This window comes from Bidens hawaiensis, unplaced genomic scaffold, assembly GCF_021521415.1.
Source record: "Bidens hawaiensis isolate Kalapana, Puna unplaced genomic scaffold, B.hawaiensis_p1.1 tig00018433_1, whole genome shotgun sequence".
Classification (NCBI taxonomy): Eukaryota; Viridiplantae; Streptophyta; class Magnoliopsida; order Asterales; family Asteraceae; genus Bidens; species Bidens hawaiensis.
In genome coordinates, this window is record NW_027492785.1 from 229,186 (window position 1) to 373,364 (window position 144,179).

At 36.7% G+C, this 144,179-nt stretch overlaps 11 protein-coding genes, 1 long non-coding RNA gene and 2 pseudogenes across 15 annotated transcripts; 6 read left to right on the forward strand and 8 right to left on the reverse strand.

Annotated features, from left to right (window-relative positions):
• Window positions 1-4,492: 4,492 nt before the first annotated feature.
• Window positions 4,493-5,719, reverse strand: LOC143556076 (uncharacterized). The gene has a single exon (XM_077045503.1). It carries the CDS (start codon window positions 5,717-5,719, stop codon window positions 4,493-4,495), a length of 1,227 nt encoding a protein of 408 aa, XP_076901618.1.
• Window positions 5,720-8,664: 2,945 nt separating this feature from the next.
• On the reverse strand, window positions 8,665-12,434 carry LOC143556086 (auxin transporter-like protein 2). Its single transcript, XM_077045511.1, has 8 exons — window positions 12,229-12,434; window positions 11,971-12,156; window positions 11,782-11,894; window positions 11,524-11,707; window positions 10,939-11,036; window positions 10,070-10,277; window positions 9,725-9,982; window positions 8,665-9,031 (listed from the first exon to the last, which is right to left on the reverse strand). Exons 1-8 carry the CDS (start codon window positions 12,394-12,396, stop codon window positions 8,822-8,824), a joined length of 1,425 nt encoding a protein of 474 aa, XP_076901626.1. The 5' UTR covers window positions 12,397-12,434; the 3' UTR covers window positions 8,665-8,821.
• Window positions 12,435-23,641: 11,207 nt separating this feature from the next.
• On the forward strand, window positions 23,642-27,968 carry LOC143556087 (sulfoquinovosyl transferase SQD2-like). Its single transcript, XM_077045512.1, has 11 exons — window positions 23,642-23,851; window positions 24,256-24,322; window positions 24,416-24,486; window positions 24,579-24,696; window positions 24,779-24,852; window positions 24,962-25,017; window positions 25,124-25,207; window positions 25,336-25,423; window positions 25,640-25,717; window positions 26,924-26,980; window positions 27,361-27,968. Exons 1-11 carry the CDS (start codon window positions 23,742-23,744, stop codon window positions 27,872-27,874), a joined length of 1,317 nt encoding a protein of 438 aa, XP_076901627.1. The 5' UTR covers window positions 23,642-23,741; the 3' UTR covers window positions 27,875-27,968.
• Window positions 27,969-39,862: 11,894 nt separating this feature from the next.
• On the forward strand, window positions 39,863-41,391 carry LOC143556088 (putative acetyltransferase At3g50280). The gene has a single exon (XM_077045513.1). It carries the CDS (start codon window positions 39,863-39,865, stop codon window positions 41,270-41,272), a length of 1,410 nt encoding a protein of 469 aa, XP_076901628.1. The 3' UTR covers window positions 41,273-41,391.
• Window positions 41,392-55,573: 14,182 nt separating this feature from the next.
• LOC143556063 (transcription factor DIVARICATA-like) lies at window positions 55,574-56,929 on the reverse strand. Its single transcript, XM_077045493.1, has 2 exons — window positions 56,388-56,929; window positions 55,574-56,119 (listed from the first exon to the last, which is right to left on the reverse strand). The coding sequence occupies exons 1-2, from the start codon at window positions 56,765-56,767 to the stop codon at window positions 55,705-55,707; spliced, it is 795 nt and encodes a 264-aa protein (XP_076901608.1). The 5' UTR covers window positions 56,768-56,929; the 3' UTR covers window positions 55,574-55,704.
• A 6,646-nt stretch (window positions 56,930-63,575) lies between these two features.
• On the reverse strand, window positions 63,576-64,446 carry LOC143556077 (uncharacterized). Its single transcript, XM_077045504.1, has one exon. It carries the CDS (start codon window positions 64,444-64,446, stop codon window positions 63,682-63,684), a length of 765 nt encoding a protein of 254 aa, XP_076901619.1. The 3' UTR covers window positions 63,576-63,681.
• A 1,594-nt stretch (window positions 64,447-66,040) lies between these two features.
• Window positions 66,041-67,722, reverse strand: LOC143556064 (uncharacterized; annotated as a pseudogene). The gene is made up of 4 exons (XR_013139307.1): window positions 67,573-67,722; window positions 67,442-67,514; window positions 66,387-66,546; window positions 66,041-66,276 (listed from the first exon to the last, which is right to left on the reverse strand). The product of XR_013139307.1 is annotated as an uncharacterized LOC143556064 (transcript).
• A 1,638-nt stretch (window positions 67,723-69,360) lies between these two features.
• Window positions 69,361-79,243, forward strand: LOC143556065 (uncharacterized). 2 transcript variants are annotated; one of them, XR_013139308.1, is made up of 3 exons: window positions 69,361-69,425; window positions 69,518-69,598; window positions 79,164-79,243. It is a non-coding gene; the product is annotated as an uncharacterized LOC143556065 (long non-coding RNA). The 2 variants fall into 2 exon arrangements; XR_013139309.1 differs by having other exon boundaries at window positions 69,518-69,604; window positions 79,167-79,236.
• A 2,313-nt stretch (window positions 79,244-81,556) lies between these two features.
• Window positions 81,557-84,029, forward strand: LOC143556089 (putative receptor protein kinase ZmPK1). Its single transcript, XM_077045514.1, has one exon. The coding sequence runs from the start codon at window positions 81,571-81,573 to the stop codon at window positions 83,953-83,955; it is 2,385 nt and encodes a 794-aa protein (XP_076901629.1). The 5' UTR covers window positions 81,557-81,570; the 3' UTR covers window positions 83,956-84,029.
• A 6,914-nt stretch (window positions 84,030-90,943) lies between these two features.
• Window positions 90,944-91,562, reverse strand: LOC143556066 (uncharacterized). Its single transcript, XM_077045494.1, has 2 exons — window positions 91,435-91,562; window positions 90,944-91,321 (listed from the first exon to the last, which is right to left on the reverse strand). Exons 1-2 carry the CDS (start codon window positions 91,556-91,558, stop codon window positions 90,978-90,980), a joined length of 468 nt encoding a protein of 155 aa, XP_076901609.1. The 5' UTR covers window positions 91,559-91,562; the 3' UTR covers window positions 90,944-90,977.
• A 2,099-nt stretch (window positions 91,563-93,661) lies between these two features.
• On the forward strand, window positions 93,662-97,146 carry LOC143556078 (AMP deaminase-like). The gene is made up of 15 exons (XM_077045505.1): window positions 93,662-93,716; window positions 93,972-94,117; window positions 94,202-94,488; window positions 94,589-94,731; window positions 94,817-94,878; window positions 95,108-95,221; window positions 95,316-95,456; window positions 95,541-95,693; window positions 95,779-95,832; window positions 95,911-96,021; window positions 96,107-96,280; window positions 96,371-96,451; window positions 96,530-96,628; window positions 96,703-96,793; window positions 96,903-97,146. The coding sequence occupies exons 1-14, from the start codon at window positions 93,662-93,664 to the stop codon at window positions 96,769-96,771; spliced, it is 1,689 nt and encodes a 562-aa protein (XP_076901620.1). The 3' UTR covers window positions 96,772-96,793; window positions 96,903-97,146.
• An 800-nt stretch (window positions 97,147-97,946) lies between these two features.
• On the reverse strand, window positions 97,947-101,299 carry LOC143556090 (protein trichome birefringence-like 3; annotated as a pseudogene). The gene is made up of 5 exons (XR_013139313.1): window positions 100,957-101,299; window positions 100,633-100,882; window positions 99,202-99,373; window positions 98,924-99,123; window positions 97,947-98,630 (listed from the first exon to the last, which is right to left on the reverse strand). The product of XR_013139313.1 is annotated as a protein trichome birefringence-like 3 (transcript).
• Window positions 101,300-111,914: 10,615 nt separating this feature from the next.
• On the reverse strand, window positions 111,915-112,977 carry LOC143556067 (selT-like protein). The gene is made up of 4 exons (XM_077045495.1): window positions 112,766-112,977; window positions 112,620-112,687; window positions 112,214-112,532; window positions 111,915-112,141 (listed from the first exon to the last, which is right to left on the reverse strand). The coding sequence occupies exons 1-4, from the start codon at window positions 112,934-112,936 to the stop codon at window positions 112,037-112,039; spliced, it is 663 nt and encodes a 220-aa protein (XP_076901610.1). The 5' UTR covers window positions 112,937-112,977; the 3' UTR covers window positions 111,915-112,036.
• A 7,674-nt stretch (window positions 112,978-120,651) lies between these two features.
• LOC143556092 (probably inactive leucine-rich repeat receptor-like protein kinase IMK2) lies at window positions 120,652-122,947 on the forward strand. The gene is made up of 2 exons (XM_077045515.1): window positions 120,652-122,237; window positions 122,328-122,947. The coding sequence occupies exons 1-2, from the start codon at window positions 120,779-120,781 to the stop codon at window positions 122,921-122,923; spliced, it is 2,055 nt and encodes a 684-aa protein (XP_076901630.1). The 5' UTR covers window positions 120,652-120,778; the 3' UTR covers window positions 122,924-122,947.
• The last annotated feature ends 21,232 nt before the right edge of the window (window positions 122,948-144,179 follow it).

The window sequence follows — 144,179 nt, forward strand, 5'->3', positions numbered from 1 at the left end:
ATCGTGGCACGTTTTACGAGGATTTTTAGAGAGAGAGTGATATTTCTAGAGAGAGGTTAGAGAGCAGATTTTGGGATGCTTGGAATGAGATCTCATGATCGCTATTTGTAGACTTGAAATTGGCTCCCATCGCGGTACGCGATGGGTGCCTGGACAGACCTATCGCGTACCGCGATATAGGTCTGTCGAGTCACCTATATAGGCTTGCCACGTGTTGACACGTGGCAGCCGTTGCGACACGTGGCAACACGTGCCAGCAGTGTTGCCACGTGGTGACACGTGATAACACATAGTGCCACCGTGTGCCACGTGGCACACGTGTCACGCATTGTCAACACCCCATCGCGGTACGCGATGAGAGTCTCTTCTGACCTGTCGCGTACCACGATAGGTCAGGAAAATCAGAATTTACATTTCAGTCCCTCAACTTTGGAATTTGGCAATTTTAATCTCTAGACTTTGGAAAGTTGATACTTCGAACTCGAAATTTTCACGGTGTTACATTATATTTACTTATTAGTATTACACAACGGTATTATTTAACAATCACAATTTTTAGATTTCATCACTTAAAAAAAAGACAATGATAAGCATAAGTGAAGAAACACGGATCTACTCCCCACTGATGGGTCCTAGATCCGATGAGTCAACAGGGTAGGATACGGTTAATTGCCAATACGATATGAACCCAATTTGCCCAAAGTCCAGTGACGTGAACCTGCAAAACAGACACCGTGAGCTCGTTACGGGAAGGACAAGAAGGGGGGTTTTCCCGTAACCACTCTCCGGCGTGAGAATAAGTACAGTTCTGAGAGTAAAAGTACTTAAGTAAATTAAGAGAGTGCAGCGGGAGTGAATGAATACCTCATGATGATCGAGAGGGTATTTATAGCCGAAGGGTGTGGGAAGGTGATTGGGCCAGCTGTCCCTTAAGAAGATGCCTGCATAACCGTCTGGACACGTGTCCTTATGTGATAGGTTCAGCTTATACGTTGCATGTGCATGTATAACAACCTGGACACGTGTCTCTTTTCCATTGGTTAATGGAAGAATATTGGACATGTGCACTGTTATAACGGCCTTACCATGTGTCACTAGCTGATTGGCCGAAAGATCACGTATTGCCCAAGAAAGCATTTTGGTAAATCTTCTAGAAGGTAATTAGTTATTGACAGCTGTCCTGGAGCATTTACCTCGTGGTTATTTACGCGGAGGGATATTCCTTCTTGCGGATGACCTTTGAGGGTGCTATGATGCTTCCGCATGTACTGTGAGGTTTGTTTCTTCCTTAAATGATTATGCGGATGGTTTATATGTCCCGCGGGTGCCTTGTGAGGGACTTCTGGTTGACCCGCGGGTAGTCTTTAAGGGTATTTGGGTCTTTTTGGTACCCTACCTCTATAATAAGACACAATAATAAATAGAGAGACACAATAGTGAACATAAGACACAATGATAAACAAAAAGACACCGTGACATAATTTTTTAATTTTTACAAAACAAAGTCATACTTATATTAAAGATAAAAGGCCGCTTGTTATTATACTAAACTTAAAAAAAATGTTGAACGAAAAAGTTATAGACATTTTAAAATTATATGAGAATTGAATGTGTTTTGCATGTGATTAGAGAAAATATGTGTTTTTATTTTATGTTCATGCATTCTCCTTTGGTTCCCACTTGACATATGACAATAAATTATATCTTCTCATTTTTGTTACCTTTATAGAATAACTCAACCACTATCATTCTTTTCGTTTTTGTTACCTTTTATAGAATAATTCAACCTCTAAAATATATTAAAAATATATAGTGAAAACTGAAATAAATTTCTTTACTTTAGGGCTCATATTTTACTTTTTATATATTTTTCTCTTGTGATTGTATATTTTTTTTAATAAAGTATTTTTATAAGTAAGAAATATAAATAAAAAGTCGGATGAGGCAGATTTTGAAAAGTAAAAAAAATAGACAAATACTTATTTTCTTAATTAATTATAGAGTTAGAGATGAAATCAATTTTTTTTTCAGGGTTTTATTTGGTATGTGAATCCACTCTAGAGCATCACTCTTTGACTTATTTATATAGTTTTGTAGCTAAACTTCATCCTTTTTACGTTTTCAAACATACTTTTTTTAACTATAAATTTCTTCTAAACCTTGTCGTTTGTGGGATACCCAATACCTCCCTCTTTTAAACCAAAGAAAATAATTGTCAGCAAACAACGTACGATGCAATATACTTTTATTCTACCAAACATGATAATAAAAATGATATTTCCAAGCCAAAATTATATATTGTTGAGGTTATATGTTTGAACTGTGTACTTATGATGGGTATATCATAGTTATCCAATTTTAAACTTCCAACATTATTACTTTGTTAATTTGTATGTTAATTAATTTTAAATTATCGTAGGGCTTAAAAATAACAAACTAATTAGAGCATTTACATTCTCATCACCATCTGCCCATCTGGTACTCTATAATCCAACTAAAAAACATACTTATATTCATCTCTTATTTTAAAAAGCATTTGACATCCTATCTATCATTTTTATGTTTAGCATACTCAAATACTTGTTTTATTATATTTCTCACTTTTTATACACTTACGGTAATTACCTGTACCGATTTTCCAAAATATAGAGATGGGGTTAAGAAATGGTGGATGGAATGCGGTGAGCTTTTAATGACTTTTTTTCTTTTTAAAACTTGATAGTAGAGGAGTTGATAGATGAAATCTGAATATTGCTTATATTGAACATTACATTGAAAGAAATCAGTGTAATGATGATATAGAAAAGAAATCTAAGTTGATAAAGATAGTAAATGAGGAAGATAAAAAGAGTATACCAGAAAGGAAACAATCACCATTGTTGTCTTCAATCTTCATACATTATGCAAACCAAAAGTGAAGGACTACTATATACTACTAAAAGTTTCATTCATTAATAACGGCAAACTATTTTCCAGAATAAATATATCCATGTCACCTATACTTGTGATCAATATGCCTAAACCCTTTTAGATGCATCGAGTTATCGTTGCTCGCCTTGTAAAATCAAACCTCATTGGTAACATTCTCATATGTTGCTAGCATCTAGGTTCAACATTTTAACCATATCAATAACTATTAATAAGGAGAGAACTTCTAGATATTATTTAACTACTAAAAGGCGAGGAATGATGTTTCACCTGTAACATGTTGATGAGAAATGTTTGTAGTGTATGTTTAGAAAGTAATTTAAGTTGGAAATCTAATTACAAGTTTACAACAAAACTAGCTTATGTTTACAATATGTTATGTAAGATTAATTATTTGTAGAAGCTTATATATATATATATATATCCACCCAAATTGTATTATCATTAATTAGAAGTTTAACCAAACTAAGTTGGAATTTAATCCTAAGGTTTTTTAGAGAACAATATTTCTCAGTGGCAATCTTCTTGATCAGACTCACAATATGTGTTTATAATTACTAAGTAGTAACTACCTTCCCCTAAAAGTACATATATATTCCTTATCGTTTGACATTAATGTACGTACGTGTTTCTTCATCATTTTTGACAAGTGAAAGAAAGAATCTATATGGGTACTTATTTATGGCAACTACCCAGGAAGGATGCATGACCACATTAGTTTCGGCTCATGTATGCATGCAATTTTGGTAGCAAAAAGAGATCTAGTGCTACTAGCTAAGTGGAGCCTGAAAATTATTTGTATCATTTAATTTGCAACTTCATCATAGGATGCTGCAGAAAAATTCTTCATTAGTGGCAACGCAATCAATAAAACTTTATACTAAACTAGAACAATGGGACATAACGTAATTCAATGAAATTTCAGTTGTCATAGTTGACCATTTTAATTTCCTCCTTAAGTTTTGTTGACACTCTAGTAGCAAAGGTGAAATACTTAAATATAAATGAATATATTATTAATTCTTTAACAAAAGAGGGATGTTAGCAACTCAGAAGGTGCACCAAATTAAACAATATATTAACTGCAACTATAATTTAATAACAAATAAGTAGAAATATTAATTAATATAGGAGAACTGTATTATGGTCCAAAAGAAAAAGAACTACCATTAAATCTCTTAAAGGGTTGAAAATCCACACAAATGTTTGCAACTCTCATTTAATTACTTGGAATACAAGTAATGATAAGTTATTATTGAATTTTTGCTTGAAGACTTGGCTTGTTAGACATGCTTACAATAAATTACTTATTTATATATGTGAGAGGTTTAGATGTCATAATCCTTGTATTGTTTATTATATTCAAACATTACATTGAAAACAAATTATTCTTCTAAAGTCAACGATAACTATTTTAGATAAGACTCGTATCAAGATTGTACAAAACATTCGACGCACACCTGTTATTGTATTATTGGTTGTGAAACAAATCAAGTTATAATTTGAACTTGTGGTCTTTGATCATCATGACTAGTTGTAAATATTAATTTGTACAAACCAGGAGTTATTTTACGTTGCATATGACACAATAATCATGAATCAATCTACCCATGATGCTTCCTTCCTCGATCCTCAAATTGCTACTTTGCTTGTTCCAAAGATGGACACCGTAAGCCAACTTCTTTAGCTGATACACCTTGGCTTCAACCCATCTCCGGTGAACATGATTCACCGGTGTGGTAAAAAAACCTCTTACACGTGTCCAATCCACAGGATAAAACGCACGTGGTGGCAAAACCGTAAAATTCATCTTCAAGTTCGTAGCCTCTCGTTCCACCACTCGGGACACAAGATATGGTCCATTGTAACCCCATTTGTTACCATCGAAAGTTGATGCAAATTCCTCCATGAATTTGTATAATAACAAATGATTCTTGTCAAAGACCAATACCGCATTGTTCAACCTGGTCCAGTTACCCGATCGTTTAGCACTTTGCGCACCAATCGAGTTGCGCAAGCTACTAAAATCTTTCAAAATGACAAAATCCGTATCTATGTAAACACCACTGTACTTGTAAAGAATTGCAAGTCTGATCAAATTTGAGAGGTTTTGTGCAAATGGGATTTTACCAGGATCTCTCTTCCCCTTCTTGATATTATCCAACCAAGATTGAGCCGGGGTGTTCTTGAACAAGAAGTCCAAGTCTGGTGTCATGGCTTGAACATGACACCCGCGGTTGGTCAAGGGTTTCAAGATCTGAAACCCTTGACCAGAATCCATAGTGTTTGATAATATCATTAAACAATTGTTTGGATTCGACTTGAATAGAGAATCTACTGCAATAAATTCTCTATCTCCGAAAACCCTCATGGAGGTTGACATCCATATCATAAAGAACCGAACTTTGCATCTGGCTTTAAAGAATTCATTTGCCCGTTTCTTGAATGTTCGAGTAAAAGTGGTTGACTTTAAAATATCAAATTCTATAACATGATCATCGATGGGTGGAACCAAATGATTGTGATCATCTTGTAACACATGAGTTTGTTGAGCATGTGTAGGTTTTAGGATTGTGTACGAGGTTAACTTTGCATGGTGTTGCTGTATGATGAGGGTTTGGTTGCTTAAAACAAGAGGATAGATAGACGGATTGGATGTTAATGTATGTGTGGTGAAGATGTAGGTGAAGGTGAAGAAGATAGCTCCAACCAAGAGGACGGAGAAGATACGGAGTCCGGCATGGAGCCTCCGATGCACCACCCTTTTCAGGGACGGAACTTTGATCATCATATCGGAGTGGAATATATGTAGGAGACTGATGTGTTGTGGATATATATTCATTCAATCTTTTAAAATATATTTATACTTAGGAGTGGAAGAAACATGTTTTTCTTTGGAACGACAAGAAGAAACATGTAGTTGACGGAATTTGCGAAGTTTAACTTAAGAAAACAAACCCAATGGAATTTGTGTGTAGGCTGTACACGATCAAACCACCTAATTAATAAAAAAAGTATGTTCAAACTACTATGTCATACTTCATTATTTCTTTTTATTGATACATGAAACTTAAATATGTGCTACAACATTAGATATGATGTAGCTAAACGGGTCGTATTCATATTTGATACATGTGTTAATTAGTGGGTCTTCTTTAATTTGTTTAACACGATAAGACCTATTTAGCAAGCCCTACTCGTGAGTGTACAATGCATTAAGTTGAACTTGTAGTGTTTGTAGTTGGTGTGTTTAACCCGACATGAATTCCGTAATGTGAGCTCGGACACGACACAAACAAACAGTAAGACCAACGAGAACTCTTATCAAACAATCATTTTTTTTCATATGTATCATAGTAAATTACATATACGGGAATAAAAAAACATATATAAGTCGACTACTTAAATGTTATAATCGTTCGATAATAAGTGTGAATAGCGTAATATACATATACGCAACTAGTATTTTTTATGCTATTATCACATATATGTAGACAATAGCTACGCATGTTTTTTTTTTCCGTATGTGTAATTTACATATAATCTGGGGTGGGCCCACACACACTCGAACAGGTTTACGGGAACTCACTAGATTTTAAATTTTTTAGTTTAAGTGTCATTTAGTACCAGTGGTTTGGTCAACTACGCAACTTTAGTACATATTCTTTATTTTGTGCAAATGGCTACCTTAGTTTCAGAAAACTTTCATTTTTGGTATTTTTTTTCTAACCCCGTCTATTTTTTCCGTTAAGTCAGGGATAATTTGGTAACTTCACTTTTAAATGCTTATATCTTCTCAACTCTAAATCTCTAAATCATAACATAAAAATCCAAATCCTAAATCCCCAAAACATTTCTCCATATCATCATATGGTTTGAATTTCTACAATATTTTGGGATTTAAGATTTGGATTTTGATGTTATGATTTGTGGATTTAGGGTTTAGACGATATAAGTGCTAGAAGAGGGCCATTATACTAACTCATGTTCTAATCTTGTCATCTTTTCTTATGGTGGTTCTTCACTCTGCACAAACTTTGCACGTGATTTTCAAACTCAAGACAATGTCAATAAGAATTTTCTTCCTGTTAGTAAAATGAATCGGATTCTATATGATGTATTATTAGTACAATGTCAATGTAGAATTTTCTACATGATTTTCAAACTCAAGACAATGTCTTTGTTGTAAGGTGTACGGGGTGGTGGATTCGTTAAAAACCAGGGATTTTTAAATGTCTGCTAGCTTATAGAAAATATTTTAATTGTGGAAAACTCTAAGTTGAGGATCAAGGAGTGATGTAAGGTGGATTCACTAACATTCAGGTAAACCACTAAATAGGTAACATATCCTCCCTTTTATATTTGTTTACAAATAATTTAACAATGGTGATAGAAAATTGAAATTATACAATATTTCGTAAAAATCACCTCAATTTTGAGAATGTAATAATTTAATATATATATAATACAAATAGTATTTACATAACAACCTATATGAATAACAAACTACCATAAACTTAAAGTTATCCTACGTATTAATTAATTGTTATCTTTTTAGTAGATTTTATCAAATTGCATAACTTAAAACATGGTTTTGTCAATGGTCAAAAGTTGAAAGTGTCAATCATGGATGACATCAAGATCATCTTAACTTGTTGTACACTTTATGTAGCATTAACCATTTAAAGATTTGTGGTTACATATACATTGTCATTTGTGGTGGACAGTAAAGAAGAGTCATTTGGTTATGGGCCACATGATGGACCGTGCCAATCCAAATTAGGCCCAAAGATCAATCATTTGTTTGGGTCACAAACTCATAGTTTGACAAATCGTATTGGTTCGTCTATTTATTTATTATTATTGTAAATGAAATTATTGAAGAAGATTGATTGATAGTAAAAGCATGGCACGTGAGAAAGAAGGTGCACCCATGTGAGCAGACTGGCTCCACAAGGTCAACATCTGACTTAACCTTCAACTTGAAGATGACCCATATCGCATTTAATAGGTTGGTCTGCCCCCTAGCCTAGGATGGCGATGGCGATGGCGATGGCGATGGCGATGGCGATGGCGATAGGACTCTTTCTTTCACACCAATATTACTCACTCGCATCTATTTCTATAGTACACTCGTGTTTATATCCGGCTTAATAGAGTTGAGTTATCAAGTACAAATAAAATATAACTTGAATACTTATGTTTTATGTAATCGAGTCATCTATCACATAATATCATGCCCTGATTGTTTTCGTTTTAGGTTTTATCCGTTCTGTTTGTGATCACTTGTCATACCTAAATCTTCAAAAGGATATTTGTTATTATATAACTGAGTCATTCACAAAAGAAATATGGGAAGTTACATTACTTTTACTTTTTCATTAATTCATTTCGACTTTCTTTGTTAGTATAAAAATATATCACCTCTAAATTCTTGGGTTCTTACTTGATTTTCTTGTAGAAAACATGTATCTAAAGCATGTGATGATATATACTAACTATTATAATATATACATACATTATTTGCTGATTGATTAAGATGCCTTTGATGCGTATTGACTAAATAAGAAAATATATCCATGAGAACATGGGAGTAATAATGACATTGCTAGCAACAAGCACCTTAATATATATATTATATATTCAACTGATAGCTATCCAACAAGATGGAATAAAGCACTCTAGCATATTTGAGCCTAAGCTTTTCTAGCCAAATTATCATCACAATTTAACACACTATTTTTTTAACCAACTAAAGAATAGTAAAAATAATAATATCAAAAGAAAATGTAAACCAAAAATCAAGAAATAAGCAAGCCAACACACATCACTTGTAGGGAAAATATCTAATGCTGCTATGACCATCGCATTTGACTTCGAGTCAACTGTCAACTCAGTGGTGTTGAGGAGGCGGCACTGCAGGCTTACACTGGTAGCACTTAGCAAATAACCCAAACGTATCAACCTGTCTTACAAAGTTGGTCATACTGGCCCATCCACCAAACCCAAAGCCGACCACCAAAACCCATATGACTATAAACACGTTGACCACGTACATGGCTGACCAACTCGGTAGGAAGGCAGGAGGTTTCTCTGCCGCATTCTGCATACAAAATTTTAAATTATGTAAAATATCTTGAGAATAAGAAAACCTTAGGGACTAATTTAGACATTCAAGTATAGCTAAAGGGACTAGCCAGCTCATCTCCGACATAATACAACACACAAAGTGTGGCATGTAACTAAATTGAAAAGGACTTGCTAACTTTGTAGTCCAAATCTAGCCTAAAACTATTAAATGCAATTGTACAATTTTTGTTAAATCATAAAAAATAATGTATATTTCTAAAATGTTTTTTCCTTATAGATATATAATAATATTATTCTAAATTTAGACACTAAAAAGATTTTCTTGAAATTCCCTGAGTTTACCAATAATATTGTTACAAAATACAAACATCCACTTCCATAATTTTATTAACTATATTTTAATAAACAATTTCCAAATAGATAATTTAAAAATATAAAGTATCTTTGTTTTTAAGAATCCAAATTATTACCGTTTACAATGTGACTAATTACAATGTCTCAATCAAAATATTGGTCACCAAAACAAAAATAGCATATGTACAAACAAAGAGACTATTATACCCATGCCACTATATTGTCATAGACTATTCTACCCTTTTTATATTAGGATAACTAGCATATGCCACTAAAGAAAGTAAACAAACAAACAAATATAACCACTATAATCTCATGTATAGCAAAACTATTGATAAGTGTAAATTTATACCTGACGAGCAGAGGCCTTTCGGTACGTGAGCATATGTGCAAGAGCGGGAATAATATAGACCGTGAAGCTAACCAAGAGTGCACCGACAGCCGAATTAATGGGACCGAAGAACGGGAAAATAATAGCCAGGAACCAAATGGGTATCACAACGGGTAACCTTGCTAATGCGCGTAAAAATATGCTCTTTGTATCATGCATCCCAATCACTTTCTCCCACACAAAGTATAACGGTGTGCATGCAAATCCGAATGTAATAAACTGTTCCACATTTGTAACAGAATATTAATAATCATTGCATAAACCATAATTTGATGATTAATAGGTAAAATAAAATATTCTACCGACCTGATGAATAAGCATTAGAATAACTGCGGCGTCGCGCCAACGGGTCTTGGGGAGAAGAGAGAAGGCGTTTGAGTGGTTAAGAAGCTCATCGCCAAATGCCCAATAAACGGCGGAAGATGAGGGAAGGGTTAATGTAAAAACATATAGAGTGGCAATTAAGTAAATGTACTTGAATTTTCGGGGTTTCCACATTGCATGCATAATCTCCCTGAAATTAAAATTTTAAATTAAAGGGGAGAAACACCCAAAAATAGTTACATACTATATGATGAAGGGTTTGAGAATATGGGCATTGGATCAAACAAAAAGGTGAATGGCCATAATACCCTCATGAAATGAAATGAGATCCAAATAGGGATTGTAGTAAGTCCACTCTCCATGTGCATTTCTTTTTATAATTATATTAAAGTCCATTTTTTTATTGATTAAAAGATCTAGTTAATACAATAAGTCAATAACCACATATAAATAATAATTTCAAAAAGAGATCTTAAGTACATTCTAAAGTAAAAAATATTTTTTAGATATTATATAATTGAAGCAAAATTATATAATTTAAAAGCTACATAATATGAATAAAAGGAACAATTTATATGAATACTACATAACCAGAAATATTATTTTATCCTAAAGTAACCAAAAATATAAATATCAACATTTTTGCTACAAAATATATTATTTCCATGTTCAAAAATGAGTGGCCGGCAAAAGCTGCAAAGAGAAGCCCCGTAGAAGAAGGAAGAAAGGGCATCTTTTCACAGGATTACAAAAGTTTTATAAACCAAAAATCAATCTTATATTAATTCAATTTCCAACCTTTTTAATTCATAGTTTTATTTTATCCAAAGTGATTAAAAGAGAGAGCTTACACTGTGACAGCATGTCCTCCAAATGTGTATAAAATATTAGTGGCTCCGGTGAAATAAAGCACCAGTTTTTTTGGACCAGAGTGTTGTACCCCATCAACCTGCAATTATCACGGTCAGGTCACTTGTAGGCTTGTAAACTGTAAACGAATACGAACGGAGCATGTTCGTATTCGCTCATTTAACTTTAACCGGACAATACGCGAACACAAACAATTAGACGAACGAGGTTTTCGTGCTTGTACTTCGCTTTTTGAAGAAAATGAACATATTCGTGTTTGTTTATAAATGAACAGTTCACGATATGGTTTTTTTTTTTCACGGGCATAACTGAGCTAAAACCAGTTACAAGTAAAGTGAAAAACAATGTTTTAGGCCTAAAAAAATGTGGTAAATAGCGTTTTGTCCATGCTTGTTTGTTTATCAAATAAAACGAACGTTTCGCCGAACAGTTCACGATATGTTTTTTTTCCCAAATTAATCAAAAACCCAAATGAGATCTGGACTTATAACATTAAAGAAAATTAGAATTTCCAAAAATAGTAAGTGTGAAAGGGTTGAGTTTATTACTATTTATAGAATTTCTACCTGTCCATGAATTAAAGCTGCAATGGCCATATACCAAGCAGTGTAAGTGGTCATCCCAAGGCCAAGAAAAGACCAAATTCTGTAATTATGGAAAGATGGAATGAACACAGTGGTTGCACAACATGCTCCAAATATGTATGTCCATGTTCTTTTGTCCAAGTGATCATTTATGTAGTAGATGTTACTGTTAACAAAACCAAAACCAAAAAAAAGTCAAGAATGCTGCCTATTTCATATTGAAGTAAAATTAAAACAAACCTTGCACAAGCTATAAGTTGGATCACAGATCCAAACAGAAGAAAAGTGCAGTTGAAAGCAAGTCCTATTGCTTTCCAGTAAGGTCCCAACAACCCATCAAGAACTTCAAACCACTTCAAGTTTTACATAAAAGATTGATTAAATTAACAAGATTGGGTTGTAAAGTTATGATTTTTATATCAAACCAACCTGAATGACATGGTTCTTGTAGCTGACACCTTCTTTTTCTTTTCTGGTTCTGTACTCAATGTAGAGAACACTGATGAGGTAAGCAGTCCAGCTGCCAAGAAGACCATAGAATATTTGAAGCACAATTCCAGAAACCATGCCCAGTTGAGAGAAAGAGTATGGTAGTGTTAGAAGCACTTGTGCCACCTGCATCAAAACTTGTACATTAAGCAATCATATATAGCATAATTAAAAAATCATTAATAATAGTTTTTTTACTTGATTTGAAGAACAACTAAACCAAGCATCCCAAGCAGAGCCTCCGTGCCAAAGAATATTCTTAATGTTGAAAACTGAGTGATCTTCATCTTCTTCTTTCTTCAGTACTCCTCTTTCATAGTTATTTGATGAAATGATTGAGTCCTCTGCTTGCTTCTGACCTGACATTTTCTTCTTCTTCTTCTTCTTCTTCTTCTTCTTCTATTATTATTTATAAATAATATTATTGCTGCTGTTAAAACTACCCTTTTTTTTCTGTTTTCTAAACAGATCTGTCAAACACATGTGACGACAAACATATAAGAATTAACAAAACAACATATACGTACAGAGATCGATCAATGGTAATGAAACAAGATTGATTGACTGATTAATTACTAGCTAGTTTATAACAGCATATATAAACAGGTTGTGCTACCTTAACTCTCCACCTCAGATCTTTAAATAGTCTTTAGATATAGATAGATGTATTTCAGAAACAGGTTTTCATTCAGGCATTGGCTGGCGTGTGTAGCAAGAAGAACTGGATGGAAATGAAGGGGTTTTGATGGGATTGAAGGTGGGCATATATAGAGACCAATTTCTACCTTTTGTTAAGGGGAAATTTATTATTATTATTTTTATTATTGTGTGTGAAAACTTAAGGAGTTGGTCGGATTCACTGTATGATCATGTGTTTGTATTGTATTCATAAACACCTTTCTTAACGGCTACACAACTAATTTCATTCTCAAAATAAAAGGATCTCTTCTTCTTAATCGTTAATAATTAAATGATCAGCTAATACAAGTTGCTAGTAAATTATATATTTAAACGGACTACTAGATGTCACTTGCGTCATAGTTGTCTAACGTATGCATTTTCTATCGCAGGTTCCAAATGTAGATAAAATATGCAAAATTAAATAAAATGGAGACGACTTTGAAAAACTTAGGAAAAAACAAATAAATTTTATGGCTACCGTTTTAAAGTTTAGGGAAAACAATGTAAAGTTCATGAGTGCTATTTAAACATCTCTATTTTTATTAAAAAGAACCTAAAACCCAACATCCCCAAGGGTGAAACTACATCTCACGGCTTGAACGGTAGCAAATGGTCGTGCTATTAAACATATGATTTAGTTTCACAGCAAGTAAACTCATCTAAGCGCCAAGTCAACTCGTTTAATTTGTGGGAGTTTAAATTTAACTATTCTGTTGATCATTTAGCTATCTTTTTGTATACATATATAATGAATCTGTGTGTATTATAACACATATTATTTTTTTATTTTGATAATAATAATAATAATAATAATAATAATAATATGATTTGCTATTTAATTATATGTTTATTATATTGAAAAGAAATAATATCTTTGTATGTATAAATTATAGGCATGTTTAGCCTAGCAAGTATACTTTGCAATTTTGTATAGCATATCAAACTCGAGCTCGTTTATTGAATTAGTTACGGTAAACTTTAAGGAATTCAATACGTAATATGTAGTTGGTGTAATATTTATTGTGATTGGATAAAGTATTTATGCACATTAAGTAACCAATGGCTTGGTAATGGTTCCTGTTTAAAAAGGTTTGGATTGAACGAGGAATTGGATCTGTTGATAAATAACAACACAAGCTCTGCAGCTTCAAATAATAGATGTTAACCTGTGGACCCATGAGAATGACCGTCTTCAATAATTTAAAAGGTCCCTCTCTGCCAATATTGTAAACAGATGAGTTAGGAAAAAAAATCTCACTTAAAACGGATATAACTTGTACTCTGTTTGCTTACTATGCCGTAAATATGTATCTGGCCCTGTACCATCGGTTTTATCATCTAGAACTATGATTTTAAGTTTCAATAATTTTAAGGAACTTGTATTGTGGACGGACATGAGGTGTGGGTCAACCAACCTCGTGGTTTTTTTAAATTTATATCTGATGTATCTTACAATTTTTTTTAACAAACTACAAAGATATATATTGAACGTTGATCTCAAGTTTTTTAAACATTCTCAAAAAAATCAAGGCGCAAATGCCACATTTGGAACTCAAATTATTGAGTTTAGAGTTTGATAAAGTACTCAAGTTAATCTTTCTAAATGATTATGGAAGAGTGAATTACCTTTGATGTTATGGTTATTGTTACCCCAAAAAACGTGTTGTAATTAACTCTTTATTTGACTCGTTGCAACAAGAAGTTATCAATGTGACTCGACCAAACTGAAAATTCAGACATTCTGGTTAAGAAATATTGGAGCACAAGAAAAAAATGACACTGGTAGAAAAAAAAATCTAGGTTCGTCATTATGTCTAGCTATCCTATTTTATTGAAAAATATAGTCAGCGTTAATATACATGTTTATTGTTATTTAGTTTCATGTTTATCAAATTTATTTGAATTTTCTAGAGAGGACGTTGAGGTATTAGTGTTGGTATTCAAATAAAATATATTTACTCATTTGTGCTTTTAAATAACATTATAAATATTATGAAAATCTTTTAGTGAGATTTTTGTCTATTAATTTTGGTTTCTAAAATATAGATATTACATGTTCTAAGCCGCTTCTAGATCACAATAAAATCTTCATCTAAATGCTCGTGAAAAAAATATAGATATATATTATATTGGCAGGAACATATATATGGTTACTCCAACTTTTTAATAATTATGTTGTTATATCAAGCATAAAAGTGGTAAAAAACAATAAGGATGTTTGGGATTAAGTGAACAAGTGAGAGTTGTTTGGCTTTATGTCTACACTGGCATGTGAATCATAATCGGGCTTCGCGTGGACTTCCCACTGCCTATCTTACCATCATCAAGTACCTGTTGCCTTATTTCCGGTTGTAATTATTTATTTTGACCTTCATTTTCATTTCTCAACTTACAATTTAAAAACACAAAAGAGGTTACACTGTATCCATTTTAGAGATGAAGTTGAGGGGAAATGCTCACTTTATTAAACGTACTCCAAATGTTACGAGCTAGGGGTAGAAATCTAGAAAACGAAAAAGACAACATTACACCAATTAGAAAGTCAGTCATATAATGGAAAGTTTGTTCTATTTTAAACCCATAAAATGTTATGGTTTTAATTTCTTTGCAAGTCTTTTGCCTTAATAGTTATTTTTTCTTTAAAAGAGTTAAATTGTTATTTCACACGCTAGCTACTTCCCAAATAAAAGGTAAAATGTTCATTTTAAGGTAGAATGTAACGTGTGAGGTTTATTAAATTCAAAATGTTATGACTTTTGGAATGTTTCTCAATCATAAGAAACCTCTCTCTATATATAGAAACCTTATCCCGTATATTTTGAACCCTCCATCAATTTTGTTTCAATCAAACATAACAATTCTAGCTAGCTACCTAGTCAAATCGTGATCGTGACCTTGGATAGGGTTTGATATATAGCTTGTATTTAATTGTTTAGTTTGTACAACAATTATAAATATGAAAACATTGAGATGGTGATTGAATTTGATTGAATATATTCTGTTTTATGTTTATTAAAAATGCTTTTTAAATTGTTAGAATAACTACAAGATAACTAACTTGTTTTGGTTTTCTTGATCCTATCTCACCTTAATTACCCAACACTTTGAACAAAAGTCAGCCCGTCCAGAACGCAAGAGGAGATGCGATACATGTGAGTATAGAAAGGTTTCGAGTGACAAAGAACATGCTATGTATTGATGTAACACGCACAAAAGGTAGTTATAGCCTTATAGGAATCAAATAAAGAAGCCATTTGTAAACAATTGAGATTCAAGAAATGCGTAATATTTATAGCCACTTCTTTCATCGGATTACCAACAAAATCTATTCTTTGGAATTAGTGAAGAATTACCGAGGAACTCCCCAACAACAACAAAAGTCTGACCGCAATCTTAACTGCATCAATAGCCCATCAGGAACTATATATCCCTGGCTGGGTACTGTTCGTTAACTTGTTTCCAACTGTGAAGTCATTTGCTTTATACTAGCCCTAACGCGTTCTATCAACAAATATCCACCAGTGATCAACTATGGATTACTAACTGATAATTGTAGTTACTTTACTTTTTTCATTTTCTTTTTTCTTATTTTCTTTCGAACTACCTACGGATTTCATTCGTTGATGATTTGTAGTGATCATCGGCCTAATAATACACGTATATTTATCATGTATATAATATTAAACAGCTTTTTATTAAAGAGAAAAGGTAAAATATATATAGAAAATGATACTAGTGTAGAGATATGAAGACATAAGTATTATGAATAGAATGGTTTTTCATAACATTATACGAAAGAAGAGTCAATATATATAGATGAAATATCGTCTAACAAATTTATAAATAACCATTTATTTAAGATATTACATAGTACACTTTGATTTGATGAGTATACATATCATCTTTTATATATTCATGTAAGAATTGATTTGCATATTAATTATTAATGATATAAAGAGCTAGGGACCGACCCATGCATATGCTGATATTATAGAGATATTTATAGTTTGAGGATAATGGATTGAATGGTGAGTGACCCTGCACGAGGCTGCCCACTTCATCATCATTATTACTATTGCTTAGCCGTGAAGGGCTCCATTTCACACAGCTCTTCCTTCGGAATCAGGGCCCATGGCCAATGCACGCAATAAACTATATGCACACTACCAAAGTTAATTTCATATATTATATCTTCGTCAGAAACCCTTCACTAAACTTGGCATTTGTCGGCCGGTAACAATATGTTGGATTCTATATATAAATATATATATATAGTATGACAAGTGAACAAATTAACTAGTGAGATATATATAGATATTGTAACAGTAGTTAAAGGAAAGAAAAAAATAAAGATGATGTAGACATTGAATAGGCCAGGAGGGGCCAAAGTTAAGGCATTTAGATTATAAAGTATGGTTGAGTTCTTACTTAGTGATGGGCTAGCTGCCACATGTGACGTGGTCATGTACGCTCTCTACATAACAGACCCACGAGGACTCGTCTTCTTCTGTCCCTAGCTCCTTTTGGAACTTACCCAAGTTTATTGTATACACAGACATATATCCCATATGGTACATTAGTTACATCAAATAAATATTCAAACAGCTTATAACTTATTTGAGTTTTTTCCTAAAAGAATGTTGGTGAAAATAATATTTACCAAATTGGTGTTGATAGAAAAATATTTCCTAGAGTAGTGTTTTAATCATTTATAAGTTTTTATACTCCCACTGGATAGCTTTAATTGATTAAACAATCATAACTTAGTTATCTTATTAATTATACTAATAACTTTCTAAACGTTTTAATTATTTACAAAATAAAAAGAAACAAATTTATTTTTAAAATTACTTTTATCATATGTTAATACTGAAAATGAATTTCAAACAAAGAATATTATTTACATAAATTGATGTATTTATTTGATTTCATATGCTTCTTTTTCTTTACAGACGTAACTATAAACCAAATAAAATTCTTAAATATTTAATAAACAGTTAGATAATTAAAATATGTATTAAATCAAGTGAATTAGTTTTTCTTTTTAACGAAGTTAATTTTTTAATGTATTCGTTTCTCCTAATAATGTTTTATTATCAACCTTCGCTGTAAAGTATCAAGTTTATAAGTATTTCATAGAAACATCCAAACGATTTACAATGAAGTGGCAGGTAAGCGGGCAACAAGCTGCGCCGCAACCCCCTTTTGGATAGCAAACCCAATCCGACTAAAAACAAAGTTTATTTACGTTAGTATCAAGTGAATTATGTGTGTAAAAAAATGATTGTATTAGGCAAAGAGGTGTTGATAAAAAAATATAATAATTTTAGCATATATACAAGAGCTAAGACTTTTATAATAATTTCATCACTGATTTTTAATTGTTTAATTTCTATAATATATTAATTTTATTTACTTTTCTCAATTATGTGTCAGTAATGAGTTATATAAAAAAACAAATCGATATATAAATATAATATTCTTTTGCTTGTTTCATTTTTACTATTAAGATATGACAAAGTTGTGTTATAAATAAAAATTTGTATATTTTATATTTTTTAAATATTCAACATGGTTATAAACTTATAATACTTAATAAGATTATTAAGTTATAAATCCTTAACTAATTAAAGTTATCCACTTAAATAAGGAGAGAGAAACAATCAAATGATTAAAACACTATTTTGGAAAATATTTTTCCATTAACATCACTTTGGTAAATATTTTTTCCTCCAACACTCTTTTGGGAAGGAGTTTTTTCCCAAACTAGTGTTGGTGGAAAAACTATTTACCATTTTGATGTTCATTGAAAACTATTTACCAATCTAGTGTTTTTCATTTGTTTTGTATTCACCTTTTGCTTTTAAACCAACATTTTAGAGTCTTTTTAATATTTCTATTTAGTTATTCTATTTTTTAATCATATATTTTAGATAATTGTATCCGGTCAAAATAGTATCTACTTTTTTATATATATTTTTATCAGTCAACCTTTTTATTTTTTACAAACAGGTTACAGAGCGTATTTTCTTATTTTATTTTTTTTATCAACCATTGTCAAATTGAAAACATAAGGATCATTCTAAATAAGTTTTAATATGGAAATAAGAAACATTACAAAAATAATCAAATATAACTTATAACAACTTGACCAACTACAAGTCTTAAAATATCAAATATGATCGAAAATATGATATTCAAATAAAGTCGAGTCGCTACCTAATAAATATCCAACAAGGACAAAAATAAAGAATGCCAAACAAAATCAAGTCACTACCAGTCTCAACAATTATAAATAAAGCGACTTAAATCCGATTAATATCAATTGGGTTCGTTACACTACCAACACTAAAGCCAAAAAAACAATTATTTAAAAACATATTTAAAACAAAAATCTATAAAGTGTTATATTGATTAAGTTTGTTACGACACTGTAACTCAAATGATAGTAAAACCCAAGTGTTGTGCCGACTATTCAACGTGAATTCGTTCAATACCTGTTAGGCTCGTTACGGTACAGAAACTAAATCCAAAAAATAAATTTGTAAAATTAACATATTTAAAAAATAACAATAAAAATCAGTAAAACCAAAGTGTTGGTAAAACCCGATCATTACAGCGGTTATTCCCTGCAAATTCAGTTAATATCTATTATCTAAAAAATATATTTGTAAAAATATTAAGTAAAAAAAAGAAATTAAGAGAAATTATTTATAATGAATTAATTAAAAGGTTAAACAAAGATTGATTGAAATGAAAAAAAAAAAGAAGATAATGAATTACTGGATAACAATATATACGTAATATGTAATAACATAATTAATTATCGGATAAAAATAATATAAAAAAGTAGATATGATTATCGGATAAAATTACAAGTAATATTCTAAAAAAGAATGTAAATTAGATAAAATATTAACTAAATAAAAATAATAATTAAAAGACTCTAAAATATTTGTTTAAAAGCAAAAGATGAATACAAAACAAATGAAAAACACTAGATTGGTAAATAGTTTTTAAGAAACACCAAAATGGTAAATAGTTTTTCCACCAACACTAATTTGAGAAAAAATTCATATTTAGTGGCTATTAATTAACTTAGGTGACAATTTCATAATTAATTAGAAGTTATAATAAAACAAGGAATTCATTAATTTGCTTCATTATAATTATTATTTTTTATTAAATATTAGTTACATCAATTATTTAAACAATTGTCGTATATTTCCAATGTCATAAAAAGAATCATGCCTCAAAGTCAATAACTTTTTTGTTCTCACAATAATTTAATATTTTGTAATGAACTCTTCCTAAATACTCAAGCTCTATATAGTATATATAGTTAAGGGTCGATTTCTACAATTCTTGATTAGCTAGTTACGTACGGAGTATTATTTTGTGCATAGTAAACGTCTTGTCTTTTCTCGTACATTGCATGGGAACGTTATGGATTCCTTCTTTATAAAGTTCCTAACTTGGTTTTTCGAAGCTTATAGTTTAACTGGATTGATTCTCTAGCTCGTTGCCAAATGTACGTTCTAGGCCCACACTTGGAATTCCATAGGCGGTATCGCCTTAATGCTACTAATAACCTAGCTACCTTAGATTATGGTTTCCAACCTTTTCAGATGCATGATGTTAATCCACCCACATTCTTTGTTTGTAGTAAGCAGCTGTAACTCATAGATTGAATCTTGATCCTCCTTCGACAAGGATAAAAAGAGTGGAAATTATTTAAGATGACAACGTATACACACACCCGAAAAATGGCCAAGCACCAAGATAATCTACTAACAAGAAATGAACAAATTCATGCATGATCTTTTTAACATTTTAGTTAAACACCCAGCTTTCATTGATTAGAATATATCACTTATATAATCTATTCAAACTCTCATTAATTTTCTATAAAGATTCATATATAATTTATTTTCTTATACGAGAGCCGAATACTAACATAGTGATACGTTAGTATTAATAGGCGTGGTCCATTCACATGAAATTGATTTGGACAATCGATAGATGTGACTCTTTTATATCCTTTTAAGTATACAATTATTATGGTGGGACGCGAAGAATGCAGCTTAAATTAAGACGTTAATGGTTGTGTTTTAAAGTAACGAGTCTAGAATATACATGTTATGTGAATCAGAAAGAAACTAAAAAAATAATTATTCTGATTTAAAATCTTAGTCATAAAAACATTCATGCATGTGCTTATCCATTTTATGCGGTTCATGAGTTTGAGTTTGATTGATGTCGTATTGTTGATTGAGGCATTACTCAAATACAAGGAGTTTAAATCTCGATTTTGTAACGTTATTTGTTATTTCTCAGTGGATACGTGTTTGAAGTAAGTTTATTCAACTTATATGTCATTTCTTATAATTATCTGATGCACATATAATTTAAAAATGAAAAAGTTGAATTAGATAGTTTGCATGCTTTAAGCAGTTTTGCACGAATGGGATGTACTTGTTGTGGCAGACACACCATTGCAAGTAGTCAATAGCGGATTCCATTGTTTTCTTAGTGGATTCCCCACCATACCATTCGATCTTCACAAATTCTCACTAAGACCATGTGTTGTGAAAGATGCCATCCATTACGATACCAACACCTTCCAGGGCGCCAATAGGCGTTAAACACCTTTACACGGGGGCGTCAAGGGTGGAGGTGCCAACAGGTTGACAGGAGCTAAAGGATGGAAAAGTTGAGACCAGTAAAATCAAGCACCATGGTGGTGCCGGCCTCATGGCCTTCCACGACACTTAGTCTAATAATGCGCACGGCTAAATAGAGTATATTGTCATATTGGCAACTATAATTTGGAAGTTTGATAGAGAGGTTTTGAAATAATCTTATTGTGACCAACTCTTTCTTGTTAAACAATAATATATTGGTTACAAAATTTAATTACAAATAGCAACCTATAAAGCCTTGTGTATGCTTTTGGTACATGATGTACCTCGTAAAGAATTCGAGTAATTCACAAGCAACTTAAAATTTACTTAACTTGAACAAAGTTGAGTTTAATAAGCTCGACCCGATCTCAAACTTAAATTACAACTCATTTAAAATACATGAAGATAACTAAATAATTATATATATATATATATTATATTTAGTATATCATATTTAAATTATATATGTGTATATATAGGGGAGGTATAATTTGAGAATTGAGTGAGTTGTAAGAACCTTAAGAACTAATATGAACCACTCATTTAATTAAATACATAAGAGATTTGTGGTTGTTTTTAAAACATAATATAAAATTAAGTTAGGAACGAGAAACAATAATATTATATTGTAAAAGGGTGTTTAGGTAAAACTACACATAAGACCATCCGTAGTGGAGGTGTTTCTCACCTAAAAATTCTCCCATAACTCTATAAACACCGCCCCCCTCTAAGTTATGAGGTAAGTTTTGACAAGGAGAGTTATCCACAAAACGCCTCTCCTCATCTCTTCTAGCCAATCAGATTTTTTTCCCCACATTTTTTCCTTTTATTTATATTAAAAAATTTGAAAAGAATTAAAAAAATAATAATTGTCTAATGATTGTTGGAGAGCTTTGAGGCTTTTTGCCACTATACAATTTTTTACAAAACTCTTCATTGCTGACTAGGATGACATGTGTCACACAATGCCCATATGCGAAAAGTTTTGACTACACATGGTCTACCATCTATCACATCAAAATCAAATCTTTTATCATGTTTTTTAATTACAACTATTTTTTTTATTAAATTATCATATTTTCAAATAATAGTAAACAAGATACATAAAGATTTTCGTATTTATATAAATAAATAGTTTTTTTTATTTTAAAAAATAAACAAATTTAACAATGTTCATAATAAATGTTAATTTTATAAAGATTATTACAATTACCAAATAATATAACAAGAACTAACCCAATTGCAAAAATTAAATAAATTACACAAATCACATGAACTAGAAAAGATACATAAATTACCCACAATACACAAATTACATAAATTACTACACAATAAAAAAAATTATATAAATTGCATCTACATCAATTATGCAAATTACCTAAGTTATATCTACTCCAATTACATAAATTACCAACATTACATTAATTACCCAACCATAAAATACGAAAAATTACATAAATTACCGGTTACATATGCTACACAAGATACATAAAATTCACAAATACAAAATGCACAGATTACCAACATTACATTAATTACCCAAATTACCAACATTACATTAATTACCCAACCATAAAATACCAAAAATTACATAAATTACCAATTACATATACTACACAAGGTACATAAAATACACAAATACAAAATACACAGATTACATAAAAATACACAAATGATTCAAATTACTCAAAATCACATAAATTATACAAGTTACATATATTACACAGTCACAAATACATAAATCACGTATTTAGGTTATGTATTACACCTTTGTATGGTAATGCTATTATTATGGATTTCAATAATAAGTAACGTTTAATAAACGAAATTTTAATAGTTCTTTTAAACCCATTACTTATTTCAAACATAAAGTAAATTATAATGTATTATACGTATGAATTTAGTTATGTTAGCATATTACTATTAATAAATTAATCAATAAAGTAAATTTGTCATTTTTAGTAATTATAGTTACGTAAATAACTTATTTTGATGGATTAAACCAAATGTTTTTGGTAAATCAATTTTTCATTTTGCATATTATTTTTTAACAAAAAGGCCTCACACAAATAATACGAGTTGAGTGTTAAAAGAAAAGAAAAGGAGCGACCCCACAAGAGTTGGATCTCTTTGAATTTGAGTTTGAATGGGCATATGCTTTGAGATGATTCCTTGATCGAATATCCATCCATGGAATAATCGAATTGGATAATGCCAGCAGCAGCAGCAGAGCATATTATATTACAAACTAAACCCCTCTCTCTCATCTGGCATCTACAACTACTACTGCATCTGCCTCCTCAATCTTTATTCAATCTCCTCTCACATCAAAAGTCAACAACAAGAATGACGATTATCAACAACAAAGAAGATGAAAGTCCACCTTCGCAGGTTGAATCTCAGATTGTGACTCAACCCAGGCGAATTGCTCTCTTTGTCGAGCCTTCTCCCTTTGCGTCAGTACTCTCTTTCTTTTCCTTTCCTTTCCTTTCCTTTATTTCATCCCCTTACTTTCACTTGCAATTCTTCTTCTTCTTCTTATTATTATTAGTACTAGTATATATACATATATATGTTAGGAATGAAGGTACAGTATTTCTCACTTTAATTGACTATTCTATCAATCTCATAAGATTGTTGTTCATTGCAACTTACAAGACCAACAGATTTATTTCATATCTATATCTATATCTATATAGCACATTTCACCTAATTAAGGATGATGACATATTAACCGCTTTCAACTAACAAAAGGTTATGCTATGCTGCTGCAAAACTCAATTTAGTTAACACAATTGTTACCTGTAATAAATATATCATTCACTAAATAAATAAGTATTATTCTTAATCTTTATCACAGCTATGTTTCTGGATACAAGAACCGCTTCCAAAACTTCATTAAATATTTGCGCGAGATGGGAGATGAGGTACATCATTTTCTATACACTATACATACATACATACATACATACATAGGTAAATGTCTATTCTATTTACAGATTCTTTATTTGTAATTGTAGGTGTTGGTTGTCACGACTCATGAAGGCGTGCCCGAAGAATTTCATGGAGCAAAATTGGTTGGTTCACGAAGGTAATTAGTTGATCAAACAAAACTTATCTTATGATACAAATCTTTTTATTACTGTTATACTAACGATTTCTTCAATCTTATTTTTTGTGCAGTTTCCCGTTCCCATGGTACCAGCAGGTACCGCTTTCCCTTGCTTTAAGCCCTAGGATCATCAATGAAGTTAAACAGTTCAAACCGGACATCATTCACGCATCATCTCCTGGTATAATGGTATGTATGTATTTATCATGTATCTAATTATGCTGCGTGTGGATGTTTTGCATTTACAAACATTTTTTTAATTTGAAATTAGGTTTTTGGAGCGCTTACAATTGCAAAAATGTTGTCGGTCCCAATAGTGATGTCGTATCATACACATGTGCCCGTGTAAGTGAAATATCTTAACCAACTTATGAGATACGTTGTATAATGTACTTAATGTATATGTATATTCAAATATATATTTTGATGCTATAAGTTTTTTTTTCTAATATAGTTACATACCAAGATACACATATAGCTGGTTGGTGAAGCCAATGTGGTTAGTTATAAGTATGCAATGATTCTTCCTCTTTTGCTATTAATTTTTTAGAATTCAAGATTTATATATTTTGGAATTTTGATGTAAAAAAATTACGTTTCTTTTTTTTTTGGTCAGAGTTTCTTCACCAAGCTGCTGATCTTACATTGGTACCATCGGCGGCTATTGCAAAGGATCTTCAACAATACAAAGTTGCAGCAGGTATGCCAATTGACTATTTTGCCGCTTCCCACAGCCTTATAATGACTAGTTTTAGGGACAAAATTGGAATTTTAATTTTGTTGGTTATCCTACTAATGAAATAACATGTTTTTTATTTTGTTTTTCAGCTAACACAATTCGTCTATGGAATAAGGGTGTGGATTCGGATAGTTTTCATCCGAAGTTTTATTCTCATGAAATGAGAATTAGATTATCGTATGTTTCTTCTTTGACTAACTTGGATCAAATAAGTCAAACAAGTCAAGTGGGTTAAAAGTGTTCAAAAGTCTAATACTTGTTCCAATAACATGTAAATTATAGTTTTTATAACAAAATGGTTGAAAACGTTCAACCCACACTAAAACTATTTTCAACCCAAATTTGTAAAACAATTGCACGTATAATATTAATATATGTTTTTTATTCATTCAGCAATGGCGAACCTGATAAACCATTGATCGTACATGTTGGACGTATTGGAGTCGAGAAAAATTTGGATTTCCTTAAAAGGTACCTTCTACTTTATTTATTCCCTGCATTCAATAAATTTATTTTTGCCAATGTTTATTCCGGTTTTTAGAATTTTGAAAGTTTTCTATTTGCAATGTTACAAAGGTTATCGGAAAACGAACTTTGAGTTTTTCTAAATGAGATAACATGTTTTATATTCTTTGAAATAAACCTTTTTTGATAAGCAGTTTAATATTTGCCTATTTTGTACAACATCTTGGTGGAATTAAAATTACAATTTTACCTTAGGTGAAATAAGTTGTTTTAAGTAGGCTAATTACTTGCAAGCATAACCATAAGTTGTTTAAACAAGCAAGCCCAATTCCTAAATATCTCCTCAATGTATGGTTATTGTTAAGGTGAAAGTGCTATTTTATTAAGTGTATTCTCGATAATACAATGTTACATGCATATATATAGACAGCAATCCAAGAACTCCAATGGGCCTTAACGCTAATGACGATTAACCCTAATATATATTCTAAAAGTTAATTAAAGTAACCTCTTACTTTCTATTGATTTGATTGTGCATTTGTTATTTAGGGGTGTGCATGGGTCGGACGTCCGGTTTAGGCTCAAGCTGAACCAAAAACCAAAAATCCGGTTTTTGAGTGTTTGAAAATCGTTTGGTTTCGGTTTTTTTGGTTTTACCACTTGAGCTTTGAAATATCATGGCCAAAATAAATATTGGCCCAAAATAATGAATTTGGGACTAAAACATTAGGTCTAAATCTTTTTGATAATTAATATAATTGATTGATATATATGTTGACTGAAATATTTAGGTTAATATTATTTTATTAAATTCTTATTAATTATCTAAAATAAAAAAAATGAAATTCCATAAGTTAGGTTCAGTTTGTTTTTTCGGTTTTAATTACATGCAAACCGAAACTGAATTGAAAGTTTAAACCAAACCGTTGGTTTATTTTGTTTGGGTTCGATTTTTTTGGTTACAGATCAGTATTTTCGGTTGTATGTGCACCCCGTGTGTAAAATACATAAATAATAGACGCACCCTCATCTCCTCATTCTTTTTGGGCTTTTTAAATCTTAGCATCTTCATATCCATGACACACTTCGGTAGCACATTGGTAATCTTAAAGATCCATATCAGTATTATCAATTTCTAATGATCAGAATGGGTAAATAGGTAATTTTAACATTGTCCAAAAAAGACTTCTAAAGTGTTCATTATTTGATCAGTGTCATGGAGAAGATCCCACATGCAAGGATTGCTTTTGTTGGAGACGGTCCGTACAGGTAATCAATTAAACTCCACCATTAATATGATGATAATTTATAAATTGTTCAAGCACGAATTGTGATAATTGAGGATTCTGCAAACAGTTTATCCAAAAGAGGCGCCAAAATCCATTTACCTGTTGTTAACATATATATATTAGGTGTATGGAGCAAATACAAATGACTTTTATCGTGAAAAGTGTACAAATAACTATAGTAATTATGTTAACACTAGTGTAATTATTATTGCTATATAACTTTTGAACTAGAGTAATTATTATTACACTATTTTATTTTTAATAACATAATTACTCTAGTTAAAAACTGTAATTAGTAGGTTAATTTTATTTGTATTGGATATTATTAATATTAGAGTTTAAATATATGTGTTTTGACAGGGAGGATTTAGAAAAACTATTTGAAGGAATGCCAGCTGTATTCACAGGAATGTTACAAGGCGAAGAATTATCTCAGGCATACGCTAGCGGAGACATATTCTTAATGCCTTCAGAATCTGAAACACTCGGGCAGGTGGTCCTTGAAGCCATGTCATCAGGGCTGCCTGTGGTGGCGGCCCGGGCAGGTGGTGTGCCTGATATTATCCCAGCCGACCAGGAGGAAAAGACTGGGTACCTCTTCACTCCTGGTGATCTTGATGACTGTGTAAACAAAGTAGTTCCGTTGTTGGAGGACTCAGGGTTGCGTGAACAAATTGGGCAGGCTGCCCGAGTGGAAATGGAGAAATATGATTGGCGGGCGGCCACACGAGTGATTAGAAACCAACAGTATAATGCTGCTATATGGTTTTGGAGAAAGAAACGAGCTGAATTAATGAAACCGTTGTATTGGTTGGCTAAGTGTTTTCTTCCTACAGAATCGTGCCCGAGGATAACTGCTTCGGCTAATTCGTAAGTTGTAAATTTAAATTGTGAATTTGTGATGATGTTTTCGTAAAAGCAACTGGTTTGGTTGTAGGATAGATATTGCTGTATTGTTTGTAGTTTTGTGAAGTATATTTATTGTTTTCATGTATTTGATATATTATTTGTATATGATAATCTTAAAAATTTGTAGTATCCTTTAATTTTATAAGCGTACTTGTAATTATTTGGCATCTTCATAAAAGTATAGTTAACTACACATACAAATGATCCATGTGGGTTCTCTGTAGACTCCCAGTCATACCTTTGGACTCTCGCGGGTACTGATACCATTAACGGAACACCCAATAATTTATTGGGTTGTGTACGAAGTAAATTTCCAAATTTACAAGTTTAAAGTTTGCGGTGCCAATCTTGGGTTAAACTCCAACTTCTTTTGCATTTGGGTTTTGAAAGACTATTTAAGAAATTAACTCAAAGATGGAAAGTCTAATCTCTATATAACTTTACTACAATACAATTGGATTAAAGAGTTGTCAACTTACCTTAGATGTCTTGATCAAGTCTCGGAATCAATCATATGTGATATTTAAAGAAAAGTTAATGAAAGTTAGTATTGTATCTCATACATGTTCTAAACTGTAACTTGAAACTTCGAAATTGAAACTTTTGAAACTTGGACCTAAAAGTGTGACATGAGATAAACCACATAAACCATTTGTGTAATTTACTCTAAATATATCTTTTATAACCTTGTTTTTTGTAATAATTATAGATATAATAACTTGATTAACTTCTTTTATGGGCTGAGACATGAGACGACGAAATAGCTCTAGATTTGAGAAATTGGAACAAATTTGTATCGGTTAGTATTTTATATAGATTTTCCACTCGTTTACATGTGTTAGTGCATGATTTACATGTGTTAGTGCAATCATCGATGCACACAATACATGCAAGAATAGTATAGTTTGTGCATTGATTGTTACATTACATGTCTTGTTGATTATTCTGGCATTCACATGTTACACTTCAAATGCATTTTTCGTATAATGCTATTGATCATACACTAAACGTTATTGATATTAGTGTAATTAATAACACGTACATACATTTTATGTGTCTCTGGTGATGCTTTTAGTGTACTAATCTAGTTATTAAATTTTTAATCACGTAGATCTAAAAGGTTAGTTATATTTTTAAAAGTTATACAATATGTGGAAGCATTGATGTTTACTATTAAAATAAAACTAGATGTTTTCACGACGCGTTGCGCCGTTTTGGGCTGTTGTTGTAAGACGAAAATATCCAACTTTCTATTCTCACAAAAATATTTGTGCAGTGATACAGTCCTCTTCGGATAAGTCCAAAAGCTCTGACCCGGATATCGTGTATTCAAATTTCCACATACCAAGCTGACCTGTTTTAAGTCCAAAAGCTCTGACCCGGCAACACGAAAATGGATTAGCAATAGTAGGTGGTTAAGAAGGACGACCAAATGTTCAGTTCCTCTCATGACAACGCAATTAAAGCTCCACCAGCCTATTCTTATAAATCTTGAAGATGTCGTTAATGTTGTACAATATCGCATGTCTTGTATGCTTATGTTTTGGTTAAAGCGACAGTGAGTCTTTGATCTCTGCTGGATCAAATGGAAAGTCAGTTAAACGGGTCGAATTCCCGATGTGTATGTTTCACACATACAAAGGCACTTTAGATAAAAAAAAATTAGAATGTTATTGTAATGATACAGATTTGTAATCATATTCGACAAAATAAGTATCCATTATGAATGAATCGTTATATGTAGGCCACAATGGTCTGATCTGCAACTTAATAATATGCCGCAGTTAACCAAATCCTTGATCCGCAATTAAAATTAAATGTTTTTACCTGAATAAGTTTGATCCAATTTTTGAAGTCTTTATCCAACCCAACTAAGATGCAATTATTACTATGTAGAAGGTAGAAAGTTATAGATCATGTGATCTACCACTATCAAAAATTGAAGATGACTAGGCTATTTATAAGCAAAGTTAAAACCATAGACCAAAAGGATAACTCTTTTTTTTTTTTGTTAAATATAATTAGTATCCTTTTCAAGTGATTCTTGAAACAAATAATAGATTTTTAATGGTGTGGAGCTTGTTTTCACTGCCTCCAGCAAACGGACAGGAAAGCAGAGTCCGTTTAACTATTAATCAGCTACTAATTTCTTCCCCTTTAGGGTCACATACACATTCACAAATTGATGTCTCGCTATACCCTTATTGTAGAAATGACATAAATAATTACCATCGATTGAGGGAAAAAGATTATAACAAAGCAGCGGCAGTTGTTCATTGTTCTCTTCTACAAAACACAAATACTGTAGCTTTAGGTTTGCTTTTATATATAGTATAATGTGTAGGTCGTGGCAATTTGAAAAGAATAAAGCCCAATAAGAGATTGGTGTTTACTTTTCAAATTTGAATTGAAGGTCAGGCGTGCAAAGAATAAGGTCCAATTTAGGATGATGTTTGACTCAAAGTAGCAAGTTACATACATGGTACTCTTTTTAAGATAAGGTGTGTTTTTTCACTTTGATTGGATACTTGTCATATTTCACATGTGACTAAATGTATGTATGTATACTACTTGGACGGACATCTCGGTCGTCGTTATCATACACTTAATATAAACTAAAATATCTTGATTACTATTAAACATCAATCATGGTAAAACAATATTAATCTTCATACAACTATGTTAACACATGATATGATATTAGGTTTGTTAATTAATAAGCAACCAACTCCTTCATGTTAAATAAATAATCACACACTCTAGTAAGTCTTTGATCATTCTCTTTCATTTATTGCATATGCAAATTTGTATATGCATATGTATCGTTATTCAGTCATATGATTGTATTATAGGCTGAAATCCTGAAATCTGAATACATGAACATGACCAATCTTATGCTCTTTGCACCTTATTGCTACTAAGATAAGATTTTACTTAATACAATACAACTTTAAACCAATAAAGTAATGTTTTATCAATTTATTTTGAGTTTGGGGTGGGTAGGACTAGAAGGACACTAAATATATCATATGTACTTTGCAAATGTATAAAGTTTATCTATTTATTCACTGATAGTGAAAATAATTATAATAGGGCTATATTTACAAATGTGTAGGATCGGGTACAAAAAAATTTAAGACTTTTTATGGTTATAGTGTATAGTGTATACATTCTGTACACAATCACAAGCACATAATATAAACATTCAACTTGTTTATCACAAAACGCTAAATAACCTAAATCCTTTAACTGTCTTCTATTAAATTATAATATTTTTAATATTTTAAAAAAGTAAACTTTTATTTCTTATATACCATTGTCTTTTTGTTATGCATATAAAAGATCGTTATGCTAACTTGTTCACATGTTTTTTTTCAATGTTTCACGTACTTTTTATTACCTACATACGTATAGGTTTTTAACGAATTTTGTTTATATATTTTTTTTTTACAATATTAGAACTATTGAACAAACATTGCAATTGATTTAAACTATTTCTTATATTGTAAACTTTTTTAAAATAAAAAAAAATGAATAATTGGCAGTGATATCCACTAATTAGACCTATAAAAAATTGAAAATATATATATTTATAACGTTTTAATTTGAATGAAATGCCGGTTTCATACTAGTGTTTTTTTGCCATGGAAACGTGCCAAGATGTACACTTCTCGTGGTATGTATATAAGACCAAAAACACCCACCTGTAGGTGTTTTTAGGATAAGGTGTATCATGACAACTTTCTCCACTAGCTACAAACAGTTTGTTGAGTTGACCATTGATTTTGGATTGAATCTATGGGAGGAGATTAATTTAGTTGGATACAGTGTTTGGCCCTATGTATCACTTTAGAACTGTTTTAACAATGGTGGAATGTGAGGTGGGTTATATGTCTGGATTCTTATCAAGTCGTTCGTGCTGATTTGAAAGTTGCAATGGGGATAGATAAGTATGCATAACACACATAATACATGTACAGTTATTATAGATCTCTTTTTTTTAAATAAAATTTTATAGGTAGCGGTATTTGTGTCCATTTACATATACATAGGTTTCTAACACATGCTAACTGTAGAAACATGAAATGAATCTGACCTGATCCATGACGATGTTCCCCGGTCTTCGAGATGAACGAACCACGACTCGATCTCCTTCTCCGGTAGCTTAAGATCTGCAATGGTTTTTGGGGGTGTGGAGGTGACTGCTAAGAAATCTCAAGGATCTCTTGTTTACAGACACAAAAATGGTTATGGTGGTGGCTCTTATTGAGAACAACCCTTAATAAGGAGGTGGAGACCTCCTTATATAGGGAGCCTCATGGCCACCATCATGGTCACAAAACCCCCTCAGCCAAATAATATTGTATTAGTCCATATAATAAAATGAGCCAAACATAATAAATTAAGGTCGTAAGCCGGGTTTAGTACCATACCCCTACACTAACACTGTTAATACCATGTGTAAAATGGGGACCATATTAACCTCAAATCCTATTGAATTCCTTGACACACGTTTGCATTGTGCAAATGAATTAACAACCTACCGAAAAATAGGATAAGAATGGGGGAGTCAATAAGAGTCATCCTACTCAACTTACTGATCCTGCTCTTCCACATTTATTGTCCAGACCGGTGTTTCCGTCTAATAACCATAACCGATAGCTTCGGTTGTGGGATTCCTTTAACCATAAAAGAAGCCAAACTTCAGTTATTGTTGATTAGCTATGAAGCTTGGCCTTGGTTAATTTTGGTTCTTTTTTCTTTGTGTTTCACGTTTGACAGGTACGGGGAAGCACGTTTATAAGCTTAATGTTGCAAACAAACAGAAGAATCAATTCACATCTCGGCGTAATCAAAAAGTGTAAGAGTGGTAACTAAATTCATCTTCCATTCAAGAGAAGACAATTCCAAAAATGTTGATAATCTCTTACTCCAAGTCACAAATCGGTGACTTTGAAAAACCAATATCGACAAGTAGGTCATAATTGCTTATGTTTCCTAATTTCATTGTAATTAAAAGTGATAATGTGTTGGATTGCAATTTAGGGTTATTCTATATATACATCGAGTTAAACGTTTCCAGAAACTGAGTTTATCAAGAGAAACGAATAACGTGTAATAGGGTTTTTGAGTATATTTCCTATATTTATTGAGAGTTATCCAATATTCGTTCCGTAAGTGTTTTTGTTTTGGTGAGTTATAACAATTTGTTCTTTAACTGGTATGAGAGCGTTCAAGCTCTTGAAGTTTATCGATCAAAGTCGTGATTGATAAGGAGGACGCCAAAGACATCGATCAAATTCGTGATCGATTAGGAGGAGTTGAGTGATCAAATAGACTAAGGCCAATCAAAGTGTGATCCGAATATCAAAGGCCGATCAATTCGATCGAAAGTATAATATCAATTCCATACAAATTCAGGTTAGTTCTCCCGAATGGGAAGATCCTAATGCTCACTAAAAAAATCAAGAAAGACTGATGTTTGCCCGGTTAGATTAACTGAATCGTAGCTAGAGAGGTGTATATGCAAGCTCATACGAGTTCGAGAGAGCCTAAAGAACATAACTATGGATCATGAGGAGTTTCGAGAGTTCAACACCGAGATGATTAGGATCAAGATGGTTGAGAAAAGCCGAGATGACCAAGATCGTTAGTCAAGTTATACATGTCAAAGGAGATAATCTTGGAGAAAAACAAACGTTTGTATTGATTAGGAAATTATGGGGTAATTCTTAGTAGTTTTGGACTCCAAGTCACAAGTCAATGAACTAAACGACCAATATTAACCAGTAGATCATAGTTGATTATGTATCCTAATTGCAATATGTTTTCTAATTGAATTGTAATTAAAATTGGTAATGCTTGGGATAGCAAGTTAGGGTTAGTCTCATTAAATCGAAGTATTGTTAAACGTTTTATGAAAACCGAGCTAGAGTTTATCAACGAGTTATGTCTAATAGGGTGTAACACCACGTCTCAAACCCTATAAGTTTTAGTTTAAAAATACTAACTTAGAAAATATAGGGACCAAAAATGTAAATTCTGAAAATATGAACTCATCGCGATACGCGGCGGGGTGAGTCTTAATCCATCGCGTAGCGCGATGGACTTTCTGAGTCAGTGGACACGTGTCCAACCACGTGTCAACACGTGGCACGATATGACAGACCACGTGTCACGAGCTGGTAAGGCGGCTTAAATATTGCGGCGTCGCGATACGCGACGAGTCATAAGGACCCATCGCGTACCGCGATGGGGTCCAGAATCAGCCTATAAAAGGGGGTGACGGGTATTGAGCTCTCCTCATCCCATTACACCTCCACTTTCACATAGTTAGTATCGAAAGGCGTGCCCCGTTGCCGTAACAAGCCGACGTGCCATTTTCTCGAAGTTCGTGCAAAGAAACGAAGTTATAATCAAGTAGCAATCATATAAACGAGTAGATCAAGACTCTGCCTTTTTCTTATTAACAATCTAAGTATCCGCATTAAGATAGGGGTTATGTTTAAGTTATTTACATTCTAGCTTAGACTATCAATCGAGGCTTTGGCCTTTAACCTTGATCGTATTTTGCAAACATTCATTCACAATCAAGTTTTCATAAACATTACTTCATGATGAAGTAATGTTAAACAAAAGATATATTTTGACGGGCATGTAGTAACTGGAAGGGGGATATTACTAGTAGTAAGTTTCTTGCCTAAGGAAAAGTAATTCGTATAAATCCCAATCAACCGAGGGACCAATTTACTTACCTGGAGAAACTTACCAACGTGTTAAACCTATTAGGCCAAAGCATGCTATATCAAACGTCACATAAAATCAAGTGTTTTCATTCACAATCTAAGATAAACGATTTCAATGTTAAGTTTACAATCATAGCTTAATCATCATTCAAAATGTTTATACAAACCTATTTTATATATAGGTTAATATCATTCACAATCAATCAATCAGTCAAGGTTTTCAACACCGACGGTACATGTGAATACGTTAACCTTTTTCAATCAGTCAAAACATATTTATACTCAATGAGACGAACGGGTGTTTGTCTTAACGAGTCAATCAATGTATATATGAGATCATGTAATCTCTAAAACGTTATAATATAAAAAAGAGAATAAAATCAACTCAGACCGAATACGCATGTGTATGGATCCAGACATAACTGTTAAAGTCCAATCAATCAATCAATCAAAGGCAATGAAGCCGCGAGCTTAAACGGTCATAACCAGTTCTCTGTTCAGGGTCGTGTGGCTCGGAGAAAACCGTTGTGTGTGTAGGGCAGTGTTACATATACCGGAAGTAGAAATGCTTCCACTGAGTCTGTCAAGAAAACTATGTTTGTATTGTAATCGTCATTCAAAATGTTTTATCGAGTCATACGTGTTCACCAACATATAGCTGACGTATTTTTCCAACCCATTTCAGGTAATTAAGCATAAGTAGCATTAGCAAGGATTATAGTCTATATGAAGATAGAAGTGCGTACAGGATGGCTCCGTTTTTGATAAACAAATCCTTGTAATATGAAACCTATATTTTGTAAACTAATACTCGGGTATTTAATTCCCGAGTAAATTTTCAATGTAAATTAATATTATATTCAACCTAAAGTCTTCCGCTAAAATTAACCTATAAACTCTGATATATTTACAAAATAGGTATCAACTTGTGGTCACACGCCTAGGCCCTAAGTCGGAGTGTGACATAGGGGTTTTTAAGTTTTATTTCCTTTATAATATATTGAAAGTTATACAATATTTGTTTCCTGCATGGTTCTTTTTTGGTGAGACATATTTAGTTGTTCTCAAAAAAGTTCCATAGTGTAAGCCCTCGATCCCGAGAACCTTACGAACAGTTGAATTTACTCATAAACACAGTTTTAAATATCAGAGTGAATCAAAACTTTTACAGAAACATTAAGCATCAATCATATATTACATAATCAATCAAATTTTTTCATAACAGTCAAACTCTTGTCTTAAAACATAATATAAAAAGTCATTTTTAAACATCATAACATTCTTCTCAAGATGCCAGCCTTTTCAGTCTAATGTCACGTGTTACCCTCAAGCCAGCTGTCTCAACCTATTGAGTAGCGTGCATACTAAAAGCCAGCTACGTTGAGGGATTTCTAGTTAATCAGACAACATGCATTACATTCTTATACTTATGTATCCGAAGACACATATTACACACTTAACCCATTTACCTTTCTTTCTTACATACATACGTTCATTCTTTCATTCTTTCTTTTATTAACATACATCATACATAACTATCCCTACGTTTTAAAGAGGCTTCCGCCCTATAACCTCATAGATATTATAAGGGTCCGGTCCATATTCTCTCAGATATTATAAGGGATTGGTCCCTCCTTTCCATACAATCATACATATATTTCTTCATACTATCATTCATATAATTACATACATACTTTTATCTTTTTCTATATCATTTATTAAACAAGCATATAACATACACTTACCACTTAAGGCAAGTGTGTTAACTAACCACATTGGAGTATGCACACAGACCCGGAAACATAACTGAGAAAAGGGGCTAGAAACTCACATGTGTAATTATTAACTATGCACGACTGATTGTGTAATAATTATAAGTGTCAATTAACTACTTCTAGGTTAGTGAACCCCCTAGCTAATGGCGGTCAGGGGCAGCGCCCTTGGTAGCGGGGTCTAGGGCGGCAGCCCCTAGCAGGGTGCAAGGGGCAGAGCCCCTGGCTGGGTTGAGCTTCAAATCAATCGAATCGAGTTTCAAACCAATTGAATCGAGTTTCCAAACCAATCAAACCGAGTTTCAAAGCAATCAAATCAAGTTTCCAAACCAATCGAATCGAGTTTCAATTCGATTCAATTCATTTCCAATTCGATTCGATTCATTTCCAGTTCGATTCGATTCGTTTTCCAAACGAATTGAGTTTCTCTGGAACTCGTTTCACACATGGTTTTTCGTTTTCATTCTAATCACTTCATTTCATCCCGTTATGTCTATTGGTTTGTGGTTTTTCTCTATATTTAGATTTAAGTTTTGATTAATCATTTGGTTACTCTAGCTTTTATGTTTATTGTGATTGATTAAATAGTTGTTTATCTGGACTTTCATTATATCATCAATTATTTGGTTTAAAACCATTAGGTCTAGGATTGTGATTGATTAAATAGTTGTTTATCTGGGCTTTCATTATATCATCAATTATTTGGTTTAAAATCATCAAGGTCTAGGATTGAGTTCTTAAAGCCGTTGATTTATTAATGGGTAGTTAACTAGACTGTATTCAGTTGTGTTAATTAGTCAGATTAGGTTCTATTAATCAACACAATCAGTAATGGCGTCTTTTAATTATTTACCAAACAATGAACTATCAACGAACCAAGTGTTATTTTAACCAATGACTTCTAATAAATTTAAATCATCCTTATAAATGACTTAAAGCTATTTTACTCAATAAATACCATCTATTTTAAGGAATCTACACTGTTTTGGTAAAAATCCATTGAAGACGAAAAAATGAAGAACTAGGCAAATGAAGCTTCCTTACCAAAATGAGTGAGTGATTCAAATCACTTTGGTAAACTAGACCACAAGTTAAAAACAAGAATTTAACTTCCATTTAGGGCAGAATTCTATCTTCTTTTACTATTCCCTCTCTTTCACAATCACGCGTACACATACTCGAAAATTTTTGTTTATTGAGTGATGCATACGGTCTTCTTTGAGATTTTATTAAATTTTAATTTTAATAAATCATATATAGCCTTCATTCATATTTTTTAAAACTTCGGTCGAACTTAAAATTACACTTTTAACCCTATTAATTTTTTTTGGCATGTAGTTTCAAAAGTCACCATTCTTGAGATGGACTTATGCCAACGTGTCGCAATTAAGAATTTATCTTTTATGCCAACGTGTTGCAGTTAAGAATTTTTTTTATTACTACGAAAGTGTTAAATTATATTAAAAGTAGTTCCAATTACAATAAAGGGATAGGTAAGCGGGCAACAAGCTGCGCCGCCACCCCCTTTTGAATGGCAAAACTGATCATACTGAAAACAAAGTTATCGTTCTTCGGCGTCGATGAGTTACTGTGCACGACCCATTGAACTCTTTTTAGAAACGCAACAGCATCGGGGGCAAGAGACCCAAATGTGTCAAAAACAAAAGGAATGAAGGCGTGTTGATTCTCCACACACGCCTTCTCGTGCTTAACAATTTTTCCTGCTTCTGCCGTTAGCACGGCATGCCTAGCAATTTAAGAATTTATCTTTTAAATATGTAATAAAATATTTGAAATATATTTGAAGAAATTTGCGTGGTTACAATACTTATATTCAAGTTTAATGAGGAGGTTAGACTACTAATCATAGGTTAACATCAAAAAATTATATAAAAATATTTAGTATTCGACTAAAAAAATTGTTTACTTGTAACGGGCACATCATTGCTAAATAGCAAAAAAGAAAAGAACATAATATTAATGTGATCGAAGATAATAATAGCATCCCTCTTTTTAGCTAACACATTATTATTGAATTATGGACTTGTTTAGCTATGTAAGGTCAAAATCATGTTTATTATGTCGTTTTCCTCCACACGACAACTGTGTATATTTTTAAATAAGATGTAGTCGTTTGGTAGTGATTAAATGGTTCATTACTTCATTATATCAAAACCAACCATGGAAACTGCCTACCAAGGTTCATGAACCTAAACGACCAAAATTGTTACCAACTATCCTAGTATCTATTCTATATCTATACCTATACCTATACCTATATATGTGTAATTCAAATTATAAGAATTTTGTTCATGAACCTAAGCCTTGGTTTAATGGTGAATGAATTAAAACTTCAACCCATTTTCATCCTTGACTCATATAACACATTTTACTTCTTTTAGTTTACACATTAACTAAAGTCACTAAATTACACATGCCGATTTTAACCCAAGTCATGACAAACTCACTTAATATTTTACTCGAACATAAAACAACCCATGAGGTTATTATTATGACTCAAAATGACTTAAATAAATTGCTTTTACCAGGCCTAATCAATACGGTGTATCTTTAACTCACGGTAACATAAATGGTACATTTTCAAGTCATTAATAAGCCCAAGTGAGAAACCCCTTTTAAAATAAGAACTAGATGTAGACACAACCCTCTTCTTCCATGTGCCACAAACACTTGTAGCTACGACGTGACGCCCTTCGTGCTCTATATTTTAATAGGTTAAGAACATTGAACAATACCTTGATGGATTTTATAAACAAACCACACGTATAATACAGTTGTAAAGTCATTAAATAACGCATGTCGATATCAACCCACATGACACGCCACACTCTCACATCTTATAAGTTAATAATAGCATTACACAACATCATTCGAGCATTAGTTCACCAATACATTAAGAGCCAACCACAGAAATAATGATTATAATTATATAAAGGTAGAAAAATTGTTCATGAGGTTCAACTCAACTGAAATTAGAGAGGAAGCGAATACTTGAGTAGTTAGCTAATTAACAATTGCAATGTCTCAAGTTTTAATCCGATACCAACTTGGTTTTACTACATTGTGCCTTCGTACAATGAGGTTTTTCTCGAAACACGAGATGATGAGCTTGAACTATCAAATACAGTGTATAAGATCATTTTTTTCCGTTGGCTTTCTTCAATAGTCAAGCTTTATTCATTGATCGTTAAAAACAAACTAGAAAAATTATATTGATAAATTCATACTAGAAGAACATTAAACATAGTTTGCTTACTTTGCTATTTATTTATTTATGTATTATGATGTGTGACATGGTATTATATTAAGAGATTGAGCCCCAAAGCATTTGGAGTCTGTCTATAAATAGGAAATGAAATCCAAACACACTCAACTGACTGACTGACTCTCTCAACAAACCATACCATATATACCATGCCTTCTTCCAGTTATAATTCAGGTTCCACAAACACAACTGGTTCTTCATCATCATCATCAGTTAGCATAATATCCAAATGCACAGTGTTTCCAGACAAACCCTCAGTTATCAAATCATTGAAGCTCTCTGTTTCCGATCTCCCCATGCTCTCTTGCCACTACATCCAAAAGGGTGTCTTGCTCTCTCAGCCTCCTTTACCCACCGACACCTTGATTCCTCTCTTGAAGCTCTCTCTCTCCAAAACCCTCTCCCACTTCCCGCCCCTCGCCGGCCGCCTCACCACCGACTCCCACGGCCACCCCCACATCCTCTGCAACGACTCCGGCGTCGAATTCCGTCACGCCACCGCCACCCAGCACCACGTTGACCAGATCCTGCTCCCCAACTGCGACGTCCACCCCTCTTTCAAGACCTTCTTTGCCTTCGACACCACCGTCAGCTACCTCGGCCATACTCACCCCATCGCCGCCGTCCAGGTCACCGAGCTGGCCGACGGGGTCTTCATCGGCTGCACGGTCAACCATGCCGTGGTCGACGGGACCTCCTTTTGGAACTTTTTTAACACGTTTGCCGAGGTCACCAAAGGGGTTAGTAAAGCCACCAGTCCCCCGGATTTCAGCCGGGAAAACGTTTTCATTTCGCCGGTGGTGTTGCCGCTTCCCGCCGGTGGACCGGCGGTGACGTTTTCCGGCGATGAGCCCTTGAGGGAACGGATTGTTCATTTCAGCAGAGACGCCATTCTGAAGATGAAGTTCAAAGCCAATAATCCATTGTGGAATTCGGATCTTAACGATTCCGTTATTTACGCTAACGGTAACGGCAAAGTTAACTTAAAACCCAAAAGTGAGATTTCGTCATTCCAGTCGCTTTGCGCGACCTTGTGGCGGGCAGTCACGCGCGCGCGTAATTTCGGTGACGCTACCAAAACGACGACGTTTCGGATGGCGGTGAACTGCAGGCACAGGCTGGACCCGAAGGTGGACCCTCTATATTTCGGGAATTTGATCCAGAGCATCCCGACCGTTGCTTCGGTTGGGGAGTTGTTATCACATGACTTGTCGTGGGCAGCCAATCAGCTCCACCAGAATGTGGTGGCGCATGATAACGCTACCGTGCGCCGCGGTGTCAAGGATTGGGAAACCCTCCCAAAGCTCTTTCCTTTGGGGAATTTTGATGGCGCTATGATCACTATGGGGAGCTCTCCTAGGTTTCCCATGTATAATAATGACTTCGGCTGGGGCCGGCCCTTGGCAGTTCGTAGCGGGAAGGCTAATAAGTTTGACGGGAAGATTTCGGCTTTTCCGGGACGTGATGGTGGTGGGAGTGTCGATCTTGAGGTGGTTTTGGCTCCTCAAACCATGGCGTGTCTTGAACTTGATCAAGAGTTTATGCAATATGTATCGTAAAAGATACGGTTTTTTTAGTTGAATTCTGGCGAAATCATTTGGTTTCACTAGTAAAATGTTGTATAAATATATTATGAATAATCATAACAATTACAATTGAGTGATTTGGTTTTTGGTTTTCAATCTTGAGAATTAAGAGAACATTGTTTTTTATACGAGTACACTGCTCAAGTTTATTTGATATGTTTCATAAAAGTTGTTCGTAGCTAATCTTTCTTTTATAATAACTTAAAAGTTAAATAATACGAGTTAAAGAAGCTAGGATAAGCCATTTTTAAACATGATATATGTCTATATTTATCACGAAGATCAAACTCGATGGAACAAACAACTCATAATATGTATTTACTGAAAACACAAACATGTAATAGAGAAGTGTAAGAAGATAAGAGACATGATCAAGATACTTGTAGAGAAAATGAAAACGGTGCAGTAAAACAAAGAAGCTTAACAAGGCCTGAAATACTGTAAATTTTAAGCATACATATACTTTGATACTCAAACCAGAATATGGATGATTACCATGTCATTTTATATTTGATATCGAAAGTACAAAAAAGAAAACAAAAATTCTAGAAACTATATATCTTGAATTGGAAGTACAATTCACATGATCTAAACTTGATAAAAAGTCCTTCTAAATTATGAGCTTTTTAATGCATGCTTCCATGTCATAAGTACACATGACACAATTACTCTCTTACACCGTGTGGTGTGGTTAGGAAATGGGCAGTCACTCATGTCCAACTCACCATCCAAGACGTTACGCCTCATTAAACTCAAATTAGTTGGGGCGTCATCCTTACATAGCCGTTCTACTTATGCCCAACATCACCATCACTATAAATTTTGAATGTTTTTTATCCGTCCGAGCATCTCCCTCGCACCCCCTCCCCACACTACACCAGCTTGATGAGTTAGTTAATTATGCCTAATTGTATGCGTGACAGTGACATGACATCACTCTTGATTAAATAATTATTATTTACAACACATTGTCTTACTAAGTATGGCTCTACAATAACTTCATTAATTTTAATGCCATCATTTTTATTTTAGTAGAATTGCATATATCTAAAAGCAAACACGTCTTAACAAACATTGGACATGGGTTAACGGGTGACTTGGTACTTTACCGATCCCGTAAGTCGAATCGATACCAACTAAATAATAAAACTTATATGTATACCAGATAATATAAATTAATTATAATATATATTGTAAGAAAGTAATAATGTAGCTAGCAATCATTTCAGTGAACTATATCTAAATGTCACACTCTTTAACGGGTGTTGCTAAACGTAACCCCCTTTACCTCTTTTTACTATATATACGTACCCCCTCATTCAATTTTTACATTAATACAATTCAAACATTTTTGATTTTTTTTTGTCATTTGTTATCTTTTATTATTATTGTTCTCAAAACACAAATTTTAAATATTTTTTTTAAAACCTTTTGTTATATTTCAAATGTGATTTTTTAAATATCCTAAAACATTTCAGGGTTTCGGAAAAAAAAAATTTACGTTTCAAAAAAACAAAACATTTTTTTCTTATTTAAAATTAACACTTTTTAATTTTTAAAAACACTATTTTTTTAGTAATTGCTTTATAATTGGGTGTTATTTTTAATAGATTTTAGAGATAGCTCGCACTTTTTAAAATAAATTTCATATCGTATGTTAATAAATAAATAAAAAGAAATAATTTATTTACACATAATAAACTACACAAATAATTTTATGATTTGAGAATGAAATACCCAAGATTATATGATAATTAGCATTCTAACATGTATATAATGTTTACATTTGAAAAGGTAGTTTAATCGGAACAAAAAAATTCACAAATGTGATAGTAAATTTGTATTCTTAAGTCATATAAAAAAAAGGTTTTTATGTTCAATATGTGAAATATTATATAGAAACTATAAAATGGAAAAGAAAGTTGGAGGGGTGTAATATGTCAAACAAAATTGTCAAAAGAATCCAAAGTTCAGGAGAGGGAGTATGACAAGTAAAGGAGGGAGTACCAACTAAATAATAAAACTTATATGTATACCAGATAATATAAATTAATTATAATATATATTGTAAGAAAGTAATAATGTAGCTAGCAATCATTTCAGTGAACTATATCTAAATGTCACACTCTTTAACGTTCATGTGATTATGATTTATGAAGCGTTGGGAACGCAAAGCATGTGAGATCCTGAAATTATTTAAGGAAATTTGTATGACTAGGGTGGACACGCGGGCTCTACTACAAAATATATACATTAGATTAGATGCTATAAATTAAAAAGGAAACGATTTTTAAAACAATATTAACTCAACACACACGTAAAGGGAATAGATCAAATAAAGTCCCTTTCCCTTACGCATAATAGTTACACTACATTTTATCAGTATTAAGTAGAGTAAATATTATTACCCTACTCGTATTTTGCTAAAAAAATTCCGCAACATCTTTTTTCTAGTTCATTTCTTATGTTTTGTAAGATAACTTTGTTTGTGTGACGAAAAACAATAGTTAGAGATTATTGAGCTGAGCTGGACCGCACCCATAGTGTAATTAAGATTAGTGAACCCAATGGCGGATGGACGTTGTGCTAGGGGGGGGGGGGGGTAAGACTCCCCACTCAACTTTCAATAAGTCTTATGTATTGTATAATCTTGTAGTGGCAGTTTGTTAAAAAAAAATAATTAGCCCCTCTTTAGTTTTTTTATTAAACCCCTTCAACCTTCTCCTAACTAGATAAACAATCCTTGAAGCCCAATCCACATATATTGATCAATTAATTTAAAAAAAAAAACTATTTTTTGATTAAACGAAGAAGATGGGAGTGAGCAACCGTCAAAATTCTATACAATACAAATCGGATATTGCGGGTTCGATTAGGAGAATTAGTCGCAACAAATCCCAGTCAGTTATCGAAACAAAATCGAAGATACCACTCTATCAGGATTGATTGCTTTGATTGTTTGTAGGTGCTTGAATATGTAGTTAATTGTTTAACAATTCATATGTATTGTTAATGTAAAGAAAGTAAATATGCCACTGCTGTTTAACTTTATATGTTGTTCTTAGTTTTTCATTTGTGAAGAGACACGAAAAACGTATTGGCTTAATGGACCCTGCCAACCACGTAATCATAACTTCTCAAAATGAAAGATGGGAGTAACCACGTCGGTTGAAAGATGCTCGGTGGCGTTTGAGACAAATTTGCATAATCGAATTTGTGAGGATTTTTTGAATTATTGTGTAATTTGTATTGAAAAAGAATCATTCAAAAATGTGGTGTAATTAACCGTTTCCAAAAAATTAAATCGCATAGAGGACACCTATAATAGGTATTTTGATTTCTTATATTTAATGAACTATATTTTCACATAGTTTATTTTTTGCCCCCCACTGAGTTAATATTCTGGATCCGCCACTGAATAAACCTATAACATTCTTTGGATTGAAATAAACAAACGCATATCAAATTTCAAATCTTTAAAAGCTAGATGCGACATTTCGCATGACTAAAGATAGATTCAATATATATTGGGTGACGCCAGAATGAAAAAAAGATTCTTGATATATTTATGTTCGATAATGGCAAATGGGAGAGGTATTATCAATATTCAATGGTGGTCATCAGTTTGTTAAAGATTTGAAGTGGAAGATAAAAAGTCTTTTGACGGAATCATTAGATCGAGAGACCAATATAGATGTTTTTAAGAGCAAGTTAATTGAATGGTCACAAGTGGAGATCGACGATGGTGCATTCATCCTCGATGCATTTAGTGCTAAATAAAATTAATTATCTTATTCTAATATATTTGTTAGTCTTAACTTTCTATTTTCTGAAGTGGCCATATTTATCTATATTTCAATGGTGCGTATTTAGGTACCCTGATATATATAGTCAACTTAGGTACTATAAAGTGTGCTATCTTTTATTAATATATTCACAAAACGTGCATTTTTACTGCAATTTGTCCAATGTAATAATTAAAAATTTGGATGGGTGTGCAATTGTTATTTGATATATATCTATATATATATATATATAACTGTGAGGTTTATGAAGAGCCGAACAAGGGTAACGGATATTCTCTAGCATAACACATAAACGCATATGAGTATATGTAGTGATCCGGTATAAGAGACAAAATGGTTGAAAATTCATGTTTCTATACATGCAGACATATTTCATATGAACTCATTGCAGTTTCATTAGAAGTGTTTGTATATATATTATAATAATCTTGAAAATTAAAATTTAATTATGTTATAGACGAAAATAACATATCATATAATATTAAATTTAAATATACAAGAACTTAACTTAAAACATGCAGACATGCTCCAGTCGTTTTTGTCAACTATTTTTATAAATATAGCATAATTAATGTAGGTGGAAGTTATGAGTTGTAAAATAGTGGAATATTAATATATTATTATAGACAGCCATTACAGAGTATATGGCCAAGTAAACATTAGAATAGAAGAGAAACATAAAGTAGGTTTGGTAGGTATAGAGGTTTGGATGCCAACTCCTACTTGTCTTGTAATCATGTAAACTCCAGTTACAAGTACACTCACATTCATTGCATCCATCCATTGCAACAAACTGCTCTTTTGTTTGCAAGTATTTGTTGCAAAATTACTTTTATTTATATATCTTACAATATACACTATATATTACTTATACGCTTATGGTTAAGTTTGATAAGTTCAAGGATATGTATCCCTTATTTGCTTTTAGTGTTGGTAAATTTGTGATCTTGAAGATAGATGACATTAGTCTCGTCTTGTCTAACATGTTACATATTTAGTTAAGCACGTTATATTGGTTTGACATGTTTAATATATTTAGTTAGCCATGTCAGCTTGTCAATCCGTTTAACATTGAATAAACAAACTAAATAGTATATATTATATATATAGAGTCAACACTCAATTAGTTTAGCCCATTTTCACTACTGTTTACAAACCATAACTTGTATATAACATATTACAACTCATTTAACACCTATCTATTTGACTTGTTTTGATAAACAAATGTAAAAGCAGTGATATACATTGAATACATCTAGAATTACTTTCCATACATTTGAGTAATTCAAGTTGTTTATCTTTAATTAAATATTCATTGAAAAGTGTTTGGACACATCAGAGACAACAAATGCTATAGTTAGATTAAGTCTTGGACAATTTGTTAACATGCATGCTTAGTTTATTGAAGTTGTAATCATTTCTTTAGGATAAAATATATATCACCACGTGATTTTTAGGCATTCGATCTTTGTCTGAAATTAGCTTAAAAGTTACACCCACTATGCATAAAAGTTTTGCCTTTCATGGTTCGGATAGATGTGAGCATCGCAGATCACACTTTGGTGCTTTGTCCTTTTGCTAAAAATTAATACTTGGGCTCAAATAAAAGCGTTGTGAGGTACAGACCAAACTAGAGAATTACGTACATATGAAGTTTGTGGAAAACAAGAAATAACATATTAAGATCACTGTCCACGCAAGTAGTAATTAGCGAGAATTTGTGTTTCCTTCAAGAAGAAAAATATATGTGTTACGAACCGTGTTCGTTAATCAAATTGTCCAAGAAAATAAAAAGAAACCAGATAGAAACTAGAGACTTTTGAAAGAGACTTTGGTTAATCAAACCATAATATTTTCATTTCATACCTTAGAAACAAATATGTTCAGCTTTTTATAGCCTTACAATTAGAAATAAACTACCCCTAACACAAATAAACTACCCATGCACTAACACACTAACCCATGACCTAACTACATGTACAAAACTAATAAAACAAGTAAACTAATTAAAGAAAACAAAGTAAATTCCCACGTTCTTCTTCCACTTAAGGCACATAACAATATGTATGGTCATAAAAATTACATTCCACTACTGCTTCATAATATCATCGATCTCATTCCACACAACAAACAGTATTTAAGATTATATATTGTTATACTGTTGGATATTAAAAATGAGAATCACTTTCTATTTAATAATCATTTTCTTTAAGTGGTGGATAAAGTAACAGACTAAAATAATATGGTTGATTAAACCGATTGAAATCTTGAGATGAGTCGAAGATGATGGTCGCTGAATGTTTGGCATTGAGAAAATAGTTAAGGTGTTTGGTACGGCCAGGTTAGTGGTGTAAGTTTTTTAAGGTTGAAACAAAATTAGTTATGATACGGACATAACACAATGATGCAGACGAGTATACACACACTATTTGTTAACGTATTGGCATTTTTCACGGGCATGCTTTACTAAAGTTTATTGTAATTTTTACCTCTAATTTTTTAGGGATTAAATATACAGGTTTCAACCTGATTTTTAAATAAAAAATGTATTTAAAATTAATTAAAAGTATAAAATTTCCAAAGCATGAATGAATATGATAAGATTATTCAATAGTGTAACTTAAGCCACACAGTAATTAAATGCAAATTAGCAAGTATAACATGTTACATAAGTGGTTATCTAATAATATCCGGTTAAAACCATTAGAAATGAAAATACTTTTGTATCAACTTTGTTATAATTATATCATCGAACAACAATGAATTTCTATGGCAACTATATACACATTTACATTTTATTAAACTATCAGTATTAACTAAAATTAATTATCACAGTAAACAAATATTATCTAAAATCTAATAGTACTTTAAATTATTAGCTCAATGCAATTAATTTTAATTAAGAAAAATATCAATTCATATAACCATTACCAATTTTGTTTATTTTCTTACTTGTTCAATAATTCAGATGATTGTTATTATAAGTGTAAGATGAGATGAAATGAATCATTTTGAGAGAATGAAAAATAAATGTTTCATTTCATCAAATTCATTACTTCCTAACCAACCCCTACCCCCCCCCCCCCGCCACACACACACACACACACACACACACATACATTTTTTTCATTCCTTCCTCTTCCACGTTACTATCTAGATAATACCACCTGACAACCACCGCTATCCCCTACACACATGATCACCACCATCACACCATCGTTACCGCCATACCGCCGCCGCCACCACCAACACCATTACCGTCGCAACCACTACCGTCACCGCCGTACCACCGCCATCACTACCTGACCACCACCATCGTCGCCACCGCCACCATCACCATTGCCATTTTTTTATTTTCTATTTATTTTTTATACATGAGTATTTTTATCATTTATTTTTCATTTATCCGTTTTTTTTCTAACACATAATAAAAAATAATAATTCATTCTATTCAATAGGTTAACAAAATTAACATGACATATGAACGGTAATTAGTCATTTTATTCCATTGTCCATTTCATTCATTATTTCATTTCATATTTCCATTCATCCTTCATTGCATTACCCTCAATCAAACATATCCCAAGTCTTAGGTCGATGCCGAAGAAACGGCTACACAAATCCCATAAACTACATGCAAAATTCCTTATCCTCAAGATGAATATGGGCAACTATTGAGACCGAGGAGGTGTTCCCATATGCCAAAATAACTTACAAAGTAAATCACCTTAATATTTTTTTGTTGTTTTATATTTTTATTGCACTGTATTTAGGTTTCTTAAAGTAGTTAATAATTTTGTGTTAAATTATCGTTTATTTGACATGTGTAAGACATATGACAATAGATTACACTGATGCTGCTAAATTTAAATTTTTAATAAGAATGAAGCCAAGTAGCCAACTAATAGTTAACATAAAAGCACTAGTGTTTTCTAAATATTATAAAAATAAACATTTAATAAAACTAACAGAAATATTATACAGTAGATAAACTAATATAAATGAGCATCGCGTAATATATTGTCGCCTCTCGCAACATCGCACAGATATTTTGCTAGTATATATATAATTACCTACACTATTATAACACCATAATACTTTTAATAATTTGTTCTGGCTACCATGCGTGTTCTTAATCTATGTAAAATAGTAACTCTATTTTAATTCCGTCAGTTGATATTAGACATGTTTTCTTGACTTACAACGTAAATGGTTTTTTAATGATTGAAAAAGACGTGAATAAAAAAACATTAGTGGAATTTCATCTCGTGAAGATCATTGTCGAAAAACTGGTCAACGCATTTAGACACAAAGTTGATGCCTTTTCACACAAAGACACATGTTAAATTTTTTTTTTAAAACTGTGGATTTTTATAAACAAACAACCAATACCAAAAAAAAAAACACTTAAAGGCTACCTACACAACCCGAAGAGCAGCCAAACAAAGAAAAGAAAACTACAAGAACACGAAATTACACTAGTTCGACTAAGTTAACGATCTATACTTAGACTTATACTTGAACCAAAGAAAGCTGAGAGCTTTTATATCTCCTAGCAAATCTTCCATAATAACCTTCTTACATTCAAACACTTTTTCGTTTCTCGCATTCCAAATTATCCAGCAAGCTAAATTATAACCCTGTGGAACACCTGTTTTTCAACAACTCCGAGCTTAATAGTCTTCTGGAGCTCACGAAGGTCTCTAACCGAAAAATCAAAGATATGTGGACCTTACACCACCCACTAACATACTCGATAATCGTAAAAAAGTAAATTCATGATATATTAATTAATTTTATTACACAATATTTTTGATTTTGTATGTTAATCTAAAGATGTATGTCAATATATTAATAAATTAAGCATATCCTCCAACATACATGATAAGAGAGTGCTAGTAAATAGATAGGATCGGAATCATGTTGGCCGGATAATCGAGTTGAAGTGTTTGTCCAATAGCGGACATGTCTGGATTTTTGAATGGAGAAGAATTAGCACTATTAACATGAACTCATTTTAAAAATTAATGTTATTATTATATAATACAGTGGTTAGCGCACCGCTTTAAATATGTGTGATTAAGTAAGAAATCTCATTTTAAGCGGTTTAAATAGGTAGAAACACCACCTTAGAGCATTCGCATCCTTTCCTTTATCTTTAAATCCAAAATTACACTAAAAATTATTATATTTCTTTCTCATTTTCAATTAAATAATATTTTTTAATACATTTATCGTCACATTTTCTCTCCTCCACTCACAACCACTTTAAAAAAATATTAAAAAATTATATTGGGTGAACAGTAATTTATCAAATATACAGAAAAATCACTACATTTTCTATCTACTTACAACACCCTAAATTTTCTTTAACGACCAACAAGCATAGAATGTCTATGAACTCCGAACGGGGTTGTCCCAATGGCTAAATACCACCGCTAGCTGGCCTAACCCAGCCGTACAGAGCTCTTAAGAGCCTCCAAGTTATCTCCAGTTTCAGGGAAAATTCACCCGCCCAAAGGCTCACTGGTGGCAAAACTCGAATGCTCTCAGGATCGAACTGAAGATCACAAAAATCTCACTCTTCCTTCATTGAACCACTCATGTCCCCTAAATTGTTGTAAATGAGAATTGAACTTGAGTCTCCATTAAGAAACTAAAGTTCACTACCACCACAACACATTAAGACACAACACAATAAATCACTCCATACGTTATAAAACTTCTCACAAGAAATAAAGAATAAGACGTGAATGCATTCAAAATACGCCAAGTTTAATTTACTTATTTTGTGAAAACAGTTTTAAAAGAGTTCTTTTACTAGTGTGGTTTTCCATGGAGAGGTGAGTGGTTTCTTACACTTACTTTTAAAGTAATAATTTTGAGTTGATTTATGAATTGTATCACGTGTATTAATGGATTTAAAACACATTTTTTGAACGACTAAATGATCATTATATAATAGGGTTTAAATAAAATGGTCGAGTTATAATAAGAAGATTACTTTTTTTAGGAATGATAGGAAATAATCTTGTTCATTCATCTTAAACTTGAATGGTTGAGATTAGATTAGAGAAAAAATCAAGTGTAAATAAGGGTAAGGGCATAATAGGGATAACATATTTGTTGACTTTCTCTCTCCACACGTAAGACATATGTCAAATTCTCCCATCATTTTAAAACGTCCATAACTTTTTTATACGACATTTTTTTTTCAAAACAATTTCACCTTAATAACGAGTGATTTGTTATCTTTTATATGAGTACCATATTGTTATATAAAAATATAAAAAAAATTCTTGGGGTTTTTTTACAAATTGTGTTTTACCAAAATTATGTTTTACAAAATTTTGTTTTATTTTTTCATAGTGTTTTTTGCATTGTGTTATTTATTTGTGTTTTTCATTGTGTTTTTGTCATTGTGTTTTTATTTTCATAATGTTTTTTCCATTGTGTTTTATTCATTATGTTTTTTCATAGTGTTTTCCATTGTGTTTTATTTTTCGGCGAAATTTCCGAAGACTTTTCCGACAAGGTGGTGGCGGTGGGTGGCGTTGGGCGGTGGTGGTTGTAGAAGATGAGTGAAAATTTAAGTGGGTTTTAAGATTAATTAAGTGGGTTTTTGGAATAAATTAAGTGAGTTTTCAATATTAATGTATGAGACTAAAATACCCTCCTTTTTAGCCTTCTTAGAAAAAACAAACTTTTTATTTTAACATTTCTCTTAAATAACATTTACTTTTACTCTCAATATAACAATTTCTAGTTTTTTCTAATATGATGTAGTTGTAAGTTAGGTTTCTTAATGGAGACACAAGTTTAATTCTCACTTAAAACATTTATGGGTGGCTCTCACTTACGACACTTTGAAGGGAACATGGGTGACTCAATGAAAGAAGACTGAGATCTTTGTGATCTCCAGTTCGATCATGATGGCTTCTGAGTTTACCATCATTGGGCGTTCGGGCGGGTGAGTTGGACCAAGTCTTATACATACATACATATATATATATATGTGTGTGTGTATTTTATACGAGGTAAATATATGTAGATTACAAGCTACATATATATTTTTTATTTTTATTTTTGGTAAATATTAATAATATATATAAAAATCTGTAAATATAATATCAAATTATTAGTAGCATAGACAATTAGAATAATAATAAAAATGTTTTCTATCGCTTTTTTTATTTCATAACTCAATCAACTGTTTAATAGTGGCTCTATCCCTCTCTCAAAAATAAAAGGAAGTATTCATGGCCCACACCTTGCAACAAAGTGTGGCACACATGCTCTTCATTCACACAAAAAGCAAGTGAACAATTATGCGCAATGGATGAACTAATTAACGTTCTTATTAAGACATGTATGTGTTATTACTATTACAAATATGTATTTTAATTATTATTATGACACATGACACAGATTATTAATTTAACATTAGAAAAAAGAGGCAACAGTAGAAAGGTTAGGATGTGTATATATGTCAAAGTGAAGGAAGATAAAGGAAGGTGACAAAAGAAAGAAAACATGTCATAACAACCATGTTTCATTTTCTATGTATCGAGTGGGGAACTTCATTATTGCTTTTGCTTTGCTTTCTCCATCCACTATAATCTCTTCAAAAATCGTCCGACCGTTTAATTTTATATTTTTCTTTCACGATTTTGATACCTTTTTAGTAGTGCGTTACTTATACTTTATATTTTCTCAACGTAACTGAATACACAAATAAATTAACCTAGGTTATTGAACGAGTTTTTTTAGTGATAAGGAAATTTAATTTTTAGAGCTGGAAATTGTATTTAAAATCTTTTGGTGTTTGTTAAACATGTAACTAATGTCTTAACAAACACAAACCTTCGTCTACTAACTTGTAATGTTCACACTACCCCGCTTGTAATTGTGTAGACTCTGTTCTTCAATCTTATTCAAAGTGCTTAAACATGTAGTTAGGTGTTTGTCCTCACTTCCATGACCTAGTGGTCTAATGTTTAATACTTTGATAATATACCTGTATAGCTTATCATCGTGATGAATGGTTTTAAAAGCACCAAACAAAGTAAATGGTAAATTCGTGAGGTTTGGAAGATACTAACGACCTAGAGGATATGCCTAAAGATGAATTATCTTGATCTCAAAATATCTTGCATTTGCAATAACATGAAAACAACGAACAAAGGATACATGCCGACATATTTTGGGTCCATCAAGGCCCATACTCCAACTTTATGTCAAGAAAGATTAGATTTACATATGGGCTCAAAAGATTAAAATCCATCTTCTAAAATATTTACAAGAATCCATCACCATTCACAATCTTTTCAAACACAAAGATATCTTATCTTACTATTCAAGACTTCTACTAAAGTAAAATATTGAGGATTAGGTGTCAAGCCCATATTTAGTTCTAGTCTAGTTTTTTAATATATTTTGAAAGTGGTCGTGAGTGAAGGAAAAAGAAATGATAATGATAAATACATAAAAAGTATTATTATTTAATTGAAAGGAGAAAGAAAGTGTGTTGATTTTCAGTGTAATTTTTTTATTTTAAGATAGAGGGTTGGATGTGAATGCTTTAAGTACATTATATATTTATGTCGGTTGCACCAATTCAGTTTGATGTACTGTTGAATATCAGTTTAATGCGCCATACGTGCTGGATTCATTGTCGGAATCCTCCAACAGTATCATCGATGTGTTAGAGCACTGTCAGTTAAGACTCAAACTCGTCTTAGCAAAGGTGGTTGTGCGAGATTGTCAAGATCATATGAGCAATCTAAGGTTTATTCCTTTAATTAATCCTGGGTTTGGTCTTCAACTAAATTTGGGTTTAGTTTTATATTCATTCTATAATGTAAAGAGTTTTAAAAGCCTGAAATTATTATGTCCGCATGGGCATCACCCATGCTTCAATAATTCAATGATCCACATATTTATTATTAACTGGCCCACGATTTAGTACCCACCTAGGGTAAAAATTAAAAACAAAGCACAAAAAAAATCTTTAAAAATAATTTAAAAAAAAATAAAAAATCATAATTTAAAATATAAATAAAAAACAAAAAATTATTAAAAAAACTAAAGCCCCCCCCCCCCCACCCCCCCGGGTCATTTCGTTAAGAAAAAATCGATGAAAAGACACAATGATGAGATAAAAAACATAATGACGAAAATGAATAAAAGACACAATTATAACTAAAAAACACTATATCGCATAATTTAACATAATGTCGAAAAAAATACTCACTACATCCCTCTTTAAGTGTCATGGTTTGAAAAAAAATATAGTTTAAAGTAGATTGAATGATTACCTTTTTTGTTTATCAAATGAAATGACAATAATGCCTTAAAAATTGGATCCATCAATATTGTTTATTAATGCTAGTTGTGTGTGGATATTGGCTAATAAATTTTGAAAATTGACATCTGTAATAAGACAAACAAAAAAGGAAATATAGACATATTTAATTGGACGAGGGAGAGTATAACACAATGTTAAGGAAAAAAGACACAATTAATGACGAAAATAAACACAATAATCAATAAAAAGACAAAATAATCTTATTCACTAACCATTGTCTCTTTTTTTTGTAGAAGGGAAAAGATGGTGAAAACATTTTTGTATGTTTTACTTTTTTGTTTTTTTATTAAATTTTGAAATATGATTTTTTTATTAATTGTTTTTATTTTGAAATGTTGTACGTGTTTATACCTTTCGCGTTTCATATTTTTGATTTCCTTGCACCTGAGGCTATGGAATTATCTAGTCGTGTCAAAAGAGTCACGAGTAGTAATGTCATGACCACAAGATTTATGAATGTAATTTTTAAAAATCTTGGTTTTGCTATTTAAAACGGGTTAGCAGGGCAACTTATTGTCCTTTGCAGTCAATTTTGATGTACACCCCTACCCTTTAACGAATGAAAAGAAGACACGCATATTGTGTGAATATTTCTTAGATTGTCAAATGGGTGTCTTAGCTCCCGATGAATATTTTGGGAAAACCTACATAAATAAAAGATTGTGTTCCAATACCAAAAATTCGTTTCCCGTGTTATTAATTGTAACAAGTTCCTAAAAGTTCACAAACATTAGTTTGAGTTTGTGAACAAATGTTCCTCATATTGGAACTTACATGTCAGATGTTGCAAAAAGAAAAAGAAAAATCATCTTGAATAGATGACAAGTAAAATGATACATAAAGGTGATGGGTAAAGCTAGCGTTTTTGCTAATTTGATTTTCACACTTGCTGAAAGTGGGTCCCATAGATAATTCGGTAATTGTACTCAAATCTAAAAATATTACGCGAGTAAGAAATTTACCTACAGGTTAACTATGGAATTTACCAAGAGACACTGATAGATTACCAACAAAGATTAGTGTCGGTTACCATGGCAATATCATCGATGGATCACTGACGGATGTTAGAGACATATTATGACATATTCCGTAGGTAATTAAGCAATCAAACAACTACACCACTTTTATCCTACAAACTTCATTAAATCGTCCATCCTAGCTACTTAATTTGCAGAAACTCTTACAACAAACAATATCAATACTAATTATTTATTGCTCCACAGTAGTGCTAATTAACAGTTCCCTTGAAAAACTGTTCCTAGATGCCCATATGATGAGTTTCCTATCCCATGAATTGGTGCCATCATTAATGCCATGTTTGTTGCCACCTGCTGATTAGGGTGGCTCCATTGCCGGTACAGAGCCGCTTTCACCATGTGGTGGTGGTGCAGTACTGGTTCTGGTGGCGGTGTGGTGGTATGTGTTTGTTCTGGTAGCTGGTGATTTGTTTTAGTTGTGTGATCTAGGTTTACGGTAGTGATATCATGAATGCTTGACCTCCTTTTATCTTTTCCTCCGGATAACTGGCGGATGAAATACTTCTGAGCATGACTTGCCACCTGTGTTGGTGTCCTTGTTGTCACAAAATTCCTAGAGATATTTCTCCAGTCGCCTTTACCATATTTCTTTAGCCCCAAAAGAAATTGCCTGCCAAACATGATTACAAACTTATATATATATATATACGAGTATTATGCTAATAATAACATAACCTTTTGGGCAGGTTAAGTAACATGTCAAAACTATATGATAAACAACTACTTGTGTATCAAATATGATTACGAAAATTATATATTATATATTTATCTAGATGACCTTTATTTCAGCCGTTGGACATGTTTTTAGTTTTTATAAGTATATATATATATATTTGGTTTACTTAAAGGAACACCGAGTTTGGGATTAAAAGATTTACCTATGCTCTTTTTGGGTCCAAGGAATTCCTTTTTTCTTTTCATGATCAACAAGTAGCCTATTTGATTGACATGATCTCTTGCCTCCATGATCAGTATAATTAATTAATTGTGGGTGATACTGATCTAATGTGGCATGATCAATATTATCAACCAAGAGTACCCCTGCCTCTATATCACTAATATCTTCCTCCAACTTCCTATACTGGTTGATGACATCAGTAACAGATTTACCCGGGATCAAACGCGCCACATTGTGCCACCTGTCGGGCGTTTCCTTGTCGAACAAGGCCAATGCTTCCTCGAAGCGTTTGTTCTCTTCTTGGGTCCATTTGGTTCCACTGAAGTTGTATGAATTGAGGATTTGGGTTGTTGGATTCATGGTTTAATTAATTCCAACACATGAGGAAACTAAAGCAGATGAATTTGTGAGTTTGTCAGCAAAAGTGTAAATGATAATTGAAATGAAAGCTAGTGAAAGGGGTATACTAAAGTATAGTATAGATCTGAAATGGCAGTAGAAGAAGATATAATAAGGAAAAGCAAGAGGTTGAATATGATTGGGTTAAGAGAAAGAGAATCTGTGATTGGTGAAGGAAGCAGAGGCACATGCTTGCTTGCTTGCTTGCTGCTCTTTACACAAAAAGTTAATATATATGTTCGCAACAGCACTAATTGTGTTGACATTTAGCTGGGAATTATTGTGGTCATACATTACATACAATTATTATTATTATTAACAAATTCCTCTCTTATCAAAACCTTACAGTGCCTAAGAAGTTTGAGGCACTTGGATCTGTTGATTACAAGAATATTATTGATTTAGTATCAGATAATATATTAAATGAATAAAAAACGATAGAAGCATGCATCCGACATGTTGCAGGAAGTTAAATGAACGTACCGTTGGAGTACAACACGTCACAAGAAGGCATGGGCTTGTTTGGTGGTGAAATTACTTAGAATATTATATATATGTGTGCATAATATTTATTATTTTATATTGCATTATTCTTGTAGTCAAAGGTGGTTTCATTGATATATACATATTGCTTCGTTTTTATATTCAGTAAGCTTCGTGGTTGGTTGACTGGCCATGTCTTTCCCTAATAGAAAAGAAAAACAATTAATTAAGTAGCAAGCATATTCATTCACTGTTCCCATTAATTCTCTCTCTTCTTTGCATATATATTCATTAAAAGTTATCTTTCATAATTGGTGATCCTAGCTAATAGGCTCATTAGACATCAACCCAATCAAATTAATTTTATATATATATGTTGTGTGATCGACTAATCCCTTATCCCTGTATCACCTTGACCTTTCAATTCTCGGGTTTAATTTGTGCACCATCCCACAACTCAATATCACGCATCAAGGATTCACTTATCTGGTGTCATCAGCCAATCCCTAATCCGATCTCGATCAATTCAACTTTTCAGTTTCTGGCTTTCATACATATATTGAATGGATTAGTCTTTCAATAATATTATAGCTTATACTTCTACAATGATGGGTGTTGTTGAACAATATGATGATAATTGTATTTAGACTCCATATTGTTCCTTTATGTTGTTTTCGTTCATGTGTCTTCATTGATACCAGTTTACCTTGTGTTTGCTTTTGCACGTTTAAAATATTATTAATTTATGACGGATGTCGGATCCGGATCCAAGTTGTTGATCAAATATGCGGTATAATAAAAGAAAACAAGTAATACGGAATCATGTATATTAATTTGTTACCCTTGAGAATATATGTAGTGATGGAAGACATGATTCTAATGTTGATCGAGTTCACATTTAGGTTAAAGATTATGATGGTATTAGGCGAGTTGATAAGCCACAAATTTTAGAAAGAGATACAGAGAGAGAGGGAAGATTTTTTATGATGTTGATTAAACCGACCTCTCTAAAAGTTTTATATTCATACATCCAAAAAGAAACCCTAATTATTTTGATGTAAAGATAATTAGGTTCATCTAATAATTACCACTCATCATAGGATATTTATTTAAGTCAAAGATCTTTATTTTTTTAATTATATAAATAATCATGAGGGCCATATTAAATATTTATCTTACACAAAGAACATATACCTAGACTCAGAATAACCCCAAGGTGTTGGATAGATGAGCAAATGGATCAACTATATAACACTAGGAATTCAAAGACTCTGAACAACATCAAAGTACCAGATGGGTCAAAGTACGAATCAATCACACAATATCAGGAAGCTCGAGGTTAAAACAACTTTGGACTCTGGTCTCGTCATCGTCCTGGATAACATAATACGGATTCCATCTACTTGACCGTGGTGACACGTCGAATTCTGAGGATTCCGTCACAAGTTAGCTTTCTAGTTAACCTGCTTAACAAGCCTCGTTGATCGGTTCATTCATGTGCATTATGTTGGACTTAATTCCCGTCCTCCAGTCAATGATGCGGGTTGGGCCGACTCACCGAGCATATGATAAGTTGGTGTCTTGTTTATCAAGTTGAGCACGTGACTTGGTTTACATGGAATAAATTACTTGGTGAACAAGTCGAGCTAATGACTTGGACAACAAGAAATTTATTTATTAATTATTGTTTATGTTTTTACTAATTAGTATTTGAGAATGATAAAGAATTTGTATTCTAGTCTAATTAGGTTTTTATGTTTAAACTAGTATATATACCCAAGCTTGTGGGTTATATCATTGTGAGTTAAGAGATTTGAGAATTGTAATTTTCGAGCTAATGAGAATTACAAAGATCGAGCTTATGATCTAAATATTCGTTTTTGTGTTTATCGATCCTACTCACCTAACTTCACATTAAACCTTCTTGTCGGAGGAGGACAAAAAAACCTCACAACATTTTTTTGAACGGCTGATTTATTAAAAATAATAATTAATGTATACTAGCAAGAAGCTAGACCATAGACAATTATAACACCTGATTACAAACACACCTTAAAAAATGAATCTTTAAGTTAAATATGGAAAAGAAATGTCATATTTTTTTTTAATGTATAAAAAAATTAGGAGAACAATTAGACGTATTTGTGTTAATATGGAGGCATAAATTATCGTCCAAGTTTCGTCCAGACAAGCTCTTATGATTCCTAAACTTTGGTAAGATGTGTTAAACTAGTTTCTGTTTTGTTGATTATCTTAAACCAGTTGCAAACATAAAAAGATATTATCAGGATATTTTTATTTTTTGTGTGGTTTACTCTAAATCAAATGAAATAAATCTAAATGTGTATGAGCAAAATTTTTTGGAAATGAAAATGAGTGAATAAACAAATATTTGAGACCGACTGACTTTCCACAATTGGAAAGATTCTTAAGCATTGCTTCTTCCCGAAAAGTTGCATGTGGGGGCCTAACTACAGCTTGCAATTCCTCAATTATATAAATCTAAAATATATATAAAAAATGAAACATTTTTAAATTCTCTCGAGCTGTCAAATTATTTTATTTGTAAATGAAAATTTCTCATCCATTTGACCTGAATTCACGGGTATGAGGCTCACCAAACTCAGATAGCCCTTAAACGAGTTATAACATCTAATTATATTAAAAATTAATATTTAATATGAAAATTTTATAAAATATAGATATACTAAAAATTAATATCCGATTTTGTTAAAAAAAATATATTATTTATAATTAAGAAACAATTTTATAGTAAAAAAACGGGTCGGGTCTCACTAAACCCAGATAACTTTTAAACCGGGTTATAACATCTAATTTATTTTTGAAACTTTTCATCATCAAATACTAAGTATACTATTAACTTTTTTTTACAGTATATAAAATTAAAATCCTAAAGAATATATAGACAATAGAAACGATAATGTAAAACAACCCCGTAATACGAGAGAAAAATGCTAGTATATACATATACATACAATTATATTAAAAAAAGGTTTGAATACCCAAACTATCGTACAAAGCTTACGAAGGATTTTCGGCCATTGGACAAAAATTAAATTAAGAAAGCGTGTTGGTATAACATACAATCGTCGGCTCCCAAATCTCTCACCCTTCAAAACAACGTTTGTAACTTTTTATATAGCTAAAACAAAACTGAATTACAAGTTCGGTTTGCTATTCAGTTCTTTGAATCGACAACACGAAACAGATGAATAGTCGTGGAAATAAGTCTTCTTTTTTAGAGAGATGAATTAAAGAAACATTACCAATAAGATCGAAACGAGTTAGCATTCTACATCGAATAAAAGTTGAGTTTAATCTTATAGATCATAACGAGATATCTAAACATTTATATATAGTTTTTAGGGGTATGAAAGATGTTCATGTGAATTTTCTACATTAATTAAAATACAAATATTAATTAATGATCAGGTGATAGCTGAAAATGGTAGTCTGCAAGGATTCAACTTAATTGGCTTTGTTTTAGATTTGACAATGGAGATTTGTGAATAATTCTAATGTTTGTATGTTAAGGTAATTACTTCTATTCATGGTAATATGTAGTGCAACTATTCTAGCTTGGTACTTCTAGGATCATTGAAGTCTAAGTAGGTAACGTTTGGTTAGGAATTTCCTCTATGTTCAAGATTATATAATTAAGAAGTCGAGAAAAGTTGTGTGATCATGGATCGTAGCTGGAATCTCATGGGCTTTGTTTGGAAAAGGCGAATGAGGAGTTTTCGGTTAAGGTGGTAAGGAAAGTCATTGATTTGATCTGATCTGATCATCGCTTCTCTTTCAAATGGACCGAATAAATTATGTATTCCAAGAATGGTAAATATTCTTGTTTTTTGAATAGTGAAGTATAAAGGTTTTAGTTCTTTCCAGTGTTATGATATGATCTATACTTTTATTTTTGTTTAATGTATTACTATGCTTGATATGTTATTTAAAAGGGAAAATTCCCGTAATAGCCCATTTAGAGAATGTGTTTCCAAGTTTGTCCCCTCAAATTCAAGTTTCCAACTTTATCCCTTTAGTATCTCGTCGCCGGCGATATGTTAGCGAACACCGACGATGCGTTAACATAACATAGGGTTGACGATGCGTTAATGTTGCTAACATAGGGCAATAGCGATGCGTTATCAGATAACGCATCGTTGCTGCCCTATGTTAGCAACATAACGCATCGTCGCTACCCTACGTTAGCAATATAACGCATCGTCAACACAGATTCCGGCCACGTGTCGTTATCCTATTTGTTTCAGTAACGCATCGTCGGTGTTCGCTATGATGTCGTCGACGACGAGATACCAAAGGGACAAAGTTGGAAACTTGAATTAGTGGGGATAATCTTGGAAACACATTATCTAAATGGGCTATTATGGGAATTTTCCCTATTTAAAACTTCAAGGGATAAATCTCCAAAAGTTGGAAAAACAAAGCAGCAGCAAGTTTGTTTCATCAACTTTTTCATATTGATCCAATGAATCATGTGTGAAAGGACAAAACTGGGCTCCTCATTTGCGTTTTTGGGCTTATAAATACCAACCTTGGATTGGGTGGGTCAATTATTTTCTCATTAACCAATAACCATATAGCTTATAGCTACACCCAGCAACTAACAAAGAACCAATATTTTGGTCAATAAGGATGAGATGTTTTTCTTCGGGAGCAAAAGGAAATGAAAGTTTGCCATTATTAGATTGAATCACAGAAAATGTGTAATGTTTAATCAACTAGATAAAGTCGCAGCATCATATCCAAAATATATTTGGATACATCAACACGTGTTTTGCATTGATATATATTATTATGAAAATGGGTGCCGAATCTGTCACTCTCTTAGAGAGAGGCATTCCTATTTTCGGTGTGATTATCGTATGAATTTGAAAGAACATATAATGATAATAATAATAATAATAATAACAATAATAATAAATTTAATAATAGTAAATACTAAAAATAAAGCCAAAATCACAATAATTAAAACACAACCCATCCGGGATTATATGTCTTTTTCCCAATCTGGCCAATGCTTCAGTCCAGTTGTGAAAAACACTGTAAAAGAATTTGAGTTATAACAATACCTAGTGAGTCTAGGCAAATTAAGAATCGTGTACATTTTTCCTATTAATGGACCATCTACATGAATGATTGTATCACTCCTAAATTAGTAAAAACTAAAAAATGCAGAGCTCAACAAGATAGCTGATGCATTTATTATAAAGAAACATTTCAATAAATGTTAAATGAACTATGGACCAATTGACCAATTCTAAATTTTAAGATTCTCTATCATAAATAAATAAATAAGTCACCGTCTTTTTCATGGCTTTAATTTTGTTTACTACGGAACTTGAATCCTCACTATTTGAAAAAGACAAAGTCTTACCCAACACCTTATTACCATGGATAAATCACCTAGACGGGAAACAAAACACACAAGATAAAGATTTGATCTCTTCACTATGTTACACGAACACTCTCTCCTTAAATTGTAAAAGACAGACAACAGAAACTATTACATTATTACGTAACAAATTTTTAATTATTAAGGATGAAGTATACTTAATTTGTGATTAATCTTCTAGGTTTCAGGCTACTCTTGCAGATCTTTAAATAGTGTCTCAGTGATCAAATAAAAGTGTGTCTAACAAGTGTTTGCACTCTTCAGGACTTACTGGTTGGGCCTTGGGAGTTGGGGTCACTCCTCTTATTAGTGACATATGATTGTCCTTGAATGACAATTGAGTCGCACAAGATCTTAATAGATGACCTCATGACAAGTGATATCAAAGTAGGTTTGAGCTTTCAAACAGTTGTCCAAACTGATGACTAAATTGGTGGTGGGAGAAGATGAAAAATTAGTGCCCATGTGAAGCTGTGGGTGGACTGAATACTCATGACTATATATATTATAGCAGCTAAGGTAGTCTCAAAGACGGTGAAATGTTATAGAGCAAAGATCTTTGTTCGATGGAGTGTCACAGCAAAGTTACATGTTCTGTAACTTGGTTCATGGCTACACATCCAGAACTTTAGAGAGTGTCTTGGTGATTAACTAAGAGTGTAATTAAGCTAAACTATTTATCCTAAGGTGTTTCCAAGTAGAGGTGTCTATTCATCCAGATCCAAGCTGATTGATTTCCCAACGATTATTCAGAGTTGAGATCCAAAGTAAGCAACCACATATGCATTCGATGGCTGGTTTTGTGTGGCTTTGGTTATTAAAAACACTCAATAATAACCCCCATTAAACCAGTTTCTCGTTCCAACAATACCATTAATTAATAACAACAAATGGGCCAAGGCCGAGTAAAACACCAAATGAACATGAAGAAAGACCTAACCTGTGTTGGACCATGTTTCTAGCAAGCTTTGCTAGACATGAAGGCTCCTGTTCCACTTCTGCGGCTAGCTCGTAATGGCGTTAAGTAGAATCTTAAAAACCCATTGTTGACATGATTAGGAGGAGGATTGTTTTTGTCTGAACGAAAGTCATCTCTTTGAGGTTTGTTATTGATCCAGCTTACACTGCTGCTACTTCTTGTTAGTTTTCTAATTCTTGTGTTATTACCACTACCCCATAATTTAACCTTGAGATTCCTCCACCACCGAGTCGTCTTCTTCGTTTTCTTATTGACTGATGAGTCATCTGTTTCGAGTTCGTTTTCACCACCAATGCTATGGAACTTTAAGGGGTGGGTGCGATTGTAAATATCCATGGAAGCAGGGGAGACTTTGGTGGCATTCTGATTATTATTATTATTAATAACCGAAACGGAGGGGGCACGCATTGAGGTTGATCTCTGAATTAGTCCCTTGGAGGAAGAATTGAAATAATATTCACGGGGGGTTTGGGTTTGGGTCGGAATGCTACCTTCTTCTTCTTCTTCGAGGGACCGAATATCGAGAGAAAACCTGGGGCCAGTAATGTCGCAGGATCTGCGGCCGAACCCGTAATCTGCGACTTCAGACTGGGTTACACGGGGCACCTTGTGTGATGAAGCGACGGTGTTTTTCTTTTGTTTACGGCCCCAATTGGACCAAAAGTGGTTTGACTTTTGATTATTATGTTGTTGTATGTTGATAGACTTGAAATTGTTGACAATTGCATCAATTTGAGCTTCCATTTCCAAAATGTCCTTCTCTAAATCATCATCATCATCTTCTGAAACCCTAATTTCATCTCGGTTGAAATTATTATTATTATTATTATCTTCTTGTTTACGGTAGTCATTGAGTCTGCATGTGGATGAATTGCGGTGGGAAGAAGTGAGACGTTCGGAGAGACATGAAGGGCAGAAGCCACTGGTATTAGTAGTAAGGCTGTGGCGCTGACACCGGAATAATTCTTCTTCACTCACCGGACCACCGGGATTCATAATGCAGGCAACCAGGGTGTCTCTGTGCTTACACTCAGATTGGATTGGATTGGATTGGATTGGATTGGATTTAGTATGGTATGTGTGTACGGATAAAAGAGGTGGTATTGATTGCAGGGAGCGTGGGATTTCAGGATTCAATAATAATAATAATAACAGCTACAGTACATTTTATTTGTTTTCTTGGTAAATTACATTTCACATTTTACCCTTTGGATGCTTGCTTTTGCTTTACTTCCCACCCTGCTTTTTATCATTATTAATACTATTATTATCTTACTTTTGTATATAATTTAATTTTTTAAACGACTTGAGTCAATCAATATTATGGTTTTTAATTGGTATCCAGCTTATACTCATGAATTCGAAAACAAACAAACAGTCACGCAAGTGCTGAAATCTAAATATAATGGCCAAATCTGAAATCGAGTTTATTTATAACTACAACCTTGTTATCCCGTGTAGGGAATCGGATCAAATTTATATGAAGTCTTGCATTCAAATGAAATATTAGAGATATCATCTCAAGAAAAATAAAAATAATCACAAATGGACAGTACTATTGATGTAATAACATGTTTGCAAAAGTGGTGATCAAGATATGTGATTTTCACTTTCTTTCTATTCATTTTGACATATTTGTTCAAGGTACTGTGTAGTTATACTATTTTGATGTAGATTTGTGAGTGGTGGAATCGTCAACTTATGCAACTGTTTAGATTGGAGAATTAAGGATTCCATGTTTCTTGCATCTTTGAAATCCCCAATTACTTATGGAGCAATGAAACATCATATTATGGAGCCATAAAAAGATCGCTCGACAAAGGGCTTTGAAATTTGGATTCAGGTTGCATTTGAAGAATCTACCATATCTTTCAGCATGACACTTGCTCTAGCTGTAATAAAATAAATATTAACATCTTTGTATTGTGTGTGGATAAAAAAATCCAACATATAATTTGTTTCTTTCAGTTTGAAAGCCAAAATTTTGAAATAAATAAATAAATAAAAATCCTCCAAGAACTAGTATTTGAGATTGGGTGTTAACACCATATAATAAAGTTCAGCTCTTAAAGACAAATTGAAGAATCCAAGTGAGGACGTTACTGTTGTTCCTTGTTGTTCTTTGGTTTTCATAATTTAAAGCTCACAATTTATAATCGAAAGCAAATTCAATTTTAATATTTGAATCACAATTCGGGGTTGAAAGCACAATAACTTTTTTTACGACAAGACAATAACCCACGTTATATTGGACAATGAACTCCTTACATCACACATGGATACCATTAAGCTTATTACTGAGTCAATCAAATAACTTCTCCAATAGTATTTATAGCTACATATAAATCAAACAATTAAGATTTTCTGACACAGAAATGTAAAGCGTTTGGTAAATTATGACAGCGAACTAGAAATAATTTGCAAGTGTAATAAAAACAACTAAACAGTAGTTCATGTGAATACAAACAATCAAACAGCAAATCTGTTTTGAGGAATTTGTCTATCGACTTTCTTTATTCTTTCCGGTGGCCAAATTACATGAGTAACCCTTCCCTGAATCAAACCCAACGGAATCTGAAAAACAAAAATCATTTTCATTTCAATCAATCAATGCTCAACACTGAAACGAAAACAACATTAATAAGGCCAGGTGTCAGGATTTAGTAGAGTGCATGTATGCATACCGGGCCATATGTTCTTGAATCACTGCTAACAGCTGAATTATCTCCTTCCACCCAACAATGTCCTTGAGGAACCTTTGAAGCCCCATTCATGTCACTGATGTAGTCACCTTCCATGGCTACTATTCTTTTCACACATCTCTCCTTGAAATTTGTTGGATTGCTGCAAAATCGTATGGATATTATTATCTACATGAATACAAAAAGGTAGCCAAGTTTTTCATTTGTTCCACTAAAGCCATTCAAACTTCCTTTATCCCTCTAAGACTACCTCCAACACGGGAGAGTCTTGCCATTCATGGCTGATGTGAAGTGCCACATACGCCAGTTCTTGATCACAAACTGGCTACGTGTGGGACAGTATTTTTTTTGTCCCACAAATAATATAATTATAATTAAATATAAAAAGGTAGGTTGCATGTGGGAAGGATGAGTATATTATATTAGTGTGGAGGTAAAAATGTGTTTGGGTAAAAAGCTAATGTGGCTTGTTGACTAGTGGGAAGGACGGGTCTTAGTGTTGCGGGCAGGCTAAGGTTGTTTCATTTATGGTTATACGCAATTACCAGGATACCACTTGATGAGGGTTGTTTTCCCCCTCCTCGTCCTCTCTAATCAGCTGACACACTAAACAAGCTGATGAAAATTTTAAATTAATATGTTGATGACAAATATTAGGAATTCAAGGTAACCCGATAACCTGGAAATTTGGGTATCTATTCTACAGTGAGCAGGAAGAGAAAATACTTAATAATTACTAGTCCATGAAGTTTTCCCGATACAAAACAACATAGCTATTAGAAGTGTCAATTTCACCGACTAATTGTTCATCTTTTGAATGGATCACAGGCTTAGGTATAGTTCAAATAGGTTAATAAAGTATAGATGATGATGATGATGATGATATTGAATTGAAGACAATTGGTTTAGAATTGTATTAGCAGCAGCAAGTATGTATGTTAAATTATATCCTGGTTTGTTAGCAACAAATAGAAATATATGCAAGCAAGTAAGAATGAATAGAATTTGAAAAAAACAAGCATAGATAGATAGATAACCTGAAAATGACAAAATCACCATGTGAGAATCTGTACTTGTCAAGGCAAAACTTCTCCAAGAAAACATAATCATCTAAGCAATGAGTGAAACAAACAAACAGCATAATTTAGAAGAATGCAAACCTATCTACCTGAAAATGAAGAAGATCCTGGATTTAATTAAGAGTAGGAGACATGGATGAACCTCGAATGGGGCATCAACGGTCTGTCACAGTGATTCCCACAAGACCCAATGCCATACACTTGCTAAACCAATTCTTAATCAAAATACTAGTATTCATCTGCACAAGTAACACAGATAGATACAGTAGAACCCCTTATTAATTAATTATACTATGTATGTATGTATGTAGGGAGTACTTGCTCACCTAAGTCACCTAACTACTGACTCAATAGACTGACAATCGCCGGCGTTACAATTCGACTCTTCTATGTAGCATGTGCTTTGTGAGGATTAATCAAGAAAGAGATCAGGTTACATGATTTTAGGGCTCACCACGCCAAACCCAAGCCACTAGTTAACTAATTAATATACAAATCTTTTGGTTTTGGGTTCGGTTTGGTTATACTGAGTTTTCTTTTTGTTTTTAAAAGTGAATAACCAAACCGAAACCTAAAATTTTATTTTTCAATAAAATAATTAATTAACCGACGATTATTGCTTCGGTTCGCCTTTTTCTATTAATTTGGTTTCACTTCAGTTAATTTGGTTTCTTGCTCGTTTTAAGATTCTTCTCTTACATAATTTTCATATATTTTTTATATTTCATATATTTTTTTTAATCGTCAACTAATAAAAGTCTTGCTACCCATAACATAATAACAAAAAACGACCTCATACTCTTGTGATGACAGACAGTGCTAGGTAGCCCAAGCTCACCGTCTTCTGTTCCAGACGAATCCACCTTTTGAAGACCTATGGCAGACAAGCCCAATTAGAATAGGATTCAAACTTGAGACCTTGCTGTATCCGGTCAAAATCTTCACTTATCCTATAACATTTGTTGAGCTAATTGGCTTTTAACGTTTCATATATTCCCCGCTTTTGAGTATAAACAATATAAGAATTAGAATTTATAATACACATATTTTATTTAATATTATACTTCAATGTATATTAAATCGTCGTGTTTGTGAATTTAATAAATCAGTAAGCCCGAAAATAATCATGAGAATTCTTTTTTTCTTAGTTCACTCATTATCATTCACCTTCATGAAATTAGATTAATCTAAGAAAACCTAGACCCTCATTCACCAAATTGGAAGAACACAATGTGTGAGTCTTCGTAATAAAGAATGTTTTTTCATAGATTTCGTTTTCTTTTTTCTTTTTTTTTTTTGGTGTAGAAGGTCATGGAGTTAAATTGGTAATTTATTTGAACTAAAAATGTAATTAAAAAGACAAGACAGAAAATAAAATATGTTAAACCAATGTCAACAGGCTGGTCCGGTCACTCACTCATTCATTGTTCTGTTTGATTCCACATACACACAAACTAAAAATCCTTTCTTTCTTTGTTTCTGGGTATTCTGATATTATTTCATTCAACACAAACATCTCTCTTTTCTCTAATTAATAGCAGCAGGTAAGGTAAGGTAAGGTATCTTCTTTCTTTCTTTTCAGATCTGTTTTACTTGTATCATCCAGGATCACTAATTCTGCTGCATTCAACCACTTCAGTTTTTTTTTAAATAATTAAATCTACTACTATTTTATTTGTGTCCAATTTTGCTGATTTCAATTTCCTTGTTTTTAATTCTGCTAATTCCAAATATTTTTGAACGAATTTAGGTTGTTTTGTAATAATATATTTTACTGCGTTGACTTGTGATCCTTTATTTGTCTTGCAAAATCATAACATAATACATACGCTACACTATTATTATTATTATTATTCAGTTCTTGCTGCTGTTACATCTCACCTAACCTCTTTTCTAGGTTGGGAAAGCTGGGGGAGCCAAATGGAAATCCATGAGTGCCGCTGTAAGACATTTCAAAAAGAACTAGCTACTTGTGTTTTGTAATTCAACAAATTAATATAAATCAACTTTGTTATACCGATTATTTTGATTTAGGAAAAGGCTCCTTATGAAGCCAAGGCTGCAAAAAGGAAGACCGAGTATGAGAAAGTTATGAAAGCGTACAATAAGAAACAGGTTTGTGTTTTTTTGGTTGCATTTATAAATGAAATGTTTGATGGATTTTGTATGTATATATATATATAGGTGAAGAAACACTAATCGACCCCGGGCAGATTACGGATAATCTGGGGGTTAAATAGATGTTTCCCACGAGGGGTTAGATCCGGCAAAGATGGTTCTTCTGATAACCTGCAAAACAGACACCGTGAGCTCGTTACTGAGAAGGGGGGGTACCTCCTTGTGACCACCCTCCGGCGTGAGAATCAGACTAGATTGCTCTTGAATATAAGTGTATATTAAGAGAATGACTAGAGCGTATATCAGGTATGAGATATAAGATGAGATGAGATGATATATAAGATGATATACCATTCCAAGGTGTTGGAGTATTTATAGCCGAAGGTAGGTTTCCAAGAAGGTACAGCCGGCTGAATAGTGTTCCTGTTCTGCCAACTGTGGGCTACGCACATGCCATGCTAGTAGTTGGTGGGTAGGCAGCGGCTGATAGTGACCAGGCCGGCTGTGTACTATTTCTGTTCCACCAACTGCAAGCTATGCACGTCCTCCGACAGGTTGGTGAGTAGGCAGCGGCTAATAGTGACATACAGTACAAGAGCGTGCTGCTCGTCATACTGTTGTCAGTGAGCTGTCGTATCCTTGGTCAGATCTTTTGTCCATACCTCGTCAGGTACAGTACAAAAGATCCTCCAGTATCGTACGGATTGGCTCTTTTGGGCGGGAGTTCTCCCGGCTTTGTGCGGGAGAGTTCCCGGCTTTGCTCATTCCTTCTTCAGGTGACATTACTGAATTATTATGAGAGCTAAGTGCCTTGTGCGTGTAGCTTTGCTGCGCAGGTAGCCTTCCCTGATGGCTTGTATCCGCAGCTGCGGGAACAGGCAGAGTACTTCACCATTGGGAGGCTTTTCCTGCGGGAAGAGCTTGCGTACTGCGCGTAAGGACGTCACGTCTTTGAGCATGGTGGATCCTGCGGATCCAGTTGGTCTCTGCGCAGACGTCCATTTAAGTTAAGTCTTGCGGGTTCAACCGCGCAGACGTCCGTTAAGGAGTCTTGCGGGTTCAACTGCGCAGACGTCCCTTTAAAAGGTGAGTCTTGCGGGTCCAACTGGGCTCTGCTGAGACCTACCTCTTCAAGTCCCCCCAGTCCAATGTTCTTCTCATGAATTGTTAATAAGTGAGGTGAACTTTTGGACTTAAACAAGGGGTTTTGAAAAGGTTTTAGTTTTAAGGTTTTCCATGGGGATTCTTCCCGCGGAAGTCATAATGTCACGTGCAGAAATTCCCGACTTTTCTGCTTGATCTTTGGGTGTGATGCGGGTAGGTCTGTAACCTCCTCGCAAGTCAGGAGCGTTGAGTTCCACTTGTTTAGATTCTCCATGAGGTTTTGGTAGTTTTGAACATAGTGATCAATTATGTTTAAACAACCAATTCCATCTTGGAGGTTCAAACAATCTAGTTCTCGACGTTCCCGCTATGCAGGGATGTTATTCCCGTTTCCGCAAGCACTGCCCAGAAGATCCTTCTTGGTTTCAATTCCCTGCGGAGTGCTAGGTATGTGAAGGGTTTTGCCTTGACACTGTACCCGCACTCGTCTTATAGTTACTTCCAAGGTATTCCTGGCTTCAATTCCCTGCGGGTGCTAAGTATGTGAAGGGTTTTGCCTTGACACTGTACTCGCACCCGTCTTATGGTTACTTGGTTGCCGAGGTATTCTTGGCTTCAATTCCCTGCAGGTGCTAAGTATGTAAAGGGTTTTGCCTTAACACTGTACTAGCACCTGTCTTATAGTTTCTTGGTTGCCAAGGTAAGGGGTATTTTCCCGCTTACTTTTGAATCTTTTTGAAATTTGAAGTTGGTGAAAGGATAAGAACAGTCCAAACTGTTGAAACGTCGTCCGACGGTTTCTTCTGACAGTGTCAGGACGTGCAGGAAGTTATGGCGACGTGACAGTATATGGTCATTCCAGGCGCTTTTTCAGGCGCGTGGGCGCGATTTTTCGGGCGCGTGACCGCGAAATTAATGGCACGCGTACTTTCAACAGCTGTTGCCAGCTTGCACTTTGCCACGTGTCATAGTTTCATTGCACCTGCGATTTCTCTCTCTTCCGCATTTAATTCATCGCATTAATTGCGATGAGTATATAAAGGGCGAGAGGGTGCACCTTAGTCCACACTTTCACTTCTCTCTTCATCTTCTAAACGATTTCCGGTGAATACTCACTATTCCGTCGAGCATTCTTCTGAAATCGTTTCTGTTCATCCGAAACATGTCTTCTACCCATGATTTTGAGGCCACTGCCGAGGAGTCGGAGTTGTTCGTCGAGAACCCGACGTCGACGTCCGAAAAGGACGACAAGAGCACTGCTGGCGAGTGCCAGTGTGCTCTTCCGGCCGAGCTTTTTCAGTACATCGTCCGGAAGTTCATGCTCGAGTCGTTCGAGCCTGAGTTTCAGGGGCCACACCAGACGGTGTACGATGCCCCCAAGGGCAAAATAGGGGTGTATGCTGCATTCTTCGTTTATGGGAATCTCAGGTTCCCATTGACGAAGTTTGTATACCGTGTCTTGGAGAGGCACGGTGTGCATTTGACGGAGGTACACCCGATGGCGATCGCCAAGATCCGCCACTTTGAGTGGGTGTGCCTCATTCTGGGCGTGGAGCCCCACGTAGATCGGTTGATGACCTTCTACTCCTGGAGGTGTATCCAGGGGTGGTACACCTTGGTCAATCGGATCAAGGGGTTGAAGATCTGCGCTACCGAGCGCAGTCTTCGGTCGTGGAAGCGGGAGTTTTTCTTTATCTCCGCTCGCGTCATCCCCCTTGCGATGACGTTTAAGAATGGGAGAGCACTCCCCGTCCTTCACGCCCTCAACCACCAGGAGGCGGAGTGGTTCGCCAAGATCTCCCGGATCCAGACTCCGGTGTACCGCTTTGCGGAGTCTGGGATGGTGATGCTTGGGATGAGCCGGGTGTGGAAGGAGGCGTCCCAGATTCCTATCGTCCTCGAATACGGTTTGAACTCTGTCCCTTACGGTATGCTCTCTCTTCTTTGTTGATATAGGTTTTTCTTCTAACTGTTTCTTCTTTTTATTTCAGAGGGAAACGACTTGCAGTCTCTCCTGCAGCCGCGGGAGAGTGATGGTCCCGCCCGGATGGGTACTCGTGCTCTCGATGAGAACGAGTTGCCCATCTTGGAGCAAACGAGGGATCGGTTTGTGGAGGTCTACCCGCCAGGCCACCCTATTCTGAGTGCCACGCTGCCAGGTAAGGAGTTATTCAACCCTCGACCTCTCAATGTTGAAACCTCTGCTGGAATTCCTCTAATCTTGTCATCTTCTGATGAGGAATCCGCAGATGGTCCTCCGTTGGTGCGGAAAAAGAAGGCTGCCGGCGGGAAGGGGAATGCGAAGGTTGCCTCCACTGCCGATCCGGTGCATCGGTCTGATTCAGAGACCGAAAGCGAGGAGGTGGCGGGGAACCCTGGTGGTGATAAGACCACAGCTCCGGAGGCTGAGACGACTGTCACCTCCGAGCAGCCCAGGACGACGACGGTGAGCGGCGTGAAGAGGCCGGCTCCATCGGGTTCGTCCCGCCTGTTCGCACTTTTAGGCTCAAGAAAACCCGTAAGTACAAACTTCCTTTACTTTTAACTTCATATCTTTCCGTCATTATACTTATATCTTCTTTGTACAGGCGTGGATGCTACCGCATTCCAGGGTGGAGCGGGGAGGAGCACCTCCGGACCCATGACGGTAGGCTTGGTCAACCTACCTGAGGCGACGACCCAGGCGGCTGCGCCTGCTTCAGTTGGTTCAGTTGCTCACCCAGTTGAGCCAACTGTTCCAACTGTGACGACATCTCCGCCGGCTGTCAGTGCCATATTTACTGATTCTTTCACTGAGCCGGCGGTGAATGTTTCTGTGGATTCTTCCGCAGCCACGGCCGCGGTTGTGAGTTCACCTCCGGTGAGTTCACCTCCGCCGGTTTCTACCACGGCGGCTTCCGCAATGCCTCCTCCGGCGCCGGCGACTGCAGCCGGTCCTTCAGTATGTCCGGGGTTGGGGCGTCAAGCCAATCTCTGCCTCCTTCCCATCTGCCTGACCTCTTGGATGGATATCCGTTAGGTTCGGGTGATGGGTTTGGCGGCTACAGGCCTGTCGTCGACCCTACAGGTGCGTAGAGTTATTTTGGCCTTTATTTTGTATATATATTTTTTTATATCATCTTTTCCTAACTGCTTTTTGCTTTTGCAGTGTCGGATTCCAATGAAATGTATGTTCCACGATGGAACATCCGCCGAGGAACAACCCTTCGCACGCCTGTGGAGTGCGTGGAGTGGGCTCGTCACGCAGCTCCCAGTGGTGCGTTGGGGGAAGCAATGGCTAGCTACCAGGAGGGTAGGCTAACCAATGAGCTTCGGATTCTCCTGGCCCGGATGCAACCGTGCGTCGAGCTGCTGTGAAAACGACAAGTTAAAAGCAGCTCGTATCCAAGAAGTAGCTCAGGCGCGAGCTGTCCGGGAGGAGAACAAGAGGCTTACCGCAGTGGCTGCGGAAAAGGAGAAGGCCTTCAAGGCCCTCGAGGTTGAAGTTCAGGCCCGACTCGAGGCCCGTTCCAAGGCTGCCCAAGCTGTTAACGAACAGCTTCGGCTGGCTAAGGAAACTGCCTGGAACGCAACTGAGAGGGCCACCAAGGCTGAAGCTGTTGCTGAGCCTCTACGCATTGAGAATGAGGAGCTTAAAGCCAAGCTAGAGAGGCTTCAGCAGGCTCATGATGCCTTGGCTATGGAAGACGCCAAGAAGCTCCAAGAGATCTTGGACCAGAGGGGCGTGCTTGACCATACTGAGCGGAAGCTAAAGGGCGTTGAAGAGGCTGCTGCTAAGGAAGTGTTGCTCGCCAACCTTAACAAAAGTGAAGCCGAACGCGCCCGTAACCAAGCTCAAGCCGCCCTCCAGGAAGCTCTGGTTGCCAAGGAATGGCTTCTTCGAGAAGCGTTGTCTCAGGTATGCGTAATTTCATAATATCTTTACGCTTTTCTTTGTAAATAGAAAAGGTTTTGATACTTGTATTTTTCTTGTAGGTTGTGCATCGAGTCTTCACGGACACGTCATACGATGATGCCATGAGCGCAGCCCTCAACGCTTCTCACGAGGATGGGGAAAAGGCCGGCTTCCTGCTTGGTCTAGGGTTCGTTGAGAAAGGCATCCCGCCTTCCAACTTCCCTCTATATGATGTGGATACTGAAGCTGTTTATGACCAAGCAGTGAACCAGTATGCCGCCTTCCCGCATCCGGTGGTGGAGAAGGTGAACGAAGTTGCTGCTGCTGATGATGGGCTAGCCATTCTAAAGACCTTCATTGAACCGCCACAGCCAACTGATGGTGCGGGTACAAGTGGGTTTTGAGGGAGTGGTCCTGAAGCTTGAACCTTAAGATCCCTTCCCACTGTTAGGATAGGTTTACATTGTATAGATTTATATTCATGTAGGCGGGTAGTTATCCGGTCATTGTAATGTTTGAATAATTATGAAATATAAATCTTTGTGCGGGTAAGACCGCTACATTCACTGGATGACTTGCTTTATAAACGTTATATGACTTGCTCATGCATACTTTAGTTTAAATTAGCAACTTTCCAAGTGTTTAGAATAAGTTAACCTTTGAACGTGGTAGATAATAGGTTGAAGTTTTGCTTCCTCCTTCGTGATTGTGCGGGTAAGACCGTCACTTGCACTTAGTAGGATGGCTAAACTTTACCTATATCTGACCTGCGTGGAGGTTTTCCTCATCTTTTCGTTTGAAATTTTTTAAGTGTTTGGAATAAGTTAACCTTTGAACGTGGTAGATAATAGGTTGAAGTTTTGCTTCCTCCTTCGTGATTGTGCGGGTAAAACCGTCACTTGCACTTGGTAGGATGGCTAAACTTCACATATATCTGACCTGCGTGGAGGTTTTCCTCATCCTTTAGAAATTTTCTAAGTATTTTGAATAGGTTAACCGTTCGACGCGTGGTTGTCAATAGGTTAGTTCGGTTTCTTCTATCATGATTTGTGCGGTTAGGACCGGCACTTTCATTTAGTGAGATCACCAAACTTTACCTATGACTGACCTGCGTGAAGGTTTGTCGTTTTGTGTTTATGCGGGTTTTGCCGCCTTCCACAAGCAACGACTTCTTTACACTTATTTATGCGGTGAAAACCGGCATCAGTGTTTTGAATAAATTAACCGTTCGACGCGCGGTTGTCAATAGGTTAGTTCGGTTTCCTCTATCATGATTTGTGCGGTTAGGACCGGCACTTTCATTTAGTGGGATCACCAAACTTTACCTATGACTGACCTGCGTGAAGGTTTGCCGTTTTGTGTTTATGCGGGTTTTGCCGCCTTCCACAAGCAACGGCTTCTTTACACTTATTTATGCGGTGAAAACCGGCATCAGTGTTTTGAATAAATTAACCGTTCGACGCGCGGTTGTCAATAGGTTAGTTCGGTTTCCTCTATCATGATTTGTGCGGTTAGGACCGGGACTTTCATTTAGTGGGATGACCAAACTTCACCTATGACTGACCTGCGTGAAGGTTTGCCGTTTTTTGTGTTTATGCGGGTTTTGCCGCCTTCCACAAGCAACGATTTCCCCACTTATGTATGCGGTGAAGACCGGCATATCAGTGTGGAAAGTTCATAAGTATAAATGTAAGATCATCAGCATCTATATTCTAAGGAGAATCATTTCCATTAGAAGTGGCTCTGGGCCTTTTCTTTACAAATTTGGAATTGATCTACATGCAAATTGTGTAATTGAGCTCCCTTCCATGTTGTTGGGATGGGAGTGCCATCGAGCCGATATGCACCTGGTTCGGGATCTCGTTGTTTACGCAGTATGTAGTCTCCAACATTGAAGCTGCAATTTTACTCGTGTTTTCCCCAACTGGGGTTCTACACGCATCAGCCTGCTCAGCGTTCGTTACACCACGAGGTGCGCGAGCGTCCCATCTCTGAGAAATGCTTCGACGATGTCCTTCACGTCTGTGCATTCTTCAGTGTTGTGGCCTTTTGTCCTGTGAAAGTCACAGTATTTGATCCGATCAGCATTGTGACGATGTCGGATTATTGGAGCCTTTGGCCATGGGAGCTCCTCAGTGGCGAATATCTCGGTGACGCTTTTGGTGAGTGGCGTCCATCTGGAGTTCTTGTTCGACTGTACGTTATCTCTTCCGCCTAACCGATGTTGCAAGCCGGATGAGGTGTCAAAGTTTACCCTTGACTGCCAAATGCCTAGCTTCCGCTTTTTGTTTAGTCGGGCGGTAAGGACGTTGTCTTATCTTGTTTTCTGGGTGTAGAGGTTTGTGCTCTGGGGGAGATCTCTACCCAGTTGCTTCTCCGTTTCCGCAAAGCGTTTAGTTGCTGTCATGATGGCATCCCATGTGGATGGCATGCTATCTTTACCCGTTAAGGTGCGGATGAGCTCTGGGTCATTCGAGCCCTGGATGAAAGCAGCGCGAACAAGATCTTCGCTAATATTACCCAGACTTAGCTTCTTTGAGTTGAAGCGAGTGATGAAGTCTGGCAAATATTCATATTCCTCTCTAATGCAATTGAGGATTGTCCATTGCTCTTCGGTATACTTTCTTTGTTGGCTGAAGTGTTGGCTAAACTTCTGCTGGAAGTCTGCCCAATCGTAGATGTGGTGGACCGGTAGACGATCGAACCACGCTCTAACTGCCCCAACAAGCGTCATTTGGAACATGTAACACCACGTAGGTTCCGTCCAACTATTGACGGTTGCCCCCGCAATGAACCTGTTCAAATGATCGTCTGGATCAGATATACCATCGTAAGTGCCGATGTTGGACATCTGTTTGGCACTTTTCGGGGCGATTGCTTCCGCAATGTCCCTTGCAAATTTGGACGTTCCCGCCTTTGCAGCAGTTGGTGTAAATGTTTTGGAGAAGTCACGTGGGTTTCCACCCGCGCTTTTTGGTTTGAAGGTTTCTCCAAAATGCCTTCTCGGTTGGGAGTCCGTTTCCTTACGCTTCCCTTTCGCCCTATGACGAGGGTTTGCGTTACTATCGGATTCCTCCGAATCATCGTCCAGGTACTCTACTAATTCATCAGCCTGTTGGAGTGAACGTAAGCGTTCATCCAACTCAGCTTGGAATTCTTTTTGACGTGCTTCCGCCCACGCTTTAACTTCATCGAGTGTTTGGCGGGGGAGCCTCGTTCGTTGTCTCTCTAACTGGGTATCGGTGAATCCCAGTGAGCGATTATTTACTGCACTTGCCCCAACTCGGGTAACTGGGGTAGTGTTCGTAAAATTTACTGCACTTGCCCCGGCTTGGGTAACCGGGGTAGTGTTCGTAAAAACTGTGTAGTCGCCGGTATTCCCCTCAGTAGCTGGGGTTGTGGTTACCGGGGTTTCTTTAACCATCTTTCCAGAAGTTTTGAGAAAACTGAAAAAGGATTAAGTTCTAGCTTTTATGCATGGATGGCGCCAATGAAGAAACACTAATCGACCCCGGGCAGATTACGGATAATCTAGGGGTTAAATAGATGTTTCCCACGAGGGGTTAGATCCGGCAAAGATGGTTCTTCTGATAACCTGCAAAACAGACACCGTGAGCTCGTCACTGAGAAGAGGGGGGGTACCTCCTTGTGACCACCCTCCGGCGTGAGAATCAGACTAGATTGCTCTTGAATATAAGTGTATATTAAGAGAATGACTAGAGCAGATATCAGGTATGAGATATAAGATGAGATGAGATGAGATATAAGATGATATATCATTCCAAGGTGTTGGAGTATTTATAGCCGAAGGTAGGTTTCCAAGAAGGTACAGCCGGCTGAATAGTGTTCCTGTTCTGCCAACTGTGGGCTACGCACATGCCATGCTGGTAGTTGGTGGGTAGGCAGCGGCTGATAGTGACCAGGCCGGCTGTGTACTATTCCTGTTCCACCAACTGCAGGCTATGCACGTCCTCCGACAGGTTGGTGAGTAGGCAGCGGCTAATAGTGACATACAGTACAAGAGCGTGCTGCTCGTCATACTGTTGTCAGTGAGCTGTCGTATCCTTGGTCAGATCTTTTGTCCATACCTCGTCAGGTACAGTACAAAAGATCCTCCAGTATCGTACGGACTGGCTCATTTGGGCGGGAGTTCTCCCGGCTTTGTGCGGGAGAGTTCCCGGCTTTGCTCATTCCTTCTTCAGGTGACATTACTGAATTATTATGAGAGCTAAGTGCCTTGTGCGTGTAGCTTTGCTGCGCAGGTAGCCTTCCCTGATGGCTTGTATCCGCAGCTGCGGGAACAGGCAGAGTACTTCACCATTGGGAGGCTTTTCCTGCGGGAACAGCTTGCGTACTGCGCGTAAGGACGTCACGTCTCTGAGCATGGTGGGTCCTGCGGATCCAGTTGGTCTCTGCGCAGACGTCCCTTTAAGTTAAGTCTTGCGGGTTCAACCGCGCAGACGTCCGTTAAGGAGTCTTGCGGGTTCAACTGCGCAGACGTCCCTTTTCAAGGTGAGTCTTGCGGGTCCAACTGGGCTCTGCTGAGACCTACCTCTTCAATAGGAGAGTGAAGTGGATGATGTTGAGGAGGAATCTGATAAGTCTAAGTCCGAAGTAGACAAGGAAAGTGGGCAGGTATTTATTTATTTGATTTAAACGATCTTCAATGGTTCACATATGCGTACTACTTGATTATTCACGTTTGTTTCCTTAGATAGTGTGATATCTTTTTAATCATGGTTCACATTCAAACACGTTGTTATGAGCAGGAGGACGAAGAAGATGAGGATTGAATTGGACACGTACGTGGTTTTATGATATGTCAGAACAAATGGAAACATGTATGTTTGGTATCTACACTTGACTTGGGTTTGTGCTTTAGTGTAAAAGCTTGACAATTTGATTTATTTTCAACTTTCAAATGTACGTATGTGTTTATTTAATTGCAGTGGTTTAGTGTTTTTTTTTCTCTTTGTAATTGGCATGTTTGGTGATCTACTACTTGATTTTTGAAGTTTGTCATGTTTATGTAAACCATGAGGAGCTGTTCTTCATGTCCCCAAACCCATCTTTGAGTTGTCAACATCAAACTAGACCGTTTAATAGTTGTTACAAAACTAAATGTATCTGCATGTACATGTACATGTACATGTACATGTACATGTACATGTACATGTACATGTACATGTACGTATGTGAATATCATGTAGAGGGGTGTGTATGGGTTGTCAACATCTAAGTAACTCTCTTTTACAAATCTAAAAGAGAGCTTTACCACCTCACATAGTCACATGGGTAATGGGCTAGGACGTTATGTTCTCGTTTATTAAGAACCTGCTGGGCTCCAACCTAATGTGCATCATTAATAGCCCAGGTCATATGAACCAATTATCTTCTAATAGAAGTAAAGTACAAAGGTCGATGTTTTTTTAGTTTTTTATTGCTTTTTTGTTTTATTGTGTTTGACTTTTGGAATGTTTTAGTGATACTTTCTGGTATATATTTTCAAAGGTAGGAAACTCATGTAACAAAACTCTTTGATGGAGTAGCCAAAGTAAAGTGTTATTTTGGTTGTGTGGACTTAGGCTTGAAACTGGTACACTGCAGTAATATATTGCAATTTTTTAAGCTTTATTTTTGATGTGTCGCTAAGCTTTTAGTGGGCCAAGTGGCGACACCGAACTTGTCCACACCATTTCGATTTTCGTTTTTAGTATTGGTAGATCGACCGTCAATTTTTTTACATGACGAAAACCAACTGAATTCGCGTAAACTCACCACGCCAGCGTCTGGGATTGACAAGGCTCGGGTTTTGACGCCATCTGATTTTTTGTTTTAGTTACGTACCATAACGAACGTAATGAAAACCGACCGGATACCAATTTTGTTTTTGTTTTAGTTATGGTACCGTAACGAACGTGTAGGAAACCGACCAAATTCGCGTACAACCACTACGCTTTGTTTTAGTTTTAGTACCACCATAATTTGAACAATACTAAAACTATGTTACTTTCATTACTAGGACTTCCTGTGTTTCCCGACATAATTTCATCCAAAATTTGGGAAATTAACTTGACAAAAAAGGGTGAATATTCACTTTATTGGAAGAAAAAAAACCCTCTAGTATGTTTTGAGGGACGATGCTCCAGGACGGGGAGAAGTTTTCCCGGTTAGTGAAGTGAATTGTTTTCCCATGGCATTTAATATATAAGGCAAGATTAGATTATTTAGTATGAATCACGACTATGGGGTGTTTAGGATTGCTTATTTTCATGAACTTATAACTAATAAACTTTTTGAGAAGTAATATGTTGTTTGGAAATGCTTATGTTGTGAGAGGAAAAGTTCCATAAGTTATACTTTTATAACTTATTAACTTAATGAAAAATTAAAAGTAACTAAAATAAGGAATCTCAAACACCCCTTATATCTATTTATTTATATTATAAAAGAGTTGCTGACTTCTATGGGATCTCCTAGTCTACGTCCACACCATGTGAGATACAAGCGAACGCATAATAAACTTCTTTATGATATTTTTTCTTAACAAACTAAGTTTTTATATAAATAAAAAGACGGTTATAAAACTCTACTTTTAACATAAAGTGTCATTTGCGTAGGAGTGGCAGTGTTTGATAACAAAAGTAAGACGTTAGTTCTTGTTCCGGTATATATATTTGATTGATTGATATGACATAAGTGGAAGACTTTGAAATTGAGACGCCACTTGACATGGACATGCTTGGAAATTTCCTTTTGCACTACCACAAAACTTACTTCAAAGTCGTACTATTCCATCTACCAACCTAATTTAATTATTTTTCAACAACATGATCTCATTATACTAACTAGAAGGATTTTCAATTCTCTTTTTATTAATCAAAGAATTGCATAAGAAGTCATTGATTAATATTATTATATATATAATAATAAACCATAGTCGGCGAGGCCATATCTTGAGAATCATTTCATGGAGGCGTCAATGTTTCATCCTCTTCTTCTTCTTCTTCTTCTTATAATAATAATATTAATTTCTTCGTCGTCATATGCTGCTGCTGCTTCTTCCTCTTACCCACCGCGCTATAGTTTAACTAGAGGCAAATCTTTATCTGTCCAAAACAATAAAGATGACCTCATAGTTTCACCAAACGCCGTCTTCACAGCCGGTTTTCATCAAACCGGCCAAAATGCTTACGTCTTCGGAATATGGTTCACCCAGAAGCCCGCGTCCGTGGTCTGGATGGCTAACCGAGACGAACCCGTTAACGGCAAGAAATCGAAGCTATCCTTGCAGAAAGATGGCAACCTTGTTCTCATAGATGCCGGTCAACACGTCATCTGGTCAACAAAGACCCAGTCAAAGTCCTCTTCACTGGAACTGAAACTCAACAACACAGGTAACCTTGTGCTTGTTATTCAACATGAACAACATGTTCTTTGGCAAAGCTTTGATTACCCAACAGATACCCTTCTTCCAAACCAACTGTTTACTAGAAACACACAGCTTGTTTCTTCTAGAAGCTCTACTAACCGTTCTTCCGGTTATTATAAGCTGATTTTCGATCACGATAGTATCCTTCGGCTTATCTATGACAACCTAGAAACAACCTCCAATTACTGGCCTGATCCGAGGAAAAGAACGTACTACGCGGGTAGATTCGAGTACATCGATACTCGGACTGCTCAGCTTGATTCTTATGGTATGTTCAACTCAACCGACGGTTTCAGTTTCACGACAACTGATTATGGGCAGCTGGGCCCGCAAAGAATGATGCGGTTAGACACGGACGGTAATGTCAGAGCGTATACCCTGCTGCAGGCTGAGGCTGGAATTGGAATGAAATGGGAGGTGACATGGCAGGCGATTTCTCAGATTTGTAGGATTGATGGTACGTGTGGACCCAACAGTCTATGTACATATTCTAGATATGGGCGGATATGCACTTGTTTGCATGGGTTCAAGATGGTTCATTCTCAAGATTGGAGTGCCGGGTGTGAACCCGATCAATCTATGGATTGCAATAAGCTGGAAGATGGCGGTTGTGATTTCATTGCGCTTCCATACACAGAGTTCTACGGGTATGATATCCGTTTCCATGTCAACACGACTCTTGATGCATGCATGAAGGATTGTTTACATGATAACAATTGCAGAGGCTTTAATTTTGCATATTTAAGTGACAAGGGATTCTTCTGTTTCTTGAAGTCTTCTTTGCATAACGGGTATCAGAACGGGGTTTACGGTACCATCTATATCAAGTTTCCCACAAGGCTAGCATCCTCTTTTAATAATAGGAAAGCCGTCGGGCGGACAAGCTTCACCTGCCCACGACCACCTATCGTGACGCAACTGGCACGGCCGTATGAGAAAATAAACAACACGAGGCCACTTGGATTCATGTTAGTGGTCGGGTGCACCATCGGGTTCATAGAAATTGTGTGTATATTGTTTTTCTGGTATTGTACTAGTAAGCACTCGTCTACAAGCGATCAGATGTACTTTCCTGCTTCAACCGGGTTTAGGAAATTTACTTATCATGAGCTGAAGAAGGCGTCGTGTAATTTCAGTGAGGAGATCGGGAAAGGCGGGTCTTCAGTTGTGTATAAAGCACGGTTGAAGGACAACCGGATTGCAGCCATAAAGAAGCTGAAAAACAGTGGCGAACAAGGGGAAGATGAATTTCAGGCTGAAATAAGCACGATCGGGAGAATGAATCACATGAACTTAGTAGAGACATGGGGTTATTGTGCTGAGGGAAAACATAGGCTTGTTGTTTACGAGTATATGGAGAACGGATCGTTAGCCAATAACTTGCGGCTTGGCAAACTAGATTGGGCTACAAGGTTTAAGATTGTGATCGGGACTGCAAAAGGATTGGCGTATTTGCACGAAGAGTGTTTGGAATGGGTTCTGCATTGTGACGTGAAGCCGCATAACATATTGTTGGATGGTAGTTACAACCCGAAGGTGGGTGATTTCGGCCTGTCGAAGCGGTGGGACCGAGGCGGGAGCGACCAATGGAAGTTTTCGGTGATGAGGGGGACCCGGGGATACATGGCTCCAGAGTGGGTGCTGAATCTTGCGATCACTTCAAAAGTGGATGTGTATAGCTATGGGGTGGTGGTGTTGGAGATGATAACCGGAAGGGGTCCGGGTGATGGCAGCCGGTTGATTGATTGGGTGAGGGGTCGGTGGGCTGCGAATGAGGGGGATGTTATAGATGGTTCAGTAAGAGGTGAGTATGATCCGGTGATGATGGAAAACCTGGTGCGAATTGCGTTGCAGTGTACTGAGGAAGATAGTGAGGCAAGGCCTACAATGAGCAATGTTGTTAATATGCTCCTTGAGATGTAGTAACTAACTAATTAATTACTTATTTTATGGAAGGCAATGCTCTGTTGGGCAAATATGTTTAGAGGTGTGTGTGGGCTACGATTCATTAGGCTATTTTGGAATTTTCTAATTTAACTATAACTAAATTAGGATAACCGATAACAATCTCCATTTAAACTTGTGAGAACCAATATTTTCCTAATTCTTGACCCTTTGAGAGACCAACAATCTTCCAAGTACCTTTGAATATATAAAGTTTTTTCAAAAAAACATTTTGTTCTTAATATATAAGCATGCCAAATGGATCGGTTTGGGCGGGTCAGAACATGTTTTAAGCAAATTGAATTAATTGGGGTTAATTCCGGTCATCTTTAAAACATACCAGTTTGATTAGGATCTAAAAGAATTTGGTTAGACTATAGTCATATTAAAATGACTCATTCTAGGTAGGAAAAAAACTACCTACATATCTCCATCCCTAGTCCCACCCCTATTGGTGTTTCGACATTGTTTAGGCCGGATGTCGTGGGTTGCCGTCACCCTCCATAGTACTCCTATGGCGCTTGGATTGTCACCCCCAGGGTGCCGTGGAAGTATTTTTGAGCTAGGGAACGATGTGTATAACGCCTTTAACTCATCTGTGACATTCGTCAAATTTGAGTCTCGAGTTATATTCGTATTTTAAAGTTTTATTTTGTAAAACCGCTCAAACATTTTTAGAACCTTAATTTATTTATTATATAATATTATTATGGACCTCGATTATCAATAAATCGATGTTATTATAGAGTTGTTAAGAAAACATAAGGGGTCCAAACCGATTTTTCGTAAAGTTACGAGTTTTAAGAAACTTTAAACTCAATTTAAACTTGTTTGAAACTTGAGGGGTTATTTTTGAAAATATATATACATATATATATAAAAGAAACCCTAAACCTAACTATAACAACACAAACAAACACCTACCAGCCGCCACCATGCCAGTCGCCGTTTTCCAGCGAATCTCCGGCCACCATCTCCGGCAACACCAACCAACACCAGCCAACACCACCTCCACCGCAGCCATCACACTAGCCACCACCCTCTTCCTATCTTTTGATTCCGGCTACGGTCCGGCGACCCGGAACCTCCGGCGACGCCAAACACCTCCGATACACCACCACCGTACCCCCACTGCCTCTCCTTCTCCACCTTCGTAAATCCGTGCGAGCTCTCTCCCTCTACACGTTTTTCCGGTGACCGGAAAACTGGCCACCGGTGTACCGGAGCCTCTCTATCTCCCTCGGCTCTCTCCCTCTCTTTTTTGTCATCTCTCCCCGTCTCTCTTCTCTATCTTCTCTTTTTCGCTGCTTCGTTTTCCGACGCACCTCAGGTGGCCGGAATCGGCTCCGGCGAGCCCTTGTGTTCCTCCTCTCCGGCTTCGAGTTCAGGTATTGAAATGTGGTTGTGACTTTCAGTTTAACTGGTAATTTATCGAGCTAATCGGATCTGGGTTTAAAGTTATTTTGGAAATGATGATGTTAAGTGCAAGGGTTAAGACTATGTTTTTTTTCCTAAATCCTAATTAGATGGTCGTTTAGAGCGGTTAGTTGGTGCATGTGGTTAAGCTTGAGGTCACGGGTTCGATTTCCCACCGTGACCAACTTTGGTTTGTTTCGCTAACAAATTACTTAAGTTAATATCTCTATTTTTATTAACAAGAAGATATTTATTATAAATGTTATCATTATTATTATTAACAAGATTATTAGTATTATTATTGTTATTATTATCTTTTAATAAAACTATTATTATTATCATTATTTTCATAATGATATGTTATTATTAGTATTATAACATATAACTTACTATTATATTTATTTATCACTAATATTATTATGATTATTATTATCATTTTCTTAGAAATATTAAAGCTGTTAATATTATTATTAAAGATCATATTATTATTATTTATTAAAATTATATTTCTTATCATTTATTATTAGCAATAATATTATTATATTTATTTTGTGAACTCGTTTAGAACTCGAACCGACATCAAGAATAGTATCATTATTCACTATCAACATTACTTATTGTTATTACTATTTTTAACAACACTTTTAAATAATATTAAGATCGATATTCCTTAACTATTATTATTAGTATTATACTATAGTAGTATTATTAATAATAGTTATTATTATCTTACATATCCATATATGTATATATATATATATAATATGTATATAAAACATATTTTTAAAGTCATTATTATCTTTACTATCTTTATCATTAGTAACATTATTATAAGCTTTATTACCAATTCATTTTTATAAAAACCGAACCCTAAATTTAAAACCCGTCTTGTTTATATTTAATATTAGTTTAGTTATTTAAAAGTCAAAATAAAATGATATTATTTTTATATTAGTTATCAATTAAGTACGAGTCCCAAATCATTAACAAACTAACCGGTAACCCGATTAATAACCGAACCTCCTCGTTCAATATTTCAAATATAGTTTCATTATGGTTTCAAGTTCATTAATATATATTATATTATTTATTTTAGCTAAGGTGTTTATCGTATCAAGTCGGATCTGTCGTTTACCGTTCAGCTTCATTTACTTATCTATTTATTTCTCGGTTCATCAGTCGAGGTGAGTACTTTCATACCCCTTTTCCCGTCTTTCGTTTTGGGGTGACATTTCATACTTATCAAACTAAATGCTTTAATTACTTGCATCTTAAACCCACAAACGTGATTGTATACCTTACTTGAATAATTGTTCGATTTGGTGTTGTATGCTTATTTGACTATGTGTTTACAGCTTTTGGATGGTGAAACTACCATTTGGCAATGGCAAGGTGTCGTTAACGTATGCTATTAACGATAACTATAAATCCTAGACTACTCGGCATCCCCTTGTAGCTAGGTGGTGCTAATGTAAGCTTATTAGCACTTGTCATAAAATCCTAGACTAATTGCCAATAGCTAGGTGTCGCTAACTTGTTTAGCGATAACTATTTATTCCAGTTTATAGCTCTTATTTATTGTTTTGTATACAAGTTTTATGGATTTTCATACTATACACTTATATGCTCAAACTTATGAATTGCTCACCAACCTTTGTGTTGACAAACTTTATTTTATGAAATGTTACAGGTTTGACTTTTGTTGACTCGAGTGCTTGACGGAAAACGTTACCAAGACCTTTAGGATATTAGCAAAAAGAACAATATAATTATTACTTGTATTCAGTTTGTTTGTGTAGACGAGAAGTGTTGTTTATCGATTTGTTGAAATAAAATGAGTTAAATGAATATTGTCACTTTAAATAGTGTCTTGTGTATTTGTCCAATCACGTTGCAACCCGGCATGTTCCGCCTTTGGTCGGGGTGTGACATCATCATTTCAGATTTTTTTGTTCCGGCCAATAAGAGTGGGGTGGGGGCGTAATTCTCTTCTTATTTAAGAATGATCCTGGTGCTCTTAACTTCATAAGAATCGATAAAAAAGTATTCTCTTTGATCATTTCTATTGCTTTCGTACTCTTTTACTTTTGCTTCTAATCTGTATCACTAATCAACATCATAATCGATCATAGAATCAAGAACAACCAAAAACCCCTAAGTTAACTTAATGTTTAATCAATTTTCAATAAAACCTAAATCTAGGGTGAAGAGGTATGTACCCGCCTCAACACCGAGCAAGGCGGGTCAACCCACAAGATAAAGACATTATGGAGGCACAAAGCCAAAACCTATGCGCATGGCGCATACAAAACATGCTCAGGCATCATATGCCCAGGCACACATATGCTCGCGCATCGCATATGCGCGCGGCGCATCAACGCGCGGCGCATATCACATGCCCGTGCATATCACATCTGCCCAGGCACACATATGCGCGCAACGCATCAGCGCGTGGCGCATATCACATGCTCGTGCATATCACATCTGCGCATGAAATATCTGCGCGTGAGAATAAAGAGAAGACCTCGCGCATCCTCAGGGTGGGCGCATATCATACGTGCACATAATCAACCTCGTCCTTATCCAAATCAGGATTAGGGCAACCTTGATTGTGCACATCAGACAACCTTCCAGAAGGCATCTTTTTAAGGAGAAAGAATATGCTGATGTTGACAGCTGCCAAATGAAAGGTCGACAACTCAGCATGACACATGTGTTACCACGTGATTACAACCAACGAGAAAGCGCCAAGTGTCCCAGAGGACACGTGGCGCAGTGCGATTGGAGGAGGCCAACGAGGTTGAGCCCAATCAGTGGAAATCCTAGCATTATAAATACAGCATCAACTCCACTTTGATGACACATTCATACTCAATCATTGACAGTTACAGGCAGTGATATTCACATTCAATCATATTGAATTGACTCACAGTCAGTTACATAAAAACACAGTCTCACAATCAGAGGGTATTGAGCTATTAAGCAATACTCTTGAGATTCCCTTACACACATTATCATCTTCTCCACAATATACTGATTCTCACGCCGGAGGGTTACCCCAAAGAGGACCCCTCTGTCCCTTTCTGAGGGGTAAGTAACGGCGCTGTTCATTTTGTAGGTGGAAGAACACAGATCCAGAAGAACCATCGGTGAAATAGCATAATCACACCCGAGGAAAGTAGATCTGCTACCAGGATTAGGGTATGTACCCGCCTTAGGGTGTGGTTACGTCCACTTGCCCTCTGACTGGTGGGCTGTACGGCATGTGCAGATCCGGATCGGCTCTGGCTCCAGGCGCCATGTTCACAGGCGCGCGGAGTTGTGAGCCTCCTGCATGAGTATCCCGCGTCTTCCGCTGATGTTGACAGCTGCCAAATGAAAGGTCGACAACTCAGCATGACACATGTGTTACCACGTGATTACAACCAACGAGAAAGCGCCAGGTGTCCCAGAGGACACGTGGCGCAGTGCGATTGGAGGAGGCCAACGAGGTTGAGCCCAATCAGTGGAAATCCTAGCATTATAAATACAGCATCAACTCCACTTTGATGACACATTCATACTCAATCATTGACAGTTACAGGCAGTGATATTCACATTCAATCATATTGAATTGACTCACAGTCAGTTACATAAAAACACAGTCTCACAATCAGAGGGTATTGAGCTATTAAGCAATACTCTTGAGATTCCCTTACACACATTATCATCTTCTCCACAATATACTGATTCTCACGCCGGAGGGTTACCCCAAAGAGGACCCCTCTGTCCCTTTCTGAGGGGTAAGTAACGGCGCTGTTCATTTTGTAGGTGGAAGAACACAGATCCAGAAGAACCATCGGTGAAATAGCATAATCACGCCCGAGGAAAGTAGATCTGCTACCAGCGAGTAGATCCACGTTTCTTCATAGGGCTTGTAGGATGAAAACACACACCTTTTAAGCTTTTCTTTCAACAAGGATGATGTATATAATACAAGTTATTGATCATAACTTGAATTATGTTAAGAAATCAACTCCATTCATCCTTCTCTTTTATTCCAGTCGTCCCTCCAGATTTAGGAGGGAATTAATCCCTCCAGATTTAGGTAACTTAATAAATAAGGCAGAACTAGTCCCTCCAGATTTAGGTAACCTGTAAATAATATTTGAAGTTGTCACTTTACTTAATTCAACTAAACATTTATTATTAAACCGTTAACTGGCTCCCGAACTCACTAATAAGACGTTTTGTGAATCAATTACAAATAAATATTCATGTAAAAAAATCTTTTTAAATAATTTATTAATTTCATAACGTCTTCCGCTTAAAATATTTATTTACCAATGGGATGTTACATTTAAATAATAAATAATATGTGCCCATGCTCCCGAGCAATGTTGTTGAAACCGGACCAGACTGGCCGGTCAAACCGGTCCGACCGGAATTCGGTCGGACCTACCGGTCCGGTTCACATAGTTTGCTCGGCTGACAGGGAAAACCGGAAAACCGGAACGATTGAACCGGTTTTCTAAGAAAAAAAATATTTTCGTTTTGAAAAAATCATTTTTAAGCTTGTTTCGTTCGGTGTCTGGTCCGGTTATGAAAACATTGCTCCCGAGCACCGATTTAATTAATGTTATCTTGCCTCCCGTAGACAAATCTATTTTTTGATGAAATAAATTTAGCATACTAATTGTATAATTAGTACTTGAATTTCGTTTGTATTTAATCAAACTCTACGTGTATATTAGACACAATAATTTGATGGATTTGATACTCATTCCTTCAAATGAGGCGACGTTTGATTTCGAGACGTTTGATTTCGAAACAGTACATTGCTGCGAAATTGGAAGTGAAGAAGCAGTTGACAAGTCAAAGGTTCACACCTCAAAACACCACCATCGACCCAACAGGCAATCAGGCATTCTCAATAATAGGTAATTAAATACACATGTAGTAGTATAGTACAGATTATTGAAGTTTGGTTTGATTTTTTTACCCTGAATACAAATTAATGATCTATGAAATAGCTATATATGTTGGGTTCAAGTTCACAGTAACATGAAAGCTCTCAAGCACCTGTAAACCCACTTCGATATTGGGCATATCTGTTAAAAAGTAGAGATTTCCCAAAGTAAAATCAAAATCTACTTATAGCCATGAAAGAAACAAGCATTAGCATACTATGTAAAATGAATAAACCATAAAGTTCTTTTTATGATGTTAGTGCTTTTATATAAATATTATCATGCCCGTAAAACCCTATAAAACCCAACCAAAATACGATGCACGTGTTGTTTTTGAAAATAAAAAATGATTAAAGAACAGCGACTCCAAGAGCTTGCAACTAGGCTAAGCTAATTGCTTGATCAAACTAGTTAATTTACAAATACGACTAATTAATAAAGCCACCAAGCATGCATATATATCCGATATTCATATAACAAAGGTACAGTCTACTGCCACCGCAAAAAAGAACATCCGGCAAAAGACAAAAACATTCAAAAGACATAACCACGTACTACGTACCTAGATACCAAACTAGCATACATGCATATATATATATATGTTACAACTGATCATTATATATTGCTTGAGATGGATCAGGTGTTGGTTCGATACTTGGATTCATCTATCTCGATACCTTCTTCCTCAACACGTTCTTGACTGGACTTGTCGGTGGTGCTTAGACCACCTTTGCGTCCCATCTCCGTATAGCCTTCAGTTCCCATCTGTTCCTTACGAGCCTCACCACCTTTGCTGCCCATCTCTTTGTACCCTTCAGTCCCAAGCTGCTCTTTCCGAGCCTCACCGCCCTTGCTGCCCATCTCTTTGTACCCCTCAGTCCCAAGCTGCTCCTTCCGTGTCTGACCGCCTTTGCTGCCCATCTCCTGGTACCCCTCGGTCCCAAGCTGTTCTTTTCGAGTCTGACCGCCTTTGCTCCTTCCTAATATATAAAATAATAATGAGATAATTGAAAACAACATATACGTACGTCAGAATGCATGTCATGTCATGTAATTACATCATTCATTTCTTAGATTGAATGGAAATAATTACCTTCAGCAAGGTGCTCTTGAGCTTCTAGGCTTTTGCCCCCGGTGCCGCCGGGAACGACGGTTTCGCCTTGTTGGGCCTTAACATCCAATCCCGACCTCTTCTCTTGATCTTGAGCTGATGCCATGTTTGTGTTTTGGGTTTTAGAGTTCAGGGTGGTGTTGTATTTATAAGTGAACGTGTAGGTGTGACTCGTAAGACTAATAGGTATAATGACGCGGCAAAAGAGGAAACGGTTGGGCTGTTAGATAACGACACGCACTTGATTACTCACTATCTACCGCTAGTAGAAATTTTTTACTTTTTGATCATCACTTTCTTTATATTTTATTTATTTATTATTATTAATTGGAAATATATGTCATTAGTTAGTCTACACTTTATCAGATTCTATGTTTGGTAAAGAGCTTTCAAGATATTCTAGCTTCAAATTTTTAAGAAAAAACGTATATTCAATAGAAAGCCTTATTTGGTTGAAGTAAATTGAAGTTTTTAGGTTAGTAGAAAAAACTTCATATATGAACGCCCTCACTGGTATCGTTTCAAAAAGCTACAAGATTTTAGTAAACTTGTACAACTATGGTACTTGAACTTCCATAAGCTTTTGTTGATTTATATAATACTTACATATTTATCTCGTATTCAAAACCAATTACTTCCACAACTTTTTAAGAGGGCCGTTACATATTCACATGTATTATTTTCTTAAAAGTATACATCTTAAAAACGAGTATTTTATCCTCTTTAATTTGAGTATGGTATTGTTATACCTTTTTGAAAAATTAACATATTAAGTGATTATCGGTTAGGATCAGCAACATGTCGAGTCAGGCAAGCTCGGGTCATGTGTAAGACCAAATTAGGGTCAGAACGATTCGATACAAAAAGGGTTAATTTAGTTCGGTTCGTGTCACTACAATTTTGAGTTGAAAGAGGTCAGGTCATAACATGTTTCTCATTAGAATAGTGTCGGGTCGGAACATGATTCAGATCAAAACATGTTGGTATAAAAAATTATCTATTTGAAATTACTATATATTTTAGTTTTGTTTCTTAATTTTTGCTACCGGTTACACACGGTGTACTGCCTTTGCACGAATTACACGTCTACATTCAGCTTATGTGTGCATTGTCATCAAGTAAATCATGTACCAACATTGATTATGTGGTTGATGTCAGGTTGCACGCCCACCCAACCGCATCGTGCATACATTCAACCAGTTTTATTAAAAGCTTCAACTACTCTGTCAAATACCTAAATATATCTATAAAACTACAGCTACCGGTTACAGCTTTCAGCCACCAGCTAGTTTTGCCAATACCCCATGTGTACTTAAAATGCCAAATCCCCGTGCATTTTATGTCATATAATGTTCAGTTAGCATTTCAAAGTTTTACGAAAATCAGGTTCAACACTCTGCAACATCATTGTTAAATCATTTTTTTCTTTTTTCTTTTTCCAAAATTTTTAATTAAAGCTAAACAAATAATATTTCACGAATTAAATAAAAATTACCTTAAAACTAAAAAACTACTCGTTTCCATCATCACCCTTGTCCTCGTCTTCGTTAGCATCGTCGCCCTCGTCTTCATCTTAACTTTTTTTTTTTCATACCGAAACGAACAAGACATTTCCAATGTGATACCTTCAGTAACATTTTATCACCTACCTAAAATTCCAACGACTTTCAAGTAATGTTGGCATAACTTTTCTGTCTATCCCTAGCCGCCTTCACGAATTTGTAATGCCTTATAAGCCAATTTTTGATCACTCATGGTCTGTTAGTTTAAAATATTTATTTATTATAGATTATTATTATGATTATTATTATTATTATGTGTGTCCAGTGTATCAATAAATAAGCAAGGAGTGAGACAGGTGTAAGGACTACCCATCGAATCGCATAATCCCCCTGTTTTATACTTATTCTTCTTCTTCTACTTGTCACCCACACCCCCTCGTATAAATACTCAGTTTACAATTACAAACCCCCCATCTCTCTCCCTCTCTCAGTAGGGTTTATAGTCAGTCAGTCCCCTGTTGCTGCTGTTTGAACACACCATTAATAAAATAAAATGGATGACGGTTATGCGTTGCATCTGGCTGTGGCGGCACTGTTCGGAGCGTCGTTCGTGGCCGTATCACATGCACCGTAAAACCCTAGATCAATTGGCCAAAATTATTGAGAGACAAGACCATCTACTACTCAAAAACAACAACAGCACAACAATGACGTCACGCCTGCTGATGCTATTCCGCTTGGATTGCCCCACGCTTCCGATAGGTAACATAACCTCATTCTTTCTCTCTTTGCATTATTATAAACCTAATCATAATCATTCAATCAATTGATGAATTTATCTCTGGATTTGTATCATTCTATCTTCCTGTTGCAGCAGCTATCCATTTTAATTAATTTCTTCTTATTTATACTTGAAATCAGGATTGTTTTATTTATCTAGGGCTTCTTATTCTTATCATCTTCACAACCACATTCATTTATCTGTCTAATTCATGATATTATTCTATTCTATTCTAGCAGAGAATGGGGGGCCAACCAAGATAACAACAGGAGGAGGAGGAGGAGGACATCCACCACCTTCTCCAACTGCTCTTCAAGAAGAAGAAGAAGAAGACAACACTACTAATCTAGACACAACTTACCTTCACTCCAATGGAAATCATGTATCTAACCTTTTCATTCACTCACTCACCATTAATTAACATCTGTCGTCTTTTCTTTAACATACATACTTCTTTCAAAACCAGGTACCAGAACATGTCATTCCAAATGGAAATGGAGGAGATCCTGCGTCTAGCATGATACGCTCTCATAGTGTATCTGGAGACCTCCATGGTGTTCAACCCGACCCTGTTGCTGCTGATATTCTTAGAAAAGAACCAGAGCATGAAACCTTTGTACGCCTCAACATTACTCCATCTGGTACTTATCTATCAAATCAATCAGCCCCCTCTCTGTTTTTTCAGGTTGTAATATTTCGTGATGGTACATATCTGACCTTAAAAGAGGTCTTTGAGAGCTTGGATTTAACTGGGTAACCTAATTATATATTTGTATCTTTTACTTTATCTGCGTATATTCTCCTGCCTTGATGACAGCTTGTCACTTAGCTGATGATAATTGTTTTGATGCAGGTATGACCTGAATGTTGATTTATTAGACGTGCATGCAGACAAGAGCACTTTTCATCGTTTTGATAAATTCAATCTGAAATACAACCCCTGTGGTCAGAGTAGGCTTCGGGAGATTTTCTTAAAACAAGATAATCTGATTCAGGGTAAGCTTTACTAATTTGAATTTGAATGGGATGTGTGGGCCTTATGTATTAGTTGTTGACTCATGCTTACTTACCATATTTTCAGGTCGTTTCCTTGCTGAGCTGACAAAACAAGTCTTTGCAGATATTGATGCGAGTAAATATCAAGTGAGTTTTGACTTGTAAAATTTTAAAATGTCTATATATTGCCCGTGTGTTATTACATTCCTCTTCCATTCAAATTGTGTTTTCCATTCTTTCTAGAACGATGCATAAAAGGGCGCCAATGCATGCAATAAACAGTTGTTTCCTAACTTGCTGACTTTAGTGACAAAGTTGGCAAATTTTTTATCCTGCTACAAATGTGATTAATATCTAATTCTATGTTCCTTGATAGATGGCTGAATACAGAATATCTATATACGGAAGGAAGCAAAGTGAGTGGGACAACTTGGCAAGTTGGATCGTGAATAACGAATTGTACAGTGAGAATGTTGTCTGGTTGATTCAGGTACAAAAGTTTAACCAGCCTCATTAGTTATAAGGTATGCATTGATGATTAGTTTTCATACTAATATCTCTGTGCTGACTTGTCGACCTCCTAGCTTCCCCGGCTATACAATATATACAAGGAGATGGGCATAGTTACATCTTTTCAGACCATTTTGGATAATATCTTCTTACCTCTTTTCGAGGTCACTGTGGACCCTGACTCACATCCTCAGTTGCATGTTTTCTTAAAACAGGTACGACTCATGTTTTATAGTTTCATTATTTTAACTATTCTAGGTGTTAATGTGTTATAATTTCAAATTGTTTTATAATTACAGGTCGTGGGATTGGATTTGGTGGATGATGAAAGCAAGCCAGAAAGGCGTCCCACCAAGCACATGCCGACACCCGCTCAATGGACAAATATATTCAATCCCGCTTTCTCATACTACGTTTATTATTGTTATGCAAATCTCTATACCTTAAATAAGGTGTGTGCATGAAATATGAATTAAATTAACTTTTTTAATTATTCATACATGTGTTAAATGTTAATAATCTTCAACTTCATTTCAGCTTCGTGAATCAAAGGGCATGACAACCATCAGATTCCGTCCTCATTGTGGGGAGGTAAAGTATTAATATTGCGTATGGAGTATCATAGCAGGCTGTTAAGTTAACTTGTTAGTTGACTGTTTACTGTTACAGGCGGGTGACATTGACCATTTAGCTGCTTCATTTCTTACAACTCATAATATTGCACATGGAATTAATCTCAGAAAATCTTCTGTTCTACAATATCTTTACTACCTTGCTCAGGTAACAGAAACATTATATTGTTTTTAGTAATAAATAAATAATGTAACTTTATGATTACTAAAAGTCTGTATTATGTCGTTGACAGATTGGTCTTGCAATGTCTCCATTAAGCAACAACTCGTTATTTTTGGATTATCATCGCAACCCGTTTCCATTGTTTTTTCTACGAGGCCTTAACGTGTCACTATCCACCGACGATCCTTTGCAAATCCACCTCACAAAGGAACCGTTGGTGGAAGAATACAGTATTGCTGCTTCTGTAAGCATTCTTGCTTGTTATTATTATTATTGTTATTGTTATTGTTATTATTATTATTTGGGCTTTAAATTATATTGGATTTGATTATAGGTTTGGAAGTTGAGTTCATGTGATCTTTGTGAGATTGCCCGGAATTCAGTATATCAATCTGGTTTCTCACATGTTTTGAAGGTAATATTATTTTCCACAGCAGTTTTTTTAGAAGTTTGAATTAATATTTTCTTAATTCTTAGTAATTATAATATGCAGTCTCACTGGATTGGCCCGCAATACTTCAAGAGAGGACCAGATGGAAATGATATTCACAAGACAAATGTTCCCCATATCCGACTTGAATTCAGAGATGTGGTTTGTACCTCAGTTTTTCTTCCTAATGAGTTATGAAATGATTTGAATATCACACATTTGGTTTGGTGATGCAGATCTGGAAAGAGGAGATGCAGCAGGTGTATCTGGGGAAGGCCCATTTCCCTGAATACATTGAGGCCTAATTCCCCATCCTGGGACCTGGAGGTATGTATCATATGCTTTGACAAATGTTAGTCTACTGATAATCTAATAATTTCATTTTCTTTTTCCAAATCTTCATCTTGTTAACATGTGTCTGTCTGCGCATTTTCAGCGGTAACGTGCTGATGAAAAGCTCAAGGATGGGCTAAGAATATATATACTCTACAAGTCGGTTCATGAAAAACACAGATAGAGCGGAGAGAGGTTTTTTGGTTGAAACCAGCAGCTGATAATGAGCGGAGGCTGCAACAGATGAGGAATAAGTATTTTGTTTCAAGTTTTGAAATGCAGTTAGTTAATATGTTGCATTGTTATGAGCAAGCTAGCTAGCTGTGATTTTATATTATAAACATTTTCATTTTGACGTTATTTTACTAATCTCGTGAAAATAACGTCAAAAGTGAAATTGCACTAATTTTGACGTTATTTTACTAATCTCGTGAAAATAACGTTAAAAGTGACGGACGGTTAATCAGGCATCATGTAGTGGCGTTGATAGCTGAAAGATAAGGGTACATGCACCGATCAGCCGGTGTCCCGATGATTGAGTGCTATGTGCCTTATGTCCAAGGCTTGATGCAAAACTACTATCGAGCCCGGGGTCTCACCGGAAGCAGCCTCTCTATCCCTATGGGGTAGAGGTAAGGCTGCCTACATCTTACCCTCCTCAGACCCTACCATAGCTTTGCTATTGGTGGGATATACTGAGTACGATGATGATGATGATGATGATGATGATGATGATTTTCATTTTATAAACCTATTTTCACTGTGGTTCATCAAACAAGTAGAGGATAGTCTCTATTTTCTCATTATAAACCTCACTAAGAGTTCAAATTTTATATATTTATGATATTTACTTATAGATTTGGCAAGGGTGTTTTTATTATAACTAAAGGAGGAATTGCTTTCATAAAAGTAGACAAGCCTAACCAACTCATTACCCACAAAACATTGATTATGCTTTGTTTGGTAAACAAAACAAGTAGATATAATTTATTATCATATCATACACCTTTTTTGTTATTTTATATAAACTTCCTAGTGGTCAGCTCTATTCCATATGTGTACCCTTTCTACAAACTCTCATTCTGTTCTGTTCTATTCTGTTATATTTAGTTTTAACTTTAGTTAATTGATATGGGAAAAATCAAACTAAGATTTCATGATGAAATAAAAGAACAATGTAACATAAGCACATTTACAGTTAATTCTTTTGACTCACTAACAAGATCGGCCCAATTCCAACCTATGCAAATATTAAATCCAAAAAGGTAAAAACATTTGCTGTCATGCAGTCTTAACAGGTGAAAATTTTCAATTGCGACTCACCTGCTTTTCTTACTTTTACAAGGATGCAAGAAATATCTGATTCCAAGTATCGGGAACTCCCGGCAAACACCAATGTATGCAATCTGCAAATTTTAACGGATCGGCCTTTTCCTCATCGGTCAACAATTTTCCTCCGAGTTCTGTCCAAACGGATGAATGGGCGTCCACTCTGTATTCTGATAACTGTGTTATGTTGATCAAAGTTACTGGAGTCTTCATCTTCCCCATGACACTGCTCACTACACTCATCATCCTCTTGTCTGATCCACTTCCCCAATGCCCTTTCTTCTTCACGGGCTCGGTTTCATTGTAGCATTTTATCCCACCTTTGTTGTCCCAATCCGCGCTCCTTTGATGAGTAGGCGACATGGTGGTGAAGAAAACGCGTGTTTTGTTTTGATCAATGTTTGAGTCGATCCAGTTTGCCCATGTCCTTAAAGCTATTCTATAGGAAACCGGAGCCTCTAGTTCTTCATAACCATCTTCACCATTAGCAAACGAACCTCATCTAATACAAACAAACAAAATTTAAAAAAGATAAAGCAAAATATTATGTGTTTATAGGTGGTGTAGAAATCATCCGAAGCTGTAGGTGATTATCGGAAGTGATTGTAAAAGTAATTAAGCACCGGACTTTGAACAAAGTGGTGGTCATTACATGGGGAGCAACTTACACGTTTTATAAAATCATTAAACATGATGAAAGTCGCTCCCCTGCAATAACTACAATTACTTTCGGAAATCACCTATAGATAAACAATTAGGATGATATTTAATAAATAAAAGAAATAAACAAATTACAGTGATTTGAGCTTGTAACCGGTCATCCACCAAACATAGGTGTTGAAAAGAAGCACATCAACTCCTGTCCAGTGTTTGGCATGTTTCTCTATGGAGTCCACTTTCACTATCCTCTTCTTTGGATCTCCTATTATTTTTAAATCTGTGTTTGACTCTATTAGAAACGGTGCCCAATAAAACTCAATAGTCGCGTTGTGATCCTGTAAGTTCATAGCAACCGTTAACATTTGACACGCATGGTTGTTTTAAGCTTAATAAAAGGAATTCATTAATAATACCTTTATTCTGAAGACAGAACGAACTTTTCCTCGACGCATTGATTTCTGATCTTTGGGTATGAGGAATTCGACCAAACAAACGAAAGATTGCCATTGGCCTCTTTGTAACGAGTCTCCTATGAACATGACCCTCTTTCCTCGTATTTTGTTAAGTGCAAGTCTTGCATCAAATCTATAATAATAATAATAAGAGTTAAATGTCATTTTAGCACCTGTGGTTGGCTAACAACGCAACTTTAGTATCTATTCTTTATTTTATGCAATTGGCTACCTTAGTTTTAAAAAACTTGCATTTTTAGTATCTTTTTTAACCCCGTCAATTTTCATCCGTTAAGTCCAGGGTATTTACGTAATTTCATTATTATTTGTCCTTTTCTTTTATTTTTTCTCCTCTTTTTATATTGAAAATATAATGATAATAATAAGAATATTTATCCTCATCCTCATCCTCATCCACTCATCCATCATCCAGATTCATCCTCAATATACATATTCAAACACTCATCTCCATCTACAAATCTAAGTGTTCTAAAACCCTTTCTCTCATCATCTTCTTCATTCCTCAGTAATAAACAACAACCACTACAACCTCATCTCATCTCACCGGAGAAGACAAATATCCATGACAAAAATACCATTTCCCTCATCATCATCTTCAACAGCCCAGAAGCAATCAACCCCCACAACGTCTGGTTGAATGGGATGTCGTGAGGATGGCTTGTAGGTATCCGGTGGCGGCGGAGATGGGTCTGCCGGAGAAAGAGGCGGAGATGGGTCTGCCGGAGAAATTGACGCTGGGCCCGTTGGGGATTCCGAACACCATTGGTACAGTGGGATGCCGAGGCTGGGTGTGTCGGTGTCGTTGTTGGAGAGGCGGGTTATATGATGCCGAGGCTGGGTGTGTCGATTCCGACCACCATTGTGTTTTGTGAAGAAGAAGAAGGGGATTATATGATGTATAGTATATTCAAATGATGGTTGGCGAACCTGCACATAATTATGATCGATTTTGAGGAATTAATGTTTATTGGAAGTTTAAGGAATTAGGGTTTAAGATGATGAATTGGGGGAAAGAGTTTTAAAGACGGGGAGAGAGAAAAGGAGAAAAAAAGTAAAAAAAAAATATAGTAGTGAAGTTACCAAAATATCCCTCATTTAAATTATGAAATTACGTAAATATCTTGGACTTAACGGATGAAAATTGACGGGGCTAAAAAAGGTATTAAAAATGCAAGTTTTTTAAAACTGAGGTAGCCATTTGCACAAAACAAATAATATGTACTAAAGTTGCGTCGTTGGTCAAACCACATGTACTAAAATGGCACTTAACTCTAATAATAAAATAATAATAATATTATAAAAGCAGTGAGATCAGAAAGAAACCATATATGAATGAGGTTATGAATTCGTACGTATATATATACACATTACCTGGGAAGGATGCAACCATCGAGGTGCCATTCCCATTTACGATAATCAGTATTATTTTTGCCATTCTTAACACACGAGACTTGCCTATCAAGATAGGGGCAAGAAAGGTCGGTGTACAAGGATTCAAATGACGGATTGTAGACCCATTTCCCTTTAGCAACGTTGCATTCATCCGGATCAAACACGAATCTGTCATCTACAATGGACTTAAGTCGACTATCATCTTCCGTAGTAGAGTTTCTATCAACGCCTTTTATTCAAAAAAACAAACAAACCATTGATTCATGTATATACATATATGCATGCATGAGCATGAGGTAGAACTATTTATAATAAATGAAATTACCTGCAGGTTGTTGTATGGAGTTGAAAGACGGGCGCAAGAGGTGGTAGAGAGGAGGTTAGTATAGAATAAAAGAATTACAAAGGCCAATGAAAAGTTAAGCACATAAAGAGAGAGATGAGGTTTTGCAAAGACACCCATCGTCGACTTGTCTGATTAAGTTTCAACTGACTAGACTTTGGCTGGATATATCATATGGTAAGAGTGGAGCTAGCTATTGATTTATAATTTAATTATGTTATTAAAATCAAATGATTGGGATGGAGTAGGAGTGAAGCTATAGCATGTATATATATTTCATAAAGTATAATAGCACACATGCATTTCATTTCAATAAGTAATTGAGTCTCTCTTTTGAGGTCAGATATCTTTATCTTGTGTGACTAGTAACAACAGTTATGATAGCAGATGATGAAATTTTCATATCCAAAGAGCTACGTTCAACCTAACACAACTCTTTCAACATCTAAACAATATATATATATATATATATATATATATATATATATATATATATATATATATATATATATATATATATATATATATATATTAAAACTACTATTATATTAATTGCACAGTGTTTTTACAGAAGTATTTATGAGTGCACGCGGGTTGGTTTTGGCTCAAAGGAAACCGAAACAAAAATTTTGGTTTTTCAGTTTTACAAAACTGATCGGTTTTGCTTTACATATAGGCTCATTTTAATTATAAGATGATTTTCGGTTACATATGGATTTGAAATGTTTGGGTTTGAAAAAGTTATGCATCAACAAGGTCACTGGTGTGATTCGGTTTTGAAACAAGCTGTAACTAAAACTGAATCCTAATTTTTTATTTTCAAGAAAAGAAAAGAAAATTAAAGTGTTGCGGTTCGGTTTTGTTGACTATTTCAGTTCGTTAATCGGTTTTTCTCACCCTTATTTAAGACAATCATTATACTGAATCCTAAGTTTTAAAATAAAAAACTAAACTTAGCTTAGTGTGAGAACACTGTTAGCTTAAAATGTACAAAATATTATTTTAAGTATTTTTAAAACTAGATTTGAATTATTATAATAATATCAATAGCCATAATAATAAAATAGTAAATAAACAGGAAAAAATGATTGTATTTTAATTGTGTAAAATTCATCTCTTACATATATAAGGCTGAGGGGTGTGGGGCGCTAACCGGGGCGCTAGAGCCCCTCCGCTCGCGCCTCGGGGCGCTAACCCCACACCACCGGGGCGCGAGCGGGGCCCGAGCGCGGAAATCCAGGCAGGCGTGAGCCTGGTCGCGGGAGAAGAGAGAGAAAATGGACGTTGGGAATGGAGAAATAGCCGTTGGGACACGGTTAAATTAAAAAATATATATATTTTTTACCTAAATAATACCTCATTTCATCTATAAAATACCCCATTTCACCCATATCAATCACCACAACTTCAAAATAAAACCCAAAATCAACCCATCTTCCCAACTTTTTTTTTTAAAATAATGTCGTCGTACTCGTCTGATTCCGACTCCTCCGAAGAGGATGATTTGCTTCTTCATGTAGGGGGAGTTTTGACCACAACCGTGGTCGATCTCTTGCAAAATCAAGCCCATCAACCTCGACTCCCGAGGGTTAGAGCACCACCTCGTGATCGTGATCGATCGGGTGCTAACGATACTTTGATTAGGCATTATTTTAGCCCTCAACCGGTATATGAGGAGTCGGATTTTCGAACTCGTTTCCGAATGAGCAGACAATTGTTCATGCGTATAGCAAGTGATTTAGAGGCACGGTATCCCTTTTTTCAACAAAGGGAGGATGCTAGGGGTCTCCCCGGTTTTACCCCTCTTCAAAAATGCACGGCTGCTATCCGTCAATTAGTGTACGGCATCTCGTCGGACGCTTTGGATGAGTATTTACAGATGTCGAAAAGGGTTGCATGTGAATCCCTTCATTTTTTCTGCCAAGGTAAAAAACATTAATTTTACTTTTTATTAAATATTTATTACATTTTGTAATATATATTATATGTTTATAGATTATTTTATATACGTAGGAGTCATATCGACTTACGCTCGGAGATATCTGCGTAAACCTACAATGTATGACATCCAACGCATATATGAGGTGCACGCAGAAAAACATGGTTTTCCTGGGATGCTAGGTAGCATCGATTGTACGCATGTTGGATGGGCTATGTGTCCAACGGCCTGGCGAGGTCAGTTCCACCATGGTGATCATGAAGGGCCGACCCTTATACTTGAGGCGGCGGTGTCACAGGATCTTTGGTTTTGGCATGCTTTTTTTGGTGTTGCTGGGTCAAATAACGACCTTAATGTTATCGATCAGTCACATTTGATCAACGACCTTATCGACGGGGTTGAACCACCTCAATCTTTTGTTGCAAATGGAGAACTCTTCAAGTACGGGTACTATCTGGTCGATGGTATTTACAACGAATGGGCTTTGTTAGTTCAAGCTTTTACAGATCCAATCGCCGACAAACGGAAGTATTTTACGAAGAAGCAAGAGTCTGCTAGAAAAGATATTGAAAGAGCTTTTGGAGCTATAAAAAAACAATATTATGTTCTGGCGAACCCGATACGTTATTGGACTCGGGAGAGGATAACGGACGTCGTCTACACGTGTCTGATCCTACACAACATGACGTTAGAAGACGAGGGCAAAGCTATCTGCCAAAACTACCAAGGTGACATTCCGCCACAACCGTCCACAATCAGTGATCAACAAAGACTTCATAACATAGCAAATATAAAGAGCCGTGAGATACACGGGGATCTTCGACATGAGTTGGTTGAACATTTGTGGGCGAGGCGACCCGATGATCTTGTATTAGATTAGTGTTATTATTAAGTATTATTGTTTGTTTAATTTTTAGTATGTTTTTTTTTGTAATTTGAATTTTAAAAAAAATGTGTGTTTTTTTAATAATTTATAGGTTTTTTTAATAATACGTTGTTTGAATATACTTATAAAAAAATAAAAAAAAAATTCGCTGGAGCCCCTGCTGGAGCCCCTCCACACCAGGGCCAGGGGCTCCAACGGGGGCTCCAACACCCCCCTTATCCAATTTCTCTCTCTGCCACACGTCATAATATTATTGGCTGGAGCCCCCACTAGAGCCCCCATTAGAGCCCCCCACACCCCTTAGCCTAAGGTTGAGTCATTATAACTTCAATATGTTAATTTTGGTGTCGTTGTCAATAAACATTAAACCTAGTTTTAGTTAATCAAATCATTTTCCCACGCTAATATATCCAACTCTAATCATCACTTAATAGTAAGTTAACTAATTTTTTTCTTATATGAACGAGAAATAATTCATGCGTAACCAAAAATATTTTACATACATCATATATATGCAGGGGCGGACCTACTAGTGTCCCAAGGGGGCAGCCGCCAACTTTAACTTTTTTGTTACTAGTGGTATATACGTGTGAAAATCCGTATCGCCCCCCATAAAATTTTGATATCACCCCATCTAAGTTGAACTTTTGAAGCCAACTCCGGAGAAGATGACCTCTTATTTGATAAACTTTCACAACTCCCGGCTATTTTGCGATGAACAGACACTGAAATCATTATGTAGAAGATGACCTACTAACTTAACTTTGAAATGAAGGGTCAACTAAGAGCATCCACAACAACAAACATACACAAACCGCCACATCATATTTCAAACTTTTCTTAAAAACATTTATTTTCTACCACAACAACAAACCTCCACATCATAACCTTCCTCTACCACCTCCACAAACCCCCCCAAGTTGTCGTTTGGCGTTTGCTCAGACTTTGGCATGCGCTTTACGCAAAGTAATGGATTCACCAGGCTCGATTGAGAATTGGGTCAAATTACTATTGTTGCCGCGTTGTACTTTAAGGGTGGTGAAACCTTCCACTAGGCAGGAACGCAGGTCAGGGAATCGAAAGTCTTTGCAATGTAGTAGCATTCAGCAAGCACTTGCGGTGTGGAAAGATGGATCTGGTTTTGCTGACTTGGTTCTTTCTCTCTTTGATAACGTGGGGGGAAACACTTTTTCTAAAAGAGAGGTGGGAGGGGAGGAGGGTTCTGAAAACAGCCTCAATATTAAACAATGTCTCAGGAAAGTCAGGGATGGTCATTTCACAGCTGCAGTCAAGGTATTATGCTCAAGTGGGGTTGCCCCTCTCGGAGATTCAACCATGAAAGCCCTTATTGATAAACACCAAGTGGTGCCGCCTCCGTTCTTGCCTTCTAGCTCTGTCGCCCTGCCTACTCTCTCTATGGATGGGGACTGTGTGCTTAGATGTATCCGATCATTTCCTAAAGGGACCTCATGCGGGAGAGACGGGATGCGGGCGCAACACTTGTTGGACGCTCTTAGTGGCGAGGGATCAGTGACTTCCATGGGTCTGCTCTCAGCCATCACTGAAGTCGTCAACTTATGGCTAGGGGGTCTGTGCCCCAAGGTGCTCGCTGAGTTTATTGCTTCGGCCCCCTTACCCCTTTATTAAAGCCGGATAATGGAATTCGGCCCATTGCTGTGGGGGCTATCTGGCGTAGGTTGGTTTCTAAAGTGGCTATGAAGATGGTTGGGAAGGAAATGACTCAGTATTTAGGGAACTTTCAGTTTGGGGTGGGGACCCCTAATGGGGCAGAGGCGGTGCTTCACAGCGCGAACCGGTTTCTTAACTCCTTTCACGCGGACGGTTCTTTAGCTATGCTTACCGTGGACTTCTCCAACGCCTTCAATATGGTCGACCACACAGCCCTTCTCCGGGAGGTTCATCATCATTGCACGTCTATCTATCTATGGGTCCAGTTCCTTTATGCCCAGCCGGCTAGGTTGTACGTTGGTGATGACTGTATAGGGGCTACTACTGGGGTTCAGCAGGGAGACCCCCTTGGGCCCCTCCTCTTTTGCCTTAGCATTACACCCTCTTGTTCTCCGGGTACAAAATGACTGTAACCTCCTATTTCATGCTTGGTACTTGGATGATGGGACTATTATTGGTGGTTCCAACGAAGTCGCTAAAGCTCTAGACATTATCCGCTCGGAAGGGCCATCATTGGGGCTGCAACTTAATATTAAGAAAACCGAGGTTTTTTGGCCAGCGTGTAATGGGGTGAAAGTCAAAGATGGGCTCTTCCCTAGTGGGATTGGTAGACCAGAGAGGGGGGTAAAGCTCCTTGGAGGGGCTGTTAGTCGAGATCCCTACTTTATTAAGGAGTTGGCGAGGCAGATAGCATCTCGTGCGGTTGATTTTATGAAACTCTTACCTTTCCTTAGGGATCCCCAGAGCGAACTCCTCCTGCTTAGGTCTTGCATGGGGTTTCTAAGTTGCTTTTTGGGTACGAACATGCCACCCCCATATGATGGATGATGCGGTATCCTGTTTTGATAAGGGGCTTCGAGAAGCCATCGAAGACATAGTTGTATGTGGAGGCCCGTTCTTTGGTGATCTTCAGTGGCGACTTGCATCTTTACCGATGCGCTTAGGGGGTTTTGGCCTTCTTTCGGCTCATGATGTTGGGGTTTACGCTTTTGTAGCGTCGAGGGCTCAGTCTTGGAAGCTACAGAATCACATCTTAAGGAATAGCGGAGTTGTCGACCTGGACTCAGACTACGTGCAGGCCCTGGAATGCCTAAATAGCACTCTCCCAGACTTTGACATTGGCGGTTTCTCTAATATGGACACCACCCCACCAAAGCCTCAAAAAACTTGGCGAATGCCCTTTTTGGCAAAATCGCTTAGAGCCTGGGAGAAGTTTTTGGATTGTCCCCCCGACAGAAGACGGTTGTTGAATGCTTACAAGGTCCTCATGCCCAAGATTTTCTGACCGTTATCCCGATTGATGGCTTGGGCCAAAGCATGTCTGCGGTCGAGTATAGGGCCATTCTTAAGTACCGTTTTATGGTCCCAATGTACCCAGAAGACGAAACATGTCCGATCTGCCGTAAGGCTTGCCTGGATAAATTCGGAGAGCATGCGGTTCATTGCAAGGAGATGTCTGGGTTCAAATACCGACATGATTGGGTGCGGGACGTTCTTTGGGACATCTTAAGGCGAGCTGGGATATCAGCTAAAAAGGAAGCCCCCGTAAACTTCCTTACAGACCCCACGGAAGGGAGATCCACTCTACGACCGGCAGATTTGTTCGTCTTTGGTTGGGCCGGGGGAAAACACGCTTGTGTTGACCTCACAGGGGTATCTCCCTTAGCTGGTTTGAGGGATAATGGGTTTGTAGCTGGGCAAGCAATGAAAAGGGCTGAAACGAAGAAGGTGGAGAAACATGATAAAGCCTGCGAAGAGAACCAACATGTTTTTGTCCTTTGGCTTTTGATATCTTTGGCTCCTTGGCACCGGAAGCTATCCGTTTCCTAACCAGGGTCCAACGGGTTGTGCATAGCAATGTGTCGACTCCAAAGGGGCAGGGGTATGTCTTTAGCAGGTTAGGGTTTGCAATTCAGAAAGGGGTGGCGGCGCAGCTTGTTGCCCGCCTACCTGCTATGTTGATGTAATATCTATGTTTCTATATAATGAAAGAAGTAATCTAAATATTTTTTTTAGAGAAAAAAAAATTTCTTTTATATATATTAAGATTTTTTTATGTTTTCCAAAAAAATGCTTTTATTATATGTTACATAATTTTATATATATTATAATATAATAATCTAGAAAATTAATAGAAAAATAGGATTTTGGAGAATTAACGTCAAATATAAAATGATTATTATTAGTTTGTTTCTTTCAAGATTAAATATAAATTTATATAATAGAACAAATTTCCTTCTTCTCCTTGGTTTTCTAAACCAGTTCCTTTCCTGCTCATCTAATCTTTTATGGCGTTTTTCAATCCAATCCAATCAAGTAGGCGATCGTTTTAATTCGTTCAGAGAAAATCAAGTAAGTATTTCAACAACTAGCCTTTCTTAATGTTGATAACGAATTTCTGGGTTAAATACAAACTTGATATTTGGGTGAAAACGGATCTTGTTGAATCGATGATTAGGGTTTCGATTTCAAAGGGATGGAATTTGGGGGAAGGAAGATGGCGATGGTATTTTGATTTCAAGTTTGTGATTTTGGATGAAAGGAAGATGGATATGGCCCACCCAGAAAGTTTGTCAGTCGTTTGCCTTTGCAACCAGACTTCAGCCTTACAACGGTGGTTATCACTCATCGCACGTCCGTTTGCTTGCCAGGTAGATCCGGACCTCGGGGGTTGTTGCCCGCTGCAGATGCTCTAAAAAGTAAAAGTAGTGTCCCGAAGCAAAAAAACATTGAGTGGCACAATTTTCCTTGTCAGATTATCATAATTTCAATGTGAAAATTTATTAATAATAACAATGTAATAAAAGAAGCCTTTTCCTTGTTTGAAATTCTTATTCTAAGTTTATTTTTTTTTTTTGAGTTGCTTTTCTTATTTTGTGGTCTTATTTTAAATATGTAACTCTTAAAAATAATTATTATACCATAATGAACTTAATATATGAATTTCATTTAACTCATCTATATTTATATCATTCTAGCGCCATTAGAAGAATTGGTTTATCCCATCGGCTGATGGTAACTTGTTGATAATGTGATTGATGTGAATGCAAATTATTGGTAAATTAGTAAGATTTGAATATTTAATTTGATTTAGTATTATTTAATTTGATTTAGTATAGGAATGATTCCTCAATAGTAAATTTGGCGAATCTTATTCTTAAACTCCTGAAAACTTCGACATGATCTGACCAGAACCGGGTCGGAAAAATTTTTATACAACGATAGCCAAACAACCTTTAAAAGTTTCGCCCCCCATAAAAAAAATTTCTAGATTCGCCACTGTATATATGTATGTAATCTGTTGATATCACATATAAACAGTACATATTTAAGTGTTCTCAACAATTTTATTTATTTATTTTTTATATATTTTTTTGGTAAAAACTAAACAGAAAAAGGGTAAATTGAATAGATCGTAATGATACATTTTGGGTCTATAAGATGTAATCATTTAGTTTAAAACATAAATTTGTGTAATTAGTAGAAATCATTGAAATCTGTCAAGGGAACATTAGAAAGGTAGTTATGCAATTGATGGATTAGTGACCCGCATTAAGTAATAAGTACAAAAGAATACTTAAGGTAACGTCAACCTTAATGAAAAATAGACATTAAGACTACTAGCATAAGAGATTTTAACTTAATGATTTCAGATTGTTTATATGCAATTTTAAAAAGATATGGTGACAACTTGTAATTGCTTAGTTATAAGGCTGAGGGGTGCGGAGCGCGAGAAGGGGCTCGAAAGCCTTTCCGCTCGCGCCCCGGGGCGCGAGCACCACACCACCGAGGCGCGAGAGGGGCGCGAGAGGGGCGCGAGCGCGGAAAAAGAGGCAGGCGCGGATGGGCTAGCGGCTGGGAATGGCGTGAGTGGGTCCTTGGGTTGCGTGAATAGAGCCGTTGGGCTCGTTTTTTATTAAAAAAAAAATTTTTTTTTTCTCTATATATATCTATATCAAATACAAACCAACAACAATATAAAACATACAATTTTTTCTCTCTATTAAACCTATATCAAACCCAAACCAACACCAATATCACATACCAATATCACATACCACACCCAAAACCCAAAATCACCCCATCTTCCAAACCTTTTTTTAAAAACATGGCTGGAAATTGGTACCCAAACCTAGATTCAGATTACAGTTACGACGATTTATGGTCGGCACCGGACCAAGCGATGTTTTATTCGGGGTCGCAACAATCATCCGGCTTTCAACCATCCAACATACAACCGTCTCCTAACTTTGTAGTTCCGGAGACACAAGAACTAGAAGGTGAAGCTGCGGGACAAAGAAGACGCGTCCACCGGAAAAAACAAGTTGCAACGGACGGGTCGGGTTCGGCTTCGACTGGAAGGACGAAACGGAAAACCACTCCGTGGTCATCATATGAGAAGGAAGCCCTGTGTCGGGCTTGGATAGTCATTTCTGAGGATCGGCGTTGCGGTAATTGTTTTAACGTTTTTAAAAATGATTTTTAATAAAAAAGTTAAATGACTTACAAATTTATTTATGCATTTTGCAGCGGACTACCAAAAGAGCAAGGTCTTTTGGACAAAGGTTAGGGAGACGTTCTATTCGCTCGTTGGGAGTACAGAGCGGAACGCCGATATGATTTCGGGTCGGTGGACCGAAATCAGAAAATTTGTCGGCTTGTTTACTAATCTGTTCAACAGGAACGCCGGTCGTATGAGACCAAGTGGCAGTGACGATTTGGCGGTTTATAATTTCACTGTCGAAGAGTGGAGGCAGGAGTGCCTGCGGAGGTATGGGACGGTGAAGACGTGGGACGATGTAAAGGTGTGGGAGAGGTTGAGAAGGTGTTCTAAGTGGGTTGAGCTGGTGGCGCCGGACGTTGATGCGGAAGTAGGGCCGAAACGGACTAAAACTAGTTCGTCTGGAGCGTACAGCACTTCCGCCGGGTCGGATTGCCGGGTTGGATTCGACCTAAACGTTGCGGGGGAGGAAACGTCTTCACCGCCGAGGAGGCGGCCATTGGGAAGGGACGCCAGGGGCAAAAAACCGGCTGAGGGGGAAGCCGTAAACATCAACGATCTTGTTGAATCCCTCAATAAATTCAACAAAACCATGGAGGTGGTCTCTAATGACAAAAAGGAAAAAAAAAGAATGAGAGATTTGGAATTCCTTACAAGAGACTTCAGTAACCTAAATCCGGTCGACCAAATGCTGATGGAAAAACAAAAGGAACGTATCCGGAAGAGGTTGATCGAAGAAGACCAAGCCGAAGAATAAGAATAATGTTTTTTTTTAGTACTTTAATTTTTTTTTTAGATATTAATGTGTTTTTTTAATTAATGTGTGTTTTTTTAAATAATTTATGAGTTTTTTTAATAATACGTTTTTTTAATACATTTATAAAAAAATAAAAAAAAAACCGCTCGCGCCCCCTCTCGCGCCCCTCCACACCATGTCCCGGGGCGCGAGCACCACAACCAATACCCATCTTATCAAGTTTCTCTCTCTGCCACATGTCACAATATTATTGGCTGGCGCCCCCACTCGCGCCCCCTCTCGCGCCCCCCACACCCCTCAGCCTAAGGAGAAGATGTTGGTCCATGAGACTGCTGATGTGGATTCAACAACTTGATCGAATATGATATGACAATGCTTTTCTCATTTGATGTGACAAAAACAACTTATATTATAATGAGTGATGTTGAAGCAAAAAATAACATGTAGATTCTTGGCACCAAGAAATTATAGTCCAAAAGTGAAAATTTTATTATTTAAGAATTTATAAATATGTGATCATAAATTCAGAAGTAGTAATCTTGTCCCTAATCTCATGAACTATCGTTAACAAAAAATAGTATGAGATAATATGAAACTAAGTAATAAGCTTTGAATAATTCGATTGGAAGAATATGTTAGAAAGACTGATTGATTAATGTGTTATGCAGGGGAGATTATCGGCCTGAGCATGATTGAATTAAACAATGTATGCATAGCAGAGAGAATGTTAGGGGTTGTTATGCAGCCTTTTAATGATTCCATTAGGATGCCACATCTGAATCGATTCGAAACAGAGTGTGCGTGGTTCGATTAAATGAATAGAAGAATCAAAGTTGAAATATTGAAATACCACCAACGATCATAATTTCTTACCACATTAAATTAAGATGATTATGAAGAAATAACAATGAAAATGATAAACTCTGAATCCCTACAACATTCTCAGGTTGTGCCAGGCCAGCTGGGGTAAAATTCAGACCGACCATAAACCGAGGTACATGTGAAAACCAGCACCAAAGACCACACTGAAAAGTCCATTACAGAAATCGGGTTGTGTATGGCTCGGTGCTTCGGGTAGTTTTTCATAGAATCATAGTCACAAATACACTAATAATCAACATTAACTGATGATGATGCCTTAACTATAAAACCCCATAACATAACATGTATGTATATCATAAAATCAAATCAAGGACATTTGTTATTGATTGCAAGCCTGAAATAAACAAACAACTGTCTATCTGTCAACAGAGCTTGTACGTTAATCATCAAAAGGCAGAATCTAGCAACTGAGATTTCACAATCTTTTGGCTAATAGCTTCTCGCAACTCAATTTCTCCTGGGAATCTCTTCTCCCGCAGCTTTGAGTAAACCTGGATAAATTCAACATTAATTAGATTGATTGATAAGCTGGGGGTTGTTTCATCAAATCTGATTATAAGTACCTGTTGACCGTTAACAGAAACTTCAAAAGCACCGGAACTTTGCAAGAAGCCTTGAAGGAAGTTGCCCATTAGCCAGGTGGAAGAGATGGTCCCGAATCTATTAGCGCGCATAGAGTAATACCACGCAGGGGGTGCGGCAAAGCCTAGCCTTGGGAAGATATGTTCACCGGCCATGACAACACCAATGACGCCAAACTGAACAACCGGGACCACTTTGGCCAAAAGGCGTTTAGGAAGCGGGGGTGGGTAGTTGGCTAGAACAACATTCAATCCGGGGAAAGCTGATTCCAGCATCTTTTTCATTGTCTCAGCATTCCCTCTGTGAAAATTGTTAATTGGAAAAGTGTTATGCTTTCCAACATCATAAATCATATTTTACATGTTCAACCTATACATACATACCTACCTGTAAGAACAGGAGGCGCAGAAGTCAATTCGAACAGTGTTGCCTAATCCTAAGCCCAGGATGGATTTCTGTTAAATTTCAATCATTTTTATTAATTAAATCAAAAAGAAAGAAAGAAAGAATACATAAATATAATCAAACCTAACCTGGGCGGCGGGGAAATCGAGGGGGGGTTGTTGGATCGGCGAGGAGGATGGTTGAGGTTGAAAGTGTTGTTGTTGGATCATCGGCCTGGGAGCAAAGAGGTTGAAGACATCTGAGCAGAAAAGAAAGAGGGGCAACCCTACCAGAAGAAGCTGAGATCTATCCACTGCCATCTCCAAACACACACTCTCTCTCTCAATTGGCTTTTAGGTTTTATTTTACTTTAGGCCAACAAATAATACTTTTGAAAAGTCAAATCTATCTAAACAAAACTTTTAGGCTTGGGTTATACATATACAATGTTGGTTATTCATATACCACGGTAGCCTATACGAGTCGTATAAGTGCATAGTCAAATCATTTTCAAGCAAAAGTGTGAGGTTTTATTCTTTTGTATCGTATAGCCCCTACACGGCTCGTATAGGGATATATGACTCGTATAGAGTCTATTTGGCTCGTATAGTTTTTTTTTTTCAATTTTAAAATTACAAACGGGACGCCATTTCCACGGATTGTGATTTATTTATTTCGGTTGGGGAGGCTTTTAAGGCCTCGGACCAGTGGCTATGTGGGGTGTGTATGCGTCCAAATGCTCTTAAACGGACGTGTCATCATGCTGATGGAGTCACCAAGTACAACGAGGGTGTGGGAGCTGTGGAGGAGTTTATTGTGGGGATTGATAAACCACATGTTATGAGGGATGTTGCTCCCTTGGGAGGGATAGTGGTGGATGAGGTTCTCCTTGACCGCGTCTTCTCTCTTCCTATCACAACAGGTAAGAGCATCCCTCATAGTTTTCGTATGGCATTTGCTCAAGCATTAACTGCGGCTCTGGGTAAGGTGGTTGCTATGCCAGACTCTGTTGAGGCATGGGTGAAACTTTTCTTGTTACCGCGGTGCACGCTGCGTGTTTTCAGACCTTCTAAACGTCAGGAGCGCAGGTCCGGTAATAGAAAGTCTTTGCAATGTCAGAGTATTCAACAAGCACTAGCAAGTTGGGGTGCTAAGGATGGTTTTGATGCGCTTATTTTATCCTTTTTTGCCACACCTATAGGGGTGAACTCGAGTCATGGGGAGCCTCTCACTAAGCACGATGATGTTGCGGTATGCGCCAATGTGAAACAATGTTTACGAAAAGTGGCGGACGGGCATTTTACTGCCACCATTAAAGTATTATGCTCTTCAGGGGTTGCACCTTTCGGCAATGACACTTTGAAAGCGTTAGTGGCTAAGCATCCCAATTTGCCCCCGCCGGTTATGCCTGCTTCATTGCTTTCTGAGCCTCCTCTTGTTGTTGATGAGGATTGTGTGCTTGGATGCATTAAATCATTCCCTAAAGGGACGTCATGTGGACGAGATGGATTGAGGGCACAACATATTTTGGATGCATTTTGTGGAGAGGGGTCCCCGATCGCTGTTGGGTTACTAAAGGCTACTACTGCGATGGTTACTTTATGTTTGGGGGGGAGATGCCCAAGGGTTTTGGCAGAGTTCATTGCGTCGGCTCCTCTCACACCGTTGCTCAAACCGGACAATGGGATTAGACCCATTGCCGTAGGTGCCATTTGGAGAAGATTGATCTCTAAGGTGGCTATGAGGGGTGTTGGGAAAGACATTACTAAATACCTGTGCGACTTTCAGTTTGGGGTGGGAGTCCCTAGTGGTGCAGAGGCCGTTCTTCATAGCGCGAACAGGTTTTTAAGTAAGTTCCATTCTGATGGGTCATTGGCTATGCTTACTATTGATTTTTGTAATGCCTTCAACTTGGTGGATAGGACTGCCCTTCTGAATGAGGTTCGGGCCCGATGTCCATCTATTTCCATATGGGTGAACTTTTTATATGGGCAACCGGCCAGGCTATATGTGGGGGATGACCACATTTGGTCCACCACTGGGGTTCAGCAGGGGGACCCTTTGGGACCTCTTCTTTTCGCCTTAGTTCTGCACCCACTTATTCATCTAGTCCAGAGTTCCTGTAAGCTTCTCTTTCATGCTTGGTACCTAGATGATGGTACAATTATTGGGGACTCTAAAGAGGTTGCCCAAGCTTTAGATATTATCAGGTCGGAGGGTCCTCGCCTGGGCCTTGAACTTAATATTAAGAAAACCGAAGTATTTTGGCCGTCGTGCAATGGGGTTAAGGTGTAGGAGGGGGTGTTTCCCTGTGAGATTGGAAGACCAGTGCTAGGTGTGAAACTCCTCAGGGGAGCCGTTAGCCGGGATGCCGGGTTCATCAGTGAACTTGCTATGAAAAGGGCTTTGCGAGCTGTGGAGTTGATGAGCTATCTCCCGCATTTGCGGGACCCTCAATGCGAGCTCCTTTTGCTCCGCTCATGTATGGGAGTTGGAAAGTTGTTGTTTGGTCTCAGAACATGCCAACCTGTGTATGTAGGGGAAGCAGTTTCTGTGTTTGACAATGGCCTTCGGGGGGCGATTGAGGACATCGTGGTTTGTGGTTGTCCCTTCTTAGGAGATTTTCAATGGAGGTTGGCATCACTTCCGGCTCGTTTTGGAGGTTTGGGTTTATGTTCAACTTCAGACGTTTCTACTTATGCGTTTGTGGCCTCGAGGGCGGAATCTTGGGAATTACAAGACCACATTCTTCAAGGTTGTGGTATTGATGGGTTTGACTCCGATTATGGGAGTGCGATAGATCGGTTGCACATTTCACTTCCCGATTTTGACATTAGCGGTTTCTCTAATAAAGACACTGCCCCATAAAGCCCGACATGCTTTGGCGAGTGCCCTTTATAGTGGAATCATCAAGAGTTTGGAAATGAAGTTTGATTTATCCCCTCGTCAGAAAGCGGTGTTTGAGTGTCTTCGGGCTCCTCGGGCTCAAGATTTCTTAAGTTTTCTCCCTATTGAAGGATTGGGCCAACATATGTCGTCTTTGGAGTACTGGGCCATCCTGAAGTATCGGTTAATGATCCCTTTGTTTCCGGTAGATGAGCCGTGCCCGGTTTGCCGTAAGGTTTGTTTGGATTCTTTTGGCGAACATGTGGTTCACTGCAAAGAGTTGCCTGGGTTTAAATACAGGCATGATTTGGTGAGGGATGTTCTATGCGATGTTCTTAAATGAGCCGGAATTTCGGCTAAAAAGGAAGCCCCCGTAAACTTTCTTGCGGATCCTCAAGAAGGAAGATCTACATTACGACCAGCCGATATACTTGTTTTTGGGTGGGTAGGGGGAAAACACGCTTGTGTCGACCTCACAGGAGTGTCCCCTCTTGTTGGGATTAGGGACACTGGATTTGTAGCAGGCCAGGCAACATTGAAGGCGGCATCGGGCAAGGTTGCTAAACACGAGAGAGCTTGTTTGGAGAATCAACACGTGTTTATCCCCTTCGCCTTTGACAGTTTTGGTTTCTTAGCTCCGGATGCCGTGGACCTTTTGAATAGGGTTCAGAAAGTTGTGTATAGTCACGTATCAGCCCATAAGAATCAAAACTTTGTTTTTAGTCGGATTGGGTTTGCTATCCAAAAGGGGGTTGCGGCGCAGCTTGTTGCCCGCTTACCTGCCACTTCATTGTAAATCGTTTGGATGTTTCTATGAAATATAAAAGGATTCAAATTAAAAAAAAAATTACAAAATATTAAAAATAACACCCGAGTTGGTTACAAAATAAAAATATACATAACAACCTACGTACAACATGAGCGTTTCGGGGTAACGACTTTTTAGATGTGGTAATACAATCCATTTTGATTGACACATATATGAGTTATCTAAACTTTTGAAATATGATTGCTATAAAAATAGTTTTAATTGTTGGTGTATATGTTTTGGCTCGTGTTAACTCAGCTTTTGAAATATAGCATTTATAATTTATAATATTATAGTTGTTTAATGCCTTATAGACACATGACAAATGAAATAGAAGTTGTCGGGTGATGCATTATTTAACGTATTTAAATACTTTATCTTCATTGTTTTACTCTAATTGATTGCGCTTGTAAAAGAAAAACTTTTTAAACATAAATAAGCAAAATTATAATAATTCATACGCGATAATTAACTAAGCAACCAAACAAACATGTAATCATAAAGACCAAAACATAATATCCAAAACAAAAGGTCCCAAACATAAGGTCCAAAACATAAAGTTCAAAATATATCAACATCTAAACACCCGATGATAAAATAACGACTACTGTGGTGGGGGCTCCTGTGTCTCTGGCGGCGTTGAACCAAGTATGCCCGACTATGCTGGAACTGTACGACCCTCCTCCCTTGCCCGCGTAATCATCCACGCGACCCTAGCATCTATACAGCGAGTGGTAGCAACAAGCTCACGTAACGTATCATCCACATGTACTGGGATCAGCGGCATGCTGTATATACGAGTCGTAGAGACCCTATACGGCTCGTATAGGTCAGACGAGTTACGTAGGCTATACGAGCTGGAAAATCTATACGGCTTATATAGGGTCTATACGACTCGTATAGACTGCAAAAAGCTGCCACACTGACACGTTCGCACGCAGGTCAATAAGTTAAGGCTATACGACTCGAATAGGCCCTATACGAGCCGTATAGCCTTATTCCCACACTAGGGGGCTGGTGTATGCATAGAACGACCCAACTTTTAAGTCTGGTTCATAGCACCTCAAAAATCTAATTCCTACCCATCTCTCAATCTCATGCGTTTCTCTTTATTATGAAAAACCTTAAACACAAGAGTCAATGACTTCCGAATTCTTCTTCATCAATCCGAGATGTTATAGTCTTCCATACTTTTGGAAATTTCGTCCCGATATTAAATAAAACTAAAACAAAATAGTGTAAAAATAATTAAATTTTAAGGAATAATTTTTTAAATAAAATTTAAAATTTTACAATATCATAGAACTTCGAATAGTCGGAGCAACGCTTCAAATAAAAATCCGATAAGGACATTTATATATAGGATATACCAGCGGCGTATCCACCATGTCTTTATCATCTTAATATTTTTATTGTTGCTCAAAACTTTCGGTTCTAGATTATGACACACAAATGTACGTACTATGATGTTCATGCGACGACTTGGATAATTATGTTTCGGGCCACAATTCTTTTATCGTCGGATGGTCATAATTCATCTCATCGTGGGAGTTATTAAAGACATTACATAATTCAAACCATTTCTTACACTAGGCTACTTGAAGCTGAATATATAACACAAACAAACCTACTAGATTTCAGTAATTTGCATATAAGCTCTAATGTTTATGAATTTTGATGTATGTTGTAAGTCAAAAAAATGCTACATTTTGAAAGCATATAAGCTCTAATGTTTATGAACTTTAGATGTATTTGTAAGTCAAAATAATGCTACATTTTGAAACTGCTATAGTGAAAATATTTATTTGTAACTAAAAAAATTGCTACGTTTCCAAATTTCTTTACTTACATAACGTTAATCTAATTTTTGGCGAAATTGTTACTAAAGAATTTTAAACTTTCTTTTGGATTAAAATTGTAAAATTTTTTAATTCTTCCTTTTTAAAAATAGTATTTATTTGTGTGTAAAGAAAGTACAGTAGAAACTCTATAAAATAATATACTAGAGACCACCAAAATTTATTAATTAAAAGAGTTATTAATTAATCGATAAATTAATAATTATTAATTTGAAGAATATGTTCACCAACTTAATAAAAAAATGGTTGGAAGAAAAATTCTCTTGATTGTGGATAATTGCCCTGCTCATCCAAAAATTATTGAAGGATTACGAAATGTTGAATTATTTTTTTTTGCCACCAAACACAACTTCAAAAATTCAACCTTGTGACGCGGGGATCATACGAGCTTTTAAGATGCATTATCGTCGTCGATTTTATAGAAGTCTTTTGGAGGGTTATGAATTAGGGGTTCCAAATCCAGCAAAAATAAATGTATTAGATGCAATGAATCTTGCAATTTCAGCATGAACTATGGATGTTCGTGCAAATACAATTGCGAACTACTTTCTTCATTGTAAACTTCGATCAACAGATAACATGACTTTTGAGAACTCAGATGAAGGTGATGAAAGCACTCAAGAACTCCATAATTTGGTCAAAGAGTTAGGTTATCGCAATGCAATGGATGTCGAAGATGTTCTGGCTCACCCAGAAAAAAAATGTAGTCGCACAGTTGTTGACTGATGAAGAAATTATTGAAAGCGTTATTGGAATTAATAAAGATGAAATCGATGAAGAAGATGATGAAAGTTCTACAATGAAGCCCCCTTCGCGAAACGAAGCTATTAAAGCGACAATCACATTGAACAATTTCTTGTTGAGCTATGAGAAAACAACACCAGAAGTTCTTACCATGCTAAGGAAAATTAGAGACGAGATTCAAGGGGAAATTGATTTCAACAAAAAACAAAAGACAATTGAGTCATTTTTCAAGAAACATTCATAAATCATTCATGTAATATGCTATATATAAGGAATTATTAATTTATATTTTATATGGAGTCTAAAGAAATTATCAAAAATGTATTATCTTATAATTTTAGCGAATTATTAATTTAGCACCCTATCCCCGAGTCAGGACCGGCAAAAAATATTATCTTAGAGAGTTTATTAAATAATCGAGTATTAATTTATCGAGTTTCTACTGTAATTAACTTTCTTAATATTTATTAAATTTTTTATTATTATAATTTGAATTTGAAAACTATAAGAATCTTTTAAAAACAAGTTTTTGTTTTGAATATTTGTTCTTTAGAGCAAAATTTGCATTAAAACTCATTAAATTTTTTCTTTTCATTTCAAATAAATAATACATTTTTATAGCTTTATCATTATCTTTTCTCTTTCTCTCACTCGCAACCACTTTTAAAAAAAATTTAAAAATTATAGGGGTGAACAATAGTTTTTTAAATATACTGAAAAACCACTGCATTTTTTAAATTATAAAAATTATTCGTTCACAACGCCCTAAATCACTCTCTATATTATAAAAACATCCATCATTTAAAATAGTAAGTTGTATGAGAATGCTCTTAGTTGATTTAATTTTTTTAAAATAAAAATAAAATAATTTTAAATATTTCTAAAGTGAGTGAAAATGTACATTTTTTTAATTACCAGCACATGATTTTTCATTGAGTCAGCAAGAATTGAGAAAACAATATAAACCTGTGAAGGACTCCTATTGGCTCAATAAAATTGTAAAGTCATTTATTCAAGGGTCATTTTAGTGAAGTTGTATGGTCAAAATGCAAGGTAAAAGTATATTGAAATAAGTAAAAGGAAAAAAAAGAAGATAAAAGTAAATATTTTTTTTTTGGGAGAATAAATGATTAAAATTTTTCTTATGTTTAAGTATACATAGGGAGGGAGACGGTGGCATAACGTGAATGGGAGAATATAGCCGTTGGGTCAAAACCCAAGGCAGTCAAATGAATCAGACAGACATGTTGTTAATGCGTTTGAATGTCATGTGACTTATATCAGATTCACATACATAGATTATTCGGTCACTAGCCGTTGCATCCTCTCTCACTCCAACGTAAACATCGTCCGTCATCTTCACCTGACCTAATTACCATTTCACCCTCTCTGTCTTTTAAATATCCTTCACTCTTGTTCCCATTTCAATTAACTCTATTCTCTTTCTTTCTTTCTTTCTTTCTTTCTTTCTTTCTTTCATTTGAGCTTTTGATACCTGAAAGTGTTTGTTGTACAGAATAATTAATCATCATCAAGTTGTTTGTTGTTCTCTTTTGGGCATGGGAACTCATCTGAGTCATTTACATAAACACCAAAATCCCCTGTTTTTGCTACTAGTTGTGATTCTCTCTAATTCTCCTCAACTTGTTTCAGGTGATGTCACGCTTTCCGATTACTCTGCTCTTGTATCCATCAAGCAGGATCTTGTTGATTTCAGAGGAGTCTTAAGGACCTGGAAGGGCGGTAGAAACGGAGGAGGAGGAGTCTGCTCTGGCGGCTGGGTCGGCATCAAGTGCAACGACCAAGGCCAGGTCATCGCCATACAGCTTCCATGGAAGGGACTGGGCGGCAAGATCTCATCCAAAATGGGGACTCTTCTGTCACTCAGGAGGATCAGCCTTCACGACAACCTGCTATCCGGGCCCATCCCGCAGTCCTTATGGCTCTTACCTAACCTTAGAGGCCTTTATCTCTTCAACAATCGGCTTTCAGGTTCCATTCCCCCATCCCTTGTCTTCACCGCATCTTTGCAGAATCTTGATCTGAGCAATAATAACCTCAACGGCACCATTCCTTGTATTTCTAATTCCACCACCAGCAGCAGCAGCAGCAAGATTATTAGATTTAACCTTAGTTACAATGCCTTCTCTGGTTCCATTCCACCAAGTATTTCTCTTTTGCCCTCACTCACTTTCCTAGCTTTACAGCACAACAATCTCTCTGGTTCTATTCCAGACACCTGGCATCAACCCCTCCTCAAATCTTTCACCATTGATCATAATTTCCTCACCGGAAGCATCCCGGCTTCCTTGACCAACATGGGTAATCTTGAAAACATCAATCTAGCCCATAACCACATTGACGGGGTTATACCACCTAATAATAATCTTACCAACCTTCAAATCCTGGATCTCTCAAACAATGCCATCCAGGGGGGCTTGCCTTCTTTCACCTCTTCTAATCTCTCCGTTGTCATACTCGATAACAACCGCTTCAACGGCCCCATTCCTCCTTCTCTTGCCACCCTTTCCTCTCTCACCCAACTGAGTTTGTCCCACAATAATTTCACTGGTCAAATCCCCAAATCCATCGCCCAATTGAACAATCTTCATTCTTTCAATGTTTCCTATAACTCCCTTTCTGGAACCGTTGATTCTTCTCTTGTGAAAAAGTTTAATTCCAGCTCCTTTGTCGGGAATATCGAGCTGTGCGGGTATAGCGTTTCCACACCGTGCCCTGCTGTTTCACCGACTCCGTCTGCTTCAGTACTTCTTCCTTCAAACAAAAAGCATGAAAGCCGAAAACTTAGTACAAAAGACATTATTCTCATAGCAGCAGGAGCCCTTTTGTTAGTCCTCCTCCTTTTATGCTGTTTACTCCTCTGCTGCTTAATCCGGAAAAGAGCCGCAAGATCCAAATCTAAAAAGGGCAAAACAGACATTTCAATGCCGGTACCAGCAGCAGCAGTATCAGGGGCTGATGTTGTTGAATCAGGAGAAACAGGAGGGAAATTGGTGCATTTTTCGGGTACATTTGTGTTTACAGCGGATGATTTGCTATGCGCGACTGCTGAGATAATGGGAAAGAGTACATATGGAACCTCGTATAAGGCCACGTTAGAAGACAGTAACATGGTTGCGGTTAAACGGTTAAGAGAAAAGATCACGAAACCGCAGAAAGAGTTTGAAACGGAAGTTTCTGAACTGGGAAAGATTCGACATCCGAATATCTTAGCCCTTCGCGCGTATTATTTGGGACCAAAAGGCGAAAAGCTTCTGGTGTTTGATTACATGCCACATGGCAGTCTGGCTTCTTTCCTCCATGGTATGTTTTTGTTTTTTGTGTTTGTAAATAATAATAACTGAGATGCTGCATGTAATTGTAATTAACAAACAGTTAATCTAATGTTTACAGCTCGTGGACCTGAAAGTGTCATAAACTGGTCAACAAGACTGAACGTAATTGTGGGAATAACAAAAGGGCTCGTTTTCCTTCATAACGAAGAGAATATGGTGCACGGGAACCTGACTTCAAGCAACGTGTTACTAGACGAGCAGAAGAACCCGGCAATTGCAGATGTGGGGCTCTCGAGGCTGATGACGAATGCAGCCAACACGAATGTGGTAGCAACCGCGGGGACGCTAGGGTACCGGGCTCCAGAGATGTCAAAGTTGAAGAACGCAAACACGAAAGCGGATGTTTACAGTCTTGGTGTGATTATGTTGGAGCTTTTGACGGGGAAATCTCCGAGTGAGGTGACTGATGGTCTGGATTTGCCACAGTGGGTGGCATCTATTGTCAAGGAAGAGTGGAGTAATGAGGTTTTTGACTTGGAATTGATGGGTGATCCGGCTAACGTTGCTGGTGATGAGTTGCTTAATACTTTGAAATTGGCTATGCATTGTGTGGATCCTTCACCTGAAGAGAGACCAGAAGCGGGCCAGGTTTTTGAAAAGCTTCGGGACATTAAACCGGAGCTGGTTGACGATGCGCCCGTTGCAGGAGTTTGAGTTTGATTCATGGGGGTGGTATCTGATCAAAATAATCATCCTTTTGTAAGTTGAATATGATGCATATATGATGTATAAGCTAAAGTGTGCAGTTAAGATACTGATTGAATTTGTTGATTCTTTTTGTAATATAAAAATAATAAATTAGCACCATGGAATTTTTTAGTGTTCGAGTTTTTTTTTTTTGAAAATTGATACTGAGATTATAAGTGTTTTTTTGATTTCATTCAAGATTGTATATAACCAATTAAGAAGAATGCTGAACTTATACTTAGGCTGTGTGGTGTATGCCACAGGCGCTGATGAGGGAGGGAGGATTTGAACGTCCAAACCGCTCGCCGCTCATTCGGAAATTGCTCGCTCGTTTTTCGCTTAATTGTAAACGAGCCGCTATGTTAAGATACTGATTGAATTTGTTGATTCTTTTTGTAATATAAAAATAATAAATTAGCACAATGGAATTTTTTAGTGTTCGAGTTTTTTTTTTTTGAAAATTGATACTGAGATTATAAGTGTTTTTTTGATTTCATTCAAGATTGTATATAACCAATTAAGAAGAATGCTGAACTTATACTTAGGCTGTGTGGTGTATGCCACAGGCGCTGATGAGGGAGGGAGGATTTGAACGTCCAAACCGCTCGCCGCTCATTCGGAAATTGCTCGCTCGTTTTTCGCTTAATTGTAAACGAGCCGCTATGTTTGGTTCGTCAGCAAACAAAGGTCTGCTCGGTTTGGTTAGGCTCAAATATTTTTAATTTATTTTATATATAATTATATATGAACAATTATATAAAGAGGAAGGTTAAAATAAAAGGAGAAAATTTTCTAAAAAGCGTAGGAAGCCACAATAAGTTGACACGTGGCATGGAACAAATTAACACTCTAAGGGTATTTTAGACTTTTGTTTTTTATTAAATATGGCAACGAGTGGTTATTATTTTCCTAATTATTTGGATCTTGCCATCAAGATTACTGGTTCATCACAACCAGATCTCTATTTGAAGATACATAAAATATATCACACCAATTCATCATCTTCATAACCATGTCGGTTTTTTTTTATAAAGACAAGCAATTGCTACTCAAATAAGTTTACAGGTATGCCATATATAATAGGTTTCGATAATGAAGAGGTAGGTCCCAGCAGAGCCCAGTTGGACCTGCAAGACTCACCTTGAAGAGAGACGTCTGCGCAGAAACCAACTGGATCCGCAGGACCCACCATGCTCAGAGACGTGACGTCCTTACGCGCAGTACGCAAGCTGTTCCCGCAGGAAATGCCTCCCAATGGTGAAGGACTCTGCCTGTTCCCGCAGCTGCGGATACAAGCCATCAGGGAAGGCCACCCGCGCAGCAAGGCTACACGCACAAGGCACTTAGCTCTCAATCATTCAGTTGTCACCTGAAGGAATGAGCAAAGCCGGGAACAATCCCGCACAAAGGCGGGAGGGGGAATACTCCCGCCCAAATAAGCCAGTCCGTACGATACGGGAAGATCTTCTGTACTGTACCTGACGAGGTATGGGCAAAAGATCTGACCAAAGATACGACAGCTTATTGACAACAGTATGGCGAGCAGCATGCTCTTGTACTGTATGTCACTATTAGCCGCTGCCTACTCACCAACTCCTGTCATACCACGTGCATAGCCGGCAGTTGGTGGAAAAGGAATAGTACACAGCAGGCCTGGTCACTGTCAGCCGCTGCCTACCCACCAACTACCAGCAGGGCACGTGCGTAGGCCACAGTTGGTAGAACAGGAATACTATTCAGCCGGCCACACCTCCTTGGAAACCTACCTTCGGCTATAAATACCCCAAATGGTATGATCATCTCATCTGATCATATTATCATATTATACCTGATATCTGCTCTAGCAATCTCTTAATATACATTTATATTTAAAGAGCAATCTAGTCTGATTCTCACGCCGGAGGGTGGTCGCAAGGAGGAACCCCCCCCCCTTCTCAGTGACAAGCTCACGGTGTCTGTTTTGCAGGTTATCAGAAGAACCATCTTTGCTGGGTCTAACCCCTCGTGGGAAACATCTATCTAACCCCCAGGTTACCCGTAATCTGCCCGGGGTCCGGTTAGTGTTTCTTCATTGGCGCCATCCGTGCATAAAAGCTAGAACTTCATTTCTTTTCAGTTTTTTCAAACTTCTGGAAAGATGGTTAAAGAAACTCCGGTAACCACAACCCCAGCTACTGGGGGGAATACCGGCTACACAGTTTTTACAAACACTACCCCGGTTACCCAAGCCGCGGCAAGTGAAGTAAATTTTACGAACACTACCCCAGTTACCCAAGCTGGGGCAAGTGCAGTAAATAATCGCTCACTGGGATTCACCGATACCCAGTTAGAGAAACGAACAAGACTCCCCCGCCAAACACTCGATGAAGTTAAGGCATGGGCGGAGGCACGTCAGAAGGAATTCCAAGCTGAGTTGGACGAACGCTTGCGTTCCGTCCAACAGGTTGACGAATTCGAAGAATACTTGGACGATGACTCGGAGGAATCCGACACCGACGCGAACCCTCGCCATAGGGCAAAAGGGAAGCGTAAGGAAACGGACTCCCAACCGAGAAGGCGTTTTGGAGAAGCCTTCAAACCAAAAAACACAGGTGGAAGCCCACGTGACTTCTCCAAAACATTTAGACCAACTGTTGCAAATGCGGGAACGTCCAAATTTGCAAGGGACATTGCGGAAGCAATTGCCCCAAAAAGTGCCAAACAAATGTCCAACATAGGCACATATGATGGTATATCTGACCCAGATGATCATTTGAACAAATTCATAGCGGGGGCAACCGTCAGCAATTGGACGGAACCTACGTGGTGTTACATGTTCCAAATGACGCTTGTTGGGCCAGCTAGAGCGTGGTTCGATCCTCTACCGGTCAACCACATCTACGACTGGGCAGACTTCCAACAGAAGTTTAGCCAACACTTCAGCCAACAACGAAAGTATACCGAGGAGCAATGGACAATCCTCAAATGCATTCGAGAGGAAGATGAATCTTTGCTAGACTTCATCACTCGCTTCAACTCAAAGAAGCTAAGTCTGGATAACATTAGCGAAGATCTTGTTCGCGCTGCTTTTATTCAGGGCGCGAACGACCCAGAGCTCATCCGCACCTTAACGGGTAAAGATGGCATGCCATCCACATGGGATGCCATCATGACAGCAGCTAAACGCTTTGCGGAAACGGAGAAGCAACTGGGTAGAGATCTCCCACAGAGCACAAACCTCTACACCCAGAAAACAAGAGAAGACAACGTCCTTACCGCCCGATTAAACAAAAAGCGGAAGCTAGGCATTTGGCAGTCAAGGGTAAACTTTGACACCTCATCCGGCTTGCAACATCGGTTAGGCGGAAGGGATAACGTACGGTCGAACCAGAACTCCAGATGGACGCCACTCACCAAAAGCGTCACCGAGATATTCGCCACTGAGGAGCTCCCATGGCCAAAGGCTCCAATAATCCGACATCGTCCCAATGCTGATCGGAGCAAATACTATGACTTTCACAGGACAAAAGGCCACAACACTGAAGAATGCACAGACGTAAAGGACATGGTCGAAGCATTTGTCAGAGATGGGACGCTCGCGCACCTCGTGGCGCAATGAACGCTGAGCAGGCTGATGCGTGTAGAACCCCAGTTGGGGAAAACACGAATAAAATTACAGCTTCAATGTTGGAGACTACATACTGCGCAAACAACGAGATCCCGAACCAGGTGCATATCGGCTCGATGGCACTCCCATCCCAACAACATGGAAGGGAGCTCAATTACACAGTTTGCATGTAGATCAATTCCAAATTTGTAAAGAAAAGGCCCAGAGCCACTTCTAATGGAAATGATTCTCCTTAGAACATCGACGCTGATGATTTCACCTTTATACTTTTATGAACTTTCAACACTGATGCCGGTTTTCACCGCATACATAAGTGTGAAAGTCGTTGCGTGGGGAAGGCGGCAAAACCCGCATAAACCCAAAAAATGGCAAACCTTCACGCAGGTCAGTTGAAGGGTAAAGTTCAGTCATCCCACTAAATGAAAGTGCCGGTCTATCCGCATGAATCATGATAGAGGAAACTGAACACTAACCTATTAACAACCGCGCGTCGAACGGTTAATTTATTCAACACTAATATGCCGGTTTTCACCGCATAATTACGTGGAAAGTCGTTGCGTGGGGAAGGCGGCAAAACCCGCATAAACCCAAAAAACGGCAAACCTTCACGCAGGTCAGTTGAAGGGTAAAGTTCAGTCATCCCACTAAATGAAAGTGCCGGTCTATCCGCATGAATCATGATAGAGGAAACTGAACACTAACCTATTAACAACCGCGCGTCGAACGGTTAATTTATTCAACACGGATATGCCGGTTTTCACCGCATAATTACGTGGAAAGTCGTTGCGTGGGGAAGGCGGCAAAACCCGCATAAACCCAAAAAACGGCAAACCTTCACGCAGGTCAGTTGAAGGGTAAAGTTCAGTCATCCCACTAAATGAAAGTGCCGGTCTATCCGCATGAATCATGATAGAGGAAACTGAACACTAACCTATTAACAACCGCGCGTCGAACGGTTAATTTATTCAACACGGATATGCCGGTTTTCACCGCATAATTACGTGGAAAGTCGTTGCGTGGGGAAGGCGGCAAAACCCGCATAAACCCAAAAAACGGCAAACCTTCACGCAGGTCAGTCATAGGTAAACTTTGGTCAACTAAATGAAAGTGCCGGTCCTAACCGCACAAATCATGAGAGGAAACCGAACCTATTGACAACCGCGCGTCGAACGGTTAACTTATTCAAAACAGAGAATTTCTAACAAAAGGATGAGGAAAACCTACACGCAGGTCAGATATAGGTAAAGTTTAGCCATCCTACTAAGTGCAAGTGACGGTCCTACCTGCACAATCACGAAAGAGGAAGCAAAACTTCAACCTATTATCTACCACGTTCAAAGGTTAACTTATCCTAAACACTTAGAAATTTCAAAAAAGATGAGGAAAACCTCCACGCAGGTCAGATGTAGGTAAAGTTTAGCCATCCTACTAAGTGCAAGTGACGGTCCTACCCGCACAATCACGAAAGAGGAAGCAAAACTTCAACCTATTATCTACCACGTCCAAAGGTTAACTTATTCTAAACACTTGGAAAATTGCTAATTTAAACTAAAGTATGCAAGTCATAACGTTTATAAAGCAAGGAATCCAGTGAAAATAGTGGTCTTAACCGCACAAAGATTTATATTTCATAATATTCATTACAAGAATGGCCGGGTAACTACCCGCCTACAAGAATATAAATCTATACAAGCTAAATCTATCATAGCAGTGGGAAGGGATCTTCAGGATCAAGCTTCAGGGCCACTTCCACTTGGACCAGCACCATCAGTAGAGCGTGACAGTTCAAGGAAAGTTTTAAGGATAGCTAGCCCATCAGCAGCAGCAGCAACTTCGTTTACCTTCTCCACCACCGGATGCGGGAAGGCCGCATACTGATTCACTGCTTGGTCGTATACAGCTTCAGTATCTACATCAAATAAAGGGAAGTTGGAAGGCGGGATGCCTTTCTCAACGAACCCTAGACCAAGCAGGAAACCGGCCTTTTCTCCATCCTCATGAGAAGCGTTGAGGGCTGCGTTCATAGCATCGTCATAAGACGTCTCCGTGAAGACTCGGTGCACAACCTACAAAAAAGAAAATACAAGTATCAGAACCTTTTCTATTTACAAAGAAAAGCGTAAAGACATGAAAAGCATACCTGAGACAACGCTTCTCGAAGAAGCCATTCCTTGGCAACCAGAGCCTCCCGGAGGGCAGCTTGAGCTTCGTTACGGGCGCGTTCGGCTTCACTCTTGTTGAGGTTGGCAAGCAACACTTCTTTAGCCGCAGCCTCTTCGACGCCCTTTAGCTTCCGCTCAGTGTGGTCAAGCACCCCCCTCTGGTCCAAGATCTCTTGGAGCTTTTTGGCGTCTTCCATCGCCAAGGCATCATGAGCCTGCTGGAGAGCCTCTAATTTGGCTTTAAGCTCCTCATTCTCCACGCGTAGAGGCTCAGCAACAGCTTCAGCCTTGGTGGCCCTCTCGGTTGCGTTCCTTGCAGTTTCCTTAGCCAGCCGAAGCTGTTCGTTAACAGCTTGGGCAGCCTTGGAACGGGCCTCGAGCCGGGCCTGAACTTCAACCTCGAGGGCCTTGAAGGCCTTCTCCTTTTCCGCAGCCACTGCGGTAAGCTTTACGTTCTCCTCCTGGACAGCCCGCGCCCGAGCTACTTTTTGAAGGCGAGCTGCTTTTAACTTGTCGTTTTCACGACAAAGCAGCTCGACGCGCGGCTGCATCCGGGCCAGGAAAACCCGAAGCTCATTGGTTAGCCTACCCTCCTGGTAGCTAGCCATGGCTTCCCCCAACGCACCACTTGGAGCAGCGTGACGAGCCCACTCCATGCACTCCACAGGTGTGCGAAGGGTTGTTCCTCGGCGGATGTTCCATCGTGGAACATACACTTCATTGGAATCCGACACTGCAAAAAACATAAAGCAGTTAGGAAAAGATGATAAAAATATGAAAAGGGACAAAAGAACCCTACGCACCTGTAGGGTCAACAACAGGCCGATAGCCGCCAAACCCATCACCTGAACCCAAGGGGAATCCATCCAAGAGGTCAGGCAGATGGGAAGGAGGCAGAGGTTGGCGATAAGCCCCATGCATACCTGAAGGATCGGCCGTCGTTGCCGATGACGGAGGAGGCATGGTAACAGCCGCTGCGGTCGCCGCTGCGGAATCCGCAGCAAAAGTAACCGCCGGCTCAGTGAAAGATGCGATAAAAATGGCACTGACAGCCGGTGGTAATGTCATCACAGCTGGAACAGTCGGCTCAACGGAGTGAGCAACTGAACCAGCGGAAGCAGGCGCAGGCGCAGCCGCCTGGGTCGTCGCCTCAGGTAGGCTGACCAAGCCTACCGTCATGGGCGGAGGGGTACTCCTCTGCGCTCCACCCTGGAATGCGTCAACATCCACGCCTGCACAAAGAAGATAAGTGTTAATGATATTAAGCTATGAAGTTAAAGATAAAGGAAGTTTGTACTTACGGGTTTTCTTGAGCCTAAAAGTGCGGACAGGCGGGGATGAACCCGATGGAGCCGGCCTCTTCACGCCGCTCACCGTCGTCATCCGGGGCTCTCCGGAGGTGACAGTCGCAGTCTCCGGAGCGGTGGTCTTATCACCACCGGGGTTCCCCGCCACCTCCTCGCTCTCGGCCTCTGAGTCAGACCGAGGCACCGGATCGGCAGTGGAGGCCACCTTCTCCTTCCCCTTCCCGCCGGCAGCCTTCTTCTTCCGCACCAACGGAGGACCATCTGCTGATTCCTCATCAGAACATACGATTAGAGGAATTCCAGCAGAGGTTTCAACATTGAGGGGTCGAGGGTTGAATAGCGCCTTACCTGGCTACCTGGCGCTCAGGATCTCGTGGCCTAGAGGGTAGACCTCCACGAACCGATCCGCTGTTTGTTCTAGGATGGGCAACTCGTTCTCGTCTAGAGCGTGAGTACCCATCCGAGCGGGACTGTCAGCCTCCCGCGGGTACATGAGCGACTGCAAGTCGTTCCCCTCTGAAATAAACAGGAAAGAAGTTAGAAGAGATTCTAAATCAACAAAAAGAAACAGAGTATACCGTAAGGAACATAGTTCGAACCGTAATCAAGGACGATTGGGATCTTTTGCGCATCTACATCCTTCCACACCCGGCTCATCCCGAGCATCACCATCCCGGACTCCGCAAACCGGTAAACCGGAGATTGGACTCGGGATATCTTCGAGAACCATTCCGCCTCCTGGTAGTTGGAGGCGTGAAGGCTGGGAAGTGCTTGCCCATTCTTGAATTTCATGGCAAGGGGGATGGCGCGAGCGGAGATGTAGAAGAACTCCCGCTTCCACGAGCGAAGACTGCGCTCGGTTGCGCAAATCTTCAAACCCTTAATCCGGGTTATCAGCGTATACCACCTCTGGATGCACCTCCAAGAGTAGAAGGTCATCAGGCGGTCGACATAGGGCTCAATGTCCAGAATCCGGCACACCCATTCGAAGTGGCGAATCTTCGCGATCGCCATCGGGTGCACCTCGGTCAGGTGCACACCGTGCCTTTCCAGGACACGGTACACAAACTTTGTCAATGGGAACCTAAGATTCCCATAAACAAAGAATGCAGCATATACCCCGATCTTGCCTCTGGGGGCATCATACACCGTCTGATGGGGTTCAGAAAACTCAGGCTCGAGAGACTCGAGCATGAACTTCCTGACGACGTACTGATACAGATCAACAGGCAGAGCACACTGGCACTCGCCAGCAGTACTCTTGTCATCGGAGAACACCCCAGCTTCCTGGGCTGTAGATTCGAGATCACGAGAAGACATCTTGCAGATGAAAGAAGAAAACAATTTCAAGAGAATGCTTGCCTGAAAAGGTGAGTATTCGCTGGAAATCGTTTTGAAGATGAAGAGAAAAGTGAAAGTGTGGATTACAAAGAACCCTCTCCCCCTTTATATACTAATCGCAATTAATGCGATGAATTTAATGCGGAAGAGAGAGAAATCGAAGGTGCAATGAAACTATGACACGTGGCAAAAAAGCAAGCTGTCAACAGCTGTTGAAAGGACGCGTACCATTAATTTCGCGGCCACGCGCCTGAAAAAGCGTCTGGAATGACCATGTACTGTCACGTCACCATAACTTCCTGCACGTCCTGACACAGTCAGAAGAAACCGTCGCACGACGTTTCAGAGGTTTGGACTGTTCTTATCCTTTCACCAACTCTTCGAATTTCAAAAAAATTCAAAAAGATTCAAAAGTAAGCGGGAAAATACCCCTTACCTTGGCAACCAAGTAACCATAAGACGGGTGCGGGTACAGTGTTAAGGCAAAACCCTTCACATACTTAGCACCTGCAGGGAATTGAAGCCAAGAATACCTCGGCAACCAAGTAACTATAAGACGGGTGCGGGTACAGTGTTAAGGCAAAACCCTTCACATACCTAGCACCCGCAGGGAATTGACGCCAGGAATACCTTGGCAACCAAGTAACCATAAGACGGGTGCGGGTACTGTGTTAAGGCAAAACCCTTCACATACTTAGCACCTGCAGGGAATGGAAGCCAAGAATACCTCGGCAACCAAGTAACTATAAGACGGGTGCGGGTACAGTGTTAAGGCAAAACCCTTCACATACCTAGCACCCGCAGGGAATTGACGCCAGGAATACCTTGGAAGTAAAGTAACCATAAGACGAGCGCGGGTACAGTGTTAAGGCAAAACCCTTCACATACCTAGCGCTCCGCAGGGAATTGAAACCAAGAAGGATCTTCTGGGCAATGCTTGCGGAAACGGAAATAACATCCCCGCATAGCGGGAACGTCGAGAACTACATTGTTCGAAGCTCCAGGATGGAATTGGTGGTTTTAACATAATTGATCACTATGTTCAAAACTACCAAAACCTCATGGAGAATCCACACAAGTGGGACTCAACGCTCCTGACTTGCGAGGAGGTTACAGACCTACCCGCATCATACCCAAAGATCAAGCAGGAAAGTCGGGAATTTCTGCAAGTGACAAAGGACTTCCGCGGGAAGAATCCCCATGGAAAACCTTAAAAACTAAACCCTTTTCAAAACCCTTTGCTTAAGTCCAAAAGTTCACCTCACTTTATTAAACATTCATGAGAAGAACATTGGACTGGGGGGACTTGAAGAGGTAGGTCCCAGCAGAGCCCAGTTGGACACGCAAGACTCACCTTGAAGAGAGACGTCTGCGCAGAAACCAACTGGATCCGCAGGACCCACCATGCTCAGAGACGTGACGTCCTTACGCGCAGTACGCAAGCTGTTCCCGCAGGAAATGCCTCCCAATGGTGAAGGACTCTGCCTGTTCCCGCAGCTGCGGATACAAGCCATCAGGGAAGGCCACCCGCGCAGCAAGGCTACACGCACAAGGCACTTAGCTCTCAATCATTCAGTTGTCACCTGAAGGAATGAGCAAAGCCGGGAACAATCCCGCACAAAGGCGGGAGGGGGAATACTCCAGCCCAAATAAGCCAGTCCGTACGATACGGGAAGATCTTCTGTACTGTACCTGACGAGGTATGGGCAAAAGATCTGACCAAAGATACGACAGCTTATTGACAACAGTATGGCGAGCAGCATGCTCTTGTACTGTATGTCACTATTAGCCGCTGCCTACTCACCAACTCCTGTCATACCACGTGCATAGCCGGCAGTTGGTGGAAAAGGAATAGTACACAGCAGGCCTGGTCACTGTCAGCCGCTGCCTACCCACCAACTACCAGCAGGGCACGTGCGTAGGCCACAGTTGGTAGAACAGGAATACTATTCAGCCGGCCACACCTCATTGGAAACCTACCTTCGGCTATAAATACCCCAAATGGTATGATCATCTCATCTGATCATATTATCATATTATACCTGATATCTGCTCTAGCAATCTCTTAATATACATTTATATTTAAAGAGCAATCTAGTCTGATTCTCACGCCGGAGGGTGGTCGCATGGAGGAACCCCCCCCCTTCTCAGTGACAAGCTCACGGTGTCTGTTTTGCAGGTTATCAGAAGAACCATCTTTGCTGGGTCTAACCCCTCGTGGGAAACATCTATCTAACCCCCAGGTTACCCGTAATCTGCCCGGGGTCCGGTTAGTGTTTCTTCAGATAATGACGTCAACTGTTATTATCTTGCAAATCAATTATTCTTGCAAATGTTGGTGGTTTCTATGATTCAAGCAGGCTACAATTATTAAAGGCAAAGAAGGATAATAATTGAATTTAATGTTCTCTTTTCAAAATCGTCATCGTCTAAGGGTTTAGAAATCCAATTTTGCAATGACACCGCTATTAACGGCTGACGCCGAGAGCATTTAGCTATGAAATCATAATCGAGTTTTGGAGGCTTTTGTATAGTGAGCCGTGGCAGTGCCAACGTCAAGAAACATTACTACTTTTGTATCTTTTATGTAGATCAGATTTGGTGACGAAGTCGATTATGCCGGTGGTTATGAATCAAGAGCACCGTGTTTTTGTTCGTGGACATAGTGTGTTTTTGTTTATGGACATAGTGTGTTTTTGTTCAAGAATGTTTGTTAATTCTTAGTTTGTATGTAGTTTTTGTTTTATGAATGTTGTTTATGGTCTTTTAATTCTTAGTTTATATATAGTGTTTTTGTTTATAGTAATCATTCAAAGTTTAATTTTGGTACAAGAACTAAAAGACAATGGTTATAATTTTAAAGAACTAAAACACAGTAGAATACATTTTATGATGCTCAACATAGTGTGTTTTAGTTTTTAATATCATGTGTATTTTTTGTGTTTTAATTATTGGTTTTCATGCATGATGTTCAACACATTGTGTGTTTGTTCATGGGTATTCGTGGAGTTTGTTTTTAAATTTGGATGGCAATATAATAATCAAATGTTGAAGATGTTTTTCATATATAAAATAACTTATGAGACAATTATGCCCTTAGAGACTAAAAAAACAAGTTACAAATTAAAACACACCATAATTTTAAGCAACTTTCAATCTTGACCATTAATTCATATATCTAAGGGTCCACATTTCTTCCTACACTTTTTAGACACTATGGTTTTTTTAGAATAACCTCACCCATTATATAAATATATAGACTACACACATAAAATATATAAGTATACAATTTTTAAACTCTTATAAAAATTTCCTATTCCGTCAGTTTCATTAGTTCATTCAAGTTTTCAGAATATTAGAAGTTTTTACATGTTTATTATATCTCACTTAATTTTTTTTTCTAAATTTACAACCTATTAATTTGTTTACTAAATATATCATCTTCAACTTTATTTCTTATTGAAAATTTTAGAGTGAAAAAGAAGTAAATAATGCTTGATATCACTCGATGTTCGATCGAAAAATGTCCGATTTGATTTTCGCTCGGTTCGAATTTCATTCATTCGGTTGTAAACAAGCCAGGTAACGAGCAAGCCTTCACGCAGTTTGACTCGGCTCGTGAAAAGCACTAGTCCATTTACTTACATGTGATACAAGTTACATGCTATCCAGTGGGCCTACAAAACTGCATCTGAAAAGGTGGATAGATCATGGGCTATTGGCCCAACAAAATTTTGACCAATAATAAACTATCTATTCTAATAAAATAAACCATAGCCTCCCGCCAAGGACTCAAAGAATAAGGATATAATCCATCTGATATGACCCGATTAAAATGGGTCAGTTTAAAACCCAATTACATTATGGGGGTGTTTGGTCTAGCTTTTTTTAGCAAGGCTTATTGTTTTGGGTCAGAATGGGTTAGGCTTAGAACAGGTCAATTAAACAAGGGTTTTTTGGTTGGTTCGAAACGAGTTCCGTTTTTATTATTATTATTTTTTGTAACAAGGATAATGACGGAAATATTTTTATTTTTTTATTTTTTATTTATATTTTGATATGATTTTCTTATTATTTTTTTGGAATTTTTTTAAGAGAAGTTTTCTATTATGAAAAAACACTCTCTAAAAAATTCAAAAATAATAATAAAAAAATCGTAACTCAAAATATAAGTCAAAAACAAAATATGTAAAAAAAAACTAAAATATTTCCTATGTTGTCATTGTTCCATAAAATAAATAAAAAATTAAAAACCCACCGAGAAATCGACGAAAATGAAACAAAAGGCCAAAATTGAACCAAATCAATCAAAATTGAAAAAATCAATTAAATCAAAACTAAAAAAATTGAAATCGAACAATAACGAAACTGAAAAGACGGACAAAAACAAGTCTTGAATCGACAAAAGGAAACCAAAACCCAACTCGTCCCGTGTGAAATCTCGTGTTGGTTTGAAATCTGAACTGAACCCGTTCTAATCTGAAACCTGTTTCTTTCTGAAACCTGTCTCATGTAAAAACCGTTCCGATCCGAAACCCGTCACATTTTCTTAGGACACTAACCCACATTAACCTATTTTTTTGAACTTGTCGACCCATTTTGACCTGAAAATAACTAGATAAAATTTCAGATAACCTATTTTGAACCATATTTAGTTAAAATCTCTGACCTAAAACAACCCATTTAATTTTTAAAACAACTCAAACTAACCCATTTAAAATGGTTTAGGTTAAGATTGCCAACCATATTATTATATAATATAATTAAAGAGTTTGGTGTCGCAAAGTCTCGATTGGGCCACTTTGCGGCACCTTATTGATAGTATTTTTTTTTTATTTTTTTTTGTTTTTTGTTTTTTTTAGTTTTGGCCGTAATGAAAACCTACCGAATATGAATTTTGGTTTTGTTCTTTTTTATTATTTTGTTTTAGTTACTGTACCGTACCGAATGCGACGGAAACCGACCGAATTCGTGTAGGCTCACCGCGTTTTGTTTTAGTTCCGCACTGTAGTACGAAAATCGACCGAATGCTGATTTTTGTGTTTTAGTTCCAGTACGAAAAACGACTAGATTCGCTTAGACTCAACTGCCTCAACTCCCAGGATCGATAACGGTCGGGTTTTACAAATGATCCAGTTTTATCGACCGATGCCACGCCACGCCATTGGTCGACCCAAATTATATATTTTTTTTTTGTTTTGTTTTTGTCTTATTTTCGATACAATAACGCACGTAACTACAACCGACCAAATTCACGTCAACTTACTGTATCAACGCTTGTGTTTTACCATTACTCGTGTTTTACCGACCTGCCCGGCGCAACACTTCAGAGAAAAACACTAGTTTTATATATACACGAAATTAAGCTACGAGGGCAGAGATGATTTTATGAGTAATGGAAGTGGAGAGGCCAGGGTACCGCATTAATACACTGGCCTCCCATATGAAGATAATCAAATGTGTGTTTAAATATATTCAAATGCGTATACTTATTCAAAAAACAAGATAATCAGTGTACATGTTTAAATATATTGGTCTTGAATTGTTAGGTTTGTGAAGGCCTTTTAGACTTATTCTAATAAGTCTTATTAATGTTATATTAGGGATAAGTTAGAAAACCTGATTAAGTCTTTATATAAACCTATCTATTGTAATTGTAATCATGTGGTAACACCTAAAAATGAAATAACCTAGCTGTGGCCCATAAATGTAGGTCCTCTGTTGAGACCGAACCATGTAAAATTCTTGTGTTGTGTTTATTTATTTTCTGCTTCTGCGTGTTTATCGTTTGTGCATGTGAATGTTCGTTTTCGCATATCAGTTATATTCCTAACAAATAGTATAAGAGCTTTGGCTCGTTGAACACACGGTTTTGCACTGAATAGAAATTCGTAGTTTGGTTCATTATCCCGTTTGAAGAACAGTTTCAGAGGATTTTTGGGTGATTAATTAGGGTTCGGTTTGATATGATGGTTTCGTGTTCGATTTTGGATGCCGTGAAGCCCTTGGATCGTTGTTTTTTGTTCAAAGTTGTTGTTCTTGATGTCATGATTGTGTACCATATGTACTAAGTTTTGGTTTACAGGACGTGAAGACGTTGATTTTTGTCACCATGTTCTATTTTTTGTTTACTAGGTCTTACGAAGCCTTGGCGAACCTTAAAATAGACACCAAGACCCCAAACTTGATGATAAGTCGATAAATCGCTATTCTTGTGAGGACTTGGTTGATAAATTAAGAATCCTTAAAATAAATCCCCAAATGCCGAGCTTGACAATAAGCTGGGGAACTACCATTCTTGTGAGAGTTTGAGGAAAAACTTAAAAAACTTTTAAAAAGCCGCCAAGATTCTGAGCTTGATGATAAGCCAAGAAATCTCCATTCTTGTAAGGGCTTGGTTGAGAAAAAACATGAATCTTAATATTGACATGGACCAAATGGAATATTAGTAGTGATACATTTTAGAATGAGAATTATCAACAATGTTGTGGAAATGGATTGTTGTGTTCATCCACTAAGATCGGTTAATTACTCGTTAAGTGAGTGTGCAACATAACCAATGTAAAACAACTCTTGAGTGATTATTACATGATATCTATAATTGTTCAAGAGTTGTGCGGGTTAAGATTGGTAATTCAAGGTTAATCCTTTAAGACTCAACTAATATTAATTGATATTTTAGGCATAACACAAGAGTTATTTTACTAAAGTACCAAGGACAACTCACTTAGTAATTTAAAAGGTTATCTCATCTTTAAAGTGAGTTAACTTATATTCATTAAAAACCACTTTAGTTACATAAAAGATGTTTTAGTAAAAGGGGTCAAGAATTATCTATTTCTTTAATTATCATGGAATAACATGACTAACTATGTTATTTTCACATATAATCATCATAGCAAACTTAAGATCACATGTTTACCAAACAACTATTAAACCTAATTAAGAGAACTTCTAACCAAGATGATACCCTTTTATCTTTGATTTCTTTCCATCTTAAAATATAATAACCCAAAAATATTGACTTTTATTTTATTTCTCTTAGAACTTAATTACTAAAAACCAAAACCCAATATATATATATATATATACATATCTATAATATATATAAACGAAAACATAAAAATCCTACGTGTCACGATGTGGTCGCTCCCCCTTTTTTTGGAGTCACCAGATTTGCTTGATTTTTAAATTGAGGTTTCTCATGCATTTGACCCGAATTCATAGATATGGGTCTTACCAAACCCAGATATTCCTTAAACGGGTTATAACATCTCATTAAATTAAAAATTATTTTCAACAAATTATTGATGTAAAAATCCTATAAAATAGGATATACTAAAAACTAATATCTTATTTATTTTTAAAAAGATATATATATATATATATATATATATATATATTATTTAAGTTAAAAAAAAATTAAACGGGTTTTGGGTCTCATCAAACCATAAGTATATCATTAACTTTCATAAATATTATTTATAAGTAAAAAACCAATTTTATAGTAAAAAATAAACGAGTCTTGGTTCTCATCAAAACCATATATCTTTTAAACCGAGTTATAACATCTCATTTATTTGTGAAGCAATTTATCATCAAACCATAAATATATTATTAACTTTCATACAATAAAAAAATATAAATTCAAAAATTAAATAAATATTAGAACAAATAATATAAAATAATCCCCGTAATACGGTGGATAAAAACTAGTATATATATATATATATATATATAATGGTTCAAATAAAAATAAGGAGATTTCTGGAAATTGTAAGAACCAACAGATTTTTGACATTTGGCATTACAAATTATGGTGAAAGAACAATTTTTGAAAACTATGTCGATTTTTTAAAAGTTTGTACTTTTTAGGGGTATTTTTCTAGTATTTCTAAGGTATTTTCGGGTATTTTAAGGTATATATCGGGTATTTGAAATACCGGGTTTCGAGTATTGGAAAAACCTGGTTCCGGGTATGGAACCGATTCGGGTTTTCGGATATTACTGGGTACAAATCGGGTTCGGTTCAGGTTAGGGTTTTAGTACCGAAATGCATACCCTATCCGTACCCTACGGGTAGGGTCGGGTACGGGTTCGGATATTAAAACCCGAGTATATAAAAAACCGGTTCCGGGTTTTTATTTCGGGTCCGATTCCAGGTTCTGGTTTTTTTGCACCTCTAGTGGGTGCTGTGATTGTGGTTTTCTGGTGGCTGGTTGTGGTGTCGGAGTGGGGGTGGGGGTGATGGTGGATGAAGAGAGTGAGAGTGAGAGAGAGAGAGAGAGAGAGAGTGAGTGGGTGTTAATATATATAATTAATTTATATTCTTTAAGTTTAATTTTTAAAATATTTTTTTTGTGAACTGATAAATTACCAATTTGCCCTCATGTGCAAGGCACATGGCATAACTTAACAATAAAATCTAACTGGGTTAGGGTTAAAGGACAAACGACGTAGCATTTGAAAACGTAAAGTACAAATTATATTATTTTTTATGATAAAGGACAACAAATAAAATATGATACAAACATAAAGGACAATTTCTGTAATTCTGTCAAAGTTTGGAATATAATGTGAAGCCGATCTAACGTTTTGTTGAAAAGTTAGGTGTAGCCTGACCCAACATCAAAGCCCTGGATTCGGTTGTAGCAATAGTCTTGACTCATGTCTTATCTTGCTAAAAAATGCAATCTGATCAAGGCTAAAGGCTTGGAGAAAACAAATAACTAGGGGTGTTCAAAGTTTGATATCCGGAGTTTCAGATATCTGAAACCAGGTTTCGGATAGTTGATTTCACTATCTAAGGTTGTGTTTGTTTTTGCTTGAAAGGTCTGCATGAGGGTTATGTCTGTGGGCGCACATACATAAGTTCCTGAAGACAGTTTGTTTAAAAAAAGATCTGAAAACTGCTTATATGGTCTTAAATAATAAGTTAATATCTACCATCTTCACACATCTTCACACTTCTTATCCTACCAACATCCAATGTCCACCACCACCACCACCTACCATGCGCCACCACCCACCACCTATCGTCAACCGCCACCACCACCACCCACCGTCCGACGCCACCACCACCCGTCGTCCGCCACCACCACTGTCACACCCCGCCAAAACGGAAGCGCGGGCGAGTGACGTCATGTATACCGTAAACATATGATTATCGCCAACATACATGTATTAGGATACCAAGAGTATTAAAAGCGTTTACAAATCATAACTGATTTTCAAACAAAATTTGTTGAAAAACAATTAGGAGATTTCTGTATGTGACCCTAACATCGATAGGGTTAAACACACAAAATCCTCCAAAATGGTATCCTAATTATGAATTGAGGTCCCGTCTTCATGATTCCTTATGAGCGTTGTTAATTCCCTGAAAAACATACGTTTAAAAAGTCAACACAATGGTTGGTGAGTTCACAGGTTTTGAGACTCAATATGAAATCACGTTATTCGTAAATCGTTGAATCAGTTCACAAATACGTATACGATAATCTATTGAAACAAATACGATGATCCTCCGTAGACTAGCTAAATCTACGAATTAATATGACGAACCCTGAACCTATAACCAAACCACCACTTATATTTTTTTGCCCTGTTCAAATCTCACAGATGGAATATACACACCCTGTTTCGATGCAATATCGAAGGTTAGCGCGACTAACCTAATAGTAGGGGGAAATGTCAACGTCAATAGTACTATTCGTATATTCCTGTGGCTAACTCCGTTAGCTAATGGTTATAGTATGCAAGCAAGGGACTTATAGCACTACATAGTTCAACTCATGTTCGCATAAGGATTGTGTGTTTTGTTTCTAATTATCGTATATAAAAGCAGTTGTGTATGTTTTCCACCCCCGAATAAATAAAACAGTAAAACCGTAAAAAGGGGGTAGTGAAACTCACCTCATGAGTTCAGTGTTTGGTTTGCTAGCAATTTCAGTTTAGACCCGGGGTCCGCTGCCTTCACACGCCCTAAACGCGTAAGGTTAGTTACTTCGTTATTGACTCCCAAGTCAGTTTATGCTAGTCGCTTTCATCCAACTAGTAGTTTAGTTGTTCGTGTCGGTTGTTTTCACCAACCAGGCATTTCGTTTATTGTGTCGGTTGCTTTCACCCAACCGATTGTTTCGTTTATTCTTATAAATATTGTTTCACGCATTAGTATTGGACGACACGTTGGTGATAAGTTTTTGTGTCTATTTTTAAAGATACATATTTATATATCTATATAAATATAAAGAATAAGCATGTAGTGTATCCGCCTCCCATTGTTCGTGACAAGTTCGCGCCATTTAACTAACAATAATATTTTGGTTGCATAACAAATATATATAATAAATTTATATATACTTAAATAAATACTAAGAATATAATTCTTATTAGTGTCGATTTCAATTAGACATAAACGATTCGTTTGTGGTCGGATAATAAATATAAAAATTATATTTATTTCTAAATGACATTTTGTTAAGTTACGATTAATACTTGTAGTAAAACACAATATATTTATATATTCGCTCGAAATCTCCCAACCGACTTTATATACCGCTTTGATCGTTTAACTTGTAAGAATTATTATTAATCTTTTTACGTCTAACATATATATTTCTCCAAAACATATATGCTTATTTTAAGTCGTCATCTTAACCAGTATAAATGTAAAGCATAAGAAGTGTTTTAGCCTTATCACCTTTATTTATTTATTAACATGTATTTTATGTTAAGCTTTTGTCATGTGTATTAGGTGTATGTTGTGTTTTTAATCAAACGCCATTTAAGCATACCAGTGTATAACATCTTTCATGGGTGAAAATCTAGCATAAACACAATTACTTAAATGTATAAGGGTAGGTTGGGGAGAGATTAGCTCACAAAGTTATATGGGTTAAGGATTTGGAGGTGATCGATTAAAGTGTTCTTTAAGCTTGTTTCTTCACCTTTGCCTCGTTCTCCTTCCTTGAAGCTCCTATACCATCCTTACACTTTGAAATGTTGGATTTTATGAGGTGTACATCTTTCGTGAAGCTGTAAGAGAGATGTCCGAAAGTGTGCTTATACCATGAGTTATGAGAGAAAAGAAAGGGGTGTTGATTGGCGGCCAAGAATGTGGTGGAGGGAGGTTACTGGTGGTGACGGGTTGGCGCCTTGGCGGTGATGTATTGCGGTGGTGTAACGGTGACGTTTCGGTGTGTTACGGCGGCGATGGTGAGGGTGGTGGAGTTGCTGCATGTCGTGCTGGAACGTATGGGTGGCAGAAATGGTTACTGCTGGTGGCGAAGTTGGTCTTCGCTGGTGAAGGTGGCTCTTTAAGTGGTGGAAGAAGGTTGTGGTGCAAACCGATGGAAGGTGGTGGTGAGTTATGATGTGCGATTGTAATTAAACAGGGTAAAAGAAGATAGCAGGCGAGAGTTTGTTGTGAATGTGTTTTAGTTATGTGTTGGAGTGTTGATTTGTTTTGTTGGCGTAGTCTTAATATATTGATTCAAGCATTAAGATTTCAAGTCTTCCATTGAGTGTAAAAAAAATGAATGAATATAAGTAATAATGAATGATAATATAAAAGTGTATGGTTTCGTCCGATATAGAAAGAGGATACCAGAGATTTGGTTGTAGTATGCTGTGCATGTAAGATTATATAACTCTTTTTTTAGTAACAATTATATGGAAGGCTTGAAGTATGGAAATCAAGATTTTATAATTATTCATGATGACACAAGATATTGAGTGATATGGTTTGAAAATTTGAGCAAGTATGGTTGGAATTGTGTGTGTCTGTCAAGCAAGGCCGCAATCAGGATTCAGAAGAAATAGTGAATGATTGCATATATTTCTTGTTTGACAATCTTAATCTCACGTGTGAGATTATTATTTTTTTTCTTTATTTTTCTCCTTTTTATTATATCAATTGTACCTGTATGATCAAATGTAATAATCCATTATTTATTTATATTTATTTCTTTATTTACTTTTGAACTAATATAATAATGTTGTGGGGGTAGCATGTAAGTTTGGGTTGGGATCTAATTCATTAATTAATATATTTACATGCTTGTTTAGGTTACTCCAAGGTCATTAGTTGATAATCTATGATGATCAGATATTAAACCGTTTATAAAGTATCTCCAAGCATATAATATATTTTCATTATGTCTAACATATGTTTAAATATTCACATGCTTGTTTGTTGATACTAGTTGTAAACAATAATAAACGTTCGAACTATCATTTCGTATTTGATGGGTTGAAAAATTATATAAAATAATTATAATGTGAATCACATAACGTATAATTAAATCCCTTGTTCGGTTATATATATATAATATATATATATTCGAGTCGTTTTAAGTTATCAACAACGTTTGTATTCATCGAATAACATCTGATAGTTTGGGTTATTATTATAAATCACGTGGATACACTATAGCATGTATTTGAGGGCTAATGCTAGACCCAATCTGATTAAACTTAACAAAATAAAAATCTGGAGGGAATTAACTTTAATAAAGCATGTTTAGTGATAAATCATGTTTAGTGATTGTATGGGGAACTACTTAATTTATGGGGTGTCACATTCTCCCCGTGTTATTAAAATTTCGTCCCGAAATTCAGTTGAGATTAAGTCCTTTAAACGATCTATGAAGATGACCTTTGAAGGATTGCTCAATGGAATTGAGTGGAGGGATTAATATGGCTAGCAAGAATGAATCACATAATTTAAGTGTTCAAATGCATGACACAAAGGGTTGTGTGGCGAATTCTTGATGAATACATTCGAAGGAATTTAGTTACTAGAT

Excerpts from the sequence above, each read along its gene's own strand:
- LOC143556076 (XM_077045503.1), bottom strand. The coding sequence starts at position 5,719 with ATGATGATCAAAGTTCCGTCCCTGAAAAGGGTGGTGCATCGGAGGCTC.
- LOC143556086 (XM_077045511.1), bottom strand. The coding sequence starts at position 12,396 with ATGTCAGGTCAGAAGCAAGCAGAGGACTCAATCATTTCATCAAATAAC. Across the intron at positions 11,708-11,781 it reads CAACTTATAGCTTGTGCAAG|TAACATCTACTACATAAATG; the intron begins GTTTGTTTTAAT and ends TTTTGTTAACAG. Across the intron at positions 10,278-10,938 it reads GGAGGACATGCTGTCACAGT|GGAGATTATGCATGCAATGT; the intron begins GTAAGCTCTCTC and ends TTTTAATTTCAG.
- LOC143556087 (XM_077045512.1), top strand. The coding sequence starts at position 23,742 with ATGACGATTATCAACAACAAAGAAGATGAAAGTCCACCTTCGCAGGTT. Across the intron at positions 24,853-24,961 it reads TATCATACACATGTGCCCGT|TTACATACCAAGATACACAT; the intron begins GTAAGTGAAATA and ends TTTCTAATATAG. Across the intron at positions 25,424-25,639 it reads GAAATGAGAATTAGATTATC|CAATGGCGAACCTGATAAAC; the intron begins GTATGTTTCTTC and ends TTATTCATTCAG.
- LOC143556088 (XM_077045513.1), top strand. The coding sequence starts at position 39,863 with ATGCCTTCTTCCAGTTATAATTCAGGTTCCACAAACACAACTGGTTCT.
- LOC143556063 (XM_077045493.1), bottom strand. The coding sequence starts at position 56,767 with ATGAATCCAACAACCCAAATCCTCAATTCATACAACTTCAGTGGAACC. Across the intron at positions 56,120-56,387 it reads TGGACCCAAAAAGAGCATAG|GCAATTTCTTTTGGGGCTAA; the intron begins GTAAATCTTTTA and ends CATGTTTGGCAG.
- LOC143556077 (XM_077045504.1), bottom strand. The coding sequence starts at position 64,446 with ATGGAAGCTCAAATTGATGCAATTGTCAACAATTTCAAGTCTATCAAC.
- LOC143556089 (XM_077045514.1), top strand. The coding sequence starts at position 81,571 with ATGGAGGCGTCAATGTTTCATCCTCTTCTTCTTCTTCTTCTTCTTATA.
- LOC143556066 (XM_077045494.1), bottom strand. The coding sequence starts at position 91,558 with ATGGCATCAGCTCAAGATCAAGAGAAGAGGTCGGGATTGGATGTTAAG. Across the intron at positions 91,322-91,434 it reads TCAAGAGCACCTTGCTGAAG|GAAGGAGCAAAGGCGGTCAG; the intron begins GTAATTATTTCC and ends TTTATATATTAG.
- LOC143556078 (XM_077045505.1), top strand. The coding sequence starts at position 93,662 with ATGACGTCACGCCTGCTGATGCTATTCCGCTTGGATTGCCCCACGCTT. Across the intron at positions 94,118-94,201 it reads TTCACTCCAATGGAAATCAT|GTACCAGAACATGTCATTCC; the intron begins GTATCTAACCTT and ends TTTCAAAACCAG. Across the intron at positions 95,222-95,315 it reads ATGTTGTCTGGTTGATTCAG|CTTCCCCGGCTATACAATAT; the intron begins GTACAAAAGTTT and ends TCGACCTCCTAG.
- LOC143556067 (XM_077045495.1), bottom strand. The coding sequence starts at position 112,936 with ATGGCAGTGGATAGATCTCAGCTTCTTCTGGTAGGGTTGCCCCTCTTT. Across the intron at positions 112,688-112,765 it reads TCGATTTCCCCGCCGCCCAG|AAATCCATCCTGGGCTTAGG; the intron begins GTTAGGTTTGAT and ends GAAATTTAACAG. Across the intron at positions 112,533-112,619 it reads TGCGCCTCCTGTTCTTACAG|AGGGAATGCTGAGACAATGA; the intron begins GTAGGTATGTAT and ends CAATTTTCACAG.
- LOC143556092 (XM_077045515.1), top strand. The coding sequence starts at position 120,779 with ATGGGGACTCTTCTGTCACTCAGGAGGATCAGCCTTCACGACAACCTG. Across the intron at positions 122,238-122,327 it reads TCTGGCTTCTTTCCTCCATG|CTCGTGGACCTGAAAGTGTC; the intron begins GTATGTTTTTGT and ends TAATGTTTACAG.